The 106818-nt window shown below is 38.2% G+C and overlaps 1 protein-coding gene across 5 annotated transcripts; it reads right to left on the reverse strand.

Annotated features, from left to right (window-relative positions):
* Positions 1–15540: 15540 nt before the first annotated feature.
* On the reverse strand, positions 15541–99404 carry MBOAT2 (membrane bound O-acyltransferase domain containing 2). 5 transcript variants are annotated; one of them, XM_053937866.1, is made up of 13 exons: positions 99276–99404; positions 81804–81949; positions 78274–78351; positions 46003–46098; positions 42031–42086; positions 34974–35028; positions 33988–34171; positions 27984–28176; positions 25512–25615; positions 25103–25167; positions 20263–20395; positions 17652–17803; positions 15541–17149 (listed from the first exon to the last, which is right to left on the reverse strand). In XM_053937866.1, the coding sequence occupies exons 1-13, from the start codon at positions 99345–99347 to the stop codon at positions 16927–16929; spliced, it is 1557 nt and encodes a 518-aa protein (XP_053793841.1). In that variant the 5' UTR covers positions 99348–99404; the 3' UTR covers positions 15541–16926. The 5 variants fall into 5 exon arrangements, with proteins under 5 accessions (XP_053793841.1, XP_053793843.1, XP_053793845.1 ...); XM_053937868.1 differs by lacking the exon at positions 99276–99404 and adding an exon at positions 86395–86475; XM_053937869.1 differs by lacking the exon at positions 15541–17149 and adding an exon at positions 18040–18106 and having other exon boundaries at positions 17741–17803.
* Positions 99405–106818: the final 7414 nt, after the last annotated feature.

A 106818-nucleotide genomic window follows, 5' to 3' on the forward strand; every position in this document is an offset into this window, starting at 1 on the left:
AGTTACATAACCCCAGCTGACTTCTGTGCATGCTCAGGGGAAGGGTCTTCACCTGGGCAGGGTCTTTCTGATCTTCATGAGTGATTTTTAGTATAATAATGAAGATAGACCAACTATAGGGTCCATGGACCTTGAGTCTTTTGCCAAGGTGACAACATATACATAGACATACATCAAAATCTTGATTTACTCCATCCTTAAAACTTGTTAGCTCCAGGATGTCCTGATTAAGGGACACTAGCTGCTATCTGTTCTACTGATTACGTCTCCTTTCTTGCTAAGTACACTTGAAAGTATATAAAGATGAAATATCAAGTACATCCTGATTTAAGATAATTTTGACGACATGCACATTTTGCAATACCACCACATACCTTGAGACCCACCAACTTCTCTCAGACTCCCCACAGCCCAGATGTCCAGGTAGCTTCATGGGTATTTTGAAAATTTCCATCTTCAGCACAGTCCAAATCCATGATTATGGATGTGTTTAATTCATCTGGACAACTGGATGAGAGATGATCTCTGATGACTACAGCAATAACATCTCTCCAGGAGATCACAGAACCTTGCCTAAACCAACAATGGCAACAAACTAGCCAGGGAAAGGAGCATAGTTCCCACAGTACTGCTTATTTCTAAGGTGCTTATTACTGAGTTTCAAGGGTCAAAGCATTGATATAATTCTTTACAATGCTGAGATCTTCACTCTCAGTAAAGAGCCGTGACTCTTTCCTTCTTAAAGAAACATCTGACAGGGCTTCCTCTATACCCCAAATATTATAAACCAGAAACCATGCAGCAAGGGCTTTGCTAAATTTTTTAAGCATGAATTCTCCAATGACCTTAAAGCCCTGATAAAATATACAACTTCCTTACCTGCTCTAAAGTTGTTAATACAAAGCAAAGGCACAAGCAGTGAAATCCAAAAGCTAAATCCACTTAATCTTGCACCAAAACATTGGTTCAGCTGAAAAACTGGGAAAAATTAAGTATATAAAACACATTCTCCTTCTTTACACTATTTTGCAGAAATTGCATGTGAACAAATGGAGGATGAGTCCCTGCAGTTAACGTGGGGCTGAAAAGGGCTCTCTGCGCCACCTGAACATATGCATAAGCGCCACTACTCAAGGAAGAGTGGGCCTGATGCTTCAGGCACCCATACAATCTTGTATAAAGAGAAACTACAGTCTGACAAGACTGCCTGTGTTAGCCTCTTAAAGTTTATAGATTTTGAAACACTTTCAAGATCATACTCTTTTTGCATACTTTATACAGAAATGTGTATTTAGTATCTCACTTCATAATCTCCCATCACCCAAATCCTTATTCCCATATCATAGTGTTTTCACCATGTAGTTACAAATTTCAGGCAGAAACTGCGGCGTGGGTTTTCGCTCTCCCCGGCTGCACGCGGCTCTTGGGAGCCCGGCTGTGGCATAACTTCCACGTGCTGCCGGGGTTTTCTGCCGCGGGTTCCCGGACACGGCTCCGTGTCTCGGGTGCGTGGGCCAGCCAGTCTCTGTTACCGTGCGCTAGGGACCCGGCAAAGAGGAAGGAATTTGTCCATTTACTCCGTGCTTGGCAGGAACGGTTTATTGGTCACGTGGCGCGGATCGATGGAAAGACGCGACCGCTCCCGGCACTCGCATGGGAGCAAATGGCGTCTGACTGCCGGCGGGATAGGGCTTTATAGAGGGGCGGGGGCGAGAGGATCCACGGCCTGCCGGCCAATAGGAGCGGCTGCCGTGGCGGTGACGTCAGCAACAGCGACCAACCAGAGAACCCCGCAGGGGCGGGCACCGAGCCAGAGCGGGCTGAGCGGGATCGTGTGGCTCGGGGCGGCCAGCACGGGGTTTCCCAGGGCCGGACGGCGGGGTGGTTACAGGAGCGGCACAGGGGTAAGATCCGGCAGCATGGGGGCAGAAACCGCGGGGGGGAACAACGCGGGGGAAACGCGGGATTACAGAACTTGGCTTATTTTAACATAAATTAAAAACCCTAATCTAAACCCAAACTCTGGGATGCAACAGAAACAGTAGCTCCTTCCCTCCTGCATAAAAAGGAACTGTACAAACCCCATGAATATGGAGGCAGAAAAGGCAATTTTCCGTATGGTCCTTCACTATCGCCCACTTTTGCTACAGATGGATCCAGCTACTAACATCCTTGTGCTCTTCTAAGTTTTACTCTATGCTTAGATTAGGAGCAACACTTTCCCACCAGTGACTAATTCACATACACAGTGAAACATGGTGCAATTGTTATTTACTCAGTTTGGAAAGATCATGTGCAGCCCCCATAGAGAAATAACTCCTTTGCTACTATATATGACCACCTTAGTGTGATAAATTGAGGCGAATAATTTGATTCAGCCTTTTTAAGGTCAATTAGAATTTTATTAATTACAGCAAGCAGTAGCAAGCAAAACAGCGCTGGGTGGGTAGGGGTCTCCTAACCGCCCCTCCTGCAGTGTCCCACACTGCAGTGCCCCACACCCCACTCCCTTATTCAGTTTCTTTTTATAGTTTCTTGGAGGTTTCTTAATTCGTGTCTTTTGCGATAGCAGTGTGCGTAGCTTGAGCATCCCTCTGCGTCGTGTCTGCGTTGTGTCGAGGCAGGTGATCGCTGATTTCACAATCGGCTCCGCACAGTGATGGGCGTACCCGGAGCACTCCTACGTTGTCTAGTCCGGTGGCCGTTGCCTGGTGGTCGCTGATTTCATAATCAGCTCCGGCCATCCCCCGACATCCTTAGCCTGTGTCTGCAAAAAAGCTACAAAAAGCTCCCTATATGGTGATTAATCATACTTTAATTTTTATATTTCCTCCTTTAATATTCCAATTCTTTTGATGAACAAACAAGTTACCACAGTTTATCACAATCCCCCATTTTCTCTTTTACCATTTTGTTCATCAAATCGCTTTGCTGCTTCGTAGGCTAGAAGTAAAGTGTTCAGCATTGTCCTGACTAGAAACACCATTAGGACAGAGCGATAGAAAACTAATAATTTGCCAATAAGGGTGGAGTCCTAGCCTTGTTTTTGTTACGTAATATCCTGTTTTCCCCTTTTTGGCTTGCTGCTCCCTTGGTGTTTCGGAGGCACTTAGACTGGTCCTTTGAGGGATCCTAGTACTCGGCTGGCAATAGTTGGAGCATTTCAGCATTGTTCCACTTAGAGGGGGCTTGGCCTTTTCCTCTCTGCCTCGCTCGCCGACTCGGGTGCTTCGAGCCGCGAGGTAAACCATCTTCTCGGCAGCAGCAGTACTCGCCTGAGCGTCCCCTTTTCCGCTCCTGCCTAGCCTTGTACTGTTCCCAGTTCTTATCTTTGACCAGAGGTGGATTGCAAGGAATCCCCTTCAGTTCCTTTCGACAACACCCTTTTATTACCTGAGCAGCAAATGGAGTGGGCTCGTTAGTATGAAAACAAGAATATTTCCCACCACTCAGATCCAAAACTGACCCACCGATTTTCCAATTCTCCTATCCTTAGCACAGTTTCAGTTAGTTTTCGCTGAGTTTTATAGCACTCAGTACAAACCCCAATTGGTGGTCTTCCCCTCTGGCAATGGACCCACCACCGTTCTTGGCAAATTTTACATATAAAGCACACAAAAGGGTAACAATCTCCACAACCTTCCTTATTACAAATCACTATATAGTCTTTTGTAATTGTATCCCTTTGCTTCCCCTTATGGTTGATTTGGATAATGTCCACAGAGTTCATTAGTTTTTCTTAAGAGTCACTTTCAAGTTCCCAGGCTGGCTAGTCACTCTCCACTGGTTATTTGTGGCAACCGGGCCTTTCACTCGGCTGGCGTGAGTCCACCCCTTTTCGGCCGTCCTGACTGCCGTTTCTGTGGTAAGCAAAACAAGAAAAGGACCTTCCCCACATGGAGTTAAGGAATCTTCCTTCCAAGACTTAATAAGTACTTGATCCCCTGGTTTTATCTTATGGATTGTGATATCCAGAGGTGGTCTCTGTGCCAATACTCCTTTCTTCCTCAATTACTGCCTTCTGCTCATAATTTGGGTAATGTAGAATTTAATATGAGAATCTTTTAGGCAGGGGTGATCTGTGGGGGCTTCCATATCATAAGGCATTCCAAATAGCATTTCAAATGGGGAGATTCCCACATCAGTTCGGGGTTGAGTTCGAATGTTCAATAAGGCAAGAGGTAGGCACTTAACCCATGACATTTTTGTTTCTAGCATTTTACTTTGTGAGTTGGTTTTTTTTTTGTTTTTTTTTTGTTTTTTTTTTTATTTCTCCATTCATTCTTTCCACCCTCCCCGAGCTCTGTGGATGCCATGGGGTGTGATATTTCCATTGAGTCCCCAAAGCTGTCAGGACATCTTTTGCAATTTTAGAGGTGTAATGGGGTCCCCGGTCTGAGTCTAAACACTCAATTAATCCATACCGGGGGATAATTTGCTCTAATAATACTTTTACCACAGTGTTCGAAGTAGCTCGGGCCATAGGATAAGCTTCCACGTAATGGGTTAAGTGGTCTACCAGTACCAATAGATATTTATACCTCCCCACTTTTGGAAATTCTGTAAAATCTATTTGTATATGTGAAAAGGGTCGTTGTGCCAGTTCCCTTCCGCCCATTGGTCTTTCTATTAATTGTTGTTTATTTATTCTTTGACAGGTTAAACATTGTTGGGCTACCTGTTTTGCAAGATTATAGACCCCTATACACATATATTTAATTGCAAATTGGTCAACCAGGGCTTGAGTTCCCCAGTGGGTTTTCTCATGAATTGCTTGCAGGACCCTTATTGCCATTCCTTTTGGGAGTACCTCCCGCCCATCCAGTAGTATCCACTTGCCTCCCTCTTTTTCCTTCACCCCCATTTGGTTTAATTTTTGTTTTTCCTGTACCGTGAAGGCTAACACATGGTTAATGGGTTCATGGAACCGGCAATGTTTGTCTTGGGGGTTATCACAGGCACACTGTATCGAATCAATCCCGTATGCATCCCAGCAAGCCCAACATGGTTCTTCCTCTAAGTCAGCTCCACAAGTGGAGCAATCTTTCCTTTGTGTGACCCCCCCCTTATATGGTTTTAAATTCATTAGAGCTGCCTTTCTCGCCTCCTGGTCGGCTAAGTTATTTCCCCGTACTGAGCTTCCCATCCCCCATTTGATGTCCTTTTACATGAACAATAGCTATTCTTTCCGGACCTCTCAAGGCCTGGAGCACTTTCAGAATTAATTCCCCATGTATCAACCCCCTTCCCTGTGAATTGATAAGACCCCTTTCTTCCCAGATTTTACCAAATGTATGAACCACCCCATAAGCATATTTTGAATCAGTATAAATGGTCCCAACTTTTCCTTTTAGTAGTTCTAAAGCTCTGAGTACTGCATACAATTCACATGCTTGTGCTGACCAGCTGGGGCTAAGAGGACCAGATTCTATTTTCTTAAAAATTTTCCCATCCACAATAGCATACCCAGATTTCCTTTTCCCTTCAAGGACCCGAGAGGACCCATCTACATAATACCGATATCCTTCCTCTAATTCCTCCTCTTCGAGGTCTGGTCTTATTTTTGTTCCTTTATTTGCAAAAGACAATCATGAGTTAGTCCCACAACTGGTTCCCCATATAGAAACTGGGCTGGATTTTGTAAGCTTGTGGTTTCAATACTTAACCTAGGAGAAGAAATTAGGATGCCTTCATACTTTAGGAGTCTGGCATCTGTTATCCATTTATCTGCTTTTTGTTGTAGTACTCCACGAATGTTATGAGGAGATAAAACCTTCAGTTCACTCCCAAAAGTTATCTTTCCTGCTTCTTCTACCAAAAGGGCAGCAGCCACTATCGATTGCAGACAGGCAGGCCACCCTCGACTAACAGGGTCGAGAAGCTTTGAAAGATATGCCACTGGTTTTTTTCCTCCAGCCCATTCCTGGGCTAACACCCCGTACGCCACCCCTTCATTGACATTAATGAATAAAAAGAATGGTCTTTTTAGATCCGGGAGGCTGAGAACCGGGGCATTGACCAGTTCAGTTTTTAATGATTTTAACCGGGTCTCATCCTCAGGGCTCCACTTTAATAGCCCATCTGTTGTTAATTTTTCATACAGAAATTTAACTTTCCCACTAAAATTTTCAATCCATTGTCTGCAATACCCAAAAAGTCCCAGTAACTGCCGAACCTGCCTTTTAGTTTTTGGGGCTTCCAGGGAAAGTATTCCTTGGACTCTATCAGTATCCAATTTCTTAGTCCCCTGAGTCAGCCAGTGTCCGAGGTATTTAACTTCCTCTTCCACAAATTGTAATTTCGACTTTGAAACTTTGAGTCCCTTAAGGCTTAAATAATTTAGGAGTTTTATAGTTTCTTCCCTTACTCTTTCTTCTTCTTTCCCTGCAATTAATAAATCATCTACATATTGTAGAAGCACAATCCCCTTCCCCTGTGAATATTCTGCCAATATTTGTTCCAGAGCTTGCCCAAATAAATTTGGGGATTCGGTAAACCCCTGGGGAAGGACAGTCCACCTCAGTTGTTGTTTTCTATGTGTATCCGGGTCTTCCCATTCAAAAGCAAAATAATCTCTAGAGGTTTCCTTAAGGGGACAGGCCCAAAAAGCATCTTTAAGATCTATTACACTATACCACTGGTTTTCTGGGCCAAGTTGGCTTAAAATAGTATGTGGATTGGCTACGACCGGGAATCTTTCAACTGTTCTTTTATTAATTTCCCGCAAGTCATGCACCAATCTGTAACTGCCATTCGGTTTCTTTACTGGCAGGATGGGGGTATTGAAAGGGGACATACAGGGTTCTAAAAGTCCCTTTTCCAAAAGTCTCTTTATTTCTGTTTTTAGTCCTTCCCTCCCCTCTTTGGGTATGGGATATTGCCGAATCCTGACAGGGATTTCTGGGTTCCTGATAGTTACCTCAAAGGGTTCAATATTTAATTTCCCCACACTGTCGGGGGTATACCAAACTTCTGGGTTAATCTTTTTCTCGTCTTCAACTCAGAGAGGATATAGTTTTAATCTGCTTCTGGAACTAGTAAAAATGACCCAATTCCTAATTTAGAATCACTTTCTAAGAGTACATCCTTAATTACAGGTACTCCAAAGGGTTCCCCTTTGGCCCCAATCACCTGTATTATCTCAGGTGAAATCTTACACCCTTGGGGAAGGGTCTGGACGGTTGATCTCTCCGCCCCTGAGTCCACAAGGAACTCATATTCTCGTTGCTGGGGACCTATTTTTAATTTTACCAGGGGCTCTGTTCTTTCTCTTGTCCCCAGCAGATAGAGCCCCCGACCCCCCTAATCTTCTTTGAACTGTTCCTCATCAGCAATCTTCTGCCGACACTCTCTCCTCATGTGTCCCTTCTTCCCACAATAGAAACAAACAATGCTCTCTCCACCTCTCGACTTCCCTTCAAACCAACTTCGCTGGACGTCAGTCCGACCTCTGGACTGACCTCCAGTTCCCCTTTGGGGATTCTGTTGTCCCCCCCTACTGCTGCTAACACGATTCCAGACTGCTTTTTAAAACTCTCATCCTCTCTCCCAACACACACCTTTTGAGCCTCTCACAACAACTCATCCAATCCTCTCGCCTGCCATCCTTCTAATTTCTCCAACTTCTTCCGAATGTCCACCCAAGAATCGACCACAAAATGCACCTTCAAAAGTGTCTCCCCTTCTGGGGTATTGGGGTCCACCCCTGAATACAACTGGAAAGCTTTCTTCAATCTCTCCCACTATCCAAAGAGCTGCATATTCGCTCTCCTCTTGGTTAAAGGGCTCTTTGGAGTTAACATATATATTTAGAGCTTGACAGATCCAATCCTCAAACAACCCAAATACGGGCCAATATAGTTGGTCTCCCCTTATTTGTTTACCTCCCCAAATTTCCATACAATAATGGATCATTTTAACCTTATCTTTTCCTTTTCTAGAAGGAAAGGCATCCCAATACTCTACCGTTAAGCCTAGTGGAAGTTTTACCGAGATTCTCCCACCCATGGGTTCAGCAGATTTACTTTTTCTCTGACCCATCTTCTAGAGTGCCTTCTCACACTCAACACAAACAATACGACAGTCGCTTCCCCCAATTCGTGGCCCACTCCGTCGCCGGATATGGGAAACGCCCTACTATGGGGTCCACACTCACTTGGGGAATCTGAGCTGCCAGTTCCCCTCTCACACACACGTTCGCATTTGCTACACTCCAGGACTCCCACCCCTGACCGAGCGACCGAGCGGACCGGACTACTCACGTCTTTCCGGCGCCTCTGTTTCTCAACCGGGGCTTCGCCCTGTGTGTCTTCTTATTCACCTCAATCACTCCGGGACTACACACCCCTAAACGACTCTTAAAGACCCCGTTTCCGGGGTCGAGGCTTTGTCCCTTCCACATGCACTCCGGAGCCCGCTTGTACGGGGCCCACCGTCTTTTTCACACGCACACGCATTCCGGAGACCGCTTGTACGGGGCCGACCGAGCACATACACTTATACTAAATTAGTAAGCCGAAACTTGGGGAAGTTTCTCCGGGGATCCCCCGCCCCAGGAACTTTGACGCCGTCCACCTCCGCGTCTGGGTTAGGCCCGCTTGCTCTCCTCCTAACCCAGGAGCCTCCCCACCGAGGGTAACTCGACGCCGAGCGGGGTGCAGCTCCCCCCCTCCTACGTCCCCCAACCCTGGATGCTCTTGGAACATTAGTCCCTCAATCCAGCAGGTTTGAATCAACCCTGGATGCTCTTGGAATATTAATCCCTCAATCCAGCAGGTTTTAATCAACCCTGGAAAAAGGAGGCCCACCACCCACCGGGAAAAGAGGCCCACCACCCACTGGGGGCTACTTACGCTTCCTGCGTGTTCACTCTTCCGCGGTTCTTCGTGCACAAAGATTAACGGGGGTACCTTTGCTTGCTACTGAGTTTTAGGTTCGTCGGTAAAGGCCCAAGGAGGAAGCCCCCCCTTAGGTCCACCGCAAAAAGGCGATGGGGCGCCTCACCCTAGTGGGGCCTCCCTCCCGGGTTTCCTTTATCCGAGTCACGGCACCAAATTGTGATAAATTGAGGCGAATAATTTGATTCAGCCTTTTTAAGGTCAATTAGAATTTATTAATTACAGCAAGCAGTAGCAAGCAAAACAGCGCTGGGTGGGTAGGGGTCTCCTAACCGCCCCTCCTGCAGTGTCCCACACTGCAGTGCCCCACACCCCACTCCCTTATTCAGTTTCTTTTTATAGTTTCTTGGAGGTTTCTTAATTCGTGTCTTTTGCGATAGCAGTGTGCGTAGCTTGAGCATCCCTCTGCGTCGTGTCTGCGTTGTGTCGAGGCAGGTGATCGCTGATTTCACAATCGGCTCCGCACAGTGATGGGCGTACCCGGAGCACTCCTACGTTGTCTAGTCCGGTGGCCGTTGCCTGGTGGTCGCTGATTTCATAATCAGCTCCGGCCATCCCCCGACATCCTTAGCCTGTGTCTGCAAAAAAGCTACAAAAAGCTCCCTATATGGTGATTAATCATACTTTAATTTTTATATTTCCTCCTTTAATATTCCAATTCTTTTGATGAACAAACAAGTTACCACAGTTTATCACATTAGGAAGAGCTGTAAGATGTACTGCCAAACTCTGCACTGATCTCCAACTCTCACCTAGTAATTAGGTTGAAGACATCTCCCCCTAGAACTACGTCTGTATTCTATACAGAAACAGCCTGCATGTTATCAGGAAGTTACTGAGATGGAAGTAAGTTAATTACAGGCACAAGAAAATATCTGCTGGCTCCAGGATGCTCTCAATTATGTCTCCTTCTGTGCAGCAACTTAACAATTTACAACACTTAGTAGCAGAAAGCTGTGTTTTATTTTAATCTCTTCAAATTAGTTTTTCACTAACTGCTGCAATGTTGAGTTCATGAGAACACTTCATACTCCTGACTGACTCTGTTGTGAATGCGTATTTGAGAAGGCAATTTCCATTGCAGTCTAACTTCTGGTTAAAATGACAGCACCAGACCTTTTAAAATTGCATCTGTAGTCCCTTGTGTTGGAATGGCAAGTATTTTCATCTCCTATGATACCACTTACTAAAAGAGAATTCTGAACTCAGAGAGAAAGTGATTCAGTGTGAGACAGGAAGTGATGGAAACAGCCCCTCTTTAGTAGTGACACCTAATATCTCTTATTTTCTCCAACAGTCTAAGCTCACATGGTAAAAACCTGCAGGTCCAGGAGTCTCAGCCAGCTTTGACATACTGTCACCAGCCAACAGAAACTGCCTTATCAGGGTCCTGGTAGCTGAGTTTCAAAAAGAAAAAAAAAAGTGTACGTATGGTACACATTTAGCCCTACTTCTTTGGAACCAGCAATTAAAGCAACAGCTTCTGCAAAGCACCAAATTTGATTTCTCAGTTATGAGGTTTCCATTTCTCAAGCTAAAAACACCCCAGTTGTCATATCCAGAAGTAGCACTCATTGGGTAGCAACCTGCTCTGAGATGGAGGGTTTAAATTGCTTAAGCACCTTTCCTAACTAACAAGAGGCTAGACCCAAAATTCTGTTTACTAGCTCTACTGAAAAATAATTATATACATATAATTGTATATAAGCTCTAGAAAACAAACTAAATAAATGCAATTTTGAACTAGAACATTCCAATTAACAGTGTAAATGCATGCAATGTATATTTAGCAAAAAGGAGAAACTGCATTAAAATAATTTTGTTCTTCTCCACTCGTTAAAGATAAGACAGCAAAGAATTTAGAAAAACAAGTTCACTTTTTTTAAACTACAGTTTAATCAGATTTAAAGACACAAATTAGAAAAGAACATTTATAGGCAAGTTAAAAACACCTTTAAAACATAACAGCATGCTGCTTCTGCAGCACTGCTGAGACAAATTAGAAATAAGTAATTATTAAAATATCACAATCACAGTGTAACTAACAGTGGTATTTTAATTTTACCATACACCAACACCTAGTTTATGGATCTGTTGAAAAATAACACTTTTTAAAAAATATATATTTTGGAATAATAAAAATGAAATTCACTGACAATGTATTATAATCTGAACCAGGAAAGGCAAATTTAGGAATACTGTAGCTATCCACTTTTAGGGGTGTTCTCTCACCTTAACATACGGGTGGTTGGAGGCATAACTACTTCTGCATTGAGGTAAAACTATTCCTTTGAGTGTGTAATCAAGGCAGGAAAGAATAAAGTTCCATATTTTAAATTCTTAAATTGAATAACTTATTACAACATCTTTGAATAATGCTATATTACCCATCTTACACTATTTTCACCCAAAACATTTTGAATGTTCTCTTCTAACTGATCTAGAACACATCTGAGGTCTGGGATTTTAGAGTAACTACCTAATTACTATTGTAGCATTTTGACACCTTTGTCACAGTAAGACACATCAGCAGATTCTCCACAGAAATAGTCAACACCACTGGACAAAAGAAGGTACAAAGAAAAGATGAAAAGAGAACTGAAAAACACAGAGAAAGGCAAAAGATGCATAGGCAAATACTCCTTAACTTATTGTAGTAATTGTTGCACCTTTAATAAGCAGTGTTGCACTTTCTGATTACCAGGCTCTAGGCACCCCATTTTCTCTATTTTTTTCTTTCATTTTACACTGTCCCAGTTTTCAAGTCTAATCTGGCTAGAGCATGGACCCCAGCTATCTATTCATATGACATATTATAGTGAAACCTAAATGAAAATCCAGCCTGGGGTACCTCCCCCTTAGAGAACAAAAGGAAGGAAGAAGATTGTGCAGGGGTCTCTTTTGCCAAGAGGTTTGTTTGGAATAAGGTGCTGGACTGAGTCACTAGCAAGACAAAAACCTTCCTCCAGAAGTAGCCCAACCTCAGACCTCTGAAGTCACACAGTTTTTCAATTCAAAATTTATGCAATGTTTATATGGATATGTACATGGGTTCAGAAAATCTGAAACCATCTACAACCAAAACCAGGTCTAAGTCACTGGACACACAGCTAATGCACAAATGATGATGAAGTGGCAACATTTGCTTTTGCACATTTGTATACCTAAAGTGAGCAAAACTGTGGTTTAAATATTTAATGTGATGAAAATGGATACATTTGATGGTTAAGATTTTGTAAAAAACCTACAACAAGCCCATTCTGAAACAAGTTTTTAAGAAATCTTTTTTTTCATTTAGCTTTGACCATAATAAACAAGTGTTGCAGTATTTGTAATTGTAACTTTGCAGGGTGACTTTGTGGATACCTGGATTTCCTGGTGTTTGCAAAATATCTAGATTAGAACAGCAAACATGTCAAAAATCCAGCCAGATGCAGTATAGAGCAGCTGCAGCCTGGGTCACAAGCAAGTAGAACCTCTGCCAAGCTCTGCACACAGGGTTAGCTCCCTGCAGGAATTGTGGCAAACCCTTCCACCACAGATGGGACACGTTCTGACCAGAGACTTCTCCACTGTCATCCTTTTCCACCAAGACTCTGAGGATGAAGATGGACAGTGCAAACTAGCTGAGATGCAGACAGATCTGGTAATCTTATGAGAGTAGGCTCAATTCATTAAAGTGCCTGCTTACTTATTCAGAGTAGCATTTAAATACTTATTGAAATACTTATTGTCAATTGATTTTTAAACTGGAAAATTAAAAAAATACACCAAGTGCAGTTCAGAGTATTATTGGACCTAAATAAATACATAAAGGTCAATCATGTAGTGAAATACTGTGATGAATCAGCACAGAACTAATGTGTATTTTTTTATACATAGTCTGCATCATATTAAAATCCTTAAATTTATTTCCATCTGTTTTTCTAACACTGATCTACATGGATGGTAGTATTTCAAAATTTTCAATGAAAATCAAATTCTCAAGCCTGATTTCAGAATTCAATTAGAATTACAAAGTGAAAGAATTAAAGATAAGGGAAATTAAAGCCTAAATTATAGTAATTTGTGCTTTTAAATTTCTTTCAAGGCCAACTTATAAAGTTGAACATGTGAAAGTTCACATATAATCAAGTTACACATTTTTATGCAAACGTGAAGACACATTTGACCACGTATTTAAACAAATTGTCAACAATTTGTTTGCAAAGCTTCTAAGAGAAAAAAAATCTAAATTTTCTTAAAATTACTTTTGATATGAATTAGACAGGAGGTGATGATCTCAAACATCTCCTCTGCATCAGAAGACATTTTACCACTATCCAAATCAATGCCATCAAAAGAGGCAAAACTACCTAATGTGCATCCTGTCATACAAGCCTAGCATTTATTTTAATATTAATTATTCCCCTGGAGGAAACAGAACAAGTTCTTCAAGTGTACAATTCCTCTAATAAATAATTTACTATATTGGTAAAACTTATACCGTATGTCAGTGTAGACCAAGGTCTCTTCATGGTCTTCTCACTGAAGTGTGATTTGTTATCAAGAGCACATTGAAATGCATACCAATATTTTTACATGTGATACATTTTCAAATGTCACCAATTACTGAAATCTTGTCTACATGTCAACTTAAGGAATGGCCAGGGAAGAATACGTTTCCTGAATAAGAAGGGCATATCTGTAACTGCAAAGTTAACAAAGCCTTTTTGATTACAACAGTAGTGGGCACCACTGAAAGTATTATTTAAATATGTAAAATATATCTCTCTCATTAATACAGAATCATAATAGTTAAAAACCATTAAGCAAGCAAATAGTTACTATCGGGGTGACTACATTTACTAACATTAACTCATTAAGTGCCTGAATGACCTGTTCACAATAGGCAAATATCTGCAAAGCACCGTAAAATTATGAATGATATGTTGCGTTTACTTTTCATCGTGTGCTGATCTGCAATACAGGAAACACTTTAACCTTCTGGATATACATTATTTAATAAGTGAAAGAATACTTTTAAAACCGTGTTTCCTTCATGTCCAAAACATTTATAGGAAATATACTTTCTAAAATTTTTGTCAGGAAGAGCAATAAAAATCACTGCCATCCTTTCAAATTCAGTATTACCAAATGGTGTGTGTAAAACCTAAAAATTATCTAAAGCATTAGGGCAGGCTGCTCTTGACTTTCTGACTGAATGGATAAAAAGGATCCAGTGTGATAGCAAGGCAGAAAACAAATAAAGCAGAGGGAAAGAGATATCAAAACCCCAGTCTGACTAAAATCAGGGTGCTGCCATTAAAATAAAACAGTTCTTTCCATAGTCCTCAAGAGAATTCATTCTCATGAAGAGCAGATTTTTGTTCAAAGTACTTTTGTACCTAACAATGGCATTTAAAGGGTACATTCCAGGACACTATACTTAAATTCTGTGCAGAATTAATTAATTAATTGTCATAATTTTCTTGTGTTGCAATTACTTAATGAGTTCAAATCATAAAGAAAAAAGTCATGTCCAATTTTGAAACCTGTATTTTGCCACCTGCACTCAATGACAGTATGAATGTATTTTCTTAGTTGTTTCAACTTCCCTACATAAAGAAGTTCTGAAAAAAACTGTACCTCTGAATTCACTCATGTGGAAGTACCAGTCTGCACTACCCTAAATCTGCCCATTTTCTGGGAGCCTTTACAACTGTTTCCATATTTCATAAAGAAGAATTAGTAAGCCTCCACAGCACACATGGGCACGCATGCCAAAACAGTAAATCAAGACTATGAGAAGATAAATAGGAAAACAGCACATTGTACTGGCATGCAAAAGTGGTTTTTCTTAAACAGATTTGGAGACTGCACCAATAAGATGAATTTAAGTTCAAGAGTAACAAATGCTGAAAGAATCAGTCCTATTTCCACTTACCCACCCTGAAATATGCAAATCTTTTTCTATTCCTTTATGTAAATGTCCCTTCAAGTACAGAATGCAAAAAAATGTCTTTCCTGATTCTGTATCTAACAAGGATGATCAAACAAACTAGCATACCCTTACTTATTAACAAAAAGAAAACCATAACGTGGTGTCAAAGAAGTGTATGACAACCACAACCCCATGTTAGGGGAAGTCTACCTGGGCAATCAAAGTAAGGATTTAGAAGTCAGATTATTTTATCTTAAAGATAATACAGCTGTCACTGAAACAATGAACATCCCTCCTCATCTAAACACACTCATCCACTCTCATTTCATATTCAGTTCCCCCTTTCTGAGTAGATTAATTAGTGCTAACCTACATATATGGGAAGTTCTCTTCCTCCTGGAGTTTTAGGCAAGGAGCCAAGGGCCAGAGAGTTATGACAGCAAGGAAACAACTCTGACCTAACTTAGGGTCTAGTCCTTCAGGGAGTACTGTGATGATTTCTGTGTGGCAATATCCCCAAAGCTGGGGATACATCCATCATTGCACTTGTGGTAGTAAGAACACTCATCCAACTGGAGCTAGATATTTCATGAAAACTTTACATTTCAAAATATTCTGACAAAATTTTCTCGATAATTTGTTAGTTATTAATCAACCAGCTGCATTATTTTTCTCTGGTATTATTTTGTATCTGGTTTAAAATTAAGAATAAACCCCACATGGATAAACAGCTTGTGTTTACTTAAAAAATTATATGAAAATACAGAATATATGCAATTAAAATGTAGCCCTTTAACAGTAGTACTCTAGCACTAACCATCATCACAATAAATGATTGGAAATAGATATAACCACTACATTGTTTCCTTGACACTCTTCCATAATTCAGACAGCCAGATATTCTGAAGGATTTCTTTCTTTCATTATGTTACCCAGAAATATGACATGAAATTTGCATCTAAAATTCTAATTCAAGGAAAAAGCTTTTCCTCAAATTCACACACTTCTTTGGATAAAGGTTCATCAATTACCAAGCATACAGAAATTGGTTGTGATAGTCATTTCATGTTTGACTACCTGTGTGCTGGAGCTTCAAGGTAATTTTGCTGTTTTATACTGAAAGCATCATCAACTAACTGATGCCTGAAATTCAAAATAACTTTAAGTATTAAAAATTACTTTTTGTAAAACAGTTCTATTCTAGAACAAGTATTTATGGTATTTAAGGGCAAAACTGCACTTTCATTGAAATCCCAGTTCTTGCACATTGTCTTCTGTGCCTTGTGGCTGTCTTTTCCCTCTGGCTGCAAAGCCCACTTGGCAGTGTATTACTGGGTTTAGGTACTTAAAAATAAAAGAAACCTACATTACAGCTATCAACCCCTGGAAAAGGTAAATCTTCAGGTGTTTTTAATCCATTCAGAAGGGCCATTTTAATCCATTCAGAGTAATTATACTCTTTATCAAAGAAACCTAACTATAATTTGGCATCAATGTTTACAGTTCTGTAATGTACTCTAATAGTTTGAGATAAGAAAACCCTCCAAATACTGAGATGTTTATTGCAATTCCATTTGAAAGACTTCAAAGTCTTCTAGTGACTTTGTATTTCCTCTCATTATCTTCTTTATAGCACATAGTGTTATATATTTGAAATACTTTCTACATAAAATCAAACTTGAAATACCCACTTAGAAACAATATTTCAGTAAATAGAGGGTTTAAGGCAAGTCATTCAGTTGGAAAAATTAATTTCCATTTGTTAATCCTAGACTGACACAATTTTATTCCATCCCATCAGTGCCTTGGGATACACAACGTACATTCGGCAAAGGGCACACATATGACCCTATGGACATACGTTGCAAGTCCTGAGTGCCCATTGAAATAATGGTAATATCTTCATATAAGGCGTGATCCACAGGGACATGGCATGGGAGGGGTTAATTTGTTTTGTTTCCAGTCTTGCTACTGTATGTGATTTTCCTAGGTAATGCGTTCTTTTCTTACTAAATATCTTTGCAAACAAATACAAACCCCTTTAAAAGGTGCTAAAAATGGGTTTCTGAAAACATACAAAATATATTCATCATAGCATTTCCTCAATCACTGTTTTAATGCTTGATATCTGCAGGTTATTTCTTGTTTCTGACTGAAACTATTATTTGTTGTGGAATAATTGTTCTTTTGCAAAAGACTTTCTTCTTCTAGTTTTCTGGACCACACAGGCTGGACACTTTCATGCTTTTTACTTCCTTTTTGAGTCCTTTTCAATGGAAATACCAACAACACCAGGATGCTGGCAATATGAAGACAGAAATAGCAGGAGCTAAAAAACAAACAGAAATAATAAATCAATGAAACTCTGACCACTCTAACAGATATACTTTGCACATAAGATATGAAAACATTCATATTTCCTTTAAGAAAAATAAAATAAGGGGAAAATCAGAAATTAAGTCTTTCCTCACATTATTTAGGAATGTAACAAGGTATAAAGTGAACAGAAGCCTGCTTTCAACTTTTTTCACAAGTTATTTCTGGGAAGTCAATATCTAGTCTTGCTATAAAATAGTTCAAGGGCATACAGTCATTTCAGAGGTATCCTCTGGGTTTGTTTTTGATTGGGTTTTTTTCCCTGCCCCTGAAAAATAGGTCTGTTATGAAAGTGTGAGCAACACAAGACACACTGTTCAAGCACTAGAAATACAGTTCACTCAGCTACAAATCAATCTTAGAATTGTGTCACTAAAATAGTTTCAGAAATCTCCTACCACTGAAAATACTTCTATTCCAAGGGAAAGAAAAGGAAACAGGTAGAATGTGCTTACCTGTAAAAGGTGAAAGAGGGTTTTACAGAGAGCAGTACAAACGGCACGACTGTGTAACTTATTGCTGCTTGAGTTGCCATCCATGTTACAATATCATAACATAGTTTAACAGCAGGAGATTCAACAAAATAGTGTCTGATATTGTTTCTTATCTGAAAAAGCAGGTAATACTAAATTAGCTGAGGAATAAACCCTGAGAGCTCAGTTTGTTGCATTGACACAAAAGTCACAGGATGCATTTACATGCTACAGTTTGGTCAAATATATTTGAACTATTCAAAATGCCCATTAACTTCAACAAGAATTGGCTCAAATTCCCTGCAATTCATTCAGTATGGGAATTTCAACATTTATCAATTTAAACAGAATTTAAGTAAATTAATCCTACCCTAAATCCAATGCAAATTTGCAGTGCTTGTATGAATGAGGCAGACACTGTATTCTATCAAGCCATTCTGTAAATATAGAGGGTTGGAGTAAGTGAAGGCCAGAATGTTTCTGACGAAATCTCCTATATAGTAAGCCATTTTCATACACTTGTTAATAAAATATATTTTAAGGCAAGTAGGGGATATATCAGAATATATAAAATATCAGTTCTAATTACATATTTCAGGAGCCTTAACTTCTGTCAAGTGGGATTATTAAAAATTACTCAAATTTCTATGCTGAATCTTCTTTTGTTCTAAAATTCTGCTTATAAGATTGAACACCAGAAGTATTTAAAAAACCCAAATCCAAATCCCACATAAGGTTGGGTTAGTTTTATTTAAGTCTATAATTATAAAGACATCAGTAAATCTTTGCCTCTCTTTCCTTTAACTGAAGTGTTATCCTTGCTCACAGTCTTACATGCTGACAAACTAAGATGGGCTCAATTCAGCCTTTGACCCCAACCTGATATCACAGTTGCCACCTCCTGGTCACCTGCACTGAAGCAGTGCTCTCTGAAAAGCTGCACACCAGAGTACACTGTTCAGCTTTCTTAACCTCAGTTTCTTTAGAACTCCTCATTCCAAAGAATGTATCCAAGGCTAGCTCCTGCTGATTTAATTCTTTACATTAAAAACTCTTTTTGACCCTTCTTGTTCTTACTCTAATTGCCCTGTAGATACCACATTCCCACTCAGTCTTTACTTAGTTAAGTCAAACAAGTAATTCTAGCTACATACCCTTCATTCTGCCACCTCCCTCTAGTTATTCCTATGGTCACATGCAAGGACTTGTTCCTGAGTTCTGTAGAACCCAGATAAGCTTCATAAAATTTCTTGTAATCTTGTATTTTAGGACTTGGAGAAAAACTTTTAACACAAGTCTATGGCTGCCACTAGTAAACACCCAGTTATGAAATCTGTAATGATTAAAGGCAGTAAAATAAGTTGGATACATGCTTAGGCATAACAGAACGAAGTGTGGATCACTGTTGCCAAACTTTGCAATTAAAGACTAGTAGAGTTAAATAACAAATATGCTCTAACATATCTTAGTTAATATTAAGTACTTGTTGATACTGAAATTCCAAATATTTTTTACTAGCCTTTTGATTGATACATATGAATAATGAATACCATATAGTCCACTGGAGAAGCCTAGGATGAAGGGCAGTGAGCACTCCAATTTAATGGACTTGTCTCACTAGCTAAGCAACTTTTATCTGTGAACTCTCCCAGAAACTTGGCTTTTGCTCCAGGCCCTGGTCGATAAATATCAAAAGTTCCCTGTGATAGATCTGGAAGAAGAAAGCACTATCTATTGTAAAGAAAGGAGTCGGTTCTGTCAAACAAGGACTACACCCATATCTTGTGAAGAAAGAGAAGCATTTGTTTTATTGATGTAGTAGCAATCTAAATCTCAAGTACCACCTTCCCCTAGCTATTATAGCAACCACAGAGCGGTCTGCTTAATTTCTCACTCCCCTGGTTATTTCAACAAGAAAGTGCTCTGTTACAGTCCTCTGATCTGATGTGTAATTTGCTCCTCTTTTCCACTGAGTGACTGATAAACCTGTCTCTGTTCTTATACAGCTTTCTCAGGCAGAACAGTAAGAGATTTCTAGGCAGATTTGCTGTTTCCATATGGTTCTGAATAGCAACTGCAAAAGCTTGTTAATGTGACTGCACTACTGGCTGGCCAACTTGAAATAGTAACTGCACTAGAGATTTTTATGTGCTGCTTGAGGGGGAACATGCTTTAGTTATCATTCTTACACAATAGTACTGGAGAGAAATTAGGGATGAGGCAGACTAGAAATACATAGCATTGACACCCAAATTTTAAGCTACTCATCATCAATGATTTTTTCAAAATTACTTTAGATAACATCAACCCATTCACAGCATGCTATAGTAACACACCATCAGTTAATACAGAGGAAGAGCTTCCACAAAAGATATTCTACAGAGACATTATAGGCTGTGTATAGTCTTGTTTGTTTCCACCAATCAAGCCCTCCTTTTAATTAATCATTCCCATTTTTCTCATAATGAAAAAAGTAAACACCACTAGCAAACAGATTGTGTATCAACAGTAAAGGGCATCTTTGGAGCAATGAACATGATCAATTTGCTTTTACAAAACATATTATTTAAGAAGATACTTGGTTGGTACTTACAGCTCGTGCTGCTAATGTCATTAGTACTCCTGTTAAAAATGTTAAATAATATCCTGGATAAACCCCATGCCAGATGGCAGAAAGAATGAAGGTTTGGATCGTTGGGCTGAAGGTGGCTCGCTCATAGCACACTCTAACAAGTCAGAAACAATTCAAAATAAGTAACATGAAACAAATCACCCAGTCTTCCTAGCTATCATTTATACTTTTACCAGTTTCATCTCCAACAAAGAAATTTCAACGCAATTGCAGTTTTCTATTCTTTAATAATGTTGTCACTATATGATGGCTTACAAAAAATGCTTAAAGCTATTCACAGCTCTTGATTCCAGCCCTCAGTGCTAAACTTGTGCTCAGTGCCATCACACATTGTCCTTATTCCTAACGAAGTGATACATCCAAAGATGAGTTTTGGCATTAATAAGGGATCTTGAGCCATCAAAGAATGTGTTTGAAAAGCTGCACTGGAAGGCACAAACCACTGCCAGATTGTTGGGATGAGTCAGGAATGTTTTCCATAAAATAAGAGCAGCTTATAGGAACAGGGCAAAACTAATAACTACTTTCAATTTTGAATAATAAAGAAATTACAGTTGAAAATGTGTCTGTGTGACACAATTAGGTGAGCCTGACAATGACATTGTAATAAATACTCTAGTGCTGAGAGAGTATCAAATAAGGAGAATGCTGAACTCTGTGTTATTTTAAAATTGAGACTCTGAATTACTAGGCAAGGTTCTATAATAAGGAATTCTAGAAGGAAGAAGAAGGAAAAAGGAATCCAAGAAAGGTGGCTTCTAGAAGAAAACATTATATGACACAAAGACAAACGATCATGATGTGGAAGAATTATAGGAAACATGGTATGGTCCTGATATGGCTTCATCAAGAGTTCTTTAATGCCTTTAATGATCTGAAAACCAAAAAGCAATAGGAAATATGGAAAGAGATACAAACTAACAAAGCAAAAATAAACACCACAAGCATGCATGAGCACAAATCTATGGCTAACATACAAAAATGAGTTTTAACTAATAAGCCTATAGACATGAATATGTAAAAAGGTGTTATAACCACATAACAAGTAACAGAGAAAGAGAAGAGAATGCACATCTGTTATTCAAAGATGACAAGATAATGATACTGAGAGCCACAACATCCACTACTAATCTAACTACTTTACTGCAACTTCAACATAAAGATTAGTGAAACCTACAGATGTAGCCTATATTGAAGAACAGAAGGTAAAAAGACAGGATCTGAATAGGGGAAGATTAAAAGTGTAATTTTCTAATTCAGTTTATTCCTATCAAATAGATGTGGTAAGTTTTATCTTATGAGGTCTTCAGTGGGATATGTGCACAACCCCCTCCGCTTGCTAAAGGGCTTCACTCACAGTGGCAATTGAGATGAGAACATGGGGCTGGCCTAATACTTAAAACTATCTGAGGACATCTGCCCAAAACAGATCACCTTAAAGAGAAAAGCAACATTGGCCAGGCTGAATAGTAAACAGAGACATTTTTGACAAAGAATCTGTCAGCTTCAGGAGTAGAAAGCATTAGGAAGCAAAGGAAAATGTGCTGAGTCAGGGAGACATCTTGGAGCAAAATACTTTTAATCAAAACCTCATTTGACACTGCCAGAAGTCACCCCACCAACACAATGACCCCTGTCTTGGCCAAGACAGAGCATCCCTGGTAGACACAGAGTAGCTGCATCCAGATAGGGGCCTGTCAGTACAGTGCACCATGCCAGGGAGCAGTGTCTCATCCCTGTCAGCTGCAGGCACATGGATTTGTGCCAGGCTTTTCTAGGGGACATATGAAATCACCAGATTCACACCAAGCTGGAGCACCCACATCTCCCACAGGCAGTGCATGCAAGCAGGGTTTTGTATCCCACACATCCTTAGGAGAGGAGGTGCAGTTTGCATGTAATTGTGTACATACATGTGTGCTTTTTAATCTGCTTGGGATTAGTTGCAGAAGAGTGTTTAAAAATGTTTATTATACCAAAGCACTAAACACATGTGAAATGTTATGTGTTCTAATACTGCTATTAATTCTGAATGTATGTGACTGGTGGCTAATTACATCTCATTAATAAAGTGATACATGTCTTCAATCTTTATTTGGTTTAAAGTAGTGAAATTATCCCTGGAGAGCATTCAGGAGTGAACAAAAAAGTCACTAAATTAACTAACCAAATTTCAGCTGTATCAATGTAAGTGAGGTAAAACAGTACAAAAAAATTCCTCCGATCTCCATTTCAAAGAGTAAAAAGTAAACTTAAATGCTTCCATGGATTTGGCAATAATAAATCATGTTCAAATACTTCATTTGACAATCCTAGAAACAAATGAAGGAAATATGGTCATCACAACAGGTTGAGAAAATCTATTCAAATATAGGTGGTTCCATGATGCTCTAGAAGTGGGACGATGCATCAACTGTTCAGCAAGGTACTGGCTTCAGTCTGGTTTTATGATTTTTTACTAACTTAGGTGGTAAAGTGAGATGTATTTCTTCCACCTTGTCTTCCCTTCCTTTTTTGAGGTGGAAGGTGGGATGGACGAGATTAGCATTGTTTTCTTAGCAGAGAGCACTAGAATCCAAAATGATCTTGGCAGACTTGAAGGATGCTCTGAAATCAACAAGATGAAGTCCAAAGCATAGAACATCTAATAAGAAAAGTGGAAGACACAAACCAGTACCATTCCTGTAACATTACTCAAAAAGTGTAGCTGAGTATGAATATGGATCAACAGTATGAAACACTGAGTATCAGCTAAGCATGAATCAACAGTAGATTGCTGCTGCAAAAAAAAGACAGATAACAGCCTTTCTAATACATCACAGTATTACCCAAGGAAAATAATTATAACTAATCCACTCAAATTAATCAACTCTGCCTCTAAAAAGTCAGGGAAAATTCTTGAAGGTCTTAGCAGAAGTACTACATCTACTCTAAGAAGACAGGAGATTTGGAAAGATGTCAGAATTAAGCAAAAAGAACCACAGAAGTTTTGCGAACATGACCAAAGACAAATGGGATGAGATGGTTTCTTTGGAAAAGAGAAAGAACAGGCTGAGGGGAACATAACTTTCCCAGCCAGGAAATGTTATAATGATATATGCTGATATATAATGATATATGCTACTATGTAACTATCTATTTCAACTTACATGCTTGTAACAATAATGCTTTTAAATTGCTGTATACTATGATCTACATTAAATATTTACTAAACCTCTTTGTGATCTGTAGCTCCATTAACTAACTGTATTTTTTACAAGTTTGTTTTTACACACAATCAGGCTTCAACTGATGGTTCCATTTCTATGATTATCAGAAAAGAACAGAACAAATGCTAACGTCAGGTATTTCATGTGAGATAAATGACTGAAGTTTTAGGTACATCTATAAATGGTAAAAAAAGTGAGCTATTAAAAGTGGATGTTTAAAGTAATCTATGATTTTATCCTCTATGCAAATTGTTGGAACATTGCAACTAACCAAATTATTAACAAAATGTACATTCTCTACCACCATTTGTGGACCTGTTTTACTTGCAACAAACCTTTCACAGAACATCCATCTTTCCACACCCTTTCACTTTGACAGAATCAATTTGGACCATCCCCAAGGATTCAATTCTTATTGTTTTAAAAAACACTTATTAAAATAGATGGTTTAATTCTTCCTCACATCTTCTTTTATTATCACCCTGAGCAACTGACTTGCATTTTTTTTCTTTCAATTTTTAAGAGCAATATTATGTTTCTTCACTAATAATTTTTGTTTAGAATCATTCCATTTAGGAGATTTGAAAATCTGTTGAAATCTAACCTCTTCCTATTATATTTTAATATTTTTAAACTTCTGTTCTCTAACTAAATCAAAACAGCTAAATTACATATTTGTTTTTTTAAATGCTACATTTCAATACCTGCAAAAAATTGACTATCCTAGCCATAGAGTCCATTGATTATTGAGCCAACCAGAATAATCACATAAAATTCAATTTCTTTTTTAAACTGGGTGAGCAAAATATTTAGGGATGAAATTATGGTAGAAAGAGAACATACTATGAAGAAATTTGATGGAAGAGACATCCAGTTGCCAGCTATCCTAGAAAAGGGGTAAAGTTCTTTAAGTGATCCCAAGACAAGGGTCTCAGTTAAACTTGCACCTGTGGAGAGGAGACCAGCTCAACAGTCTGACTGGAAGAAGGGAAACAGCACCCATGAGCTACTCAAGAACACTTCTGCTTTCTCCTTACCACAAAGAAGCAGAATGATGTAATTCATAGGGCACTGTACCTGTTCCCCAGGCAAGGAGAAAGAGTGCAGCTGAGAGAGAGTCATTTGGAATTTTTGCTGACAGCACATTGTAGGGTTTGATGTTTGTCATACATTCATAATGGAAGGAGCACAGAAAGTTCTTTCACAGAACATATGGAAGTTCCTGTATCACTCTGTGGCTAAAAATAATGCAGAGCCTTCACAGGCTGAGATGCACACTTTGCCTGCTGCTCTCAGCAACATGCACTGACTGAATGCTAAGGGAGGGAAAAAAGACACCTCCACAGATTAACAGTTTTAGGTTCCCTATGGCCTGTGAAGAAAAACAGATTCTAGCATAACCTGATAGTTTACACTACGAAAGAAGTCCTAAACTCAGAGGCTTTACTTCAAGTATTACAAGAAGAATCTCCTGCACAGTTGCTAAACAAGTGATGTTTTGTGGGAGTTAGCTTCAAATGCTATACCATCTTCAAAGAAATATTCATCTAAGAAACTTCAGTAGAGAAAAATTTCCTTTAAGAAATAAATACCTTTTGAGCCAAAGAGCTGTTTGGATATTCCAGTTATCAAGAAACATCTTGAAACTTGTGGAAAACTGTAAAGTAAAACAAACTAATTATTTCCATAATTGCAGAGTATCACAATGTGTTTCAAAATTCTTTTGTATAAATTATAAATCCTCTCACCCAAATTTGTGATGAGTTGAATAAGTTATTTACTCAACCACTTATAACCACAGAATACTTTGGATGTCAACTGATAAGTAGAACATGTTCAAAACAGGCTATTTTCCACCCTTTTTTTAAAGGTGCGAACACATAATTTTTGACTAAGAACATATTCACTATCTAAAGGAACAAATGTGTAGGAAAAGTTATTGAAATTAAGAGCAACTACGTACATGGGCATGTGGGTTTTTTGAAAGAACCAGAAACAAACCTCTATTTGCTGGATTCTCAGATTTGATATTAGATCCCAACGTGTAACTCCATTTTTATCGTAGCCTCTAAAACCAAACCCCGCTGCATTATTAATTGCATCTGCTGCAATGAGACAAGAAACAAATTAATTATAAACTGTTTGTATTACAAACTGTGCATCACGCAACATGTAGTTTGTTCAAAACACTTATTGCATTTTAAAGACTACACTTATTTTTTCTTTTAAATACTGAGGATCACTTGAACAAAGAGAAAACAATTCAAGCAACACTACACTTATTTTTTCTTTTAAATACTGAGGATCACTTGAACAAAGAGAAAACAATTCAAGCAACACTAGCTTCCAATTCAAAAACTTGCACAAAAGCATAAGAATGAGAGGTAGCACTAGCTACTTCACAGTACAGATGTTCCCTGTCTCCCATACCACCTACTTAGACTTGCTTGAGCAATCAGACAGAAAAACAAACTCAGTGAGATGCATCAAGACTACAAAACAGTGGCTGGTTCGAATGATTTGAAACAGCAGCTCAGTGCTCATATGCATGCCTTTGGTCTTCATTACGCAGCAACAGTGATGCTTAAAGATTAAATTGTGTGATTCCCTCCATGCAGGTGCACATTCACAGCACCCCACAGAGAGCAGTGCAGACCTAACAGAGAAAACCAGTCATTTTCTAAGGAATGCAGGGCTCGTCAAACTTCCACTAATGGCACAAGGGCTCTGTTACAACACCTTTGAATGGGAAGTGTTTACAGTGCATGTCAAAGGTCAGATGTTCCAAACAAACAGTATTTTTTCCTAGGAAAAAGCTGCTACTGTCATCTGGACTATGCAGGAAACTACAAGGGATCTCTACTGCCTGTCACTTTCAGTCATCACCTTTGTCTGAGCTTTGTTAGTTCAGACACTAAAATCTCCTCAACTGTATTTTCCAAATTAGGATGGCCACACACAAGCAAATGGGATGTGTTTGAATTTATAATATTTTTACTTCCTTGTGAATTTTTTTTAAAAACATCTTTGAAAGCAACAAAATTTGCTGCCTTACATCTGATGTTGCTACGCCAACTTCACATACTGGGCAATAGTTTTATGCTCAATTAGAAACAGCTGGAGACACAAACTCCATAATCTTTCACAAGCTAGAATGCAAAGACTGTAACTAGACTAAGTACTCATTTTGTTAACTAGAATTTTAGTATTCATTTTAAGTAATTAATTTCATTAACACTTTTTTTTAAGTGTAAAGAATAGTAATGTAGAACTCAAAGGTGTAACATCCAGTAAAACTCTTAAAGCCCCTCATATTCTACTCCTACAATGATAAGTTTAGATGAGACAAAGTGGAAGGAAGAAGGCTAACAAACTAGTAGTACAGAGTTGCCATAGTTTATTTTCTTTGGTATTTACCAGAGGAATGCTATCTCTACACTGCTAGCAACTGCACAAAGAGGAATCCAACTGAAGTATTAAAGGCAAAAAAAAGCCCAACTGAAATTATTCACTTTTCAGATGACTACTACTATTTATAGATGATGACACGGGTGTATAAGAGCATAATATTCAAAAGTATTTATTTCCATAACAAGCCCCAGAACTACTATATCCAGACAAGCTGAAAGCATTTAATTCAATGACCAGGAATGAAACCAGCAGCTGTAAATGAGTCATGCTTCTCTGCTACCCTAAAGCTTTCTTTATTGCATTGTTCCCACAGATTTTCTCTCAAAAGAACTATGAGACAAATACGTAAAACTGAAGAGGAGGAGGAAGCTGATGAAATCTGTTGTGTGAGCCACTTTCAAGATGTCAGCTTACTTAAATAAAGCATCTTCCTGTTGTACATGTTTTTTACAAGTAACATGAAGGCAAATGCAAAATATTCTTTAAACTGTATAATCTATTCAAGTATCTTAAATAAGTTACTAAGCATGTTATCCCAACAGTCATTCAAACTTTTAGTAAACAAAGGCTAAAACTGAATTGTCACCCATCAAATTCTGAAAATGCCACCTACTATTAACAACAGTATCATGTACCTGAATTCCAAAATATTAATTTTCCTTTGTGATTGAATAACATCAAGCAAATTACTGATAACTAACCACAGAAAGAGTTTAAAATTAACTTTGAAGATATGCCAAAAATAAAGGTATCAAAATAAATTTTTAAAAAACACAAGCATAAAGAAGGATTGTACATCAGATTAGATTTACTACTTTTTTTTCTTCTTTTAAAGTTACTGTTCATTGGAACACTATCACTCTCCAAAAAGAGAGTGATCGCTTCGCAAAAAGAGAGACACTATTCAATGTACTTAATACCTTGAAAGACTTAAATGCAATCAGGTTTTCCTAAGGCCTCAAGAGGGCACTGCCACTTTTTAAATACACACATAAGTGTGCACATCTCAGATGACTCTCAATACATGCTCTGTTATTATTATATTTTTAAACATATACTTACCTAAAGTCCATGCAAAATAATACTTGGGTCTGGCAGCCATAAGAGACACATACAGGTAGAAAAACCTTACAGGCCATGATGCTGTAGCTCTGAAGTTATCATCAATGTTGTATTCCACAGGCAAAGTTTTTGTAATAGTCATGTGGAAGAGTAAGGACAGTCCACAGATCAAGAGTTTCTGTGCCACAGCTATCTGAAAATTTAAGGGAGATTCTATCAGCTTCATTTTTTTTGTTTATCTTCTGGAAACACAGGAAAGTTAAAATCTTCCTTCTCTATACAGACATATATATATCTTAATTTTTCAGTAATATGTACACTATATATTACTGAAGCAACACTAGCAACTATAAAATATACACTAGCAACTTTAAAATAGTTTATAAAAAATCTCTTGTTTTACAGAGACTTGAGGAATATTGTTATATTGATCAAGTTGTGAGCATGGCCAACACAATAAATCTAGTCTGACTACAGTGATTCTCTAAAAGCCCTTTTAATAACCAGAGCACCTTTTGCAAGTCAGTTTTTTTTTTTTTTTCTTATTTTCTTGTCAAATTACTGAAGCAATTAAATTGTTAAGACATCATAACACAAAACATATAATCTAGGACAAAGTAAGATTATCACTGCAGAGATTCCAGAACAATGGCAAAACTTCAGTTTCTTTTCAGGACCCTTTGGCATAATGCAGGTGTTCAACTTCTGCCCAACTCAATACATCAATCATCTCTGTTAGATTATCAAAGCATCTAAATTCTAAGCCAACTAAAATACTGAAATGATTTATACATTTCAGCCCAAATTTGAGCCAATCAGTTCTAGATAGACCTGTTTTCCCAATCAGAGTGATCAAGCCGCAATGGTACAAACAATATGCTCACAGATATGTACACATGTGTTGCTCAGATAGGACCTACACAAATTTTCTCAAAACTCAGCTTTGCTATAACCATCACAGTAAAGAGTATCTATCTTCAGTAGAACTTAGAATTCTAAGGTTCTATTATAAAACATACAGAGCAGTATATGCCTGACACTGACTGCTCTAAGTCACTAGTCTGATCCACATCCCAAGGGCAGACACCATGTTTTGTGAAAGACCACAGTAACACATACTAAACCAAGCACCAACAAGAGAAGCTTGAGAGCTAATTCACTAAAATGCAATTTTCAAGCTTTTATTTTATGTAATCTCAATATTTAAACATTACAGTTTTAATTTACATCACAATTACACAGATACTAAACTTGACAAAAAAACAATCAATCTACTTTTGTTTGAAGCATCAGAACAAAAATATAACCAGAATCTGTCTGTGCTGGTTCCCGTACACCCACCCAAACTTTTAAAGATAATATCCTGCTTCACTGAGAGTTCTGCTCAACATCTAGTTCCAAAATAAAGGACAATTTTTTTCCATGACACAGAATGGGGCAGTAAATGTCCAACTGAAAGTGCACACTTCGGCAAGACATACAGTATCAAAGATTCACCCAGTTGCACAGATGTACCTTTAACCAGGTACAAGCTGATTAAAGAATTAGTCTTGGAAAAGCTGTAAAACAGTGAGGGTATTTTTGGATCTTGCACATATTTCATGTGGCTCATCTCAGAAGATATTTCAGAGAGGATCAGGAATCCCAGTGATTTAAAATAAAACATCAGCCAGATAATTCAGGAGGCAACTATTAATGGTTAAAGCTGGTGCTTAATTATTTGTTTACACTTGCTTTCTAATGAGCTTCATTTTAATACTTTATTCTATTACAAGAGTTCAGTGTGAAGAGCATTAATTTTCTAAAAGTGTTCCTTTGTTATTCCAGAACTATTAATAATCTCTCTCTTTGCTACAGCAGAGGGAAAGTTCAGTTGGCTTAACACCTTCAGGATCTTAAATAGAAATGTATGTTCATAAAATCAGTTACTACTGAAACTAATGAATCATTAATTCTGGTATGTATGCAAATACAAATGCAAAAGTCTGATATTTGTAAGTATCAGAAGGCATCACCCCAAGTTCTGAAGACATTTGCAATGACTGAACTTTAAGGCCTAAGTCATAATTGCAAGTCATGTTCAATATTGTTTCAAAGAAACAATACTTATAAGCTGGTAACAGTAACATGCAAGTTAATATATAAATATGAACATATAAAATAGGTTCTTTCCATCTGAAGATGACCATAAAGTCTCAAAAAATATTTTGGCCACTTATAATGTTCTCTCTGTTCAGAGACCTGCTTTGTGCCACTACCTGTATTTGCCAATTTTTCTATTAGCAAACAGATGTCACTTGTTGGTGTCTATTCAACACCAAATATGCTTTGTATTTCTCTTAAGGTTCTTAAATAACTTGTGGAGGTGAAAACACCTCTTTTACAAAAGAGTATCAGGGTTTCAACAAAATTTATTTTAAGAAAAAATAATGAACTCATACAGTACTCTGCCATAAATTCAACTTTTTTTTTTTTTTTTAATTGCACTACTTCACTCAATCATTATAAATCCCAGCATGCTGATACCACTTACAGAGATCGGAATCAGGGACAACACTGTCCTTAGAAAACTGTGGTGGAGATAATCTCCCACCTCTACAAAGTCGGGGAGCTGCTGTTTCCAGACTGGTTTAAGCAGTTTCTGAAAGCCAAGCCAAACACAGGCTGCAATGCAAAGCAGAGTCCTGCCCTGCCTCCACTCATTCCCTGCAGGTTTGGCTCATTTCCCCGCTCCTTAGAGAAGCAAATCAGAAACAAATCAGATGAAAACCTAAATCTTTGGCATTTTGTGGGGGGACATTTGTTGTTTGGAAATTTTTTTGATGGGAAGGTGTGGTGGTATGTTTGGTAGGTTATGGTGGCTTTTTGTTTGTTTTTTCACGACAAGTTAGTTTCAGACAAATCAAATTATCTGACTCAAAGTACAACACTGTGCAATGACACCAACAAAATAATTATTCAATTTTTCAATTCCCTATTGAAATGCATTTGGTAAAACATTCATTCACTTCCTATTAATTAATTAACCTTTCTTTGCCAAGGCATAAATGGGAAATCACTGAATTGCACAGTCACATAGGAGGGTTGGTCAATTTTTACAAGGATGAAGTAATTTGAAGTTTCATTTCATTTACTCTTTTAAGTTTTCAACATACCAAAATAACAGTTCTGTTAAGGAATTAAAAGACAGTAAGATGCAGGATAACTTTGACCTTTTGTGAAGAAGCACGAAATACAAATTATTTTACAACAAAAAGGTAAAAAGACCTGTCTCATCCAGTTTTGATGAACAACTGGGCATACCTGTATAAAAATATCAAATATGATCAACACTGGGAAGGGAAGGAGGTACTTAAGCTAGAAGACAATGCCAGGACAAAACTAGATGTGCATAAATTAGATGGGAATATAATTAGGTTGAAAGCTAGGTACCTAATTGGAGAAAGGGATTCAGGAGCAGCTTTCTAATTGAAGAAATAAAGGTGTTTCTTTCTAATTGAAGAAACAGAGTGCTCTGAGCACTCACAGAGCTCAGAAATATTAGAAATAAATGACTGCATAAACATGTATAACATATAAAAATAGATTGAAAAAAGTAGAGAGGAATCTTCAAAAATTTTATTTGAATCAACCTGTTCTTAATTTGATAAAGAATCAGTACATAATACATAATATTGAACTGTATTAAAGCACATTATTCTGGAGAGGTTGGTACCTCAGACAAAAACTATATATATTTAAGCAAGAACATTATAACCTGTAGGAAGATTCTGCATAATAAGCAAGAAAGCAGATATCTGCTGACAGGAATCTTGTATTTTAAGGGTAGCCATAATAAAAAGAAACTTACAAAGACAGATATTAATTTCTGAGAGTTGACACCACTTTGAGCACCAACAACTGATAGCTTGCAAAAAGGCACAATAGGAGGGATATAAGAAGTAAATTTTAATATGGTGACTTGATTCATTTAACATGCAATGAACACAGCAAAAGTACTAATCCAAGTTAACATCATGCAGTCAACACACACAGGATAGAGGAGGAGGCTGGCATGAACTACTTCAGTTATATAATTGTATTTAACAAAAAATGAAACTTACTGTAACTCAGCTCAAGGATTCTTTTTTATTTATGACATTAACATTTGCTGATCCCCACTACATTTCAAATTTTTTTGAGTTACCTAAAAATTTATTCTTCTTGAAATAATAATAAATTTAAAGTATTAATTTAAGGTTAATAGTATTTAAACATTCTTCTAGAACAAGACAATGAATATTATAATTGATACAGCAAATGCAGTAAAATTGTGTCATTCATCTTTCTCCAAAAGCACACAATACTCACTGGTGTTATAAAATGCAGCCAGATTTCTCTAACACCAGCTGGGAGATGAAGTATCAGGAGCATAAACAGCTTCTCTTTCTTTTTATGTCAAAAGCTAATGCAGCATAAATTGCAAACATTTCAAGCATCTTAAGAGCAAATAATTTTAAGGAAAACCACTTACCTGAAAGAAGAAGCCATCATAGGTTTATATTTATTTCTATTGACCTTGTCCACATTACTAGCAAGATTATGTGGTAAAAAGCCAGGAAGTCCTATCAGGCAATCAGTGGATGTGTGTCCAGAAGTACTGATACAGGTACTGCAAGGCAGGTTTGGTTTACCTCCATTTATTTGCAATAATTTTACTACATAACACTTTTCTGCAGAAATAGCATTTTAGTACACAAGATTTTATTGGGACAAAGCAATGTTTAGAAACAAAAGTGCCTACAACTTTGTAGATACAACACATCAAAGCAGAGCATGGGCCATGTGATGCTGATTTATACAAGGAATTCTCTGTGTCTTTCACCCTTCCTACCTTGTTACACAGCTCATTTGTATGAGCTCACATGCTCTGTCAATTTGTGGAGCACATTCAAGTGTTATCCTCCAGCCAGGAGTTTAGATTCCAGTTGTGCAAGTTACTATGTTCATACAAGATGGGTAGAATGAAATCTTGCAAGGACTCCTTACCCACTTTCCAAGGATGGAAGTGGTTGGAGATGCCCCAACCGATTGGGAAGCACTCCCTGTTGGCCCAGCTGTGGGGCCGTAACCTCTGGATGGTAGGACAAGACAAGCAGCATCATGTGGGAATGCCTCCATCTGCTCCAGCAACAGCTGATCTCACAAGATAAGCAGAACAGGGGCAACTGGTGCTGGAATTTGCAAAAGACATCCATGAGAAGTGTTTTAACTGACCCCATGATAATCCCACCTCTTACGTGAGATAAGAATTATCTTAGGTACATGTAAATTTAAATGCCTGATATATTACTGTTTAAGACAATAAAAGTGAAAAAATAATATTCTATACTCTGGGCATCAACTTAATTGGACCAAATTTTAAAAGTAACAAGTTTTGTGAGATTTTGATTTAAATTCAGGTCATACAATCTCTCCTGTAAAGCATGATCAACTGGACTAGCTTCTCAATGTATTTAGTCTCTTCTCCAATAACAGATCAAAGGAAAAAAAATACTTAAGTGTCTTGGAATATCGTTCACAGTGTTATGGCTAGTACATCTTTTACTACACCTTCAGATCAAAATCCATCTTTAATACCTCTCTACATGACTGCAAGCATGAAAAATGAAACTCATTCTATGACTTTTTCAATTTGTTACATATTGACTGGGTTTTTATGCACAATATATGCTTTCAAGTGAACGTGCATGAACACTTTTCATTTAAAGATGGCTTTTTACCATATAAGCTTGTTAGGAAGCTCCAAATTAATCTGCTTTTATCCACAAGATCCAGACTGGAAACCATGGAGAAAACCTGCCTTTAAAAAATAAGCATACAACTTTTTGAACAGGGAACTATTCCGTTGATGAATGAACTCCAGATTCAGCTCAGCAGCTACGCCTGTAAATGAAGAGTGCAAACCAAGCTTTCCATGCAATGATTCCATAAGCATCAGCTCTGCAAGAGTCATACATCTTACATTTGGGGAAGGATCCGTTTGGTCATACTTTGTATCTTCCTTCCCATTTGCTTCAGACTGTTGCAGTTGGTATGATCTGCCTTCAATGAAAGTAATATAGTCTTTGTAAGAGCATAACGGGCCTGCCAGGATACCCATGAAATTACAGTTGTAACTTAAATACTCCAGTAGACTTGGCATGCGTCTGTAATTCAAAGACAAGCAACTCGTGAGATGGATTGTGCAGTCCTTCAGGATTTCCACAGCAGGAAAAGTCATACTCCATGCTATCACTCACTCTAACTGCAGGAAAAACCACATGGACAAGAGCAGTTTGCCTGTCTTTTGTAATCACAGCTTGAAAAATTCTACACATAGCATTTCTTTCCAATCCCTACTGGGTATTTTGAGACAGACCTCCTGAACTCCACTGAATTTCTCCTTGCTCAGTAGAGGTGTTTGATTGAAGCTGAGCCCAAAGAAGGAAAGGGAAGGCTGTTTTCCTGAGTATTTGTTCAACTGTATTAAGTTCTCTATTTTTGCCTCAACAAATGAATCAATAAACAAAGGTTTGGGTTAACTGGCAATAATTTTGTTTAAAGCAAATGTCTCAACACTCTCTTGCCCAAAACAACATACTATTTTCAAGTGCACTGAATAAAGAAATGAGGAAAAGCAAGTTAAATACTGAAAAACAGAATTTAACTATGTTTCTTCACCAGCTACTTCATATGTGTACTAACAGTTTACTAGTCTCCTATCTGATATGGCATTCATTTGCATAGACTGCATAGAACTTAGAATGTTTTTTCTAAATAATTATAAAATCTACTCCTAGTGATATTTTTCAGAAGAACAGATGTACAAAATAAACTAAAAATATATAAAAACATGAATCTGTTTTACATGATCTTGTAAACTCTGTCTTGAACCTGAGCTGTAGAAACTGCACAGAGCATTAAGAAAACACACAAAACATCCCCAAAACAGAATGTCTGAAAGCCTACCTTACAGCCAAACACCTCTGTGATGGAGTCAAGTCTTCATTTTTCCGAAACATTCCTAGGGAAGAGGACAGGAAAAAGAAAAAATAAAGAAAAGTTAAATCCCCCCACATTTTACTCAGCAGAACAAGCCTCATGCTGCAATGTAATTTCTTAATGCCTCAAGCAATTTCAGAGCTATTATGTCACATAACATTTTTGCTGGAGTTGGATCAAACAATTCTTACTGACAAAATTACAAACTCTCATATCTTCAGTTATATCCAGCAGTGCCTAAACGTGAAATCATGTGGATTTCAGGAAAACATTAAGACAACTTGAAAAAAGTGTTAACAAAACCAATTCTCATACATTAGTCAAGACTTTAAAGGTTTTAAAACACTATTTCCAATTCTGGAAACAGGACAAGCCCAAACATGGTCAATAGTCTCTGCAGTTTTGATGCAACTAGAAAGTTATGGCACACCTCAAGAACAGCTTTGCACTGCCAGTAAAGGTTGTGGCCAAGCTCCAGTGAAGCAGGCATGGCAGTGAAGGGTGCCACAGCATTTTTCCTGAGCACTAACAAGAAGCTCTAACCCCTGCTAGCAGAAGGGGGCAGTCCAAGTCTAAGTTCAGCAGCAAGACTAAATCTACCTTATTGACATATGCGGCTGTTTCTGAAATGTGGCGACCTATCCCTGAAAACTAGTCTTCAAAATCTGTACTCTTATGAAAGGGAAAAGTAAAAAATAAGACTTTCAACATTTTCATTTCTTATGAAATACACTAATTCAGGGGAACAAAAAAAGTAGATCTCCCTCCTTTAGATAGCCCTGGCTAATACCAGCCAGCACTGCCTGCAAGAATGACCACTTCAGCTCCTCCTGTAGCCTTCTCTAATAGCTCAGACATTCCTACATGCAGCCATTTCCTGCTGTTCACATTTGCATTTTTTCTTTGCCATTCCAAGTACTAAAAACTTTATCCACATCACTTCCTAAAGGAAATCAAATTTATGGGATTACACTTCAATTATCTTCCTCCACAGCAGTGCTTAAACCCAACAGCCAATTAAGTTTGACAAAAGAGCAGGGCAATATAAATATGAAATAGTAATGTGCTTTACAAATATAGGAGTTTTATAGAAGACACTCCTCCTCTCATAGAAAGGTTGCCTTCAACTCCACTCCTTGATGCCAGTAAATCCATAGAGGAGAGCCCTTATACTTGATCCAGGGTAAGTTTCAACTGGAGCCAATTTTTTTTTTTTAGATATCAAAATCAGTCAGTCTTATGACAAAAAAAAGATCGAGGAGCTGAGGGTAAGTAAAAGCTAATTTAATTCTATGACTCATGGAAACACTTGTTATCTACAAAGAAGGAAATTCCATTGTCTTAGTGTGACTCCAGTGTGGCCATGATCTACCATACACTTATAACTTCAAAATCACACTAAGTCTTCAACAAAGCTGAGAATACAGAGGGAGTTACCAACTTGCCACCTCCTCTCTTTCAGTATAACCTGGGAAAATGCCTTCCTTGGTCCTGATCCTTCACAGTCAAAAGTTATCTCCATTCACACAATACAAGACTCATTCAAGGAAAGAAACTGAAGAACAAAATTATCACCCCCTAACTTCATGCAGCACCTTTGATGCCTCAGGTTTTAGCTTTTATATTTTTCAGATTCTGTGCTGCTTTAGTGTGTGGGTCTGGGCTTCATATTAAGGGATGGTAAGCTCTCTTCACAGAGTAGGTGGACAAAACAATTCCTTCTCTAGCTGGGGACCCAAGGACAGCTGATCCAAATCTCAGGCCCAAAAGCATAAACAACAGTGGACTGAAGAGAGAAAAACAAGAAGGATGGGACTTCATAACCTACAACTGTAATTGGACAATTAGCTCCATAATGCTAATGGACCAGAACTTATAAAAGTGTGAGCCCCTGTGACCGGTCATGCATTTTGTGACCATTTTGGGCTCACCTGGGGCGTAGCCCTGGCTGGGCTCTTGTGCTGCCCAAGGTGGATCCATTGAGGCCTCCTAATAAATACCTACTTTATTATTTAGCTCCATCTAGTTTCTGTTCTAGGTCAGCCTTCAAAATGCATCACCTTCTCTTCCTCATCATTACATTTTCACATCTTCTCCTTGGTTCTGTAGCAAAGACTTTTATGCTGATAAAGGTGCTGAATAAAAAATGTGGAAGAAGCATTTTGAAAGATTCTGTACCCTTAAAGGCCATAATATAACAGTTCTCAGGCAGTGAATCTCTGAATTTAATAGAAACAGAAATTTAACACAAAGACACCTATGGATGGATGTAGATCCCACCACATAGCTAGTGAAGTGTCTCATACAGAGCCTCCAGTGTCACAACCCACACAATGCAAACTGACTGGAGCAGGAGCCTCCTTTGCCATTATATTCCATACAAGTCTTTTACCCTGAAGTCAGAAAGAGGAAGGGATCCAAATGAACTTGCATAAAGCCAGATTAGCCATTAAATAAAGGTAATTAGTCAAACGAAATATTTCATATTTCAAATGTGTGACGAAAAAGGAGGAAAGAACCTCAAACCTGAAATATGATCTGTAGTTTTGGAGAGGTAGAAGGAAAGCAATGATCTATTTAAAACAGGTTTTAGTTATATACATACATACATATGAAGCCATTTAAGGCCCAAATAACTTTGTGAGCAATGCACTTGCTGTCTAAAACATACTGCATCCAAGTAAGCCTCCATTAATTTTTCATTTCCCTATCTCACAAAGTTTTCCCTCCAGCCAGCAGATTATTTGAGGTCAAGTTAGTGGCTTTCCCTGTTTTGTTGGGGTTTTTTTAAACGCCTCCTCAGTGCCTTGGAGGCCCATTTATCATCTTAGCACAGCATGCAAGAACATGATGATCTCTGTCATACTCCCAAAAGCTTTCAGGAAGCTAGCATTAAGATTTTTTGAATCATAGAAAATAAACATGGAAGAGGTGCTCTTACATTGATGCTTATTCATTATGAGATGAATTAATAAATACACATTGACTACTTCCCAGGGCCATGGGAACAGAGACCTGATAAACCATAGCTGTTCCCAACCTACTACACACTGGAGATGAACTCCCACTTCAGCAGCACACTGCTGCTAGGGAACTCATGAGATTTTGTAGCATTCCTTTGGGGATTTTAAAAATTGCCTTCTTCTGTCCTAAAGCAGGAGACTACCACAACAACTGCAGCTTTTTCTTACTACCAAAGCACACAGCAGAGATTAGAAAAAACAGGTTTTACTGAATATCTGTTAGAGAGGTGAAACAATTTGGTCACTCAGCAGCTGTAACTCCATATTCTCATTGATAAAGCAGGAAATACTCCTATGTTCCTTCCTTGGTAAAAGAATTATGTAAATCATCAGTAAAAAAAATTTACCAAGTGGTCTAGATCACGAGGAATTTCTATGTTTACATTCTTTCTCGAGAGCCCATATCCTAATGGTAACAAAGCCAACACTCTTAGGCACACGCCACTATCCTGCCACACAGACTTTATTATGGGATATTATGACTGCTTCTGAGCTCTCACTACAACAGTGTTTACAAACATATCACCCCAGCTTTGTGGTTAAACATATCCACTTTTATATTTGTATGGAAATCTGGCTGATCAGTAACTAATGATGCTTAAGCACAGGATTATAGGTTAATAATAAACATAGATCCTATTGCAGGCTCTGTTGCAAATACAGTAAATTTTGTAGTTCTGAAATGAATCAACAGCTGAGCCCAAATGCTTGTTGTTATTAAAACATTTTAAAATCCAAAGACAGACAATAACAGTTTTAGTTGTTATTACTACACTGGCAGCAACAAAGGCAAATAGGTAGAATGCCCACTGAGTAAAATTGAAAAAAACCTACAAAAAAAAGCAAGAAAATTTACAAGTCTTCATATCCAGAGAGCCATACAAGCAAAACAGGCACAAAACTATACTTGAAGACTTAGAAGGGGAAAAATACAATATAATTTCTTTAACCACTACGGACACGTATGATAAAAAAATAATTTGGTAACTGATACTGCAACAATAATCACCATGCTGTCAGTATCATAAGAGAGTGTACATTAAAAAAAAAAAAAAAGGTAGATGGAGACAGAGCATGAAAAGAAACTCCTAACCATAATAAGCAAGCAACAAGTTACAAAATAAAAATCCCAAAACAGCACCACACCATAGCAGTTTCACTGATATAATTAACAGAAATATTAGAAAGCAATGTTTTTTGTTAAACAGCTTCAAAATTTTTGTTCTAATAAAAATAAAATATCTTTTTCTCCCTTAACTCTGTTATTCACCTGAAGTGTTGCATAAACAAATCTAAATCTTGCCATAAAGAATTAATATGGACATCAGCATTTCCAAATTACATAAAAACATTTCTGCCTTTAGAATATATATGTGAGATGCCAGGGGTAATCAGCAAAAAATACAAAGGAAACATTAACCCAGACTACTCGTTTTTGGCATTGCTCATTTGAGTAACAAGGAACTGCAAGGTAAGAAATATCAAAGAGTGAAGTTTAAAATGTAGATCAGAATAGATGAAAGGCACATTCCAAATCTCTTCAGGTGTAAGTTTGTGATCCATGCAAACTTCTGTAATGTTTATATTCTACAGCACGCTTAAAGTACCGAATCACAGAATAGGCTGAATTGGAAGGGACCTCCAGGGATCATCAAGTCCAAATTGTATGCAACTTGCATTTAATTTCCCTGCTTAAAAAAAAATTCCTCATGGTCAGAGCACATGGGTGTAACAGTTACAAGGGTAGCTGTCATTTGTGTATGGGATTCCATACTAGTTTTCAGCTTGGAATCAAGCATATCCACTTAGCTAGACAGACACTTGAATATGCAGCACGAGTGAGTGGCATTTGTGGCTACATTCAGTTCAATCCAGGACCTTCAAATGAAACCAGCTGAAAAGAACAAACAAACTGGCTGCCATGGAAAGATCAAGTCCAGAAGACTGGCCTTTACCAAAAACCAACCTAGTGACCACTGGAATCTTGAAGTTTACCAGGAAGTTCCAATACAGCAAATTTTTTTTTTCAGCTGGTTTTTTTCATTCACTCCTTGGACATACAGGTAAAAAATGAGGGAAGAAAATAAAGTTATTGGTGATTAATATAGCCAAGCTGATGTTACTAGAGGCTCAGAATGCCATTAATCGCTTAGAATTATTTGCAACATTATCTCCTCTCCTGTAACTATATCTCTAAGTAATTTCCAGTGCAAGCATGTACCTTTGTACAGTGAACAAAAGCCCACTGACAGTAGGGCTTGTTTTCATTAATTTTCCATTAAGCATCCTTTTTACGTTGTCTAAGGTTAAAAAACTTTGCTTTAATGCAATCTTAGTCTCTCCTGCACATATTTTCTTATCATCTCATGACACAAGACTATCAGTTGCTTCTGAATTCACATTAGTCACATCAACTTTTGAAAGTCATGTTCACAACTGCAACTACAACCATCCAACTCAAGGAATCTGCTAAACTGCAGACACAACCAGAGAAATTTTTCCAATATACTGTTAGCTACTCCTCAAGGGCTGACAAAGAATTTAGAGGTCAATGAGGAACAAAATTTCAAGACTTATACTGAAAATTCAGTAGTACCTATAAAGAAATCCAGAAGAAAATACAAATTATCTGAATTAATTTAAGTAGGAAAAAAATCTAGTTAGTTAATGATGAAAGTTAAGAATAGAGCTGTCTAAATGAAACATTTGTCTCAAGATTGCCAGGAACACTCACATGCTTGTTCCATACTACCACTCCACTATTTGTGCATGATGTCAGCAAATTCAGAATAGCTCTTTCCCCTAGCAAATTAATAGTAAGAGGAAGCATTCTTCATGTTTAATACTAGAACTATTACTTCCTTATAATAACCTGTTTCCACTAACATGTGTACTCTGTATTTCAGTTGATTACAGCTTGCAAAATTACTACTTCTGAATATATTTTCTCTGGAAGGTAAACATCAATGTCTTTGACCAGCTAGATAAGCCCAGCATTATTTATTTTCATTCATACAAAAATGCTTTAAAAAGGTCTTTTCCCAACTTTTCATATTCTTGAAAGTTTTTGCCCACAGGCTTCTCTAGACAGTGCCACTTAACAAGAACAGACAAAAAAATGAAGCACCAACAGCACTAAAGCTAGGATGCATATGAGACAGAAACACATTAAACTTCATGCACAATGTTAATATGCAATTTCAGAACAGCAGGTGTCTTGATCCAAGTATCTGGAGCTACACTCCCAAATCTTCAACTGACATCTGTAGCTCCAAGTGATTCAAGCTAATTGGACAGATTTATTAGATGACATTTTCAAACTTTTAAATGAAAATTGCTCCTTTGAATTTCGAGGTAACTAAAAACCTAGCTATCCTACCCATGAAAGCCAACATTAGGATTCACTGTCACCACTAGGGCCCACTTATCTAATGGATACAGCTGACAGGAGAAAAGACATAAACATAATTATATCATCTCCCTGTTCACAGCAATCTGGTAGCTGTGAATGTAATTATGATACTAAACAAAATGAAACCCACAAAGGTTTTATAAAAATCAGCATAAATGGCACAAACTAGGGAAGTGCTCAAGAATTAGCATTTTAAAACAAAAGGTGCTCAACAACTGAAATTACATGTGCTTTTTCTATCCATCTGTCAGCAACAGAAGTCTCTGAATCTGGAAGTTCTTTAGTTAACTCTCAAAATCAATATCCCAGCCCAAAAGAATATCATTGCTCTTTAGATACTGACTCCAGAAGTGTCATTGGTCTTCTGATAACTTCTATCTTCTGCACAGTGTCACCATTTTTAGAGCTTCTGTAGAGTCTGAGCAACATTTCTCAGAACTTTCATTAATAAGCATCAATGAAACAATTAGACACAGAAATTTATTTTGCCCTGAAACACAAAACTGGTCTAAAGTAATTCGCTGACTCATTATGAACTTTGGTAAAATTTATTTTGTATGAAAAATTAAACACAGTAAAGAAATCTTACCATCATGAATCTCAAATGCCAAACTAGTGATCTTCTGTGTAATTATCATCATTGGACTGTCATGAAAAAAAGGAAGAAAAAACAATTTAGATACAAATTCAGGATTTTCTTTCATTTATAAATACCATGGGGAATTTATATTAGGAGTCAAGGTTAACTACTCGAAGCTGGAACATCTTCAATGCAAGAACAAAGTGTTTAGTTTATTCACTCAAACCATTGCAGAGTTTTCAATGCAATGAGAAGAATTTAAGCCTTAAAATGCAGTATTTGATTACACATGTCTTTTATTGCTGCATTAGGTTCTACAAATACAGTTGAAGTGTTTCACAACTATTTTCTACTAACATAGTTTATTTTTTTTTACAGGGAGAAGAGTAAAGAAGAAAGGACAGAGCTATTATAGTCATTGTAAGATACAGCAGCAATAAGCAAAGGACAAGAAAATTACAGCAAAGTTGAATATTAAAATAAATTATTTAGCTATGCAGATCACTTCCATGGTTTCTACTAACACTTGATCCTATCTTTGATTTTTCCATTGAGAATTATTATTTGCTCCAAATAAACATACCTGGCAAAACAAAAACTTAGCATAATTATGCTGGCTCAAACAGAGTTCACTTTGTTCTCAATTTGGTACACTTGAATGAATCTTAAACTGTCCAAGAAATATTCTACCCTGGCTAGCCAGGTCAGTTTTGTACTGAGAAATTATACCATTTTCATACTGTCTAAGAGCTTTTGCCTGATGTGAATCTCAACATTACGAACCCCCTCCCTGGGGTAGGGAAGCAATGGGGAATGCATAAAGTAAACTACTAAAATTTAGAAATTTAATTTTTAAATCAGATCTCAAAAAACACATCAGGGGTTGAATTTACCTACAAGTATCTAAGCTGGAGACAAAAAAAAAACCACAAACCAAAAAACAACCACCAAATTAAAAAAACCCAACAAACAAAATACTCTCACAATGAAATAATAATGCTGTACAATGGGCACTTAGATTTGTTCACATCTTGAGTGCACTTGGCATTTTTATAACATATTAAGTTGGCACAGAAACACAAATCCAAAAGCCATCAAGTCCTCCTTCATTAACAAGGCAGTATTTTGCCATATGGTTCAGTCCATCAAATTGATTTTCTTTTTAGGTAATGGTTAAAATGGTCTCAAAGCACACAATTATTTCCAGTCCCCAACATGCAGTCAGGGGAAAAAAATTTCTGTGGTACTACCAGTGCCCCAAAATCCTGATATCAAGACTAGAATGACACACAAGGGTCATAAAGGAAGAAGAGCAAACAGGAACGGATAGTCTGGTAAATCCTTCATATCTTTTTCTAACATTTAATCTGTAGGCCTGGTGCTGGCAGAAATCCCCAGCTGACTCTAAACATAATGGTTTTCCTTCTGTAAGCAGACATGTGACAGCATGGGTCCTGCCTGTTGGAAGGATGGAGTCCAGGAGGAACTCAGTCAGCCCTTACATTAATTCCAGCTGATAAATCTGTCATTGTTATCATAGCAGACCCTGGTACTCTATTTTTTTTTTTTTTTCTCCTGAAGTGGCTATTCTAGTATCATCAAATATTTGGCTGAGGAGCAAAAATCTAGAGACTAAAAGAGGAAGAGTCCTTCCTGGCACAGTGAGGCTGTGAAGCAGGATTTTAACAACCCCTTTTAGGTGCTGGCAGAAAGGCAAAGGAGGCAGCTGGGATCTGTTAGTACCGCAGCCAGGACCACACAGCTTTGCACAAGCAATTGCATCTCCAGCATGAGGTGTCCCCAGCTTTCTCCACTGTCAGTGCACTGAGACCTTCCTTCAAATTTTGAGCAGATTTTCTCAGCTTGGGCACCTCAGACGAGCACTGCATGCTAGGAGAAATATCTAGGTAAACACACATTAAAGCTCTTTTGGGGCTAACCACTATACAAATCCATTCCAACATCTTTTGAAGAACTTGCTCATACTGGAGCTCAGCAGCTAGTTAGGCAACTTCAGGGATTTTTTTTTTTTTTTTTTGAGCTTACTCTCTTTTCCCAGAACCAGAGAAAGTTTTTTTTCTCTGCCTGTTTTGGAAGTAATCTCTGTCTCATGTCAAGGGAGCACATGCAGTATATGTCAGAGATTTAATGTGATATGCATACATCAAGCTCCGAAATTGGTGTATGAAAGGGTGGTTTAAATCTGCCATCTCAAACATACAATCAGACAGCTGGATCAGTTCTGTCCAGAGCACAGAGCTCATAAATCATGGAATGGTTTGGGTTGGAAGGGACCTTGAAAATCATCTACCTCCATCATCCCTGCCCTGAGCCAACACCTTCAATTAGATCAGGTTGCTCCATCCAACCTGGCCTTGAACTTCTCCAGGGATGGAATGTGGGAATCTTTGGACGTGTTTAGACCTAACAGAAATCTCTGAGCTACCACCAAACCATCAGAGCCACATCTGAAAGCGATGGGACATCTGAAAGTCCCATCTGAGCGATGGTGTGCTCAAGCAGTACTAATTATTTTGAGAATGAGAACAATAAAGTGCAATTACAGAGTCAGTTTAGAACTTTGATCACTGCTAGGGTTGTACACTTGGGCCCTACAGTGAACTGGAAGGGATAGCATCTGGATTACAGTTTCACAAATAATAATGAAATTAAATTCAACATCAGTAAATCTAGTGCATTTATGCATGTGACTGTGTTGCAAGCTCTCATTCTGGCCAGTGCAGATGTAGTCCAGAGTCAGGGGCATCTGACAAGTGACCCAGTTCACGCTCAGGTAGACAATGGTGGGTCAGCTGAAATGCCCTCCAGCCTCTACTGTCCACATCGATCACATCTCTGCTGACTACAACTGGAACTTGGATATCTGGCTTGAAGGCAGACACTTGGATGCAAGACAAATGTAGAAAGACGTTTCAGAAGGTAAGAAGATAAAGATGACAGAAAATATGAACTCAACCATAAGAGCTTTTGGCTTCAGCCTACAAGTTAATTTTCTGGACTACGTGCCTGTTACCAATAAAGACTGAAAAGTAACAAGGCTATCAAGTACAATTCTATCACAGGCTATGCTAAACTACAAAGACCACTGCCATTCACAGTATCCCTGGAAAGTACCTAATGCATTATTTTAAGCAGAATACCAAATACTCCTCATCTCTTTTCCCCCTTGCCCCCAGAATATACACTCTCCTTTAAATCAACAAAAACACGATCACAGTAGCAAACTTGTTTGTACTTCACTCCTCTGTGTCTGCAGCAGAAAGAAGAATTGCCGATACGGTTTATTTTTATTTTGCCCATTTAATTCTATTTTGCTCCTATACAGTTCAAGTCAAATATACGTAGAAGTTCAAGATAAAATATGAGGGCACACAGAGACAAAACTTTCTGTTTCCAAGGTCTCTGTGACTACCTCAACATCCAGGTGCCTGTCTCCTTAGCTTTCTCCTTCTGGAACATCCAACATAAAATGAAAAAAGAAAGAAGCTAAAAGCTAAATTCCATAAAATGTTCAGATTTTCCTCAAAAAGTGCTATCAGACTGTGCCAGGCAAGTAAGTACACCAAACACAATTCAAGGTTCATCATGCTGTCAAGGATGGTAGCAGACACTTTAATGGAAAAATCAAAGAGGAAAAAAATCCCATAGCTACCAAATCCTTTGTGCCATTCAGTCAGGGACAAGAGGCAATAGATAACACGTTGGTGGTTCTAACAAGAACAATTGTTCACAAAAATTATCAGTTTGTATGATTAAAGCATAGTTACTTATATATTCGCATGTATGCCAATATACACATACATGCTCAGATTTCTCCCAGTTTTAAAGGTTGACACAATTAATTTGGGGGTGGGGTGGGGGGGGGGTGAGGGGGGGAAGCAACCAATAAAAAAATCTCCCACAACAACAGACACAGTATCACTTAGGAGGAAAAGACAGGAAGATTATTTTTCTCCTTACCCAGAAAAATCAGCAGAATACTGTCCATAATCAAAGATATAGACCCTAGTAATTTGGCACACAGTGAGGTATCCTAAAGCGAAAACAAAGCAATACCTGGAAAGACAATGGGGGGAAAAAATTTCAATTAAAAATCAAACATTTCTCCACTGAATAAAGTACCTTTTCAATAGAGTTTGGTCTCCAATTATTTCTACAAAATATTACATAATAGGAATCTGTAATTACACTTTTATTCTGCCTGAGGTTTTTTTGGTAATGCTTATTCTATGCAAGCACATACTTTTTATTTGAAAGTGTGCAGTATGACCATATAAATTCTATTGTCAGTAGCCAAAATATTTATTCACATAAATAAAGCCTAGAATCTATAACTGTAAGCGCCACTGTAAAAACTGGAAGTCCTATAAAGAAAACATTAATCTGTTAAGGTTGTTGGTTTTGTTTTGTAGTTCAGAGTTAATTTTTGTCTGTATGAGCACAGAAGTTTGGAAAATGATACATCAAATAATTTCCATTGTATATACTGCTATGCATTCAAAATTCAGTACCACAAATCGTATTGCTGCTGTTTTCAAAGGAACTGGAAAAGGCAAGTAATTTTCAAATGCACATATTAAAACATAGCTGAGTGAAAAATGAACAGGACGCCTTTTGTCTTCTATTAAGCTGATCCTGAGCAAAGGTAAGAAAAAACACATATACAAACTACCTTATGAAAGTGTTACATGCATGATAAAATTAGTTTTACATACCATTTTCTCTACAACGCACTAGTGAGAACTGATTTGCCAACACACTTCACAAAACCTGACAGATATTCTTTGAAGTCCAAAAGGACAGTGAATGTCAGCAGGATCTTAACTAATCTTTTATGAGTTTAATGTATGAACTGTACAGTTTTTATTTCATGTTCACAAGACTGATGTGCAATCCCTGCAGCACACTGTATAATGCATCCAAAATCCAGTTAGAATGAAAATATTCATTCAACAAACTGAAAATCACAGCCAAGATTGGATTTAGGTGAACTAGTGAGGGACACTGCAAGACTACTTTGGAACATGACTTTCTTTTGCAGATAAATATTTTGCAAAAAAAATGTTAAGAAAATCAAAGGTCTTAGAAATTATTCTTCAATCTGACACTTGCAGTTTAACCTTTAACTGAAAAATGTGCTATATACAAACAATTTAATATTTTAAAGCATCCAACTTTGAAACTACAGATTACCTTATAACCATTAAATTACATACGTTTTGGTGAAAAAAAAATTGTAGAGGGTCTGTTTTAGCCACAGTTTATTTTCTGTTTTCATTAACATTCATAATTCAGAAACAGTATTATACTGGGTGACTAACTGGTACAAAAGTGCTTATACTAAGAATACGCTGGCACAGGTTGCCCAGAGAGGTGGTGAATGCCCCATCCCTGGAAACATTCAAGGTCAGGTTGAACAGGGCTCTGAACAACCTGATCTAATTGAAGATGTTCCTTGCAGGGTGGACTAGATGTCCTTTAAAATTCAATTCAAACTAATCCACAATTCTACGAAATAAATAATAGTCATCATGACCAACATGATAGGGGTCTCTCACAACATTCAGTTAATACCCACACTGAAGTTAAAGTACAGAAATGGAAGAAGGAAAAACAAAACACCTTAAACTTCTTAATTTGATTTGAAATTTCAGTCTAAAACAAAAGCTGTCTTCTGACAGAGCAGTGAAATTTGCTGCTGTTGCACTCACCAAACACAATAAATCTTAACTATCTTCCAGCTATGTCAGTCACAGTTGCAAGTTACACACAGATTGGAAGACTGCAATTTTTTAATTGATGAGTAAAACACAGGAACTTGCAACCCATACAATGCTTTTCAACTTCCAACTGCATCTCTGCACATTAGTCATGGCACATCACATCCCTTGTTCATGAGAAATGTCATTTCACCAGGCAAAGTGCAGCAATATGTTCTCCCCTAAAGAAACTTAAAATGTTTATGACAGCTTGCATCATTCCTGTTGTTTCTTCTGCAAGTTTGTAGTGAAACTTGCTGATCATCCTAGCTCTCATGTAAATCCATCTTTAGTTAAAAATCAGATAAGATCTGAAAATGTTTTGAGAACTTTCTAGAGTACCCTTACTACATGTTTCTTGCTCTCTTCAATGATTCATTCATCAACCTTTAGATAAGAAAATTGAGTGAAGTTTTCCAAAGCTCAACCACATCAAGTTTTACCCATCTAGACAACTAATGACAAGCTTCACAAATGCAACAGTTCTACCCAAGTTTCTCCACCAGTAGAAAAGCAGTTGGTCTTAAAAGTCAATATTACTCTATACTTGCTTCTCACCATATAAAAAGTTCTTGGGAGCAGAAAGATTAAAGTATGTCACACTGAACATAAACAGCTACAAGCAAGTCACAACATGGTTATTATTACAAGCAACTTTTATACAAACTGACCTGCAATGAACACTGTATTATGTAACAGAAAGACAGAAAAACATTCATTTAAAATACATCTGAGACTAATTCCCAGGATCTTTATCTTACTTTATCTATCAACAGATACACCAAATTCAGACACATCTGGGAAACACCGTAGCATGTACCAGAAAGCAGAACACAGTGATATGTTCCTGATTAGAAGTTTTAAAAAAAGAAAGAAATTAAGCAAACAATATTGGATAACCTATTACATAGAAGAGCTTTTCTTGTATAAGTATTTAATATAATATTTCAATTCCTTACCATTTTGAACATCTCAGAACACTAGAAACAGTATGCAATATGTTCTACCCATAAAATTTTATCTTTCCTTTAAAAAGAAATATATCAAGTAAACTACTCAATGCTTTTTAAAAGTATATTCTAATGTATTATAAATGAAGTACCTTAAAACACACACATAAATATTACAATATATAGAAAATACTAAGTAAGCAGCCTCTTTACTTCTTTACAGAATGTGTTCATCATGAGAACATCTGTTTAATTCTATTTTTTAAAAAGAGGCAAATTAATCTCTTATTGGCAAATAAAATACATTGTCCTATTCACTATTTTTGTCTAGTCATTTTTTGGCAACCAACATTAAACAACATACATATCAGGAACTTCTACCTGCATGTATACATATAAAACCAAACAGCATAATTCTATCTATATGTGAGCATATATATATACACACACACACACAGAGATATACAGGGTTTGGTTCCTTCCCATTACATGAACTTTGCTCTAGTCTCCAAACATCTTGATGGAATTTGATATGCACTTTCTATTACACTTTCCACTGCTAGCATTCTTTCAGAATGACTCCTGAAACACCATTTCTGCTAAGGCAGAAAACTACAATCTCATCCCTGTACCCCTCTTTTTTATTGTCCTCACAAGTTTAGCACAGCCAACACAACATTCACACCAGCATTGCTCATTTCAGTACAAAGTGGTTGGATTTTGTTTGAACAATTCCTTTTTTTTCCTACAGGCAAAGCATTTTTATCCAGTGTCACCTTACAATTTTACTCCACATGACACAGCATCGTGGTTTAACTCCAGCTGGCAGCCACTCCCTCACTGTTTCCACCATACACCCACCACCCACAGGGAAAGGAAGAAGTAGAAAGAAAAGGTGAACCTCATGGGTTCAGATAAGCACAATTTATTAAGTGCAACTAGATATTATAGTAATAAATATGCTAATACTGATAATAATAATTGAAATTACAAGGAGAGGAAGAACAAGTAACAGAACCCAAAAGAAAAGTGATGCACAGTACAATTGCTCACCATTTGCTTACTGAGGAGCAGATCAGACCCCTTCCAGGTAACTCCCCCCAGTTTATACACTGACCATGTCACTCTATGGTATGGCCAGCTCAGGTCAGCTGTCCTGGGCACGCTTTCTCACAGCTTCTTGTGCACCTCCTCACTGGCACAGCATGGCAAACTGACATGCATCTGACTTACAGTAAGCATTACCTAGCCACAACCAAAATGTCAGTGTGTTATCAACACTATTCTCATACTAAAACCCAAGCACAGCAATGCACCAGCTACTAGGAAGAAAATAACCTTGTCCAGTCAAAAGGGGGACATACAGCAGCCACCCTGCCCAGCACATCCTGTGTAACAGGAGGACATAAAGGCTCAGACAAAGAAAGTGTCCATCTAGCCCAGGATCCAGAACTGTGTCCTCTCCACAGCAGGAGCTCACAGATGCCCAGGAATGCAGATGAGAAGAACAGTCACAGAAGCTGCTTCCCAGTGCTCTCCCACACTCAAACCATCAGCATAAACCCAGTTTCAAACACATTATCCACATGTTTAATAACACTCAGCATACTACACCTCTATGAACTTCTGGCTCCAAAGCACATCCTCATCTTTACCACCCTCTGTTGTTCCAAATACACTTGAGAAAGAGAGAAAGAGCTGTTAGTCTCAACATCTTCAGCATCACCATACATAAATTTGGTAGAATTGAATGACCCAGCAGAACCCACTTATATAAAGCTTTCACATATTTAAGAATATAAAGATTACATATGTGCTTTAAAGGCAGAAACCCCATCTTTTACCTGTGTTCCTCAGAAATTTTGGGTTGCTAGTCAAGAAAGAACATCCACAAGTTAATTCTAGAGCTTTGTATCTATCTGCTGAAGAGCAAGCTGAGCAGCACACAGATCCAGGCTAACAATCAGCCAGTGTTTTTGCACAACAAGGCACGGGAGTTGCATTTTCATTTTACACTTTTGGGAGATTCAGCATCTTAGTTATAAAATGTACATTCCTACCATACCTATCTCTGTTTGCACAAAATGCAGCAAAAATAGAACTGTGACCTTGACAAAGGCAGGCTTTGAAAGATGTCATAACAGCTTCTGTTATTTTAGGCTCTTCTCATGCAGTAGGACAACAGCACAATATGCTATTTTGCTGGAAGAAAGTTAAATAAACCAATCAACAGAGGGTGCTTTTTTACCAGTTAGTTGGCACATTCCACAGATTTAGCCTTGAAATAAAGGCCTCATGTCCAGTCAAGATCTACTTCTTCCACTATGTTAGGAAAAAGTATTTTTTCTTTAAATGTGTAATTATTCAATTTCAAAAGGCATACCTAGACACCATGTAAAATTATACTGCATTGATTTTTAGAAAAGGTGACAGAATAGCCTCTGAGTTTTCCCAAGCGCTGTGCTGAAAGCTGCAGCATGGGTTTGCTTATTTGTTTTCCTACAGATTATGCCAAATAAAAAAAAAAAATTAAGTTCTTGCCTCTAGGAATTCTTATTAAAATCCAGCTATATTATTTTTTTAATTCTAATGATGATAATCAGTTTGCATTGTTCACACAGAGAAATTCAACTCTGTGCAGTTAGAACATACAATTATAAAACTTCAAAGGGAAAAATGCACATCAAAAAAAGTCTAAAGTGTCAAAGCTAAACATCTAATTCTGCAATCATCCAGCACAAGCCAACAGAAATACTGATTAGAATTAGCTTAGTTTTGACTATCTGAGAGCTGCAAGGTAAGCTACTCTGCCCAATCTGCTTTTTTTACACCAAAAAGAGCTGCCTATTTACAATTTTTTTATGTATGCATTATTGACATACATAATTGGTATTTCTTAGGAAATTGATCCATTTTATGATGTAAACAATAACAGCCTCAGAATGTGTGTGCCTCTAAAATACAAGCAATATTAATCCTTCTGCCCACTCAGAAGCTTCTGATTCACACACTAATCTGTCCCTTCTGATTACTTCAAGTGGAGAGCCAAGATACATTGAAATAAGCAACAAACAAAATGACAAAACCAGGCTGTCTATGAGCCCACTTCCAGAGAAGGAAGCATTCATACCATCATGCTTTGGTAATAAGCAATCTATCACGTTACACCCATCAGCAACCCTCAGATGAAGATTTTTGGTCTGACAGCCATTTTAAAGCAAATTTAACAAGTGGACAGAGTTCTCCAGCAGTCTGACACAACCCAGGGCAGGAGGGCTGCACCAGCCTCCAGCAGCCTGGCCTGACCTGCCTGTCTGGCAGTGCCCACAGCCTGCAGCCCAAGGGCCCAGGTCTGGTTCAGCCATAGGGAAAACACCACCCAGGCCCCTCGGTCTCCTGCAAACAAACAGACACACAAAGCTGGGTACATGAGGATTCAATAGCCCAATTGTCCCAGAACCATTTGTGGTGGCTTGACTGATTATTTACTACAGATCCACTGCTGACATTATCACTTGACTAATGCATTTTGATGTTTTGCTACATAATGGCAACATAATGGTTTGCTAAAGTAAATCTTTACCAAGCTAAATTAAATGATCATTCCACTTATAGCTACAGGCCATATTCCACATGCAACATGACAAATGCAACACAAATATTCTTGTCAAAAATGCATGCAAAAACACTTCAGATCTTCCACAAGCTTCCTCATGTTACATTCTCTTGCTTTCCAACCTCTCCCTCTGTTCCCTTCAATTCTGGAACATCTCAAGGACAAGGAGACCAGCTTCAGACTCTCAAAAATGAGAGAAACATCATCTAAAACAGAAGACAGGCAGGAGGGAGGGTGCTTTCATGACTTCCCTGGAATGGAAGAAACATATTGTGTGATTCATTCTTCCTGTAAGAGTCCAAAGGGAACACAGAACTAGGAAAGGTGGGAATAAAAAAGATATTTGATCCCCTAGAAAACTCAAAGCTGAGAGCTGAAGTTGACTATGTCAACAATTTAATGTTAAACTGAGAGGAAACATGAGGGGTCACCTAAGTTCTCTCTCACTTGAAAAACCATATTGTGTCATATCAACCCTGATTTCTGCAATCACTTGAAAGTATAACAGTAACCAATGCAGATAAGAGCACCAAGTCTGACCTTTACATTTCAAAAAGTTGACAATAGCATAGAGCACTCAAAAACACAAAGAAGAAAGCCTAACACCTTCACAACAGGCAGAACTCCACGATGCTGGAATCTGCCTCACAAAACCCTGATGAAGGAAGTAGAATCTTGAGATCTTCTGACAAAAATGAGTACTCATAACTCAGAAAACAAATAGCTGACATGCTGGTCCTGTGAATTTTCATCTGTTCACTCATTTTTCTACATAATATTTGCCTATCTTTAGAATGTTTCAGCATCACAGCGTGGAAGTAATTTTATGCTTCCTCTTTCTTCTATGTGATACATAAGTAATTTTTCTGCAAACATCAGAACTGCACCCAGTATTGTTAATTTTGCAAACTAGCAGAAATTCATAGACTGCAGAGTAAGAAAACAGTCTCCTATTAGGAATGTGGTAGCAACAGAACTTCTGAGTATTTTTAAGGACATAAAAATGTCATTACAGAACATTGACAATAATGGGACTACAGCAAGTGCTATTTTAAAGAATAGGCCTAACAGTCATAACGGTTTAGGATTGATAAACTAGAACTGCTAAGTACAAAATATTTTGTAATAATTCTATTTCATTGGACCAGTAAGCTTCATACAAGAACTCACAGGTAGATTAACAGAACAAGTTCTATGATGGCAAAACAATAGCAAGGTCAATCATTAAACCCATCACTGCTGTTAACTCGGCACTTGGCCAGTATCATCTTGGATGAAGATAAGAGGGAGCTGTTGTTTCCATTCACCCACTCATCACCCTGCTCCAGCTACACACCCCCTTGTGCCCCAGGCACATGCCCACATTCTGTGGGGAAGGAGCAGATTCCCAGCTGCCTCAGCCCTCCAATCTCTGCTGCATCCCCACATCTCTGCCTTGAGACACAACAACTGAGGCACAGAACCAGTGTGGCTGCAACACTGCCAGGAGAGAGGCCAGGTTTGCTCAGCCATGAGGTGATGCCAGCTGGAATTTGTGTTCAGCCAGCCAGGAGACATTTTCTGCACGTGTTAAGGATGGCAGCAGCTGGGGAACATACGGGATATGATTTGCTGAGAAGGTGGCTGTGCAGCCAGAATCAGTACACAGGGCAGCCAGCAGATTAATAAACAACCCAACTCCCGGCAAGCAGCATGCAAAACAAAAGGCCACAGGAATCAGATTTAGTTACAAAAACCAAGTATTTTAATGATTCCAAGACCAAAGGAAAGCCAGGAGCTTGTGCTAACAACCTAACACAGCTGCATTTTCTTTTAAACCATTTCTCAAAACAAAATGCCCTATAGAGGTATTTTATTAGAGGCCATGATGGTATTTCTATTTCCCACCCTATTTCTTGCTTTGCCTCTAGGAAGGAATCAAACAATTCTTTGTTTTCAGCAGGGTATTGAATCAACTGCAAGCCCCATGGCTGGTCAGACCTGCACCAACACTGCAGCCCTATACCTTGCTGAGCTATTTACACCACCTTGCAATCAGACACGTCTCAAACAGCATAATGGCTGCAATAAAACACTTCTAAGACAAATAAAACCATTTCTGAAAAATACAATTTGCTTAAAACATAGCATAAATGAAATGCCTGTTTTTCTCCAATGCTTAACATTCCTCTAACCTGGAAAGACCTATCCCTTCAGATGACTTGTTTCGTTTCTGTCCAATCCCCATCCCCCAGCTAAGTTAAAGCACTGCTACAACGTCCTATCTTCTGCATCCTTTAATCAATGCATGCCGATGTATATACATTCACATGATGCATCAACGTCACCACTGTCACAGTATTTGTCATATGGTCCTGCAGAAACACACGCAGAGCCCTAAATCAGCTGTTTCCTGCACTCAGTCAGGAGAAAATCTGTGGGTAGCTCCATTTTCTTTGCTCAATGATAAAGCCTGACATAGGAATAGATGATGGTAACTTCTATTTTCATGTAGATTTTTCTTCCGCATGTGAGAAACACTAATGACTATTTCTGGGGATGAATTTGAGATACTCCACAAAAAACAATGCTACACAAGGAACCCATTATGAAAAGCCTTGCATTATTTTTGGAAGATTTTTCATGTTTCCAGTTAGTAATGGAAAACCCAAAACAAACAAAAAACCCCAACAAACAAACAAACACCACACACAAAACACCCCACAGCAAAATAAACACCTACTCAATGACAGTCCAAGTCATGGCACAATCACTTATGACCTATTTCAACCACAGACAAACAATATTACACAAAGATATATTTATGATCTTTAAATTAGAAAGTAACTATGTTGCCCAAGTATGTATGTACATATTACACATATTTATATAACCCATACCTTTTAAATTTTTTGATTTATTGGAATACTGTCTTGATCCTATTTCATGCATATTTGAACTTGGCAGCACTTTTGGCCTACCATAGCCACTGAACTGCTTGCACTCTGGTTTGTCACCTCCCTGCTGTTCAGTGGAGACATACAAACCACTCATGTTCATCATTTTCTAATACACTTGAAAAATTCCCTTTAAATGCCCAGTGGAATCAAATTATCTCACGATTTATTAAAAATAAGAGAAATTTTTAAAATTTGAATGGCTCAGGTTATTCCAGACAAATGAATCATATCACATGTCCTTCACAGTAAATTGTATGAAGTCAACTAATAGATACTTTTGGGTAGATTTAATCACAATATATGCTAGCAGAAGAGGCTACATTTCTGTAAAAATGCAGTCTTCATGTCAATGCTGATTAGGAACTTCAGGCTGTTCATCAATTATCCTTGAGATATGAGATTAAAACAATGAATTATTCACGTATATGTATACCCATATTACTGCAATTTGTCTATCACTCTTCATCAAGGTGTTCCATTACCTTCCTGAGTTATTTTCTCTCTTATATTTCCTAATGTAAGAACTCACTGTAGATCTCAACTTTCAATTCATTGAATTTACATAATAGAGAAAAGCCATTTAAAGTCTCTGAAGAAAATAAATAATCAACCTTACTTCAACAATTTCTTTCTCCCAGCATTCAAACACTTTTTATACTCACTATCTAGAAATTTCTCATACTACTGGTTTCTTCTGTTTTGTACAAGTAGGGATATGACCAAACACAATGAGCCATTCTTTATGCAGGTTCAGACCTTTCTTTCCTCATCACAAACAGGGTGTCCTAACAAATGATTCTCTCACTCCCAAATCTTTTGCAACACTGATTTATCAATGAACAAAATCATCTGCTGCCAGCAGAACTGTCTAGAGACAGCAAGTTACACACAAAGAAAGCACCTGCAATCGTTTTGCCAGCTCAAAGCTTCCATTGTGAAAATTTTTATTACTTGAGTTCTTTTATCTACAGGTAACACAAAAGTCACAAGAGAATTCTAAAGAGATATGTATGAATTTTAATCCTGAACTACAAAAAAGAGACTAAGAAGGGAGTTCATCTTGAGTTGCACTTCTCATGACTGGTACTATTCAGAATTAGGAAATATACTCAAATTTTTTCATCATTATTGGAGCCATTATACAGTGAAAAACTTAGTATTTATTAGAAGCCAAATACTATCAATTCAAAGTTTGTTAGAGCAACAGTTTAAAAAGTAGTTTACAAGAAATAGCTTACATATTTTTGTTCATAGCAAGAAATACACATTACACAGATATAGAAGTTTACTATGATTACAGTGGCAAAGGTCCCACTGCATGTTAGACAATTCACCATAACACCACTGAACAGCCAGCACAGGCAGAATCAAGGAAGATAAGTGGTCTCCAGCAGCCTGGGAAACCTATCACAGACTCATCATATGATTACAAACAGGTGGCTTAAACTAAGATCCACAAATGCAGTGTTCCTCTTTATAGAGCTGTTTTCTAGGCATTCAAATTCCCATTGTATAAATCCACAGAACCTTGATATTTAGTTGCTAAATTTACAGAGCAATTTCAATCCCTCTGACTGCCCCACCTATATAACACACACAGAAACACCTAGTGCACAAGAGCATTCTGTGAGCAGGTGTGTTATAGATTACAATTCACTGAACTGAATTACAGGATCATAGAATACCAGATTAGAAGGGACAAGAATTACCTGATCCAACCTTTCCTGGAAAAAGCACAGTCTAGACAAATAGCCTAGCATCCTGTCCAGCTGAATCTTGAAAGTGTCCAATACTGGGGAATCCACCACTACACTGGGGAGATTATTCTAATGCTTGATTGCTCTCACTGTGAAAAATCATCTTATGTCTAATGGGAATCTTCCCAGGAGTGACTTGTACCCATTACATGTAATTTTTTTTCCAAAAGGAATCTCACATGAAGTCTCAATTTCTTTTCTCAAGACTGAACAAAGCCAGTTCTCTCAGCCTTTCCTCATATGGCAGGCTGCCCAGTTCTTTTACCTTTCCTGTGCCCCTCTCTGGATCCTCTCCAGCCTGTCCACATCCTTTTTTTGCAGAGCAGGGGCCAAAACTGAACACAGTGTTCCAGATGAGGCCTGACAACCACTGAATAGAGTGGGACAAGGACTTATTTCTCTCTGCTGGTGATGGCCCTGACCAGCATGCTGTTGGTTTCCTTTGCTGCAGCAGCACAATGTTCACCCTTGAGCTGCTGTCCCTCAGGATCCCCAGGACCCTTTCCCAGAGCTGCTCCCCAGGTAGGTCCCAGCCTGTGCTGCACTCCTGGACTTTGCTCTCCCAGGACCTTACACTTGCCCTTGTTGAACTTCACAAGGTTCTTGTCAGCCCACTCTTCCAGCCTATCCAGGTCTTCCTGCAGGGTGACACTCTCTTCCAAAGTGTCCACTTCTCTACTTGGTTTCATCCCATCTTGCAGATTACATCTGAAGATATTAAAGTGCACTGGGCCCAATATCAAGCCCTGGAGGAACCAATTTGGGATGGGCTGCCAGTTGGAAGAGGAGGCATCTACCAGCACCTGGATGAGAGTGCAGTTTCTCAGCCACTTCCTCACCCACTGCAAAAATCAATTGTCTAGGCCATCACACATCAGTTTCTCTAGGAAAAGACCACAGGAAATGGTATTGAAAGCCTTGGAAAAATCCAGGTAGAAATCATCCACTCTTCACTCCCCATCAACCAAGCAGGCTGTTTCATCATAGAAGGCAATCATGTGCCTTGTCAAGCACCATTGCTCTTGGGGAATCCATGCTGGCTTTTCCCAACCACATGCTTCATCTGACTTGTGATAATCTGCAGGAGGATTATATAGAATACATTTTGCTATCCTAACTGCATCTCTGCACACCCTGGCAATGTCCTTGTATTTTTCAACAGGCGTGCAACCACTTTTCCATCTCTGTTACAGTTCTCTTTCGGTTTTGAAAACACTCAGAAGCTCACAGTTAAGCCAAGGGGATCTTTTGCTCTGCTTACTCCCCTCACCTTTGAAGGGGATGAACTGCCTTTGTGCTTCCAGGAAGACATCCCTGAAAAAATCCCAGCACTCACTAGCTCCTTTATCCTCCATGGATCCCTCCCAACTGAGCTCTGAGTGAGCTGAAGTGTGCTCTTCTAAACTCCTAAGTTTCTGTCTCAGTACTGCCTTCAGCATGCTCAGCCAGATCCCAAACACCACAATACTGTGATCACTGCCACTGAGGCTATCACTAACTGAGCTATTACAAAACAGGGCTTGTCCATTTTTGAGCACTGCTTTCTATGAAGAAGCAGTTCCCTATGCATTCCATAAACTTGATGGATGACACATCAGCTGCTGTATGATTCTACCAACAAGTGTCTGGATAGTTGAATTTGCCCATAAGAACCAGGCTGTGTTGACCTGAAGCTTGCTTAAGTGACCCAAATACTGCTCCACTGGCCCTACCATCTTGGTTTGGAGGTCAATGGCAGATGTCTACTCTAAGACTCCCCTTGAAGACAACTACTCTGAGCTTGATCCAGAAGCATTCAAAAGGGCCTCCATGATCACCACAGATGGGTATTACACATTCAAGGTTCTCCTTAACATAGAGCACAACTCCTCCTCCTCTTCCTCCCTACCTATCTTTATAAAACAGCCTACAGCCGTCCATCACAGTTCTCGAGACACATGCGCTGGCCCACCATGGTTCAGTTTTTTCTGTCATATAGTAACTTTGTGGCTGAACAAGGAGCTCCAGCTCCTCCTGTTCCCCAGCTGGATATGATGATGTGAGCATTGCCACTTTGGACCTAACCCCTCAAGTCCTTCACTTTAAAACCAGACTCACCAAATTGGTCAGCCTGCTGTCAAAGATTCCCTCACCTCTTCCACACAGGTGGATCCCACCCCTCCACAACAGACTACAGTCATCAAAGAATGTCCTATTGTCATAAAGCCCAAACCCTTCATGATGGCATCATCCACAAAGTCAGAAGTTAACTCATATCATACATCTATTCTGGCTGCACCCTTTCCTCTAACCATCAAAATGGAAGAAAAAGACACCAATACTTTTCATTTGGACTCTCAGGGCTCTGTAGTTTTCCCTGATTTTAGTTTATGCTGAACTGCTTCATAGTCACTATTATAAGGACACCTAAACACTAAACTTGTCTACTCTCTACTGTCACTTGTTTTAATAAAAAGAAGTTTTTATTAAAAAGGGTGTAACATACTTATGAATTGTGTTCAAGCTAATCAACTTCACTAATTTTCAGATAGAACTTTTAATTTTATTCTAAGCATGTGAAACTCTACACTGTAAGCCTTCACGCCTAAAAATAGTGTGATTGCCAGTCAGCCAGAAATTTAGAATGCATCCAGAAGCTCCTACGCTGCACTTGCCAGGAATGTCAAGACTTTGAAAAATCGCATACATTATAACAGTCAAGACAAACTAATCTGTAACACAAGCACACAGAACACACTCTGATTTTCCATTATTGTGAAGCCTGGCGGCATCACTGCAGTTCAGCTTCCTTCTGTATTTTCATTATAAACCAAAATTTGAAGAAATGTTTCAGCTAAATGTGCATGTCCTGGTCTACATGTCTTTAAAAAATACAGTTTAACATGTTTGGGGGTTATGACACTTAGTAGTGACCTGAGAATATGAAAGGAAATCGAAAGTATCTTTTCAATAAACAATTTCATACTGTTTTGGTGACTGAAATCTAGAGGCACCCATGAAGTCTCAGACCAGAGTAATGAGAACTCGTCCATGAGGGGTTTGGATCAGCTGTATGCTATTTATGTCGAACAAAACATGGTGAGTTTATATACCTAAGTTTTGTCACTAGCTATTTAATTAAATATGTTTTCACAATGTGAATACATCGCACTGGTTGATCTTTAGACCACTAGGTATCCATCCAGCCAGGGCTAAATTTCAATTGCTATTGAATACTTGGAGTGCTAGCTCTTAAATAACTTACAACACTCTTGTGCTACTAGTAATCACTCTCCTCCCACTTGTAGCTGTTGGAAGGGTTGAGAAAAGATTCTGTAAAGACATTACTAGTCTGAAAGCACATTCTATTTAGGCCTTTCTGTTACTTTGAAAATTTCAATCACAAAATGGCTCAGGTTGGAAGAGACTACAGAGGGTCATTTGGTCAAATCTCCCTGCCCAAGCAGGGTCACCCTAGAGCACAAGGCACAGGATTGTGTTTAGTTGGCTCTCAAGTATCTCCAGTGAGGGAGACTCCACAGCTTCTCTGGGAAACCTGTTTCTGTGCATGGTCAATCACACAGTATAGAAGTTTTTCCTCATGTTAAGGTGAACTTCCTGTGCATCAGTTTCTACCCATTGCTTCTTCTTCTATTGGTTGGCACCACCAAGAGCCTGGCTCCATCCTCTTCACAACCACCCTGTAGATATCAATACACATTGATGAGGTCCCCTCTCAATCGCCTCTTCTCGAGGCTGAACAGGCCCAGCTCCCTCAGCCTTTCCTCATAAGAGAGATTCTCCAGACAAATTTAGTAGCTCCCTGCTGGACAAAGGCATAAGATGGGAAAAAAAATTAAAGATGGAATCCTTTTCAAACTTCTGCTGGGTCTTCTTATAGGGACAAAGAGTGTTTGCTGTAACACCATTTCACATACAGTCTTATGCCAGCACACACATTCAAATTAGAAAGAGGCAACAGGAAGAAAAGGTTGGTGGTAGTCTTGTGAGAAGACAACAGAACTAAAAACAAGCAAATAGATTGTAAGATTCATATCTTGTTTTAGTGATTTCAACTGAATGCCAGAACCGTGTCATACTTCATCTCTGGAGATGCAAAGATAACAAGTGTTGACTGAGAGAGGATGGGGAAAAAAGAAACAACAGAAGCCATCATGAGAAAAAACATTCAACTTGAAGCAGCATCAAGTGTAAAGGACACCTACAAAAGGGAGATGCAGTCCTGTCAAAATTGATAGAGAATTATATACTTAATAACTAACCACATAGTCTTAAGCCTTTCAGTTGATGGTTCATTGAAGTATTTTCAGTCTTTATGAAGTTCTACCATACAAGTGAGATATTTCAATGATAATTGAAAGCAGTACATAGGTTAGCCTTCAGCTGTTAGTAAATTAAGATCAGTGACACAGCCAAAAAATCAGCAGTGCACCCCTAAGTTATTAGTGCCTTTGCCAGAGAATGCCACAGATGCAGGGTGAAGCAAACCCTTCTGAAAGAAATTACACTGCAGCAATGAATACTGGAGCACAACTGAGATGGGGCTACATGGGATAAATGTAATAATTATACTTTTACACAGTTTCATCTGTACAGTACCTATATATCTCCATACAGCAAGTTATAAAATACTGATGCATTTATGGAATTGTACTAAAAGCCTCTCACTCTAAAATCCCAATATTTTAACTTAATAGTAGGAATGTACCTTAATATACAAATAAATAACTTAATGTACCTCCTACACAAACTTGCAATTCCTAAAATGTTAAATAGCAGATTCTGTTGCACTGTAAGCATCACAGTTAAGTCAGATTTCTCTTACCACTCTAGCTACAAAACTATTTACTCCCAAATACACATTTTTAAGTTGCAGAAGCCCGTAACTATAAGAGCAAATGTGTCATCTCAACTTTTAGTACAGGTGGCAGAGCTTGTAGAAAAAATGAGCATTTTTATCAAAGACACCAAACATTTGTAAAGATAATTTGAAACAAATAACTGGAAAATGACAGGGGAGCATCTGAGAAGAAAGGTATAAAAAGAAAAATTTACTTTAATAGCCATAAGCTCCATCAGTCACTACAATTTACTGTGGGAAAACTTCAGTAAGAAAGCCTTCATGCGTGAATGACCCAAATGCTTGGTCAAAGGACAGGACTTATGCAAAGCACCTGGAGTTAGCCACAGTTTTAAAATTATGTGTCTGGATTCTCACATCCCTCTCCTCTTCATGCAGTTTTTGAGGATTGTTTTAAAGGCTTTTAAATTTTCTTTTTGGGGGGTGGGGGGGAGAACAGACACAAAAAGGGAGAACACAATACACAATAACACAAAACAACATACACTTTACTAGAACAAGAACTAGAAGTTTAAATTCCTAACAGAAAAATTTGAGAGCAAGTAGGGCAGCCAGAACACAAAGCACATCCCTCCCTTTGTTCATTGTGTCCTTGGCAGACAGACTCATACTTCCAGCCAAGTCTAGTATTTTCTGAACAGTGGCAGATTCTGCTCAACCACCCCAATCCCTCAGAAGCTTTCCTTGTCCCCTCTGAGAACTGGCTGCCTGTTCCCAGCTCCTCACCACAGCCCTGCAGCCCCTCAGTGAGCCCTGGGCATCTGCAGCTTCCTCTGCAACTCTCCCTTTGCCACAATTCTCAGGCCCTTAACCCCTAAGCAAGCTCTCATGGGAAGAAACAGTTTCTACCTCCACCTATCCTTGCCTTCAAAAGAAGAAACTAGGCATGATGTCCTTTTGTTCACTGCTATTGATTTTGATACTTATTAGGCAATTTTTAGGTTTTACATACAGGATCAAAGCCATGGCTTGGTTAGCACAGTATCCTTGTCAGAACAAATACATCAGAAGCAGTTGTGAGAACCACATGGCACAGTAGCTCAGACTAGAAAATACCTGGTTAGAAGACAAATGCTACTTTCATAGTGAAAGAATCAGAGTTCCATTAGGACACTTAGTAAAAAGGCAAAAACCAGGCAGGCATAACAAGAAATAATGCCAGGAATACAGCTCAAAAGCACTCAGATTAGAATCAATAAAAGTGATTACCAGAATCCAATTTAATACAAAACATTTTCTAACTCTTTGACTCTTACACAAAAGCATCCAATCTTGATTTTGAAATACATTTAATTAAACAACTTACTGGTTTAACCATGGAAATATTATGTCTGTGGTACATCAGAAGCCAAACTAAAAAATCTCCCTTTAAAAGTCTATCTCCAGAAGAATTTATCTTTGCTATTTACAGTAGGAAACCATTTTAGATCCTGACACCTGGCATTTACAAATCTTCCAGAATACTTTTTTCTTTAGTAAGGCTACTGGGGGTCCTCTTGGTATTTTTCTAGTCTTAGCCCCAGCCACATCTGAGAAAATTAAAACTTATATTTCCACTATGAACTGAGATAGAAGCAAACGCCAGCCCCTTTTGAAAGGGGAATTTTAAAAGCAATTTGGACTTATATTCTTCCTGAGGGAAAAATTAATAAGCTGACTTTTCTATGATGTTCATATGCATCTCCATTCATAGCTAGAACTAGGTATATAGTTAAAAGTAGGTACATGCTTAGGGCAAGAGACTACCATGAAAAAATTTTATTTTTAGAAATTAGTAGTCCTGTTGAACAGGACAATCGTAACTCCTGCTTTTCTCGGCAATAGGAAGATGAAATCCAGGTTTCCATCCCAGATCACCTTCCCAGTCTCCTCCCCACTGTGGTACAAGGGAAATGCAGTTTCTCCTACGCAGACAAACAGCTTTAGGCAGGTTACAATGTTGCATCTCTTTTAATTACCTCCTCTTCAAGACAGCAAACTCAGACGTCCACAATGTCTCATCTGAATTCTCCACACCTATTGGTTTTTTGTTTATTTATCTTCTCCAAATCCACAATAAATGTGCAGTACTCTATGCAAAAAAAGTCCTTGACACTGGGCTCAGAATTACACCACATCCCCTATCCATGTAACAACACTATGTCCTCCCTGTTATTCTCCACTTCACATAGTTTGCTTTATAAAGCTTCTCTTGGCGGTCGTCCAGGACATACATATCCCATTCCTAATTTCAAGCCACCATGTTGCACACACAATTGAACAGCCTCCATTGAAGTATGTATTGTTGGCTTTTTCAGTGTTGAACCAAGCCTGTCTTTTTTTGCCCATTTATTCTTTCTTGTTCTGAAATTCTTCAAAACACTATTACCTGCCTCATTCAGCCAAACCTTGCGAGGTGTTGCCAGTAATTCAAGGGAGGTGACACATACTCCCTACACAGCGCTGCATAACGAGGCCACACCCGCAGTAGCAGGCGCAGTTCTGGCCTCCTCAGCAAGAGGAAAACAGGGACATAAGGAGAGAGTCCCGAAGGCCACAAGGATAATGAAGGGACTGGACTTTCTCTCCTGTGGGGAAAGGTTGAAAGAGCTGGGGCACTATGCTCTGGGCAGCCTGGCAGTGGGATTGGACCAGGTGGTTTCCACAAGTTCCTTCTAACCTCAATCATTTTGTGATTCTATGGTTATTAGTGTCTCTTTCAGATCATTAATAACCATAATGGAGTTGTGCACTTAGTACACTTTCACCCAGTCTATTTCTAGTAGCTTCCTAACAGAAGGTGACAATTGACAACAGCCCCTACTCTCTAACAAATACTTAAACCTTAAGAGCAATTCACAAGAAGCTGCTTTCGAGACATCTTTCTTTTTAATAGTCACAAAGCATTCAAAAACACAAATCAAATAGCCTGTAACTCATAAAGGCAGTATGGACAATTTCAGAAAGCAAATGGAAGATAAGGCTCAGAAACAATCTGGAGAAGTAGGAACTGACAAATCAAAATACAAGTAAAATCCCTAAGATATTAAGCTAAATGGTGCTTATTCATATTTAATAAATATCCACTGAGAAAAATTTTGCATGGGTAAGATTTCTTTGAAACTGGAAAAAAAAAGGCTACATTTCTTTAGAACACTGTCTTTAAAAATAGAAAGGGAATTCAAAAAAATCATAGACCCTTGAACTTTAAATCAAATACTATAAAGGGTTTTGTTGGCTTTTTACACAGTACATACTTATAAACACCTAGAAGGTAAACAGTGCAACACAACTGAATCATAAGCTTGTCCAGAACAAGTACGACTTGATTATATGAGTGCAACAGATGTGAACTGTCACATGAGCATGACTGCCATCCATTATCAAACCTATCCTTAGCACAGCCAGGGTGAGGAACAGCTGGGACAAACTTCATTTGCTTCCTAGTAGCTAGCACAGTGTTGTGCTTCGGATTTAATGAGAATAATGCTTACAGCACACTGAAGTTTTAGTTGTTGCTGAGCAGTGCTTACTCCAAGTTCAGGGATTTGCAGTGCCTCATGCTCTGCCAGCAAGGAGGTGCACAAGAAGCTGGGAGAGAATATGGCCTGGACAAGTGACAAACTAGTCAAAGGGATATTCCACACCATAGGGCATCATGCTCAGGATAGAAACTGGGGGGAACTGGCCCCAGGGACCAATCGTTGCTAAGGGACAGGCTGGGCATCGGTCACTGGGTGATGGTGTGCAATTGTACCATGCCTCACTTGTTTCTCTGCAATTTTATTTCTTGGTCTCCCTTTTTATTTGTTTATTAGCATGGTACTTAGTTGCTGGCTATGGTTGAAGTTATGCCTACAGCCAGTCAGCCTGTCTTAATCCTAACATTTGGGCTCCTGGAGAGTACCAACCCAAATCCACATTGTACAAAAAAAAAAAAAAATTGATGAAATACCATCAAATCATAAGGATCCATCAGATATCACTCTACTAATCAAACCTATGAAAACAACAGGAAACATTTAAATAGTTTGGTAACAGTAAGTACATTAATTAAATCTTCAAGTAGACATTACATTATAAAAATTGTAAACACTCAGTTGATCAGAAAATCTTGGAAAAAAAACTGAAAAATTAAAAAATGTTTAAAAGCCTCAAGTAGAGCTGAATTAAGTTACATACAAAGGACAATTTTGCTTGGTAAATAATCAACCATAAAAATCTGTAATGGAAACCAATTATTAGGCAGCATTAGAGCAGGAAAGGATCCATGCAAAGTAATAGCATTGCTAAACAGACAGAATTAGCCTTTCACTCTGCCTAGCATTACAAATACCTCAACCTGTTTTGAGAAGCACATCTCCAAATGACATAGAACAACTGGAAGAATTCCAAAAGCAACTACACAAAAAAAAAAAAAAGGAAAGAGGCCTTGAAAACACAACCTAAGGAAAAATTTAAGTAGATTTGTTCAGGCTTTACTGGACTGAAAGAAGGCAATATAAATCAAAGATTCCTGCAAACACAAGGGAAACACACTTCCCTACACAGACGACAGGGGCTCAAACTACAGATGATTTAGACAAAACTTGGGCTAATTTCTAGGGCAACCTAACTGCAAGCATAATTAAGCACCTGTACAGATTGCCAAACAAGACCAAAAACTTTGTAGAATTTAAAAATTATTTTTAAATATTTCAAACTGACTTTGATCAAAGGTCCAGATAAACTCTCAAATCCCTTTCAGCCTCCATTTCCAGAATGCTATATTGGATTTTGCTTACCAAAGAAATATTTTTCAAAATGAGAGAAAAGGAGTCTGCCTAAAAAAATTTCCACTACATAGATGAACAGACATCTGTATTTAAAATATTTATAATTTAAAGTCTGTTAAGAGATCAGATGCAATAGGCAGGAAAAACAGCTGTGGGAGCCAGTCAAGATACTGATGATCTGGCAAGACAAACTCAAGTACAGGAACAAGACACACCCACAGGAGCTGGTTTTGTGTCATACCATTCTAGTCCTACTCAAATTTCTTTTAAATGCTTCCAATCTTGTCAAACCAAGATTGTATTTGCTGAAAAGATTTCACATTATAGTCATGTACTTGGTTTTGAACACATTCCATATGTTAAACTTTGATTAGGAGTTCAGCTATGCTGTGAGGGCAGGGAACCTACACCTCCCTTATCTCCTGATCAATGCAAACAAATATTTTCAAGTGAGGATGAGCCTTTAGCACCAGTAAATTCTGAAACCTTTGTTTGCTAAAAGAGAGGTAACCTACATCTTTTTCTATCTTCTAATTTACAGATTGCTCAAATATTTTGTGTATTAAACTTGGTTGCAATCAGTCACAGAACACATCATCGAATGTAAAAGAAAAAAAAGCAAGCAGTGTAAAAATTGAACTGAGCTGAAGTTTTCACCCACACCTTTTCCTTTCTATATGTATTGACTTTACTCTACATCCTTGTGTCCTTGATAATCCAGATGTAGCATTTCTTATTAATTCCTTTGGGAAAGCAGGGACTGCAAGAAAGCAGACAGAAAATTATCTTTAAAAAAGTCAAATTTATGCCCATGCTGATTGAACCAGTCAGTCAATTTCAAATGCACAAGCACAGCATTAGCTTCTATTCATTAAGGGATTGAAAAAAATAAGATTAAACCAATCACATACAACCCATCATGCTCTTCCATTTTTAGGAAACAAAAGAAACCAGGAAGGGAAGAACTGTGGAAGAACAATTCACAGGATCACAGAATGCCTTGGATTATCTAGTTCCAGCCCCTCTGCCCATGGGCACTTTTCACTAGACCAGGCTGCTCCAGGCTCCATCCAGCCTGGGCTTGAACACTTTTGGGGATGAGCCATCCACAACTTCTCTGGGCAACTGCTCTGGTTCCAGCACCTCATCACCCTTACAGGGAAGTATTTCTTTCTTATATCTAATCTAAACCTCTGCTCTTTCAGTTTAAAGCCATTCCTTCTTGCTCTATCATTACATGCCCTTCTGAACAGTTCCTCTCTTGCTCTTTTGCTGGCCCCCTTTAGGTACTGGAAGGTGCTCTGAGGTCTCTCCAAAGCCTTCCCTTCTGCAGGCTGACAGCTTCATCTCTCTCAGCCTGCCTTCACAGCAGAAGTCCTCCAGCCTTATGATCATCTTCATGGTCCTCCTCTAGACTAACTCCAACAATCTGATGTCCTTATCCTGGGGACCCCAGATCTGAATGCAGCCCTCCAGGTAGGGTCTCACAGGAGCAGAATTGGCTCCTTGACCTGCTGGCCACACTTCTTGTGATGCAGCCCAGGATACAATTGGCTTTCTGGGCTGAAAGTGCACATTGCCAGCTCATGCTGAGCATCTCATCACACTACACCCAAGTCCACCTCAAGGCTACTCTCAATCCACTCTCTACCCAGCCTGTACTTGCTTGTGATGGCTGCAACCCAGGTGCATTGTCCCCTTGCATTTGTCCTTGTTGAACTTCATGAGGTCTGCACAGGCCCACCTCTCAAGCTTGTTCAGGTCCCTCTGGATGGCACCCCTTCCCTGCAGTGGTGTTGGCTACACCACATTTGATGTCATTGGAAAACTTGCTGAGAGTGTACTCAATCCCTTAGCACTGATCCCAGTACAGACCTCTGAGAGACACCACCCATCACAGGTCTCCACTAGGACATTGAGCCACTGACCTCAACTCTTTAACCCCATTAATACTGAAACAGAGACCTGATCTTTGGAAATCTGCAAAAAGTCTTCAGGTATTGCTTTATAATTAAAAAGATAAAAGCAAAATCAAACAAACTAAAATAAGCCATTATAGCTTCAGATACAGAAACCAGGCAAATAAATAACATGGCTAGAAACACTTTTACAAAAGCAAATTCAGATTTTTTTAAGCTAATAGACTTAAGTAGTTAAATAGCTTTTCTTAAAGAAAAAACACCCTCAGAACAGAAATGTTCCTTGTACTTAGAAAACAGCCTATTTCATAGAGCAGCCAGCTGCATGCTCTTACCACAAAGACTAATGGCATTCCAGGCTGCATTAGGCAAAGCATTGCCAGCAGGTCATGTGTGGTGACCCATCTTCTCTATTGGGCACTGGGTGAGGCCACAAGGAATGTTGGGTCCAGTGCTGTGTTTTCCAAAACAAGGGAGGGATGGACATACCAGAGAGAATCCAATAAAGGGCCTCTAAGACAAGGGACTGGAGCATTCATCTTATACAGAGAGGCTGAGAGAGCTGGGAGTGTTCAGCCTGGAGAAGGCTCGGGGAGATCTCACCAATGTGTGTAAATACCTGAAGGGAGGCTACACAGAGGATGGAGCCAGGCTCTTTTCCATGGTGCCCAGTGACAGAAGTGTGCCCAGAGGCAACATGCACAAATTCAAACACAGAGGGTGCTCTCAGAACAGTGGGAAGCACTGGCAGAAGTTCCCCAGGGCATAGCGAACTCTCCTTCCTTAGAGATACTCAAAAGCCATCTGGACGTAGTTTTGGACAACTGGGTCTAGGTTGCCCTGCTTGAACAGGAGGGTGATCTCTGGGAGGTTCCTTCCAACTTCAACTGATCTCAAATTCCACAAAGATTTTTAGGCTGTTACAATTAATACAAGAGCTTATCTCAGAAAATGCACATCAGAAAACCAGGACTTGCTCCCATATGAGTCAATGCCAGAACCCCAAGCTCAGAACTTTGCCATTAGAAAATAAGATGCTGACAGAGCAGACTAAGCAACCAGTTGCTGCAGGGGAAGGCTCACTGCTGAGCCTTTAACAAGAACTGTCTGGCTGAACTGAGGCTACCATCCATTTTCTCCCTCTGCTTCCTGAGAGCTCTTGGCATCTAAAGCATCCACCAACCAGCATCCATCTGGCAGGAGTCCTATTCTGGAATCCCTCAGGCTCTCAGAGATAGGGTATTCTGAACTTCTCTGGCAAAATGAATCAATATTTCCATTTGCAGAAGATTCCCTTTAACAGAGAATTAACTGAGCACACTGACAGTTCAAGGATCGTCTGCTGAAGTTACCCAATGACAATGTCTGATTACTCAAGTAAAAGAAAACAGGTCAGGACAACCATAAATACACAAAGTCTGTAATTAAAGTACCAGTTATTCTGTTTGGGTTGTTTGGTCTCCTCTTTCCCACTTCATCTTCTCTCAACGGCATCATGAACCACAGTTTGTGTGACCTGTTAATCACTACCTACTACAGTTCTTAACACACAGAGGCAGACAGGAACAGAGCAAGAATTTTCACAGCCAAGGAGAAGAAAGGAAAGTAACTTAAACCAGGTTGTTCAGACATCTGCTCGGTGACTTGACCAAATGCCATTTTAAACATATGTCATCGCTGTACGTGCCCTTTGGCATGAAAACCGAGGCAGTGTATCCAGAACAAACTGGACAGTGTCACAGTGCTCCTATGTTTTTGCAGAAGATGGAGAGAAACCACAACTAAGAAACAGAAGCTATTTTCTGATTGATCATATATTTTCACTCCAAGTATGAGAGACTAAGGAAAGAAAATCCAATATGTGATTATGAAACACTGGAGAATACACTATGGACAAATAATGGCTTCATTTCACAATGAAAACAAGCACACAGCAGGTCATTACCATCCTGATAATATACTTTAAACAAATTCCTCTCAGTACTGACCTGAAGAATAAGTTTACAAGAATTATATTGAATAATGGATGTTCTTACATCAGTTGACAGCTACAGCAGAAGATTTAAAATATTAAGAATGATTTTATTTCTTCATTGATTCTGCTCATAAACACAAAGTGGTGATGCTTGTAAGGAACTGGTGTATTAGCAAACACTGGCATTGCTTCTAACATTGCCCATTGTACTAATTTCAGAAAGCATCACTTACCTAATTTCATAATTATTAACTGCTAAAATAGATGGGATTTACTACTTCCAGCAAAAGGATTTCTTCTACCATAAGAATTGGACAGGGACTGCATCTGCTCTTTGTGTGTTTGAGTTTATATTGTACTTTGTATTTCAATTCTCATATGTAAGAGGATGATGTTTAAGAGCAGAAATCATTTAATATTCCTGAGGTAACTGCACTTCTGCACTGCAAAGGGAATACTTTTTCAGGATCTTTTAAAAATGCACTGAGTAGTTATATGAGTAGCAAAACATAGCTGGCACAACAAACCAAACATTCTGCTTCTAGATGTCTTAGGCTCCTTTATTTAGACCTTCTTTCTATTTATACAGGTTGTGTCACATATACTAATTGCACAAACAGAAGTATAAAAAAACACCAGAGAAACTAACCAGCCTCCAAAGCCACATACTTTACATCAAACCAACATCAGAATAAAGCTTTATTTTAACACTTTTCAGAAGCTACCCATTAATCAATTTTTGTTCTCACATCCGAAAGCCTCAGCTTTTTCAGTGTGAAGATACCCTATCTGGACACAGATGTTGACATTCAGACATTTATATAAAACACAGCAAAAGCTGTTATTCTGCTCTCCAGCAGCTAGGATTGATGAAGCCATTGGCTTCTGACAGCAGCTCTGATAGAAGCTTGGTAGTAAGGCTCTCACTCCATTCTGGAAAGATACCACAGGTACAGTAATAGAATATACCACATCATGGTCACATAGACTAAATTTTAATTTTATCACATGAAATGGTAAGAACTTACTGTGGAGACAACTCTTAAGTAATCACAATCACACTGCTTACATGGATTTCTGAAGGAAACCTTTAGCAAACCTACTGCAGTCAGGACAACTAAAAACGAACACCACCAGGACTATAGGTTCATACGAATGTCCTCTCTCTGCAGAAGAATGTGCCTACAGCATGTACCAGTCAGCTTTTCAGAACAGCATGGTCATGCAGAGAAAGAGACCCAGAGGAGCCTGGACTCTTGTTTCATTACAACTGGAGAGAAGTGGATACTGCTGATTAATGAGACCTCCTTCCATCTTGCAGGGGAAAAAAATGATAGGTCTATAGGTTTTTCTTTTGTTATAACACATTTACCAAGTTTTAGCTGACACCTGTATACCTCATGTAGGGAAATGGTAAAATCTTACTATTTAATTTCACTGTATGCATACCACTTCATTTATACCTCACAAGATACCCTTAAAGCATTCAAGAGATTAATATTATTTGAAGAAAAAAAGCTTCTTACAGAAACAATAACACCTACCACTAAAAAGAAGCACTCAGTATCAAAGCCAGAAGACAGTGATTAGGCACATAGGTGATGACACAGCATCTATGAAACATGGTGGACACAATGGTGGACCTCAATGAGCTGAAAAGCTTGACACTTATTAATAAAGAGCTTCCAGGATATAGGATTTAAAACAGACACACCTAGAAAGAGCAGAATACCAAGAAAAACAAAGCTACCCAGGTGACTCTTGTTTAAAATGGTGCATTACTTGTATGCATTGTGCATTTCCATGTGGTATCATCTATTAATAGAACAGATTATTCACTCTAAGTAATCATACACCAAATTACCCAGAGCTTCCTTTTGCAAGCCTACTGACTTCACAGTTCCTGTTGTGCCTGTGATGAGTAATGACTGCAAGAACTTCTTAGCATTTTGCTATACTATTTTTTATTTCAGTATTATCCAGTTTTGAAGATTAACTCCATGCTACATTGTCTAAGGTACTTGCATCTTCTTACCCGATGTAAACACACAACAAACCTGTTAAACACACAACAAACTTGTTGAAGTATCACATACCTAAAATTTCCCAGAAAATAGAACACTGAAAGCTCAAATTTAAGATAGGTACTGTAAATTGTACAGTAAATTTAAACTGTACTGTGATTTCTATCTTCTATTTACCCATTTCTCTTCCAACATAATTCAATGCAACTTTTAAATAGAAAGTTTGAAATTTACTGTTCTAAAGCACTAAACTTCTCAATTAAAAATTATTTCATGTGTTTTGCCCTCCCCCCTCTTTTTATTATTGATGCTACCTCTTACAAAAAAGGAAAGACTGACATGCTACTACTTGTTGCCTAACATGGTCTCCTCCTATCGAATTAACTGTCTCAAGTATAGCTGGTTTATTTCACTTTAAGTTGAAATGAGCCTGATCAATTTAAGTTAATAATACCAAATCTGGACAATTATTGGGTGAGGGAAAATTAAAGCATAAAAAGCTTTTGTGCAAATTCAGATCAGATGGGGAAACTAAGCTGCATGAAGTCACCTCAAATAAATTTTAAGCTATAATAAATATTGAAGCAAGACACCAAAATGAAATGACTAGCATGCTTATGACAACTGGAACTATTCAGATCATGACAGTACTAAGGAAGAGTTGGGTTTCACAGAGCAACCTCCTCTAGTTGATCCTGCTTTGAACAGGCAGGGTGGGAGTCAGAAACACTTCCCTCCACAGCTATTCTATGATTCTGTGATCTTATCTTTAACTTCCAGTAAAGACATTTGATCTGCAAAACTGATCAGCTTTAAAAGCTATATGAAACTTAACACCTTTAATTGAGACACTAGATTTTAAAATTAAGATGTTTGTGTTTCTTAAATATCAATGCTTTCTATTTACATCCACTCTCTCTTATAGGGAAAAAAATCCACAAACAGAATTTTTACGGTTTGCAATACATTGGTATCAAGGGTCATCATCTTTTAGCTCCAACTCAGACACTGCATACAACATCACCTGCAGTTCTGCAGGCAAAACTGACTTGCCTAACTTACAGCCAGCAGTTTCATTAAGAACAATGAAATTATTTGCTGAGCTTGTCGTAATTAGTCAAGTGAAATTTGTCTCAAATGCAAGAAATTTCACCAAAGAATCAAAAAGCATGGATAATTATGCTCTTAGAGAAGAAAATTTACTGTAATATATGGTACCCTTGCACATAATCTCTTCATCCCAAACACTACTGTCTCAATTCAGTCAATGTCATGCAACCAGAATTTTTAATCAACTCTTATTAGTGGCTGTCTTTGCCAGGAGCTGAAGAAGAACATAGCTTTCACTGAACTCTTCTAGGTACAATTTATTCTGCCACTTCATTTTGTAGGGAGCCTGATTTATTTGACATCAATAGTTTGTTGAGGTAATAAACCATGCAGGAATGATACCATGACTCAGAGCTCATTTGCTAACAGTCAAGTTGTTTGGCAGCATGACAGACAGAGTAATGTGCCTTGAAGAAGTATCTGTATAGATGCCACAGAGATTACCAAACAAATACAGAGCCCCAAAACACAACTTTATCAACTTGTTTTGATTGATTGATTGTGCTCAGCTTCACTTTGAGCACAAATATTTAAAAAAAAAAATCTATATGCAAGCCAAAAAGCTACTCCATCCCAACAGATTTCCAACACACCCAGGCAATTTTACACTACCGCTTCCTTCCAAGATAGGGCTGTCCTCCACATGCTCTCAGAAACCACACAGTGTAGGAAACAAGGGAACCCTCCTTCAGGTAAATATCAATACTCAATGAGCTATAGCTACTTCCTACAACAGAAGTCCAAATTTTTTTTCACCTGAGTTTGCAAGAGTGATAGAAGAGGTTTTGTATGCTAATGGTGCTACTTAAAAACCCTGTTCTTCTGAGAACTCTGTTCTTTTGCGTAACATCAGCAATCAAGCAAAAAATGAAATAAAACTTTAAAAAGGAAGTAGGGATTTAAGAAAAAGACTGACTTAGACTCTTCTCTCTGTAAAGACAAAGCATATAACCAGATTTTTTCCTAGTTGCATTAAGGCAGCATTTGTCTTTTTTGTACCAAACCAACTGAGAAGGCTACAACACTTTAAAAATGCCCATGAATTATCTTTTTCAGCCTCTCTACTTAAGCACCCACCTTTACAAACCTGCAGGTACTAGATGATTCCTATCCTTCTTTCTCCCTATACCTCTATAAGCACACACATACACCTCCCCCAAGATTAAATAAGTGTATTTAATCTTTATTTAAAAGTATAGCAAAAAGTGATAGGCACTACAGGTAAGGAAATTGTAGTTCTCTTTTCACTCCATTCCTGTCATTACAAAATGCATGCTCATTAAAGGCCTTTACATTTAAACATCCCTATTTTAGGAAGGATAATATATCAAGTTATTTTTCAACTTATACATTCATTGTTTGAAGTCATGCATTGAGTTCTATTCAGGCTCAGCCTGGAGTGTTACAGGAAGTTATCAAACTCGATGAACTTGTAATAGCTACTTAGAGCAAATACTTTTAGAAGAAATTCAGAAGGATTACTAGGAAACTCCTTCACAGCTGTTAACTTCAACAAGTGTTTATTTTTCAAGTAATTGAAGATAGACAATTTACAATCCATTTACATGGTTATTTTTGTAACCATCAAATCTCCAGCATACAGAAAATCGCTGCCTGGTGCTAGTCTGTTTCCATTCACAATCTTCAGAATACAGGTCTGATTTCTAGGTAAGCATCAGAAAAATCACGACATTCAGCATTATTAAATATCTGGCTGACAAATTAAGTGCCACAATTAACATGCCAAGGGCATTAGTTTACTCAGATGATCAATACTGATTTGGCTCTAATCTGAGATTTTTAAGATAAAACAATCAAATCTCCACCACACCATCTTTGCTACGTCTCCCATTATTTGTCAACCCCACAGTAAGGAGTGAAGGCAAAGAGGAGCCTTCCCCTCAGTCCTGGCTCCAGCTTGGAGCATAAGGGAACTTATTGAAGACTAACATTCCAAAATTCCAAGAAAGGTATGACCAGGAAGCACGTTCACAGATACCAGACAGTTACAACCAAAGTTTGTTTACTCAAATTCAAATATCTCTTTACATTAGCATGTTCAAACAGCTCACATACATGGGCACAGGAACAGTACGAAGAACTCTATGTCCATCAAAACAAACAGAACCACAGAATAGCAGACACAACAGCTACCATGAAAGGTAAAGTGCTTTGGAGAATGCAAAAATTTATCAAAAACCTCTCCTTGCTTCAGAGGGTAAGGAAGCCTGTATAACCAGTGCACAGCAACTGAACTGATAGTGTTTTAAAAAATTTAGTTGTCTCTTACTTGTTTAAGCAGTTTTTAGAGAGGCTGGGGACCCTGAGGAGCTATGTTAGCAGGTAGGGAAAACAGCAAGGAGAGAAATAATGGTTTTCCTATCTATACACTCAAGAAATCTGCAGGACAGCCAGCAGGGCAGGGAAAAGAAGGAAACTTAGGTCAGTGAATATATGTAGATAATAGACAAATATGTTTTCTATACAACATAAGTGCTTTTCCAATACAAAATCCACTTGAATCCATATTTACATCACATATAGGTATTTCAAGTTTGACTCCAAGGTTAAGATGCTCATTGAACAATGCAGGAAACCTCTAAATAGGACTGCCAGCCAATGGGTCCCTCTACAATACAAAAATTAAATCCCAAACCTGGGGCTATGCAGGTATATACAAGCACTAAGATTAGTTGTACTCACATCCCCCACTAAAACATTGACACTCTCCAGTCCTGAGGCCAGCTGGTACCAACTGCACTCTGCTGTACAGTACTTAACCTTCAATCTCCCCTGGGCTCCATGAGACACATCCATGGCCCGAAGACAAACTTAGGTGGGGAGAGGAGTAATTCACTTTGGTTTCTATTCAGACTGCCAAACACAAAGTTGTAAGTGGCATTTTACTGACAGAAAATTAAGTGTACCTGGTGCATTCCTTAGGTACAGACATCACCACTTCTGGGATACTCCAGCAGTGGAGGGAGCAAACATTCTGTAGTCTTGTATCAACTACATCCTGTATCAACTACTAGAAGTGACTCCTGGAGCTTCCCATACAGCATCCACACATTGTCCACAATTTAAAGTAACAAACGACTCTTACTTTTTTTTCTTCTACTGAAAGAAGAGTTTTCTAGCTTTATCCAATGTCAGAATAATTCATACGGTGACAAAGCAATATAAGCTCTGTAATCAAATCTAGGTTTCCCTCCCAGCTGTGCAGTAACACAGCTGTGTATAACACAGCCAACATCTCAGCAGATCAGGCCATGCAGTTAAACCAGCTGGTATGAATTAGGAGGATCAGGAATTAGTGTTCCCTTGCCACAGTGCAGGAAATCTGCCTACCTGTCTCACACTATTAGGAATGTAAACCACTGCTGGATTTCTATTTTTGAGAAGCCTATGTACCTTGTTATAGTAAAGACCAAAGTGCTCCTGACTGGCACCTCCCTTTGCTGCATTTAACCACATTAATAATTTCTTTTAGAATATTAAGTAACATAAGTTCTAGCTTATACTGTTGAATGTCTAAAGAGAAATTTAAATGAACAAGTTGCTTTACAACAACCAGTAATCAAGGAAGCTGTTTGTCTATAAACCAGCTATCCAACCAAATGAGGTTCTCTCACATCCATAGTAGTCTGAATACATGAGGCTTTGAAGAAAATCTTGAACATAAGAGACTAATATGGGATATTTTAAAAGGCAATAAAATTACATTCACTATCACAGGACAATTCAGCAGAGTATTCTAACAGGTAGGATCATGAACTAAGGCTGCCCTGGCTTTGTGCTTTCTGTGTAAAGCAATTTTCCTCTTTTTTTTCTAACAGCATTTTTCTCACAGGCTCACATACTTCAGGAACCTATTCAAGCAAGGATTTGCTATTTTACTAAATAAAATAAACATTTATGCAGGAATTAACACAGTGGGAATCTAACTTGTTTCTGATCTCTAGGCTACTGGAATAGTAAAACATATGCATACAGTAATAAATGTCTTCCCTGCTTTTAAGAAGGACTGAAAAAGAGAAACAAGTGTTTTTCTATATGGTTTCAGACACTGCTAATATAATCAAGCATTCAAACTTAAAATAATGCCATGTGTGTTTTATAAATGTATTCTTAACCTAAGACAGCAGTCATATTGATATAAAAAAAAAAAGGAATTATAAGCACTTAGTTCCTAGAGAAATGTCTCACACAAATTGTCTTCTGTTCAGACATCTTCCATCTACTAGCACTGGCTGTTTTCAAATTACATTTGTCAACACCCAGAAATACTTAAGATTAAGCAATATTAAAAAATAAGAATATGTAAACACAAAATATGTCTCAGCAGGCTATTATTTTAATGAGCTTTAAATATTTCAAAAAGCTGGCAAAAATTCTCAAATAAGCCATCTTCTCACCTGAAAATAAAACCATGGTTAGAGAATTCAAATATGAAATGTTATGATACAACTAGAATTATGGTATATATGCACAATTAGAAAAAAAACTCTCAACAGCAGCATTTTTGTAAAGGCAAAATAAAATAAATTTTAGAATGGAAACTTACTTGTGCATATTTTCCACTCCTATTATGATCATGATATAGTAGGAAATTCCACTTTGTATAACAAAATGTAAGGCATACCTAGGGGGGGAAAAAAAAGTAAACCCTCATAGCATTTTCTTTAATGACAGTCAACTGCATGCATTTATTGTGAAATTAAAGAGGTTCAAAGTTTAAAGCCATCACAGCTCCCAAAGAAAACCCCCCTTTTATTCTAATTAGGTTTTCTGCTACCCTTCCTTCTGCTGAGAACTTCTCCCTTTAGCATAGCACAGAGAGCAGTAATGAACAAAAACTAGACACCTAGCTAGAATGCTCCAGCTCAATTGAGGATATTGCAAATGTTGCCAACTCTTAAAATACAAAGAATATGTCTTCTAATACTTCCATTTGGCATTATTTCCTGAGTAAATAACTGTAAACAACATGAAAGTTTTGTGGTTTAATTTCCATATTCATCTTTCTACCCATTTACAGCAATAGATATTTCAGATAAGGCTAACAATTTCTTAGTATCCACAATATTGTAAGATTTCCCACTCAACAGAAACAGTGACTGTGTCCAGGCAGTCTCTTTGTCCCAGGTTGTCAGGAACTTTTAAAGGGATGGTGGTGATGGTCACAAAAAACACACACACACAAAAAAAAGCTCTACACATCAACAAGCCACAGATCTATTTCACAAAGGTGCTCTAAGCTCCTCGTTTGTTTTCCACAGCTTACCACCACAGCCATCCCAACACCATTGCTTTGGGGATTTGCTTTGGCCTTTGAAGGAATTATACTTCAGTAAGCTGTAGAGCACTGCTATCAAAGCAATGCCAGTGAATGGGAAAAGAGCTGATCTTCAGTAACTTGATTTTTCTTTCATTCTGGTACCTTAAGTGCCTCAGTACCACACTTACATATGCTCAAGTGACACAACTCATTTAATTTGGGAATTTTGTTTTCCCATAAAAAGAAGTCTAAAAAGCAGCTATTATTTTGCTACAGTGATGCTGTTTTGTTTCAGCTTATCACCAACAATTTCCTAATTCCCCATCTCCTCAACTCACAAGGAAATGACTTCAAATATTTTCAACAAGAAAACCAGTTCTATCCAACTAAAATTCTTCATCCTACACATGAGAAACTGAGGCAAAACAAGTCACTTGGACATGAATTAACCCTGAAAAATCTTGACTTTTTACAGAAGAGCCAATCTGTACATGCTCCCATGCTTCACTCCTAGTTAGTCTCATTTAGGATAGGACTACCTAAAATTCAAGTGTGCATTTTAATATAGTAATTGTCAATTTAAAAAATATTTCCTTGCCTTTCTTATCTGCCAAGTATTAGCAATATTGTATATAGCAAAGACAGGCATTAGTAAAATGACAAAAATTAAGAGGCTTGTTCTTATACAGAGAAAGGAGACTAAGATATCAAAGCCTAAGAGAGTGTGGATTGACAAGGAGTACCATACCAGAATTATAGTCACTGAAAACATTTCTTTCAGGGCTGTTAACAATAGCAATATGTTCTTTGATTCAAACATTCAAAGGGATATATTGAGATACTACAGAGAATAGTGATTTTTAACTAAATACAAAGGGTACATATTCTGGGCCTTTTATGCTATTTGCTATTGTGCCAAAGGAATTAGTGCTTCTCTTCCTTTCCTCCACCACCATCACAAGTATTACAAAAGTGACTGAAAACTAAAGCACTTGAAAATGACAACATAACCACTACTAAATGCCCTTAAAAGGGTGCAGATTACAAACTACTTCCCACATTTAAGTTGGCATGCTCTTATCTAAAAGTTTGTACATTTACTAGTAACACCATGTAAGGAAACAGTAACAGTTTCCTTCTTGTTACATATGTTTATAAGACATGTTATAGCAGTATCCAAGAGTCACTGAAGATGTATCAGGGCCTTGCAACCTGCATGCATACTTGATTTCTTGAAAAGGGGGAACCAAAAAAACCAAAACCATCAAAAAACCTGCTTATATAACATGTACTTAACCAAAAGGAAAAAGCATTGGCAGAAGTACCAATTTTTAAAGAATGTGTCCTTTCAACATCTCAAATTATGTTCTTTTCATCATTTTTAAGTAGTTTTTAGCTCCATAACTGCAAAATAGCAGTTATGGAGCTAAATATAACAGATTCAAATATGATCCAAAGCAATCTAGAATAATGTGGATTTCTACTATAGCAGAAAACTTTTTTTTTTTCTCCAGGGCATATTGCCGGTAAGAAGTTTCCACAAAATTTTATTTATGTCTGTTGGGAGCAGAGGTTGTTTCTTTCCAAAATCTCCCATACCCAAAATTCATATATGAATCTATTACTAGCCCTTTCTAATTACAAGTTACAATTAATGATTTCTGCTTCTCTAAAGCAATGGAAACAGAACGTGCTTCTAATCTTACACAGCCCTCAAAAAAATCCTCACATAGTACCTCCTATCTCCCACGTCTTCCTCTTTGTCTGTGGTGCTAAGACTGGAAGCCTTTGAGATCAGATCGTTCTCTCAAAGCAGAATACCATGGCCACACATTTAAGATATGGACTGGCGTACTAGAGTTTTATATAAAAGTAAATCATGCATGTAAATCTAAAGAATTAAGGCTACTGATTTCCTTTCCTAAAATTTAAAAACAATATGTATCAATTAATGTTAGGAGATCTCTGCAACATGCCAACGTAGAGGCCAACACACTCTGCATGTGTAGAGACAGACACATGCACACACTGTGTGCAGCTTCCTACCTGCACAACAGCTTGATTAATTCCCCCTAGTTCAGTAATACAATAAATGCAATAAAATGAAACTGGCACTCACACCATCTTGGGAAGATGTGAACCATTTAGTAAGCTATTTTTTGAAGAAAAAATATTCAAGAAACTAAATGTATACCCTTTTCTAACTTTAGTAACATTCTCTCTCGCTACACTGTGAAAAGATCAAGATATGAAAACAGCAGTCACACAAAATATGTTTGAAAAACAATCACATCTTCCCTCCCAATCATTAAAAAAAAAAAAAAAAAAAAGCCATGAAACAGTCTGAAGTCAAAGCCAGCTCTTTTCCAGGTGTTTTACACTACTACGAGTTTCACTAGATATACTTTACAGTTCCAGCAACTCTTCCTAAAAAAAGTCACATTATATTCAATATTCAGAAAAAGAGACTGAGTTATCTCACGCCATGAGTATTTATGGGGAATTATCCTAGTCACCACATCTGTGCTGTCCCTCAAGAGAATACTGCTCCAGCAAGTTTACAGAAAAAAAAAGCTGTGGAAGTTAAACAAAGTGCACCTGCTCCATCCTCCCAAAACCACAGGCAGCCAGTATGGTAGTTACAAGTTTGCAAATAGATGATCTTTCAAAATTTATGCACCTCATCAGAATATTTAAGCTGAATTCTGTACATTTGCAGCAGCTAAAAACCCCAAGAGAATCAGGCAATAATGTTTTTCATAACACAAAAATAAAAATTTACAAGTTCCTGAGAAATGAATTTAAGTGCAACTTACCATCCAAAACAAAAAAGTGCAAGATAAAGGCCCAAGAGTGTTGCAACAACATGTCTTATAAATGGGCTAGTTTTGCTTGAATGAAGGTATGTTCGAAACCAAATAGCCGCAAGCAAGGCAAACAGTTGGCACACTACAAAGTTGACCTGCATAAAAAAAAAGAAAAGAAAGAAGAACTCACACAAGTGTGTATTAAAAATTAACAGAAATATCTACACATTTTTAGCAATTTGCAGAACCTGTAGCTTTGCCACGGCTTTTACCACAGCATGTCTAATAGCTTCTCCCATGAGTCCCTCCCTGGGCAAAGCACAAACCAGTGCTCCCCCGAGCAGCTCAGAGGAAAAGATGCATTGAACACATGAGGCACTATGTGCATAAATCAAGAAATGAAAATGACGTCTTTTGCTGTAGATTTTCTGAATACCAAACCATTATCAACCATAAAATCACCTCTACTCTCCCAGTAATGTGAATTTCTGAGCTGCAGTTTTATTTGTTTTTTTAAGTGAGCAGGACTTGAAGCTACAGATCACTTCCAAAAATCACTGACAAATCACTTCAGTAGCCTGTGCAGAAGCAGGGCTCAATGAAGTGCATTTCAGTGCTGTGTAATCAGATAAACAGCTTGGTTGCACACTGCCTTTTCTTTTTGTACATTCAAGTAGGATAGTTTCAGAAATTCTTCCTCCCTCCAGGCCGTTTATTCTAGAAGAGAGAAAATTTCTTGTATATTAAATATTTAAAGACGTTAGGGCACTGAAAGCAAAAGCGGAATTTAATAAAACTAAATCAGTGAGTAAAAAGAATTGTTCTGATTATGGCCTGAAAAAAATGTAACAGTAAGGGCACACACAATAAAGAAAGAAATTCCTCAAATACAGCAACCACTACCAAAAGTAGTAGTTAAACTACAAAAAGCTGGATAAATTACTTCATTTAGAAAGTAACATTTCTCACTTCATAGATTTTATTTTTTACTCACATAGAAAACTGCCTAACAATTTTCCATGTCTAATAGTAGCACTCCAAGTCATCACAGGCAACAGCTTGGGAACTACTGCTTCAGGTCCTAAGCATCTCAATAAAAGAAACTTGTACATCCTGCATGCTTCATTGGTCCTCTGCACTACAGTGTTTTAGACTGTTTGATGGCACTTAGCTGAAATACATACTTAATCTTAACATCACAGGGTACAATGACAAGACTATTTTTATGTTCCAGACACAAGCCGAATATTGATGTTTGCAGCAACACAGCTCACACTTGCAGTGGCATAATTCAGCTTGTCCATTCCTTTATCATTTTTCAACCAAGTTTCAGGCCATAATAGGTAAGGGTCAGAGTATGCAAACATGGTCATTTTTAAAGTAGCAATTAAAACAACAACTACAGAACTCTCATTCTTGTAACAACTGAACCACTCCAAAACCTGTAACACCAAGTTAATGCTTTAAGTGCTAGCAGGGAAAGAGACTCAAAAGGGAGGGCTGTGTTTTTTAATAGGCGCAGTTCCCTACATTTAACTGTTTGTTAAACTGTCACATACACTTTTCCATCCATTCTCTTATTATCACATTTCTATTATGCTTTTAACAGTATTTGAAAAATCCTAAATAAACGAGGAGATCTTCTTTCAGGGCATAACTTGACCTGTTTTCTCTTCTTTATAAGCAATGATGCAAATGAAACAGAGAGAAGATTATTACTCAACATGATTCTATGGATTTAGTGGAAAAGTTTCATACAAAAGAGTCAAGTGAACCACTGAAAGGGAAACAAACTGATAATGTTTTAGAAAAAAGGGTAAGGAAAAAAAATTTTTAAAAATTATTATTAATTCAGTATCAACATTTGTATGCATACTTGTTACAGAAACTATGCTATGCAACCCACAAAGCATATTTCTGATCCAAAGAACTCACATCCTCAACAGCCTAGAAGGGGAAGGGAGACAGATAAGGTTGCACATTCACAGATATGTAGTGAAGTTGAGTTAAAGAGACGGAGGGAAGAAATGAGCATTAATACCTGTCCTGAAATGGACACACTAGCTGGTTTTAATGTCTGAATTCCCAGACATTAGTGCTTTGACTGCAATATAGATAATTTACCAACTGGTATCACACAGTGTCCTTCTTTTTCAGATTACCACTAAAAGCAAGCTAGCATGACCCAGGGAAAAAGAAAAGTCATCATCTGGCTCCTACCACTACTATGAAAAGGGTAGAAGTGCTTGGCATTTCTGGCCTGTATCATCAACTCTATAGGAGCAGACACTAACAAAACAACAAACCTTGAATCTCATGATTCAGGATGAGCCTACAGGTTTAGGAATGAGCAAAATCCTCACTCAAAACATAAAAAGCAAACCTGAGAAAGGATTCAGCATGTAGAGAGTGAAAAAGGGGTACCTTTCTTGGGCACTTGCTCTTTGTTTAGCTACTTACTCTAATGATCAAATCTGTATCTGAAAAACAGTATCCATTAATTAAAAAACAAACAAACAAAACCCCATTAAAAAAAAAATCAACCACAAAAACCAAACCAGAACACCTTCCCCAAGAAGAATATTTTGAGAACAGCAATAAAACGCAGGATAACATACCTTAAGATCAACCCCACAAGCCAACTTCCAGGGATGCAAATTTATCATGTCAGTTTTTCAAGCACAAAACTAAGTGACCCAAGCAACACAAACCTTTTCCAAAAGCCTTCCTCACAAATGAGTCCAAAACTGCCAGTGGGTATTTTTAATGTGCTCTTCCTAAAAAGGGCACAAACATATACAATACTTGGAAATCTAAGGCATCACCACAATAGTCACACACCACCATGCATATCTTCTCTACTCTTACCAATCCTATTCTTATCCTTGTCTCAGTGCACCAAAATGCAGATTACAAAGCACCAAGAGCTCTGCAGAACTTGTAAAGCCCCAAAGCTTTAAATACATATCTGTAAAACCAAGCTATGTAGCAGTTAAGGTTTTAAAGCCATGCAACTTGAGTTTAACCTTTATATATACCTACTTCTTACTGTATTCGTTCTGCTGCTTTATTCTATTTTCTCCAGTAGTATTTCTGATTCATTCAGCAAATGGAGAGTTGCCCAGTTTTTGCCCTCATCCTGTGACCCATTAAATGCTTACCATCTGCATTCTACACTGAATAAAAAAACTTTACATTTTATGCAGCTCTTCCCATAACATGGTAAGACTATATACAACAAATGTAAACTTTGCAATAATTTCATAAGATCAGTATTCCTGTTCCAAAGGTGAATGAGCAGCACAAACATTATGAAAGCCCAAAGGGTAAAATAAATGCCCACTAACTTTGGTTGCTCAATTGCAGACACTCAGTGCCTAGTTTTTCAGTCAGTACTCTTAACAGAACTTTAACTGGAATTGTGTTTTGAAAATATAAATTCAGCTGCTATTCTGATTATCCAGCATGCCTATAAATCAGGCCCGAAGTATCTCAAAATGCAAGCAAAATTTAAAGTCATCACTACAACCTATTTTTTTTCCTATTTTTCTCCAGTTCACAAAAACCCTCTGGTTCACTAGTGATTTGCCTTCCAAATAAAGGAGCTCATATGGAAGAGTTTGTGAGCACTGCTGGGTAGTGTCAGAGTCACAGAGGTAATCATCACCTGACACTGATTCTGACTTTTGAGCATCTGCTATCATAGGTTATATATTCACTCGGTAAATATCTTGAATACTTGACTACTTACATTTTAAAAGAAAACACAGAATTTCTACAACAGAAATCAAAACTTAGCTGTGGCTTTCAGTCCACAGCACTCATTTCTACCATTTGTACTCACTTCCACATGGAAAGAAGTTTCATCCCTCACCAATACTACAGAAAGTAGAATGAGAAACAGACTCTGCGGGCTCCTAAATTCCACTGCATGCACTTCCAATTCCAGCAGTGAGATAATTCGTGCATCTCCACAGTGGCTTAGTTCAGATCAGAGGGGGCTCCTGAAGCCTCCCAGTTATCTGCACTTCATGTGCTTTGCAAGTGCTGTGCAATGGTGTCTGGATACACAAACCTGATTTCTTTTAAACTAAACTGAACTAGACTATCTGTTCCAAAGGTAAGTGAACATTTAGCCCATGAGCTAACCTAGGCAAAAGCAGTATTTCCCAAAATCATTACAGCACCCGTGTTGCATCCTCAATGCCAACCACTTCATCCCACAGAAACACTTTCTGTACTGCACTACTTGGTTTAGTAAACAATGCCAAAATTTAATCTTCAGCCTTTTCCTAACTCCATCTCCCATCTTAAGCCATGCTGAGCAGCGTAGAATTGACAGACAGCTTCATTGTATCCACACACAGAGAGATGAAGAACTTGCCTTCACATACACAGCTTGCCTTGAAAGGGTGACAAAAATTATCTGGCTGTCTAGGAGACAAAAGGAACAGACAGCAAATGAGCAGGAACAAGGGCAGAGGTGAACATCACCACCTTGAAAGCTTCCATGAAAACTGGGCACTCAACCAAGCAGTGATTTTGTTGGCAAATGTTATATATACAGACTTCAACAATTGGGAATGGTATACTTGTGTACCTTTTGAAAACTTATGCCAAGCTCTTATAATATTGTGAGTATGGGCAAAACAACTTTCTAAATACTTATGACTTGGTCAGATGTGAGCAGAACACCCACAAAGAACAAAGACAACACGTTCCCTAAAGCTGCATGATGCATTCTTCATACCTAATTGTAATGTGTCTCCATGAGGTCATAAAACCTGTTCCAATAAGCAGCTTCAATTTTACAGAAGAAATCTTAAAAAAACCTAACCAAGATCTATTTAAAGCTGAGATTTCATGGGGGAAAAAAATATCTTGCCATAGAATGGCAAGTTTCACCCTGAGCAGTTATAATTCAGCACATTTATAAGAAAACAGAATTTTTTATTCCTCCTCATGTACAGGATATCAACAGCTCAGCCAATTAGAATAACACCTCAAAATCTTAGAGAGAGAGCAATGTGTAATGGAAAGTTATGTGCACATAAGAATAAAAACCATACAACTATAATGTAAATTATCACCACTAGCTATTCAGAAATGAATGATGTGAGTGTGTGTTATACATACTAAGCTATTACAGATCCTGCTGTGTGTAGCCTAGCAATTTCAAAATTAAATCCACTATTTTGGTTCAAAACTAGTCATACCAGCACTGCAGTTCATAGGCACAACTCATGCCAAATGAAATAGTAAAACATGAACACAAATTCACAGTTTCAATATTTGGAGTAGCTATACAAAATATAAATCCATTATATCATTAACTGCATTAAGCTATCTACATAAGAAATTATCCATTTGCACGACCTCTGCAAAGGTCAACAGAAAGTATGTAATTTTTAAGGACATTTATTTTAGTATTTTAAAAGAATAAGATTTATGCCATGCTTTTGTAAAAACAAAGTTATTGCTAAGGAAAAAGTATTTTAGCAATCAATTCATAACATAAAGGGAAAAAAAAGAAAAATGTCACCATCACAAGGATTTTCATCATCAAGAGCAAATTCTAGCATAACACTGGATTTGAAGACCTAGAAGTCTCCAACTTCACAACAGAGACAGCACCTTAAATCAATCGTTAAAGAAATTTAAGTCCACATAGAAACTTTTCTTCTGTATTTCGTTTTATTCTTCTACAAAACTAATTTTAATACATGCAAATTTTATCTACTAGTTCAGATTTTAGGCTAAACGTCCTCTTCATATCAGCTATATTTTAATATCAAAAGCCAATAGCTGCAGTCAAGGCCTCCAGAATCCTGCTACTTCACAGCACAGAAGGCATTTGCCTCATTCAGAAAAGCAGCCAAAGCAGAGAGGGAATTTTATTGACACAGATAATTCCTAACTGGATGGCACAAGTTAATCATACAGGCCCACACTGTACAGCCTACTAATAATCCACTGAAAAGCAGCAACACAATGGTACAAAGTTTTGCTTACCAGCTATAGCAAGGTACTGAGAGACACCCAAAGACCAACACTCACAACAAAGTACTTCACAAGAGAAACAGTGGTTTAGCTGGTGAAGCACCAAAGATGACCCAAGAATGTTGCATTTTACTCTTTCTGCCAACAACCCACACAAACTCTTTTCAAGTTACCTTGTCTTGGTGTGCCTCTATTTTCTCATTTTTAACAAATTTTCTCTAATAAGAAGAAAAATAAGTATTCAAACCTTTAAAATGCAGTGAATGCCTGCGGCTTCAATACAACACTTCAGATAAATAAAAGCTGATGTGAGGGTTCTGTTTGGGGGGTTGTGTTTTTCTGTGGATTTTTGTCTGTTTGTTCTTTAGTGCATTTTTTCTAAGTTATTCCTGAAGAAAAATAAGAAGACACTTCTGTTCTTAGGCTGAATTAGGCTTTGAAAAAAAGATTACCCAGATAGAAGCAGAAGCACTGAAGCCTACCTGATCATGTGCAGAGCCTAAAATAACAAGTTTAAGATGCAAGATGCTTTACAGACAACAGTCAAGAACCTGTGGATACAGCAATTCTGCAGGTAAAGATTTAAGAGTACCCCTCTTAGCCACACCACAGTACATTTTCCCCCTGGAATTCAGTTTTTCTGAGGTGCAAGATAACAGCATTACTTGTCTCCCTCTGTAGTAATTTTGGCCCTCCATTCTACCACAGACAAAGTTATGACCTATGCTTCCTCCTGTATCTGACAGGGCCAGTGAGCAAGGTACACTACACAGCATGCCTCTTCTCCAGCCTTTTGCTCTTCTTTTCAGTATCTATGACTATTAGAGGAAAAAAGACTTTTTAGGAAAAGAAATAGAATATGAACTACAAAACCACTTTAAAATGAGTTCTTGCAAGAGCTAGGAGATCAAGGCAGAATAATGTACATACACCTTATGAAGACCTTAAAACCAAGGCTTTGATGTTTATTCTAAATCTGTAGGGCCACTTGAGCAGTAATGTTTTAAACACAAACCTTTTCAAGCATGATATTTATTGACACATACTTGTCAAAAATTGCCAAACTTTACCACAATTAATGAAGCATCAGTTGTGCCTTGTTCCTTAAACATCATTATTTTCTTGTTCCTGCTCCAAGTTAAGTCAACACTATTTTCCTTTCCCACAAAAACAATGAGCTGAGGAATGAAAAACATCTACAAGAGTTCACAAAAAGTTGGCTATAACATACAGGGGAGTTAATGTTTCTCCACAGCAACCAGACAGCAGTATTGGTGGATATTCTTCCATCCAATTTCTAACCTTCTTCAAGTAAAAAAACAACTTGTACAATTATCTAATAATTGCTTAATGCCAGACAGATAAGAACTGAAAAGTGAGAATGACTTATTTGAAACTAATGTCAATTTTCCAACTACTTCCTCAAAATTACTGCACTAATATTAAAGGGAAAAAAAAGGGAAATAACATTTTCCACAGTAAAGCTGAAAAAAGTAATTCCATTACAAGGCTCAAAATCAAACCACTTGGTAATTTTCTTCAATTTATTGGGAAATGTCAGGAAGACGAGTTCAGAGATACTGGCAAGCGTATTTGATAAAGATGACAGATACTTAAGAGTAGTTCAGAGAACGTGTCTTCTCTGAATGATAGGAAGAAACAAGATTCCTCTTTCAACTGAAAGCATCAAAGATCTTGCAAAAATGCTTTTGAATGTATTTTTTTATTCAATTAATACTCTGCCTTACATGATGAAAATATAACTAATTAACACTCCTGCTGTGAAATCTCAACCTGGCTTCACAGGTGAAACATGAAGAGATGGAGGAGAAGCAGCAGTGATTATTTTGAAATCAATTGTATTAAGGCACAATGTTCTTTGCAGCAAAGACTGTATTACTGAATGTTCATACAGTATCCACTGTGAAGGGACATTTATTCAGATGAAAACTCCAAGTACAGCCCTGTAATACCAGGCACTTCCTTGAAGTGCATGCTCTAAACCATTTGTGTTAGTCAACATCAACATCACTGGCAAACGTTTTTTAATATTGGACACATACACTTCATCTTCCCATTGATTTATTGGCAGATGAAAATACTTAACATAAGACCCTAAACATTTTCTTTCCAAGTTGGTTTTAGTCCAAAACATCAAATCCAGTTGTGACATAGGTTACTAATAGTATTTCTATTTCCAGTATCAACTCTTGGTTTCCAGTTTGCAATTTTTAAGTATGCTACAGAGAGCGAAGCACATCATGAATAATATGATGGAGGCAATAGTAATCTGGTTTGTGCAATAAATGAGCATCAAATCCAATAAGCTTTTTCAAAGAAGGCTTACTTAATCATTACTCAGAATTACTCTAAAATAAACTGTATGACTAAAGATGTAAAATGAAACACCAATGTACATTTTATAGTAAAAACAACCAAAACTAATTCATTAATGATAGGAAGATATTGGCTGAAGGGTGTTCTCTCTGATGGGCTCTTAAGAATTCACCATTATAGATCATGAGTTGTCAAAAAAAGCTATTTATTCACAGGAATATCCAAAATCTAGGATGCAAGTTTGATTCAAAGGTGAAATCAGATTAAGAATGCTGGCTTGGGTTTTTTTGTTTGTGTGTTTTGTTTTCTTCTCTCTTCAGAAACAATAAGGACCTAAACCACTTGCTTCTGTTAAGCAAAAACTGGTTTGGCCAGTTAAGGATTGCAGATATCAGACTACCAGGGAAAAAGTGTTTACAACATCAAAACACCACAGCCTGGCATTATGTTGGCAAAACACAGCTCCAAACAAAGACCAACTCAGTTACTGTGCTTTTAAAACCATGGGGTTTTATCACACATTCACAGTGCACATGCACATAATGAGATGAACTCAAAATCTCTACTCTGTCACATGTATCAGCAGTACACTGATAACAAAATCAGCTGGAAAATAACACAATTTGAAGTATTAGAAAGCAGTCTTTATTACAGTGCTGGACACTTTCAGAGGATATCTTCTCTAATCAAATGTGTGTGAAACTTTACAACAGCGTATTTATCCCATCATGATCATACATATTCATTACAGTGTACTTCCTAGCTAATACATAAACATCATTTTTCCTAGAACTCATTTGCATGCATCTGTCTCCTATTGGAAGCCCTTCTATGGTCCTAGAGGGTTGTCTAAAGGGGTCTCTAGTGGTCATACTCCTTAAGTGCCTCAATATTACAGATGACCTTTCCTTGAACTTTTTTTGGGAATGAGCTGTTACTTCTTGAGATAGAACTCTGTCAAAAATCCACTATATTCCTCATTATCTGTTTATCCAATAGTTCCAGCTATGTTTATCATCCTGTGTGCATATTTTTACATTCTTTTATCCTTTTGTTGCTAGTTAATCTTTAAGCTCCATCTAGCAACTCCAGGGGAACTGAAAATTTCTATTCTCTATCCTCTATAAATACAGGGTATTTAAATGTGTATTTGAATGACAAGTTTTTCTTTGAAAGCCCAGAGAACCATTACAGTGTCTGAAATTTTGCAAAAAACATCACAAGCTACTCACTTTCCTAGGCATTTAAAAATAAAGCAAAATAACCAACATCAATGGAGGTATCTTTCTCAAATGCAACCAGAAACGTACATTTTCTCAATTAAGATCATACTTCACTACAATTATATTCTCCTAGTATGTGAGAAACCAAAATACATCTTAAAATAAGCAACAGGCACTGAAAGTAAGTCTCTTGTCCATATAGCAAGCACAAATCTGGTAACGGCAATAGTAATTTCAATTAGCAAGTAGAACAAATATTCCCCATCTTTAAAATGTCAGCTTCCTAGTGCTCTCTGTGGAAAGGAAAAAAAATAGGAGAGGGCTCTTCATTACACTCTCCCTTGAACGAACTACTACCCAACACTGTCTGTATTCCTCCATGTCTATTATCTTCCTGCTTTTCCCAGTCCAGCAATCATTCCCATGAGATCAGCCAAGCCTCATCTCCAAGCATCACAACAGCAACCCTTCAAGTATCTGCAGTATGCAGCAGTCCACACAAGCAATGGACAAAGATGCTACATCTTTTCAAATTAATCCCATTTTTAATAATATTTTACTAACATTTAGAATTATACTTCTATATTAAAATATTTTATCTGACTTCTTACATTCAATTCCATTACAGAAAATTATTTGCTAGTGTATTTTACAGGTAGACATTCTACAAATCTCAAGCCATCACTGTACTTCTAAAATTCTGCAAATTTGTGATGACCCTAAATTCTTTCTAGGCTTTCCACCATGAAGAATAAAAGAATAAAACCCAATTCACTTTAGTAGGCCTTCGGTCCAATTTTTTAATGACACGTTTAGTCAATTGAACAACTGGGGTTTTATATATGTGTGTGTATTTATATATTTTATATATATATATATATATATATATATATATATGTAAGATTGAGAGGAAGCAGTAGAATCAAGAGCATTACTCAGTCAAAAGGCAGGTCAGAAAGTTTAAGAATTATCTGTACAGGTGGCATTACAATATAGAATATACCACTGTAGTAATACAACCAGTATGCTCAAAAGCCACATTTCAGAATAAGTACACCTTCTGCAGCTTAGGTCACTTTAACTGGAAATAGAAGAAAACATCAAAATCCCAACTACAGAAAGTCACAACACTATAGCCAAACCAAAATAGCTTTTTCACCTCTGGATATATTATTCTAGAATAAAAAGCAGAGCTATGGAAGTTTTCCTTTGCAAAAAATGGCTTAGCTACCAGAATGATCACTTAAAACAAGTACGCATAACAAGTACTTCTCTAAATTTGCAGACAAATTGAAATTCTCAAACAGATCTGTTCACTTAAGTGCTAAAAGACTAGCAATGTTGATTCAACAGATGTTGAATCTAAAATACTTCCAAAAGGAAAGAAGGAAAATGAAATATGCATACTGAAGAGATACATCAACTTTCCTTGTAACAAAAATACTGTGAAGATGCACACATCAAGCAAACAGGTTTTCACTTGGCTTCTCACTTTTCAGGAGAAAATAAAACTCGAGTCTAGACTCCCTAGTTCAAGGGGAACAAGGAAAAAAAATGGGCACATGTTACTCAGGAAAAATGCACATTAGTTAAAATAATAAATGTGAAGAAAGTATTCTGTAATAAAGTCTGCAAAGGATGTAACACAGTGCTTCATTAGGTCAACAAGTGTGAAAAGTTAACAAATGTCAGGTCCACTGAATGATAAAGATGACTCATCTATTTCAGTTCTATTGCTTTTTCAGAACTCTTGCTTAAAGTCAGCGCAGTACTCAAGAAAAGGCCCACAGAGAGAAAAGATCAACATAGCTGTGGTACAAGAGATTTACAGCAGAAACCCTACAGAAACAGAAAGCAACACAGTGGTAACCGTGCACTCAGTAAATAGTGACTCTTTTTATCTTCCATATGCCTTAATATTTTTTCTTTATTAGACTGCTCTTTGAGCACTTCACTATTTCTTTCTACATCCCAGAACTGCAGTATTTTATAGCAACTCCTGTGCCCCATTTTGGTTTCAGAAATGGGTTGTACTGTCATGAGCACAGATGTGTGTTCATACACAACCTCAACCACTTGCATAAAGATGTGAAAAGAATGAGACAAAACAATGCAGGTGACTAGAAGCTGTTCAGGTAAAGAGTATTTAGTTTAAATGTTTACTGTAGAAACCTTAGGTGTAACTATATTTGAGTTTTTCCACTGCTTTGCAAAAAACTGAAGAAAACATACCCTATGAAAGCATGTGAGAATAAAATTCACTGCTACTTCTGTAAATATTAAAGAATTACAGCAGCTCAGTAATTTACATCCTCACAACAATATTCATGGACCTGAATAACATGGATTTATTTTCTTCTTGCACTAAATCTTTCTATCACTTCATAAATGGCCCATCTTTTCTAACCTGTAACCCAGTGTTTGCTTTCTTTTCCAACTCTGTTCATGACAGATTTCACCTCTTCCTTCAAGACAGTCACTTTTCTCTTGTCAATTTTTCCTCTTATCCCAACCATTTCATCCTTCTCTATGTATTTTTCATTGCAGAGTTAAGTCTTTACCTATTGTTTGTTGAGTAAGTCAACACCTAACCATTAATAGTAAAACCTGGGAAAGGTGTCACTGTACAGGACCCTCCTGATGATACATTCCCTCCCTTCCAAGAGTTCAAAGGGAGGTTAAGAAACTACTAAAAACTTGGCTAGCAAATCCAAACTATTAAAAACATCACTGACAACAGCACATACAGAATGAAGAACAGAACTTTATTTCCAGCTTTTTTTCATCCACTACAGTCTCTGTCTATCATCATAGAAGATCATGTTTTGCCATCCACCCTTCATTCTCCTGACTGCTGCTAGCAGCACATAAGGAAAAGTACAGGGTAAAGCAGGGGCACAATTTGCTTATCCTACTACTCCCTTACCTTCAGTGTTTGCATTTTACACACCCATAAATGCTAACTTTACTCACAGCTGCTACTTATAAATTTCCTGGGTCTTATCTGAAAAATCAGTAACAAGCTGCTCAGGGTTCCACAACCAGACCCTTAGACAAGGGTCTAAAAATCAATGTTGAAAGAAGGAAACTTGGGACACTCTTCACTTTATTCATTTTTCTAGTTTGATAATGCTTCAGTCAAATGTTAGGCCATCTAAATTCTGGACAGTTATACAGGACAAACATTTTGATATCCATTCCATGTTTAGACAAAAAAGTTTTTATCAGACTAAAACATTTCAGCCCTCAGGAGGCTATTTTATGTTGCCTTGGCAGAAAACAAGGGATGATAAGACACCACTAATGCTCAAAATTTTGTGAGATAACAGATCTAACTAGAAGAGATACTCAGATGTACCTTGCAGGCAAATCAGACATATAATGCTTCTCAGCAAAATTCCCTACCCCACCTCCAAGCCTTGCCTTTTCCCCAAGCTACAGCTGTGCTTACCTCCAAGGCATCAAAAAAGGAGAAAAAAATGCTAAATTGCTTTCTTACATCATATGAATGTAAGAAACAAATATTTCATAGATATATACAAGGAGACAAAAAATTCTGCCCACTCTCCTTGAGGGCTTAAAGGTGAAACACGGGCTCAACATATGTCAGTGCTTTTATGTGGAACCAAGTGTGTTAAGGGCACAAGGAAAACAACTTGGGTAACTCTGTGCACAAGGAAGCGCATGCAGAAAATCATGTAAAGGTACAGCAAGCTGGCTTATGATCACTAAATGAATGAAGTTTGTGTGGTTTATGCAATTCATGTTTAGGAAGACTTGGATTTTTATGTCTATTCTTAATAAAAAAAAGTCAGTTTAGATTCTTTGGAGATTGATTGTAGAAAATTGTATTTATTCTAGACACATGAGCAAACTTAACCAAATAAAAGCTAAAACTAGATTGGGAAAAAAAAAAAAAAAACCAAAACCCAAGAAAAGTGTGGAAACAGCACAGAACTTTTTATTCTTCTGATGAAAAAACACTGCTTAATTTTACATCCTGAAGTTTAAGTCAAGTACATAATCATAAGCATGACACTTTATTCTGTCTACATATCCTCATACATCTATACTGCTAGTAGTTGGAGCCACATTCTTCCTTTTCTTATCTAGAAGATAATCACTGAAGTTCAGACGGTATTTCAGGATCTCAAGATCAGTCTTTTAGACAACTCATATAAAAAGCTGATGTTCACTTATTGTCATAGTCAGTCTCCTATGTCCCCTGCTCAACTATTCCTCTACTGAAATTACTAATTTCTACAACAAATGAAGGGCAGAAATAATCCCTACAATTTCTGTACATTTTTAGTAAAAAAAATTTTGCTCCCTCTGGTGGAAGCAATGAAAGCAATGATTAATCTCTGGATTCCCCTAACCCCACAGTGACCAAAAAGCCAAAAAGAAAGCTTCGCTCTCCTAGAATCATTGTCATAGCAAATTTAAATCTTTCCAATTTAATGACAAGTAAGCTGACACATCAAGGTAAGTCATTTGTCAATAGAAAATCAGCAAGGTAGTAATAGAATTGGAAACAGACCAAAGTCCAACATATTATTTGTTGGGCTTCACCTTAGAGAAAGAAGAAAGAAGCAGAGGCAGAAATATTACATGAGAACAGACAGGAAAAATATAAAGGTAGGTGACACATGTAACTACAATAAAATAATTCAAGTTGCAACCTCAACGCATTATGCAACATGTGATACTCTAGCAGCCAAGACTTTATGGTAAACCTCCCCATACTTCTCTTGGGAAGTAGTCTAGGTTGTGAAGGACATGGCCACCTTTATTCCTTCTGTCCCCTGAAAAGACACAAGGAATATGAAGTACATTAATATTTATTCACTCATTCATTAACTTTAAGGACCTAATGTGAGCTGTTGACAGAATGCTTCCTGTCCTCAGCAGCCAATTTACATTCTCCAAGATGTGAAAAGAAACTGTTTTTATGAGGCTTTTCACTCCCAAGCAGTGATTTCTTTTTTCCTACTACAAAATACAGAAGAAAGGTAAGTTTGCTCTAGGTTCTTGCTGACACTGAGCATCTTCCCCTTCATCAAATGACTGAAAATAACAACAGAAAAACTGGCCCAAGAAGTTTATAAAGAACACATTAACTTTTCCAAGTAGCCCTTTAGGTTAACTTGGTGCAAGACAAAATGAGAGCCACAGGAAAGGTTAACACAGCAACAAGTTACTGCACAATACCTTTCTGGGAAATACACACAGGAGCTGAAAACAAGTTCTTCTCCATTCCTTTAGCTACCTAGTACTCTAGTTCCAAGAAAAAATGTCTAGCAAATTGTTAAAGCAACAAAGATTTTCTTTTGCAACAGAGCTGGGCACATAGAGAAGACTGCTGTGACAAATGGCTCTGATGGAGCTCACCCTTCATATTTTGCACTGATGTCCAACTAGGACATAACCAAAACCATTCTCAAATCTTTGCCTCTAGTTCTGCCAAGCATTAAGCAAAAAAGTAATCAATTTCTCTCACACAGAGATGTGGATCTGATTGATTAATCTTAAAGATAGCAATTTCACCTTGAACTTAAATTTCTACTTCCATGCACTGCCAAATAGGGAAGGTTCTCCATTCATTTGTTGGAACACCAGAGAGTAAGGCAACATGGACAGATGCTACATCAGTTTGTCTTCAAGAGTTATATGCCTTATCAGGATAATTAGGTAGTAATGGCTTAAACCTAAATCACAATTTAAGCAACATTTTGGATACAGATTAGTATCTACTTCTGGTCAAAACTGAAACTGAGCGGAGAAAAAAACCTTACTGATGTCCAGCAGTTCTGAGTGCTGGTATTATACCAGAGTGCCTATTTCAAGCAGCTGCTGTATTGGTATGACTGTAGTCATAGTACAGATTTGGATCAAGTAGTAGAAACAATGTACTAAACAAAAAACCTTCATTCTTCTATTATTTGTTCAAAGGAATGCTACATTTTTATTCTGAATATGCTTATAGTATCACCAAATGTCATGCATAATCTCTGAGCAAACACACCAAAGAGTATCAGAACTTTTTCTTCCCTGACCTCATTATCTCCTTCACTCCCTTTGATTTGATTACACTGAACACAATTCACATTCTTTCTGTATTACAAACTTACTACCAAGATAGAATCTTGAGCTGAGGTTGCAAAAAACATTGCTTTTTTAAATCAGGTTTTTTTATAGATATGTTCTCCTCAGTCCAGCAAAATTTTGAAGCTCTTCAATTCATACTTGTCACAATCAGTGCTCTTCATACAGAACTGGACCTATATTATGTACAGTCCACTGATGTCCAAAAACAATGTATGTCTGACTTCCAACTGCTTATAACAAACCTTCTAAACTACATGCCTAGCCACCCTCCAATGTGATTACTCCCAAAAGCTCCAACAGAGCTCAAAGTGTACTTCATAAAAACATCTTGGCCCTACAGCAGCATCTGTTGCAAAACATTCAATACAGGGAAGATTTCCAGGCTTTGATACAAAGTAACTCCATTATCATCAAAATGTCGTACCCACAGCATTAAAAAAATTTTGGCAGTAGTCACACCATGTCATAAACAATTAAATTTATGACTACTACTAGGAGCATAAAAAATATACACCACCAACATCATGCCTTACAAAGATGGTCAACTCTGACGTATTTTACAGTATCCTGTAGAAGCTGCCCATTTTACAGAAATAACCACATGGCACCTGCAGGTATGGGGCACCAAGCCACGAGGTGCCATTGATCCCAGCCACAGGTATCATTGCAAGGGGTGCACAGTATCTATTCCATCCCAGCAAGCTCAATTTCAACTTGCCTGTTTTACCAGTTTTCTAGATGGTACTTTTTCATGTATATCCTTAACCATCCTTCCACTCAAACAAGTGGCTAGGGAATGGGGGAAGAAAAAAGAAGAATGCATAACTCAGTCACTTCCAAAATACTTTCACTAGGTATGCTCCTTCCTCTGTGTTTCATTTCCAGTTACTTCTCTCACTTATCAGGTGTATTTTGTAAAAACAAGTCATCAAAGTCTCCCTTCTACTGAAGCACAGACTGTTTTCTTTGATGTGTTTCACTTATAGGTACATGAATGAAGCGTTAAAAAAAATAAAAATTACTAACATGAAAATTCTTGGTGCCACAAAATTTATACGACAATTACTTTTCTTAAGTATGCCTAAATACATAAATATTCTGTAGATTTTGGAGGTCTAGACCACTTCCCCCATAAACAAACATTCTGGTCCATTCTTCAGTGATTAAACTTGGCAAACCTCAGTTTCCCAATCTTATTTTATAATCTGCTGATATTTTGTGAAGATACCAGGATTAACAGCGTTCAGGAATTTTTATATCACTTGGACAATAGATACCACAGAAACGCTCTGCCTACAAAGCACATACGAATTCCCAGCAGCATTGTGTGCGGCGCACATTATTTAACACCGCGTGTAAACCCCCCTGGCAGGCGCATCCAGGCGCAGCGCGCTGCTTCGCATTTGCAATTATTACCCAACCTTTGCATCCCTTGAACTGACACCGGCCCCATTCCCAGCTGCGGATCCACATCTGGCCGACTGACGATGCCAACAAGTTGGGGCGAGGCAGGGCCGGGCAGGACAGCGTTGGATGCGGGCGGGATGCTGGACCAGCCGGGGCGGGCGCGGAGCGGGCGCACCTGCCCGCCAAGCGCGGCCGCCGCCCCGGCGCCCCCCGCCCGCGGGTGCGGAGAGGAACCGCGGCCATCCCCCGCTCCGGGCGCTGCCCGCTCTGCCCCGGCCCCACGGATGGATGGAGGGGCCGCGGGGGGCCGGGGCGGGGCAGGACGGCGCGGAGCGGGGGCGCGGTGCGGTCCCTCCCCGGCGAGCCCGCGGGAGCGGCGGCGGGGCGGGCGCCTCCCCATCCTCACCTGGTCGACGGGCAGGCGCACGGCGTTGCTGAGGGGCTGCAGCAGCGTGGAGCCCGTGGTGCTGGTGGCCATGGCGAGGCCGGGGAGCCGCTCCCCGCCCGGGCTCCCGCGGCGGCGGCAACAACAGCGGCGCGAGCGGCCCCAGCCCCGCACGGCGCCGTGACAACAAGGGGCGGGCGCGGTCCCGCCGATGACTGACAGCGCCGGCGACCAATCGCTGCGCGGCGCCGCCGCGGAGTGACGGGCGGGCTCGCCCAATCCCCGCCCCCCGGCGGGCTGGGCGGGACGAGGCGGCGCCGCCGCGGCCGCTCCGCGCTGAGGGTGGGTGGGAGCTGCGCGCACCGCGCAGGTACCGCGCAGGGCCCGGCGCTGTCTCACCCGCTCCCAGCCTGCGCTAGGGGATGTTCTGCTGGGACGTTCTTCGCAGGACGAGCTATTAGACATTGGAACCGGGCTGCCCAGGGCGGTGGTGGGGTCACCGTCCCTGGACGTGTTTAAGGAAAGACCACTCAGTGCTGGTCCAGTTGACAGAGTGGTGTTCGCTCGTAGGCTGGACTCCATGATCTCGGAGTCTCTTCCTACTTGATTCTGTGATCCTGAGCGCTGACCCGCGCCCAGGTGCGCGGGGTGAGCGCTGAGGGCGCGGGTGGGTGATGGATGCGGGTACCTAATGGGAAGTGGCACTTCCCTGCGCGGGGTGGGCAGGCAGGGAATGCCGGACAGGGAGTGCGGTGCAGGCCCAGGTGGCCCCTGAGGAGGTGTCTGTCGCTGAGGGTAGCCCAGACCGTGTGGTTGCAAATACCTGTTGAGGTAATGAAGAGCTCAGCCCGCGGCCAGCTCCGAACATCGCCTCTTCGCCCAGACGGGCACATGGGCGCTCAGCATCGCCCAGACGGGCACATGGGCGCTCAGCAGCGGCGTACACAGAGCTGGAGGAGTGATGGATACACACTGGGCAGGAGAGTGGCCTGGAACCCTGAAGTGGCACGAAAAATGGGTAAAGAGATCCTGTTCTTAAAGCCACCCATGAACTTAAGGAAGTCTGTCTATCATGCTGTAAGATACAGTTTTTAGTTTATTATTGGCCTATTTCTTAAATACAGAAATGCGAAATGATAAAAGCACCAGTTCTTCAGTGGGTTCAATCTAGCAGTGCTGTTTCCTTAAAGAAAGATGTGATGGCAATAGTACTGAATTGGTGCACAGCACAACTCTTCCACCTGTCCAGTCCTGTCCCAGTGTGAAACAAAGCACTTCAGTGAAGGCTTTGCCTTAGGGAAGTGCAGGAAACTCTACCAGATGAGCTTATGCAGTAGGCTACTTATTAAGCCATTCTGGTTTAGTGCCCTACCTGCTATTTACATTAGAGCTTACTATAGATTTTTTCCCCTGTGAAATAGCTGAAATATTAGTTGTTCTAAAGACAATTAATTTTGTCGTCATGAAGGAGGTTGCAAAGGAATATTCTGGTCTTATCTATAAAACTGCTCAAGATCCCTGTGCTTCTTGAGATAAAACTGCAAGTTATTTCTTGCAGTTTATCAAACATTTTTTATAATTGTTGTATGTTGCACCTCTAAACCATGATACAATAAGAAATTTGCTCTCAACAAAAAAAAAAAAAAAGTCACCATTTTAAGCATGTAAAAGATGAAATGCATTATCCAATGCCCTGCTAGCAGTCTGAGTGTGTCTGGATTAGTGGCCAGGTGTAGTGATTTACATAGCCATTGAAGTTCATGGTTAATGCTAATTGGTAATAGCAGGAAAATGGAGGTAAGTGTAATTATCTGAAAACACACATTGTTTTTCTTACTGGATTGCAGACCACACTCTGTACTTACGTTTTAGCTTGTGGTAAGGTCTTTTGTCTGAATTTAAAGAGACTGGTTAATAGGTGCAAATAAGTGGTTTTAATTAGATTTCTTCACTGCATGACAAGCAATTACAATTGTGGTAGCATCTGCAGAGGCAATAGCATAATGTTCTTGTGGTAAAGCGAAAAAAGAGCTGCTTTCAGAAAGGGAAAAAAAAACCCCAAACTTTTCCCAATTAATTCTGAATCAGTCTCTTAAATCTAAACCTGCAAATTATATATGTGTGTGGATAACTTCATTGGAGTGCAATGTCACTAGGCTCAGTACAGTCTGCAGTACTCTATACATATGTATATATGTATATGGAGACTCAGCTCACTTTATCTGATTTTCTTTTATATACGATACATATCTACGCACAGAAATCTTTGGAAATCATAACCTAAACATTCTCAAATGAAGCCACAAAAGAGCTGCTTTAGAAAAGGCAGATACCTAATTCTGAATCAGTAGTCTAATAATAAGAAATTATTCTGGTGCATCTGTATAAATCTATGGAGGTGCCATTACTGACACTTTGATGGAATACTGGCAGCAAAGAATTGACCTACTGAACGAACTCCTTATTTCCAATGAACAAAATGCCTGAGAACAAACTCATGATATCACAGCATAAATGTTGGTTAGATTTAAAACACTATGTTTTATTTTTCTGGTAAGTTTTATTCTTTCGTGAGTGCATGTATTCTTGCAATGCTCAGAAAATAGCAAAAATATTCTTTCCTGTATGACTCCTAGGAGTTCATCTGTCAAAGATACATCTTTACTGTGTATCACAGTACTATTATAAATAGCTTGCACCTATGGCATTAAGTTACATAGTTATGTCTTTCACAAGTTTTCAGTGGAGAAATGTGGTGTCTTGGGAAGACTTACTTGTGCTTTTATTTAGGAAGGTGTGTGCTGGGGAACACAACATCACAGAAATACATCTTGAAAACAGTTACAAAATAATCATCCCTTTGTTTAAACCCTCCCTTGGTGGGAGAGATTGGTTACATGGAAGAACAAAAGATGTCCTGCCCCACAGATCTGAAAATCAAAGTTTGCAATTAAAAGTGAAGTGTACAAATGTTGCTCAAGAAGAAAGTAACAGGAAATGAAGGGATTTCTGACAGAGAAAATGTAGCTTGTCTTTAATGTCTGCTGTATAAATGGACTGGCACTGGCACTGCAGTAAAACTAGGTCTTCTGCTTTTCCTCTTTTTTTTTCTTTGAAAGGTGGTTTTATTACAGATGTTTTCAGAGAACTTCCTGCCTGTGTGAGAATACAGAGTGTGGGAAGATGAAGCATTGTCTGGCAACAGGTAGCGTTGTGTGCATCACATCGACACAATGACAATGTGGTTGGTCCTGAGCGGTAAATGATGCTGTGAAATAGAAGGCTGGTGAGTGATGCACAGAAGCTGATGTACTGAGAGTAGTGACTCTAAAATTTCATGTGAATTGGACAGTTTTCAATAAACATGACTTACATTCCTACTGTTTAAAATATTTTCATGTAAGAGAACAAGAAGTGATACTTCCACAAGGAAATTCTTTCCACCAAAGGCTGTCAGACAGAACACAGGAGGGTGTGGTGATTTAAGTAATTCCAGGAGAGTGGCTTGGTATATCATGAACAACTTCTGATTTTCTACTTCTGATTAAGTTTTTGTGGTCCCATAAATGCTTATAGTTCTTGGGCACAAAAATAATCACAAAGGCTTCTCAGCCCTGCAGAGATTCCTCGATCTGTCAGAATGAAGTAACAAACACTAGAGCTTTCCTGTAAACTTTGTTTATTTGAATGACACTGTGAGATACTCAGGTGTTAACAATATCGGTCTTCCCATGTGACACTCTACAATAGAATAACAAAATGAGAAGCACTATGGCAGAGGACAGGAAGGGATAAAGTTTCTAGATGCACCATTGTGTACAGTTCTTGTTCCTCTTTGTTTGATAAGGCCATTCTAGGAACACATTCACAGTCAGAAAATAGGAACAATTACTGAAACTCCTTCTAACAAAATAAATGAAAAGGAAAATGAGTTTCAGTGTTAGAGTTGACCACTTTTGCACAGTAAAGTCTTATTTTAGACTTTCCTATCTGGCTTGCTTATCCTGAAATATTTGAGTCTTCATTCCAAAGAGAAGAATGTTTCTGCAAAAGCTGATGCCAGTCAAATGGAAATACTTTTAATTTAAAAATCTACTCTTAAAATTTAGGTATTTCTATTGTTGTCTCATCCTTCCTGCAAAGCAGTCTTTTGCTATATCTTTAAATATTCTGCACAACACAGTAAACCTCACATGCATCAGCTGTTTTCTGAAATGCTATAATCTTTAATTAGCCATTTCAGCTATTTTAAAAATGTAGTGCTCTGTGTGATTCCATAATATTTGTTGGAATTCTTCATGCTGATACTGTTAATTGCTAGTTCAAGTAACATTTGTTTCTCTCTCTCTACTTATGAGGAAAAATATAAATTCCTTTCCACAGTTTAAATACAAGACAGATAAAGTCTCCCTTTGGCTCTTTTAGCAGAATGCTTTAGTTTCTGATTTTTTATTTATTTTAGTCTTAAAGCTGCTTTGAGAGTGAACAACCTTCTCTTTTGTTAAGGCAGCAATCAGTTTCAATCATATAATTGATTTAGATCAACTTTTTTTCTTCTAAGTGCTTACATCTTGGAAATTCTCTTATTGGGAAATGCATCAGTGTCTCTTGAAAACATAGAGTCATGTTCAGCTCAGACCATTTTGGTTTTTAATTATAGCACAAAGTCTGTTAACAAAATCAGGCAGAGCTTCTAAAGAAGGATGAGTGAAAGCTGACTAAAGCTTACTGTTCAGCTGTAAATATCAACTCTTATGTACAGATCTTAGAAGTTGTAATTTCTTTGCTAAAGGAACTTCCTGCTTTGCTGACAAGGTCAAGCCAACTGACTTCAACAAGAATTTACTCTGATAAATGGATTACCTTTTAAAAGCAAGTTCTACCAAAAAAATTTTATGGAGAAACAGGCCAAACTGATCGTGTACAGCATTTCAAAATGTAATAACCAGTGCCGCAGGCAGTTGGGGTTTTGTTGTCACTCTGATAATTGAAAAGTTAGGGAACAGAAGCTCTTTTTTCAGAACTGAAATAAAAGCAAAGGACTTCAAAGCTAGATTATGGGTTTAAGAACAGCTGTTTTGAGCTTAATTACGTATTTATTACAGACTCTGGGAGATACGGCGGATGGGAGAGGCTGGTGATAACCTTGCAAGGAACCTACTACTATAAAACACTAGTAAAGAGATGCCAAATCTACCTTTTTCATTGATTTAACTAGTAAAAAAACCATATTCAGATGAAATGTATATGAATAGGTGTGCAGTGAATATATAATTAAGTTTTATTTCCTGTCATACTGTAACAGCAGGGTGTAGAAATAAGAGCTTTTACAAGTTTCTCACGTTTCTGGGATGTCTGTGTATCATGTCTCCTTGGCTGAAAGGGGAGACCTGACTTTCCTCGATACCACGTATTACAAGTTCTCAAACTGATCCTTGCTGCTCAGAGAGCTCACTTCCCAAGGTTCCTTCCACTTGCCGTAGGTTGAGTGCAACAAGATAGGACTAAGAGTCTTCTTTATCTGGATTAATTGTTTTTCAAATAATAATATGCCTTATTCATCCCCAAGTTGCTTTAGAGTTGCTTTTAATGCCAAGATAAGCTTTCAGAATAAAATTAGTTTACTGTAAGAGCAAAGGTTGAACTGTAGGAGGGGATGCAAAGTAAATAACAAAAATGCAATTTAAAATTAGGCTTACCAAGTAAGTTTTCCTTTCAGTTACTTCAAGTTCACAGTTAACTTAAAGGAGTGAAAGGGCATTTTCTTTTCCTTTATCCCAGGACTGGCTTGCACTAAATAGCTTTCTCAGTCCATATGGTCATTGCTACTTAGTTTGGGATGGTTCTCCCTGTTCTTATGCATTATCATGTTCAATCTGATCATATTTCTGTTCAGTAAGAAGGAGGATATTTTCCTTCAGGAGTTTTTGGGGTTAGTCTTGTGTGTTCATTTGAGTTTAAATTATTCTCCTATTTTTGAAACATTTTTGAAGTTTTTGTCATAAGACATCTTCGTATTCATGCACCTTATTAGTTTCATTGTCTGCTTTTCATTTTAAATCCTTTATTTCAATTACACATATCTGCACTAGAGAGGATAAGATTGGACATACAACACTTCATTCCCACTTGTCCCATCATTCCTATTATTTTCTTCTCCACATGCTATTGGTACTCCTACTCTTAAAATTCCTCCCTTGCTGCTTCTGACTCCAACGCCATCAGTCAGCACAGCTTGAGGTGCCTCCTCTTTCACAGATCATGATGGACTTTTTAGTGATCAGAACTGGTGGTGTGTGGCAGAACCAGGCTGAGGGACACAATGATATTGTAGACAGCAAACCTGTCTGACATTGCTGCTTTTTTGATGATTCTACTCCTAGTTTTGGCATTTTTATTGACCAACTATGATTATGTTTACTTTTAATAAAGGATTAACTATTAAAGATTTCATAGGACCACTGCATCTCCTTGTCTAGAAATTTTGAGAAAGAATGTAGAACAAATAACAAATTTAAAAGTATGTATTTATTCTTTGGAAATCATTACCAGAACATAAAAGCCTTCTTAAATGTATTTTTAAAAATAAGAGCAGCAACAGAGATAATTTAAAATCACAAAGGATATAAATCTTTAAGCCTTGGACTTTTAGTTACTGAGCTAAGAAATTACTGTTCTGTCAAAGAAACTTATGTGTAGGTTATTATGTAATTGACTTCTAAAATTTTTACACCTTTTTGAAAGGTACTGGGGAGAGAGAGGATGCTAAACCACTGATCAATTCCCTAGTGTTCCTTGTCTTCCCTTTTCTGTTAGAGAGATATTGTGTCACAGTGAAGAAATACTAACTGCAGGATCTTGCAATATATAACACTGCAGGGGACCCTTGAAGCTGACTGGAGCCCTGTTCCTGCAATGCTCCAGTCAAGTTAATATCATGAACTGTGTGATTGATGTTCTCAGGGCTGCACTCCCTGCTGCTTTAAACAGGAAGCTCTTCCAGTGTTGCTTCAGCTCAGTGAACAAGGCCACTTCCTTAACAATACAATAACAGGAATTCAATCAGAAACTTCAAAATTCAGTTCTCAAAGGCATGACAATGATTGCTTTCATTCTTGCATTATCTGCAGTATTTAGGTATAAAAGTTATGGACATTATTTGAAAAAAGAATACTTTCCTTGTATTCTTTTCACAAGAAAGAATTTGGCTTTTTTATGATAATTAAAATATTGTTCCAGTTTTGTGAGAGATTTATCATTCTTCTTTCTTTCCCTAGACTAGATTTATGTTGCCAATATCACAATATGATTCCGCAGGAAAATGCCCTGGCTACTTACAACAGTTTTTCATCTTTCAAGGTCCATGTTCACCACTAAGAATAGACTTACACAGGTATTATTCAGGTGCAGGATGCTCAAGAAGCATCCCTCAGTCATTGCCTACATTCATTTGCTACTTCTAATACAGATACAGAAATATTACAGCTAAATAAAACTGAATTATTCATACCACAGAACTAAATTATTTACCTTGATTTTTACCTCTAAGATTTGCTTTCAGGGA

Source organism: Vidua chalybeata, chromosome 3 (assembly GCF_026979565.1).
Source record: "Vidua chalybeata isolate OUT-0048 chromosome 3, bVidCha1 merged haplotype, whole genome shotgun sequence".
NCBI classification, from domain to species: domain Eukaryota; kingdom Metazoa; phylum Chordata; class Aves; order Passeriformes; family Viduidae; genus Vidua; species Vidua chalybeata.

Excerpts from the sequence above, each read along its gene's own strand:
- MBOAT2 (XM_053937866.1), bottom strand. The coding sequence starts at position 99,347 with ATGGCCACCAGCACCACGGGCTCCACGCTGCTGCAGCCCCTCAGCAAC. Across the intron at positions 78,352-81,803 it reads GCACTTTTTTGTTTTGGATG|GTATGCCTTACATTTTGTTA; the intron begins GTAAGTTGCACT and ends TTCCCCCCCTAG. Across the intron at positions 20,396-25,102 it reads ACAGCTCTTTGGCTCAAAAG|AGTGTGCTATGAGCGAGCCA; the intron begins GTATTTATTTCT and ends CTGACTTGTTAG.